The sequence below is a fragment of the Xenopus laevis genome, chromosome 4S, assembly GCF_017654675.1.
Source record: "Xenopus laevis strain J_2021 chromosome 4S, Xenopus_laevis_v10.1, whole genome shotgun sequence".
Taxonomy (NCBI): Eukaryota; Metazoa; Chordata; class Amphibia; order Anura; family Pipidae; genus Xenopus; species Xenopus laevis.
Genome location: NC_054378.1, coordinates 105,877,953 through 106,022,131, shown reverse-complemented (window position 1 = coordinate 106,022,131; position 144,179 = coordinate 105,877,953). Strand labels below are relative to the sequence as shown.

At 40.9% G+C, this 144,179-nt stretch overlaps 3 protein-coding genes across 3 annotated transcripts; 1 reads left to right on the top strand and 2 right to left on the bottom strand.

The window, feature by feature from the left end:
- Nucleotides 1-28,302: 28,302 nt before the first annotated feature.
- On the top strand, nt 28,303-39,654 carry LOC121403701 (general transcription factor II-I repeat domain-containing protein 2-like). Its single transcript, XM_041591505.1, has 4 exons — nt 28,303-28,396; nt 36,696-36,853; nt 37,840-38,811; nt 38,923-39,654. Exons 1-4 carry the CDS (start codon nt 28,303-28,305, stop codon nt 39,652-39,654), a joined length of 1,956 nt encoding a protein of 651 aa, XP_041447439.1.
- Nucleotides 39,655-40,609: 955 nt separating this feature from the next.
- ifrd2.S (interferon-related developmental regulator 2 S homeolog) lies at nt 40,610-60,350 on the bottom strand. Its single transcript, XM_018261309.2, has 12 exons — nt 60,179-60,350; nt 53,838-53,954; nt 53,417-53,498; nt 52,661-52,785; nt 48,944-49,101; nt 46,705-46,755; nt 46,437-46,603; nt 45,658-45,763; nt 45,264-45,401; nt 44,840-44,968; nt 44,134-44,229; nt 40,610-42,559 (listed from the first exon to the last, which is right to left on the bottom strand). Exons 1-12 carry the CDS (start codon nt 60,234-60,236, stop codon nt 42,479-42,481), a joined length of 1,308 nt encoding a protein of 435 aa, XP_018116798.1. The 5' UTR covers nt 60,237-60,350; the 3' UTR covers nt 40,610-42,478.
- An 11,878-nt stretch (nt 60,351-72,228) lies between these two features.
- On the bottom strand, nt 72,229-105,609 carry sema3b.S (semaphorin 3B S homeolog). Its single transcript, XM_018261308.2, has 18 exons — nt 105,434-105,609; nt 93,890-94,033; nt 93,030-93,187; nt 92,858-92,920; nt 85,112-85,231; nt 84,682-84,775; nt 84,129-84,248; nt 82,991-83,133; nt 82,401-82,518; nt 82,044-82,113; nt 80,694-80,838; nt 80,216-80,435; nt 77,662-77,753; nt 75,887-75,928; nt 75,637-75,794; nt 75,447-75,502; nt 74,810-74,949; nt 72,229-74,582 (listed from the first exon to the last, which is right to left on the bottom strand). The coding sequence occupies exons 2-18, from the start codon at nt 93,987-93,989 to the stop codon at nt 74,100-74,102; spliced, it is 2,322 nt and encodes a 773-aa protein (XP_018116797.1). The 5' UTR covers nt 93,990-94,033; nt 105,434-105,609; the 3' UTR covers nt 72,229-74,099.
- Nucleotides 105,610-144,179: the final 38,570 nt, after the last annotated feature.

Below are 144,179 nucleotides of genomic sequence, written 5' to 3'. Positions count from 1 at the left end.
GGACTGAGACATAAGGAGGGAGCCTTTCTTCTCAAATAATATCATATTAATATCAATAACACAATCTCAGGATTTATACTCTCAGATTAAACAGCACCCCCTAGTTAAACAATTATATAAGATGTGAGTGACTTTCTGTGTTTTGCCAATAAATGAGTTTCCTGCAAAGCTGCCATTACCTTAGTAACCGTGTACAGGTTTACAGAATAAACAGAATAATGCCGACCAGGGGGACCTCAGTGGACTTAGATGCTATCACCAGTGTTGACCACTAACAAGAGACGTTACTGTGTGTGTATGTGTAATGTATAAGAGAAAATCTATAATTCTTCTCCTTTAAGCTAGCTTCATTAGGTTATCTAGGGACATATACCCTGTAATTAGGGATGTAGCGAACGTCGGAAAAAATGTTCGCGAACATGTTCGCGAACGTCCGGACAAAAATGCGAACGGTTCGCGAACGTTGCGAACCCCATAGACTTCAATGGAAAGGCGAATTTTAAAAGCTAGAAAAGACATTTCTGGCCAGAAAAATGATTTTAAAGTTGTTTAAAGGGTGCAACGACCTGGACAGTGGCATGCCAGAGGGGGATCAAGGGCAAAAATGTTTCTGAAAAATACATTGTTGACACAGCGCTGCGTTTTGTGCTGTAAAGGGCAGAAATCACACTACGTCACTCGGGTGGTGTTTCTGGACACGGAATGTGAAAAAGCTCACACAGCTAGGTGGCACTTGGTTAAAGACTGGGCAAACAATGCCTGCAAGGTCAACGTATACAGTAGTGGATACGGAATATATTATTGCTGCTTGAAAAACGTCACTCAGGTGGTGTTTACGGACACGGAATTATTATTGTTATTATTTAGACAGAATGTGAACAAGCTCACACAGCTAGGTGGCATTACTAGCCAGCAAAGCTACCTAACCTAAAATGTCCCTCAAATCCCTGCAGACTTCTGTCCCTACAATACAGAGCAGTATCAAGTAGATTACTAGCCAGCAAACTTACTATCAACTGTCCCTCAAATCACTAACAGCTCTCTCCCTACACTAGCTCTTCCAAGCACACACAGGCAGAATGAAAAAACGCTGCAGGGCTTCAGTTTATATATGGAAGGGGAGTGGTCCAGGGGGTGTGGGGGTGGTCCAGGAGGGAGAGCTTCCTGATTGGCTGCCATGTATCTGCTGGTCTGGGGGAGAAATGGCAAAAAAAAGCGCCAGCTAAGGCGAACCCAAATTGGCGAACGTTGCGCAACGTTCGCGAACATTCGGCGGACGCGAACGGTCGATGTTCGCGCGAATTAGTTCGCGGGCGAACAGTCCACGACATCCCTACCTGTAATAAATCAGAGCCATCTACCCAAACATGACAATAAAGAGACAAACACATATTTATATTTAAAAACAGGCTTTTTTATTGACGCTTTTTTATTGATACTTTGTTGACCTTTATATGTTGATCCAGAGGAAGGCAAAGAAAAACCCTCAGCAAAACAGAGGCCAATTAGTCTTGCTGAGGGAAAAAGAATTCCTTCCTGACCCCAAAATAGGCGATCGGATTACTCCCTGGATCAAACTCTCTTTATATATATTACATAATATCTAAATAGTAACTGTACTGGAATTGTAAGTCTGTACTAATAAACACTGTAATATCTACTAAATATCCTACATTTTAAATCCTATACAAATATATTAAAATATAAACATCTAAAACTCTATACCTGTAACCGATTATCAAAATATGAATACTAAAATATTACTATACTGAACTAAATTAAAATAATGATTCATATTTAAATATAAAACGCCAATATCTAGTAAAGCATTGAACATTTTGTGAATATATTATAATATAAGTATTCAAAAGAAAAAATCTAGAACATACTTCAAAATATCAATACAGTATTGGGATCCATCCTGGAAACCCTTTATCCAGAATGCTCTGAATTAAGGGACGCTCATCTACCATAGACTCAAATTTTATCAAATAATTTAATTGTTTTTTAAATGATTTACCTTTTCCCTGTAATAAGAATATTGTACCTTGTAAAAATATATTTTTATATATATATATATATAGATATATATATATATATATAAAATATATATATATATATATATATATATATATATATATATATATATATATATATATATATATATATATATATATAATTAATCCTTAGTGGAGGCAAACCAATCCTGTTGGGTTTAATTAATGTTTACATAATTTTTTTGTAGAAATATGATATGTTTATCCAAATTACTGCAAGACCCCTTATCTAGAAAGCCACTGGTCCCTAGAATTCTGCCTTACAGGTCCCACACCTGTACTAAAATACTACTACACTAAACTATGTGATATATTTATCAATGTTTAAATCCAAAACACAAACATAGAAGATAGCATTTATGTTAAACTATATACAAATAATTGAAAATATCAGCATTTAAATATATAACTATCTATGAAACCGTCTCAAAATATTATTCCTAAAATACTTCTATAATAAACAATACTATTTTCCTAACTATCAGTACAGGTATTGGATCCATTATCTGTAAAATCAGTATCCAGAAAGCTCCGAATTATGTAAATGCCATCTCCCATAGACTCTATCAAATAATTCAGTTTTTTAGAAATGATTTATTTTTCTGTGTAATTATAAAACAGTATCTTGTACTTAAACTAAGATATAATTAATCCTTACCAAAGGCAAACCCAGCCTATTTGGTTGTAATTAATATTTATATGATTTTATAGTAGACTTTAGGTATGGTGATCCAATTAAAAACCCTGAGCATTCTGGATAATAGGTCCCATACCTGTAATTAAATTTAGAACTCTATAATATATACCAGGGGTCCTCAAACTACGGCCCGCGGGCCGGATACGGCCCTCCAATGTCATTTACCCGGCCCCCTATAGCCTAGGGCGCAGTCATAGGGGGCGCAATATACAAAAGGAAATTTTTTTTTTATTTTTATTTTTCTTTAAATTTTAAACTTTTGTGCAGGCTCCCTGCAGAGTTCCGCTCTGCTTCCGACTTCCGAGACCCTCTCTACTTGTCCTGCTGGCTGGATCCGTCTGGCAGCAGGGCAGCAGCAAACCGGCCCAGCGACTTGCGCATGCATCCAATGATGCGCCGGCTTAAAGATAGGCGCGCCGCCGCGCTGGCGTGCGCGGTGACGTCAGCAGGGACCTGTGCGCCTGTGTAGTGAGGCCTGGGCCCTGGCGCGTCGTATGGGTGCGGCCGTCTCCTCCTGGCTGCCTGTGCCTGGTCGGTGAGTGGCGACTGAACTGCTGCTGATATAATTGGACACACAACAACAGGTACAGACTTGGGGGGGGGCTGGGGGGTGGAAATGCATTTTTTTTTGTCACAACAGGTACAGATTTGGGGGGGGGCTGGGGGCAATGAATTTTTTTGGCACAGCAGGTACAGATTTGGGGGGGCTGGGGGGGCAATGAATTTTTTTGGCGCAACAGGTACAGATTTGGGGGGGCAATGGATTTTTTTGGCACAACAGGTACAGATTTGGGGGGGCTGGGGGCAATGGATTTTTTTGGCACAACAGGTACAGATTTGGGGGGGCTGGGGCAATGAATTTTTTTGGCACAACAGGTGCAGATTTGGGGGGGGGAAATATTTTGCGTGCTGCTGGCTGGCACAGGTACATATTGGGGGCAATATTTTGGGTGCTGCTGGCTGGCACAGGTACATATTGGGGGCAATATTTTGGGTGCTGCTGGCTGGCACAGGTACATATTGGGGCGATATTTTGGGTGCTGCTGGCTGGCACAGGTACATATTGGGGCGATATTTTGGTTGCTGCTGGCTGGCACATGTACAGATTGGGGGCAATATTTTGGGGTGCTGCTGGCTGGCACAGGTACAGATTTTGTGTGCTGTTGGCACAGGCAGAATATCTTGGCTGCTGCTTGCATGGATAATTGATGGATTGCACTTTTCTCTTAGTAGTTGTGTTAAAAGTAAAATGTTGTGGATATTCTAGTTTTGTTAATTATCACAGTGTCTTATGGTGGATCTGTAAATTCTACAGGTGGACAACAATACAATTATGTCAAGGAAAAGAAAAGTTGACTCTGAGTGCAGGATATTCAAAGAACAGTGGACCTATGATTACTTTTTCATGCAGTGCAAGGAGAGAGCTGTTTGTCTGTTATGCCAGGATTCAGTGGCTGTGTTCAAGGAATACAATTTGCGTCGACACTACGAAACTAAACATAAAGACAAATAATGGTTGCTTGGTCGGACAAGGGAGAGAAGACAAGATATTAAAACTGAAACATGGATTGACAACTCAGCAAAATGCATTTGTGAAGCAGAAGGAGATAAATATTTCATCATTGCGAGCAAGTTTTCAAGTTGCCAAGCTAATAGCCCGCACTGGCAGACCATTTGTGGAGGGAGAATTTGTGAAAAGAATGTCTTCTTTCTGTTGCCAAAGAGATGTGTCCAGAGAAGGCTGATTTATTTGGAACAGTGAGTCTTTCAGGACCTACAAATTACACGAAGGATTGAAGAAATGGGGACAATTTGCATCAAAAGTTGCAAAACGCCTCAAAAAAAATTTGCTATTTTTCATTGGCCACTCGACGAAAGCAATGATGTCCGTGATTCTGCACAGCTTCTAATTTTCATTCGTGCGACAAATGATCATTTTGAAGTCACAGAGGAGCTTGCTGCACTGCAAAGCATCAAAGGAACAACAACAGGAGAGGATATCTATGAAAAGGTTTGCCAAACTATTGAATGATTTGGAGCTAGACTGGGCTAAACTAGGCCAGTGTGACAACTGACGTGCTCCTAGCATGGTGGGGTCTATGAAAGGAGTGGTGGGACGCATTAACAAAGAAATGGACCAACTCAACCATTCACGTCCAATAGCCATACACTGCCTCATCCACCAACAAGCGCTGTGGTTGTAAATCACTGAAGTGGGACTCTGTCATGAAAGTTGTGGTGTCCTGTGTTAACTTCATTAGGGCTCATGCACTAAACCACAGACAGTTTCAGGCATTTCTGTCTGAGCTGAATGTTGCCTATGATGATATTCTGTACCACACAGAAGTCCGTTGGCTGAGTCGAGGGAGAGTTTTAAAACGTTTTTATGACTTACTTCCACAGATTTGCGGATTTTCTGGCTTTCAAAACAAAAGAGTACCAGAGCTTAAAGATGAAGAATGGAAATGGCACCTTGCTTTTCTGACAGATGTAACGAGCTACTCAACAGTTTCAATGTGCAACTTCAAGGAAAGGGGAAGCTCATCTGTGATATGCATTCACATGTGGAAAGCATTTGAAGTAAAATTGGACCTCCTCATTAAACTAGTGAAGGAGGAAAATTTCTGCCATCTCCCTCTACTCAAAAGCTGTTAGCTGAGAAACCAACAGTTGCATTCCCAAACAAAACATGTGTGGATTCACTGGAAATGTTGCAAAGGGAGTTTCAAAAGAGATTTAAAGAGCTTCATCTCCATGAACAGGACATACAGCTTTTCCGGAACCCATTTTCTGTTGAAATTGAAGATCCGATTTACCAAATGGAACTGGCCGAACTACAGAATTGTGACTCTCTAAAAGACATTTTCAAAGCAAGCAGCCTTACTAATTTCTATGCATCTCTCCCCTTTGAGACATATCTTAATCTCAGGAACCATGCACTCAAAATGGCAACCATCTTTGGCAGCACCTATGTCTGTGAACAGACTTTTTCCCGAATGAAAAATCTGAAATCTCCAACCAGATCCAGACTTACTGATGCACACTTGCATCACTTGTTACGACTTGCAGTGACAAACATGGAACCGGATATTGATTATCTCATCAGCCAAAAGCAGGCCCACACTTCCCATTGAAATACTGGTAAGTTTATGTTAGTTAAAATTGTTCTTCATTGTACATTTTTTAAATAGTGTATTGTTTCTTCATGTTTTTTTTGCACTACCTGTACTACAAATAAGATATATATGCAGTGTGCATGGGAATTTGTTCATTTTTTTTTTTTAACTATAGTCCGGCCCCCCAACAGTCTGAGGAACCGTGAACTGGCCCTCTGCTTTAAGAAGTAGTAGCGTAAAGAAGTCGCTGAGCGTTTAAAGGCTAAGGCCGAGCATAACTTTAATTTGACTTTCTCTTTTAAGAAGTAGTAGGTAAGTTGAAGCGCTGAAGCGCCTCAAAAGGCTAAGCGAGCCATAACTTTAATTTGACTTTTGCTCCTTTTAAGAAGTAGTTAGGTAAAGCGCTGAGGCGGTTTAAAGGCTAAGCCGAGCATGACTGTTAATTTGCCTTTTCTCCATTTAAGAAGTAAGTAGGGTAAAGAAGCGCTGAGCGGCTCACAGGCTAAGCCGAGCACAACTTTAAATTTGACTTTCTTCCTTTCTAAAGAAGTAGTAGGTAAAAAGCGCTGAGCGGTTTAAAGGCTAAGTCCGAGCCTAACTTCAATTTGACTTTTCTCCATTTAAGAAAGTTAGTATAGGTAAAAAAGCGTTGAGCGGCGGCTCAAAGGCTAACAAGCTCGAACCATAACTTTAATTATTGCACTTTTCTCCTTTTAAGAGCGTAGGTAAAAGCGCTGAGCGGCTCAAAGCTATGCCGAACATAACTTTAATTTGATTTTTACCACTCCTTTTAAGAAGTAGTAGGTAAAAATGGCTGAGCGCTCAAAAGTGCTAACCCGCCCGAACATACTTTATTTGACTTTTCTCCTTTTAAGAAGTAGAGGTAAAAAGCGCTGAGCGGATTTATAAGCTAAGCCGAGCATACCTTTAAATTTGGACTTTTTTTCCTTAAGAAGTAGTAAGGTCAAAAGCGCTGAGCGTTTAAAGGCTAAGCGCGAGCTACCTTTAATTTTGACTTTCTCCTTTTAAGAAGTAGTAGGTAAAAAGCGCTGAGCGGTTTAAAGGCTAAGCCGAGCATAACTTCATTTGACTTTTCTCCATTTAAGAAGTATGAGTAAAAAGCGGCTGAGCGGCTACAATAGGCATAGCCGAGCATAACTTTAATTTGACTTTCTCCTTTAGAAGTAGTAGGTAAACGCGCTGAGCGGTTTTAAAGGCTAAAGCCGTAGCATAACTTTTTCATTTGAACTTTTCTCCATTTTAAAGGAAGTAGTAGGTAAAAAGCGATGAGCGCTGCAAAGGCTAAGCCGTAACTAAACTTTAATTTGACTTTTTCCTCCTTTAAGAAGTAGATAGGTAAGAAAGAGCTGAGCGGTTTTACAAGGTAAGCCGAGCATCAACTTTAATTGAGTTTTCTCCTGTTAAGAAGAGTAGGTAAACGCGCTGCCAGCGGCTCAATAAGGCTAAGCCGAGAGCATAACTTTTAATTTTGACTTTTTCTCCTTAAAGAAGTAGTATGGTAAAAAACGCTGACGGCTCAAAGCTAAAGCCGAGCATAACTTTAAATTTGATTCTCCTTCTAAGAAGTAGTAGGTAAAAAGCGCTGAGTCGGTTTAAAGGTAAGCCCGAGTCATAATTTACATTTGACTTTTCTCCTTCTTAAGAAGTAGTAGTAAAAACGCTGCAGGTTTAAAAGCTAAGGCCGACGAGCATTAACTTTAATTTACCATTTTTCTCCTTTTAAGAAAGTAGTAAGGTAAATAAGCAATTGAGGGCTCAAAGGCTAGCCGAGCATACTTTAATTGACTTTTCCTTTTAACTGAAGTAGTCAGGTAAAAGCGCTTGAGCGGCTCAAAGGCTAAGCCCAAGCATAACTTTAATTTGACTTTTTCTCTTTAAGAGTAAGTAGGTAAAAAGCGCTGAGCGGCTCAAAGGCTAAGCGAGCAATACCTTTAATTTGACTTTTCTCCTTTTGAAGAAGTAGTCAGGTACAAAGCGCTGAGCGGCTCAAAGGCCTAAGCCAAGCATAACTGTTAATTTGACTTTTCTCCTTTAAAGAGTAGTAGGAAAAAGCGCTGGAGGCGCTCAAGGGCTAAGCCCGAGCATACACTTTGAATTTGAGTTCTCCTTTAAAGAAGTAGTAGTTAAAAAAAGCGCTGAGCGGTTTAAAGCGTAAGCCGAGCATAACTTAATTTGACTTGTTTGCATCTAAAAAGTAGTAGTTAAACGCTGAGGCGGGTTTAGAAGGAAGCCGAGCAACAACTTTAATTTTTACTTTTTTCCATCAAGAAGTAGTAGGTAAACCGCTGTAGCTGTTTAGAGAGGCTAAGCCGAGCATAACTTTAATTTGACTTTTTCTCCTCCCCTTTAAGAAGTAGTAGGTAGAATGAAAGCGAGAGCTGGTCTCAAAGGCTAAGCCCGAACATAACTTAATTTGACTTTTCTCCTTTTAATGAAGTGTAGGTAAAAATGAGCTGAGGCGGTTTAAAGGCTAAGCCGAGCATAACTTAATTTGAGTTTTCTCCCTTTCAAGAAGTAGTAGGTAAAAAGCGCTGACGCTCAAAGGCTAAGCCGAGCATAACTTTAATTGACTTTTCTCCTTTAAGAAGTAGTAGGTCAACAAGTCGCTGGAGCGGCTCAAGGCAAAGCCGAGCATAACTTTAATTTGAGTTTTCCTCCTTTAAGGAAGTAGTAGTAAAAAAGGCGCTGAGGCGGTTTTAAAAGGCTAAGGCGAGCATAACGTTAATTTGACTTTTCTCCTTTTAAGAAGTAGTAGGTAAAAAGCATTGAGCGCTCACAGGCTAAGCGAGCATAACTTTAATTTGACTTTTCTCCATTTAAGAAGTAGTAGGTAAAAAGCGCTGAGCGGCTCAAGGCTCAAGGCCGAAAACATAAACTTTAATTTGGACTTTTCTCCTTTTAAGAAGTGTAGGTAAAAAGCGCTGAGCGGCTCAAAGGCTTAAGCCGAACATAACTTTATTTGACTTTTCTCCTTTTAAAGCAAGTAGTAAGGTAAAAAGCGCTGACGGTTTAAAGCTAAGCGAGCAACCTTTAATTTGACTTTTTTTTCCTTAAGAACGCAGTAGTTAAAAAGCGCTGAGCGTTTAAAGGCTAAGCCAGCATAACTTTAATTTGACTTTCTTCCTTTTAAGGAGTCGTAAGTAAAACGCTGAGCGGTTTTACAAGGCTAAGCCGAGCATGAACTTATTTAGACTTTTCTCCTTTTAAGAAGTAGTAGTAAAAGCGCTGAGCGGCTCAATAGGCTAAGCCGAGCCATACCGTTTAATTTGACTTTTTTCCTTTTCAGAAGTCGTAGGTAAAAAAGCGCTGAGGCGGTTTAAAGGCTAAGCGAGCATAACTTTAATTTGACTTTTCTCCATTTAAGTAAGTTAGTAAAAAGCGTTGAGACGCTCCAAAGGCTTAAGCCGAACCATAACTTTAATTTGACTTTTCTCCTTTTAAGAATAGTAGGTAAAAAAGCGCTGAGCGTTTAAAAGCTAACGACATCACTTTAATTTGACTTTTTTCTTTAAGAAGTAGTAGGTAAAGCTGAGCGGTTTAAAGGCTATATAGCCGATGCATACCTTTAATTTGCTTTTTTCTTTAAGAAGTAGTAGGTAAAAAGTGCTGAGCGGTCCAAAGGCTTAACCAAGCATACCTTTAATTTGACTTTTTTTTCCTTTTTAAAGAAGTAGTAGGTAAAAATGCGATGCGGTTTAAAGGCTAAGCCGAGCATAACCTCTATTTGAACTTTTTCTCCTTTTAAAGTGTTAGTAAAAAGCGCTGAGCGGTTTAAAGCTAACCGAGCATAACTTTTTTCACTTTTCTACTTTAAAAAATAGTAGGTAAAAAGCGCTGAGCGGCTCAAAGGCTAAGCCGACATAACTTTAATTTGAAACTTTTTTCCGTTTTAAGAAGTAGTCAGGTAGAAAAGCGATGAGCGCTCAAAGGCTAAGCCGAGCATACCTTTTAATTTGACTTTTTTCCCTTTTAAGAAGTAGTGGTAAAAAGCGCTGAGCGGTTTTCAAAGGCTAAGCGAGATACTTTAAATTTGATTTCTCTTTTAAGACGTAGTAGGTAAAAAGCGCTGAGCGGTTAAAGGCTAAGCCGAGCAAACTTTAATTTGACTTTTCTCCTTTTAAGAAGTAGTAGGTAAAAAGCGCTGAGCGGTTTAACAGGCTAAGCCGAGCATAACTTTAATTTGATTTTCTCCTTTTTAAAAGTAGTAGGTAAAAAGCGCTGAGCGGTTTAAAGGCTAAGCCGAGCATAACTTTAATTTGACTTTTCTCCTTTAAGAAGTAGTAGGTAAAAAGCCGCTGAGCGGTTTAAAGGCTAAGCCGAGCATACTTTAATTTGACTTTTTCCTTTAAGAAAGTAGTAGGTAAAAAGCGCTGAGCGGTTTAAAGGCTAAGCGAGCATAACTTTAATTTGACTTTTTTCCTTAAGAAGTAGTAGTAAAAAGCGCTGAGCGGTTAAAGGCTAAGCCGAGCATAACTTTAATTTGACTTTTCTCCTTTAAGAGTAGTAGGTAAAAGCGCTGAGCGGTTTAAAGGCTAAGCCGAGCATAACTTTAATTTGACTTTTCTCCTTTTAAGAAGTAGTAGGTAAAAAGCGCTGAGCGTTTTTAAAGGCTCAGCCGAGCAATAACTTAATTGCTTTCTCCTTTTAAGAAGTGTAGGTAAAAAGTGCTGGAGAAGGCTCAAAGGCTAAGCCGAGGGCATCACCTTTAATTTGACTTTTTTCTTTTAAGAGTGTAGGTAAAAAGCGCTGAGCGGTTTAAAGGCTAAGGCCGAGCATAACTTTAATTTGACTTTTCTCCTTTTAAGAAGTAGTAGGTTAAAAAGCGCTGAGGCGGTCAAGGGCTAAGCCGAGCATACTTTTAATTTGACTTTTCTCCATAAGAAGTAGTAGGTAAAAGCGTGAGGGCGGGGACTCAAAGGCTAGCCAAGCTAATTTAATTTGACTTTTCTCCTTTTAAGAAGTAGTAGGTAAAAGGCATTGAGCGGCTCAAAGGCTATAGCCGAGAATATACTTTTGACTTTTTTCCTTTTAAGAGGTAGGTAAAGGCTGCAGCGGCTCAAGGCTAAGCCGGAGCATAACTTAACATTTCCGACTTTTCTCCTTTTAAGAGTAGTAGGTAAAAAAGCGATGAGCGGTTTAAAGGCTAAGCCGAGTATAACTTTAATTTGATCTTTTCTCCTTTAAGAAGTAGTAGGTAAAAAAGCGCTGAGCGGCTCAAAGGCTAAGCCAGCATAACTTTAATTTGACTTTTCTCCTTTAAGAAGTAGTAGGTAAAAAGCGCTGAGCGGCTCAAAGGCTAAGCCGAGCATAACTTTAATTTGAGTTTTCTCCTTTAAGAAGTAGTAGGTAAAAAGCGCTGAGCGGTTTAAAGGCTAAGCTGAGCATAACTTTAATTTGACTTTTCTCCTTTAAAGAAGTAGTAGGTAAAAAGCGCTGAGCGGTTTAAAGGCTAAGCCGAGCATAACTTTAATTTGACTTTTCTCCTTTTAAGAAGTAGTAGGTAAAAAGCATTGAGCGGCTCAAAGGCTAAGCCGAGCATAACTTTAATTTGACTTTTCTCCATTTAAGAAGTAGTAGGTAAAAAGCGCTGAGCGGCTCAAAGGCTAAGCCGAGCATAACTTTAATTTGACTTTTCTCCTTTTAAGAAGTAGTAGGTAAAAAGCATTGAGCGGCTCAAAGACTAAGCCGAGCATAACTTTAATTTGACTTTTTTCCTTTTAAGAAGTAGTAGATAAAAAGCGCTGAGCGGCTCAAAGGCTAAGCCGAGCATAACTTTAATTTGACTTTTCTCCTTTTAAGAAGTAGTAGGTAAAAAGCGCTGAGCGGCTCAAAGGCTAAGCCAAGCATAACTTTAATTTGACTTTTCTCCTTTAAGAAGTAGTAGGTAAAAAGCGCTGAGCAGCTCAAAGGCTAAGCCGAGCATAACTTTAATTTGAGTTTTCTCCTTTAAGAAGTAGTAGGTAAAAAGCGCTGAGCGGTTTAAAGGCTAAGCCGAGCATAACTTTAATTTGACTTTTCTCCTTTAAAGAAGTAGTAGGTAAAAAGCGCTGAGCGGTTTAAAGGCTAAGCCGAGCATAACTTTAATTTGACTTTTCTCCTTTTAAGAAGTAGTAGGTAAAAAGCATTGAGCGGCTCAAAGGCTAAGCCGAGCATAACTTTAATTTGACTTTTCTCCATTTAAGAAGTAGTAGGTAAAAAGCGCTGAGCGGCTCAAAGGCTAAGCCAAGCATAACTTTAATTTGACTTTTCTCCTTTAAGAAGTAGTAGGTAAAAAGCGCTGAGCGGCTCAAAGGCTAAGCCGAGCATAACTTTAATTTGAGTTTTCTCCTTTAAGAAGTAGTAGGTAAAAAGCGCTGAGCGGTTTAAAGGCTAAGCCGAGCATAACTTTAATTTGACTTTTCTCCTTTAAAGAAGTAGTAGGTAAAAAGCGCTGAGCGGTTTAAAGGCTAAGCCGAGCATAACTTTAATTTGACTTTTCTCCTTTTAAGAAGTAGTAGGTAAAAAGCATTGAGCGGCTCAAAGGCTAAGCCGAGCATAACTTTAATTTGACTTTTCTCCATTTAAGAAGTAGTAGGTAAAAAGCGCTGAGCGGCTCAAAGGCTAAGCCGAGCATAACTTTAATTTGACTTTTCTCCTTTTAAGAAGTAGTAGGTAAAAAGCATTGAGCGGCTTAAAGGCTAAGCCGAGCATAACTTTAATTTGACTTTTCTCCATTTAAGAAATAGTAGGTAAAAAGCGCTGAGCGGCTCAAAGGCTAAGCTGAGCATAACTTTAATTTGACTTTTCTCCTTTTAAGAAGTAGTAGGTAAAAAGCGCTGAGCGGTTTAAAGGCTAAGCCGAGCATAACTTTAATTTGAGTTTTCTCCTTTAAGAAGTAGTAGGTAAAAAGCGCTGAGCGGTTTAAAGGCTAAGCCGAGCATAACTTTAATTTGAGTTTTCTCCTTTAAGAAGTAGTAGGTAAAAAGCGCTGAGCGGTTTAAAGGCTAAGCCGAGCATAACTTTAATTTGAGTTTTCTCCTTTAAGAAGTAGTAGGTAAAAAGCGCTGAGCGGTTTAAAGGCTAAGCCAAGCATAACTTTAATTTGACTTTTCTCCTTTTAAGAAGTAGTAGGTAAAAAGCGCTGAGCAGCTCAAAGGCTAAGCCGAGCATAACTTTAATTTGACTTTTCTCCTTTAAGAAGTAGTAGGTAAAAAGCTTTGAGCGGCTCAAAGGCTAAGCCGAGCATAACTTTAATTTGACTTTTTTCCTTTTAAGAAGTAGTAGGTAAAAAGCGCTGAGCGGCTCAAAGGCTACGCCGAACATAACTTTAATTTGACTTTTCTCCTTTTAAGAAGTAGTAGGTAAAAAGCGCTGAGCGGCTCAAAGGCTAAGCCGAACATAACTTTAATTTGACTTTTCTCCTTTTAAGAAGTAGTAGGTAAAAAGCGCTGAGCGGCTCAAAGGCTAAGCCGAGCATACCTTTAATTTGACTTTTTTCCTTTAAGAAGTAGTAGGTAAAAAGCGCTGAGCGGCTCAAAAGCTAAGCCGAGCATAACTTTAATTTGACTTTTCTCCTTTTAAGAAGTAGTAGGTAAAAAGCGCTGAGCGGCTCAAAGGCTAAGCCGAGCATAACTTTAATTTGACTTTTCTCCTTTTAAGAAGTAGTAGGTAAAAAGCGCTGAGCGGTTTAAAGGCTAAGCCGAGCATAACTTTAATTTGAGTTTTCTCCTTTAAGAAGTAGTAGGTAAAAAGCGCTGAGCGGTTTAAAGGCTAAGCCGAAGATAACTTTAATTTGACTTTTCTCCATTTAAGAAGTAGTAGGTAAAAAGTGCTGAGCGGCTAAAAGGCTAAGCCGAGCATAACTTTAATTTGAGTTTTCTCCTTTAAGAAGTAGTAGGTAAAAAGCGCTGAGCGGTTTAAAGGCTAAGCCGAGCATACCTTTAATTTGACTTTTTTCCTTTAAGAAGTAGTAGGTAAAAAGCGCTGAGCGGCTCAAAGGCTAAGCCGAACATAACTTTAATTTGACTTTTCTCCTTTTAAGAAGTAGTAGGTAAAAAGCGCTGAGCGGCTCAAAGGCTAAGCCGAGCATAACTTTAATTTGACTTTTCTCCTTTAAGAAGTAGTAGGTAAAAAGCGCTGAGCGGCTCAAAGGCTAAGCCGAGCATAACTTTAATTTGACTTTTCTCCTTTAAGAAGTAGTAGGTAAAAAGCGCTGAGCGGCTCAAAGGCTAAGCCGAGCATAACTTTAATTTGACTTTTCTCCTTTTAAGAAGTAGTAGGTAAAAAGCGCTGAGCGGTTTAAAGGCTAAGCCGAGCATACCTTTAATTTGACTTTTTTCCTTTAAGAAGTAGTAGGTAAAAAGCGATGAGCGGCTCAAAGGCTAAGCCGAGCATAACTTTAATTTGACTTTTCTCCATTTAAGAAGTAGTAGGTAAAAAGCGCTGAGCGGCTCAAAGGCTAAGCCGAGCATAACTTTAATTTGACTTTTCTCCTTTAAGAAGTAGTAGGTAAAAAGCGCTGAGCGGTTTAAAGGCTAAGCCGAGCATAACTTTAATTTGACTTTTCTCCTTTTAAGAAGTAGTAGGTAAAAAGCATTGAGCGGCTCAAAGGCTAAGCCGAGCATAACTTTAATTTGACTTTTCTCCATTTAAGAAGTAGTAGGTAAAAAGCGCTGAGCGGCTCAAAGGCTAAGCCGAGCATAACTTTAATTTGACTTTTCTCCTTTTAAGAAGTAGTAGGTAAAAAGCATTGAGCGGCTTAAAGGCTAAGCCGAGCATAACTTTAATTTGACTTTTCTCCATTTAAGAAATAGTAGGTAAAAAGCGCTGAGCGGCTCAAAGGCTAAGCTGAGCATAACTTTAATTTGACTTTTCTCCTTTTAAGAAGTAGTAGGTAAAAAGCGCTGAGCGGTTTAAAGGCTAAGCCGAGCATAACTTTAATTTGAGTTTTCTCCTTTAAGAAGTAGTAGGTAAAAAGCGCTGAGCGGTTTAAAGGCTAAGCCGAGCATAACTTTAATTTGAGTTTTCTCCTTTAAGAAGTAGTAGGTAAAAAGCGCTGAGCGGTTTAAAGGCTAAGCCGAGCATAACTTTAATTTGACTTTTCTCCATTTAAGAAGTAGTAGGTAAAAAGTGCTGAGCGGCTAAAAGGCTAAGCCGAACATAACTTTAATTTGAGTTTTCTCCTTTAAGAAGTAGTAGGTAAAAAGCGCTGAGCGGTTTAAAGGCTAAGCCGAGCATAACTTTAATTTGAGTTTTCTCCTTTAAGAAGTAGTAGGTAAAAAGCGCTGAGCGGTTTAAAGGCTAAGCCAAGCATAACTTTAATTTGACTTTTCTCCTTTTAAGAAGTAGTAGGTAAAAAGCGCTGAGCAGCTCAAAGGCTAAGCCGAGCATAACTTTAATTTGACTTTTCTCCTTTAAGAAGTAGTAGGTAAAAAGCTTTGAGCGGCTCAAAGGCTAAGCCGAGCATAACTTTAATTTGACTTTTTTCCTTTTAAGAAGTAGTAGGTAAAAAGCGCTGAGCGGCTCAAAGGCTAAGCCGAACATAACTTTAATTTGACTTTTCTCCTTTTAAGAAGTAGTAGGTAAAAAGCGCTGAGCGGCTCAAAGGCTAAGCCGAACATAACTTTAATTTGACTTTTCTCCTTTTAAGAAGTAGTAGGTAAAAAGCGCTGAGCGGCTCAAAGGCTAAGCCGAGCATAACTTTAATTTGACTTTTCTCCTTTAAGAAGTAGTAGGTAAAAAGCGCTGAGCGGTTTAAAGGCTAAGCCGAGCATACCTTTAATTTGACTTTTTTCCTTTAAGAAGTAGTAGGTAAAAAGCGCTGAGCGGCTCAAAAGCTAAGCCGAGCATAACTTTAATTTGACTTTTCTCCTTTTAAGAAGTAGTAGGTAAAAAGCGCTGAGCGGCTCAAAGGCTAAGCCGAGCATAACTTTAATTTGACTTTTCTCCTTTTAAGAAGTAGTAGGTAAAAAGCGCTGAGCGGTTTAAAGGCTAAGCCGAGCATAACTTTAATTTGAGTTTTCTCCTTTAAGAAGTAGTAGGTAAAAAGCGCTGAGCGGTTTAAAGGCTAAGCCGAAGATAACTTTAATTTGACTTTTCTCCATTTAAGAAGTAGTAGGTAAAAAGTGCTGAGCGGCTAAAAGGCTAAGCCGAGCATAACTTTAATTTGAGTTTTCTCCTTTAAGAAGTAGTAGGTAAAAAGCGCTGAGCGGTTTAAAGGCTAAGCCGAGCATACCTTTAATTTGACTTTTTTCCTTTAAGAAGTAGTAGGTAAAAAGCGCTGAGCGGCTCAAAGGCTAAGCCGAACATAACTTTAATTTGACTTTTCTCCTTTTAAGAAGTAGTAGGTAAAAAGCGCTGAGCGGCTCAAAGGCTAAGCCGAGCATAACTTTAATTTGACTTTTTTCCTTTTAAGAAGTAGTAGGTAAAAAGCGCTGAGCGGCTCAAAGGCTAAGCCGAGCATAACTTTAATTTGACTTTTCTCCTTTAAGAAGTAGTAGGTAAAAAGCGCTGAGCGGCTCAAAGGCTAAGCCGAGCATAACTTTAATTTGACTTTTCTCCTTTTAAGAAGTAGTAGGTAAAAAGCGCTGAGCGGTTTAAAGGCTAAGCCGAGCATACCTTTAATTTGACTTTTTTCCTTTAAGAAGTAGTAGGTAAAAAGCGATGAGCGGCTCAAAGGCTAAGCCGAGCATAACTTTAATTTGACTTTTCTCCATTTAAGAAGTAGTACAGTAGGTAAAAAGCGCTGAGCGGCTCAAAGGCTAAGCCGAGCATAACTTTAATTTGACTTTTCTCCTTTAAGAAGTAGTAGGTAAAAAGCGCTGAGCGGTTTAAAGGCTAAGCCGAGCATAACTTTAATTTGACTTTTCTCCTTTAAAGAAGTAGTAGGTAAAAAGCGCTGAGCGGTTTAAAGGCTAAGCCGAGCATAACTTTAATTTGACTTTTCTCCTTTTAAGAAGTAGTAGGTAAAAAGCATTGAGCGGCTCAAAGGCTAAGCCGAGCAGAACTTTAATTTGACTTTTCTCCATTTAAGAAGTAGTAGGTAAAAAGCTCTGAGCGGTTTAAAGGCTAAGCCGAGCATAACTTTAATTTCACTTTTCTACTTTTAAAAAGTAGTAGGTAAAAAGCGCTGAGCGGCTCAAAGGCTAAGCCGAGCATAACTTTAATTTGACTTTTCTCCTTTAAGAAGTAGTAGGTAAAAAGCTCTGAGCGGTTTAAAGGCTAAGCCGAGCATAACTTTAATTTCACTTTTCTACTTTTAAAAAGTAGTAGGTAAAAAGCGCTGAGCGGCTCAAAGGCTAAGCCGAGCATAACTATAATTTGACTTTTCTCCATTTAAGAAGTAGTAGGTAAAAAGCGATGAGCGGCTCAAAGGCTAAGCCGAGCATACCTTTAATTTGACTTTTTTCCTTTTAAGAAGTAGTAGGTAAAAAGCGCTGAGCGGCTCAACGGCTAAGCCGAACTTATCTTTAATTTGACTTTTCTCCTTTTAAGAAGTAGTAGGTAAAAAGCGCTGAGCGGCTCAAAGTCTAAGCCGAGCATAACTTTAATTTGAATTTTTTCCTTTTAAGAAGTAGTAGGTAAAAAGCACTGAGCGGTTTAAAGGCTAAGCCGAGCATACCTTTATTTGACTTTTCTCCATTTAAGAAGTAGTAGGTATAAAGCGCTGAGCGGCTCAACGGCTAAGCCAAGCATACCTTTATTTGACTTTTCTCCATTTAAGAAGTAGTAGGTAAAAACTAAAGCGCTGAGCGGTTTAAAGGCTAAGCCGAGCATACCTTAAATTTTACTTTTCTCCTTTTAAGAAGTAGTAGGTAAAAAGCGATGAGCGGTTTAAAGGCTAAGCTGAGCATACCTTTAATTTAACTTTTCTCCTTTTAAGAAGTAGTAGGTAAAAAGTGCTGAGCGGCTCAAAGGCTAAGCTGAGCATTACTTTAATTTGACTTTTCTCCTTTAAGAAGTAGTAGGTAAAAAGAGATGAGCGGTTTAAAGGCTTAGCCGAGCATTCCTTTAATTTGACTTTGCTTCTTTTAAGAAGTAGTAGGTAAAAAGCTTTAAGCGGCTCAAAGGCTAAGCTGAGCATACCTTTAATTTGACTTTTCTGCTTCTAAGAAGTAGTAGGCAAAAAGCTCTGATCGGCTCAAAGGCTAATGGGCAAATTTACTTATGTCTGAAGTTGCACCACTTCAGGCCTGGACTGGGAGTCAAAATAGGCCCTGCCATTCCAAGTACACAGAGACCTAAACAGCCCTCTACCAGCCCAAACAGCCCCCTACTAGCCCACTATATGGTAACTTTCTATTGAACCATACAGCAGCCCCTCTGGCATTTGCCAGAACCCACAGATTGCCAGTCCGGGCCTGTGCACCAGTGACGGCTTCGCTCACTTCGCAATCACTTCGCCAGGCGTAGACTTGCCAGGGCAGCGCAAATTCACTAAAATCCGAAGTTGCGTCCAGGGAGCCGAAAGGTATCGAAGTTACACTATCGCTAATTTGTCAAACAAAGCGAAGTTACACTAGCGATGCCTAATTTGCAAATGGCGCCAAGTTAAAGTACAATTGACGTATATGCTGCAGAAACTACATTACACAACACAAGCCCGGGAAACCTTAGCAAAAGAAATATAGGTGTTATTATATTGCCTTACACATGTGCCCACGGTATAGTTTAGGTGCAATATGTTAGGAAATGTAGGGGGAAGGAGGGTACCCAAAAAAATGACAATCTTTTTCAGGCTTTCACCCTGAAAAAAGTAAAGGACGCCAGTGTATTTTGGGACTTTCAACTATTTTTAGAGAAACTCCTATCTACTCTATTGCAGTTCGCCTGGTCTGAGCTGGAGATAGAGGTAACGGTCAGTAAAATCCACAACTTAGTGAATTAGTCTCTTCACCAGGGAAAAGTACCGCTAGAGTCTGTCTACTTCACTAGCAAATTTACGCCAGGGACTGTTATTAAATCGGCGAAGTGCCAAAATGACGTCATGCTGATGAATTTTCATTAGCGTTAGCCACTTCGCCATTTAGTAAATTTCCCCCTAAGCCGAGCATACCTTTTTTCTTTTGTAACTTGTATTTTTATTTGTATTTACCAAAAAGCATTCACATTGAAAAATACATAAATCCTGTTTTAAATCATGTATTAAAAATGTACTGTTATATAATTTCTAATAAAATTATAAATAAAATATCATACATTTCGTATTTTGTGTCTTTCTTTTATACAATAACAAACAAGGGAAAGTTGTGCTCACCACTATTTTTTAAAACCATTAGGCGGGGGTGCAATGAGGCTGTGACCACAAAATACATATAGTCAAATACAAGAGTCCTCTGCACTCAACCCATTATCAATATATTTAAGACAGCGACATTTTGTGCATACTGCTACTAAAAAATGCCTTACCCTTTAAACAAAACAGGGATTGTCTGTCCATATATTGCAATATATTTAAGCTGGCCAACTACGTCAAAGTCATCCCATATCTGGCCAGTCCTATGCTCAATTTTATCTGATTCATTAAGAATTCTATTGCTTCATTATACATTTTACAAAGGGACTAGGTATTACCTGCAACTTAACTTGCTGCTTTCAAAGTAAACCTCCATACTTGGCTGCCCTTTTATTAGACACCAGTGGGATCACCTGACTATAGCTGGGAAGGGTGGGAGCTACAACATGGAGCTGGTCACTGCTCCTGTATAAACTATAACAAACAAGGGAAAGTTGTGCTCAACCCTATTTTTTAAAACCATTAGGCGGGGGTGCAATGAGGCTGTGACCACAAAATACATATAGTCAAATACAAGAGTCCTCTGCACTCAACCCATTATCAATATATTTAAGACAGCGACATTTTGTGCATACTGCTACTAAAAAATGCCTTACCCTTTAAACAAAACAGGGATTGTCTGTCCATATATTGCAATATATTTAAGCTGGCCAACTACGTCAAAGTCATCCCATATCTGGCCAGTCCTATGCTCAATTTTATCTGATTCATTAAGAATTCTATTGCTTCATTATACATTTTACAAAGGGACTAGGTATTACCTGCAACTTAACTTGCTGCTTTCAAAGTAAACCTCCATACTTGGCTGCCCTTTTATTAGACACCAGTGGGATCACCTGACTATAGCTGGGAAGGGTGGGAGCTACAACATGGAGCTGGTCACTGCTCCTGTATAAACTATAACAAACAAGGGAAAGTTGTGCTCAACCCTATTTTTTAAAACCATTAGGCGGGGGTGCAATGAGGCTGTGACCACAAAATACATATAGTCAAATACAAGAGTCCTCTGCACTCAACCCATTATCAATATATTTAAGACAGCGACATTTTGTGCATACTGCTACTAAAAAATGCCTTACCCTTTAAACAAAACAGGGATTGTTTGTCCATATATTGCAATATATTTAAGCTGGCCAACTACGTCAAAGTCATCCCATATCTGGCCAGTCCTATGCTCAATTTTATCTGATTCATTAAGAATTCTATTGCTTCATTATACATTTTACAAAGGGACTAGGTATTACCTGCAACTTAACTTGCTGCTTTCAAAGTAAACCTACATACTTGGCTGCCCTTTTATTAGACACCAGTGGGATCACCTGACTATAGCTGGGAAGGGTGGGAGCTACAACATGGAGCTGGTCACTGCTCCTGTATAAACTATAACAAACAAGGGAAAGTTGTGCTCACCACTATTTTTTAAAACCATTAGGCGGGGGTGCAATGAGGCTGTGACCACAAAATACATATAGTCAAATACAAGAGTCCTCTGCACTCAACCCATTATCAATATATTTAAGACAGCGACATTTTGTGCATACTGCTACTAAAAAATGCCTTACCCTTTAAACAAAACAGGGATTGTTTGTCCATATATTGCAATATATTTAAGATGGCCAACTACGTCAAAGTCATCCCATATCTGGCCAGTCCTATGCTCAATTTTATCTGATTCATTAAGAATGTTTGTTATAGTTTATACAGGAGCAGTGACCAGCTCCATGTTGTAGCTCCCACCCTTCCCAGCTATAGTCAGGTGATCCCACTGGTGTCTAATAAAAGGGCAGCCAAGTATGGAGGTTTACTTTGAAAGCAGCAAGTTAAGTTGCAGGTAATACCTAGTCCCTTTGTAAAATGTATAATGAAGCAATAGAATTCTTAATGAATCAGATAAAATTGAGCATAGGACTGGCCAGATATGGGATGACTTTGACGTAGTTGGCCAGCTTAAATATATTGCAATATATGGACAAACAATCCCTGTTTTGTTTAAAGGGTAAGGCATTTTTTAGTAGCAGTATGCACAAAATGTCGCTGTCTTAAATATATTGATAATGGGTTGAGTGCAGAGGACTCTTGTATTTGACTATATTTCTTTTATACAATACCTTCCGCATATTATACTTTAGCTCAGTAACTGATCACACGTTGCTTATTCCAAACCAGAATTAACAAAAATTCTTAATTAACAGTAGACACTCACTCATAAGGCTGGTTAGAGATGTTAAAGGAAGTTACATATACATAATAACAGGGCTTTTTTATGCTCTATATATAACCAAAACAATAAGGTCAGAACTTTTATCCATAAACAATGGTAACAAGTCGTTTGTTATAACCATGCTTCCTATTTACCATTATTCCCTGACACATTTATCATTCTAATGCCTGTTCAATTGAAATGAGTTCCCATGCTGACCATATCTTCAGGAAATTGGACATTGTGTTATTGATAAGTGAAATCCTATGTTCAAAGTTTTTATTACTGTTTATTTCTGATAAATTTCCCTTAGGGAGGGGATGTTTGATGTTTTCCATTTAGCAGCAATGTATATCCTAGCTATAGTAAGTACATGATGATTAGTAACCGTTGTTGAGCATTAGCAAGCTCTATTACAGGTTTACCAAGTAAGAATGTAAGGATATCTCTCTCTAAATCCACGCTTTTACATCTGGGTATATCCCTGCACCGACCTCTCAGTCAGTCACAGGCACTAACACAGGTAGATCACTTCAAATACCTAGGCATAATCATTCATCCAGATCTCTCCCAATATACTGCCCTAAACATAGACCCAGTAATGACCGATATTTGTCGTAAGTTCTCACTATGGTCCCCACTCCCACTCAATATAATAGGCAGGGTTAATATGATAAAAATGATCATCCTGCCTAAATTGCTGTATATGTTCCAGAATGCACCTAATGTTATGCCGGCGGCGCTGTTTTCAAGGTTGGACTCCATGGTATCATCATTTATTTGGGCAAGCAAACAGCCTCGAATTAAACTAGCAACTCTAACTGCACCTGATGAACTTGGGGGCCTAGCCCTGCCTCACCTTTTTATATACTACTCAGCATCTCAACTCACTCATGTGGCAGGGTGGCTCAATCCTTTAGCTGAAGACACTGCCAGCATAACTGCTGCTGCGGTGGCGGGTTCCTTTGAGTCGCTAGCCAATCTACCATTTTGTGGCATCACTCAGAATGGGTGGCCACTCTCTACTTTCCGTACAGGCACACTTGCCTGGAAGAAAGCTTTGGCTTTACTCAAACATGCCACCCCACAGATATCACCCAATAAAGCCACTGTGGTTGAACCCATCCCTGCCACATTTACGAACCGTACCAGATCCGCAATTATGGGCGACCTATAACATCAAATATTTGGGCCAGTTGTATCAGAATCAGACACTAAAGTCATTTACAGAATTGTCCCAAGACTTTCAATTACCACGTACCATGTTCTACCGGTATCTTCAGGTTCGACATGCTTTGAATGCCCAGTTCCCAAATGCACCTCAACTGGTAACCCCAGCCTTGGAAACTTTGCTTAAGGTACCTGACAAGAAGAAACGTCTGTCCAATGTGTATAATCTGTTAAATTCTCAAAGAGGCAACCCTTATGCAAAATGCTATAGTTAATGGGCCCAGGATATCCCTAGTTTGGAACGGGATGATTGGGATGACATTACAACAACCTTTGTTCCCACGGTAATTAGCGGTGGGGATAGGCTTATACAGCATAAAATGATACATAGATTGTATTATACCCCAGTACGTTTGTATCATATGAAACTGATTCCAGATAATCTGTGTTATAAATGTGGCCTAAAGCCTGGTACCTTTATGCATGCTTTTTGGTCCTGTACGGTTGTCAATACTTACTGGACAAATCTAGCCTTATATTTACAAACTTACCTGGACTTCCCTCCGGTTCTATCACCAGAAGTTTTTCTACTAGGTCATATAGACCACTTAATGCCACAACAAGCTAAACGGCAACTGTTCTGACTATTGTTTTTTTATGCAAGGAAAGTTATTGCACTTAAGTGGAAACTCCAGGACCCCCCTACGGTACCATTATGGAAAAAATTGGTTAACGAAGCGCTTCCCATGTATAGGCTGACCTACATGTCTAGAGGATGTCCAGAAAAGTTTGTTAAAATTTGGGATGCATGGACTTCGTGTCAATAAACCAACACGGAAATGGACTAATTCTCCCAGCGTAATATGATTCCTGGACTGTCCAATGGGTGGCCCGACCACCAACTCTCTCCCCCCCCAACCACTCATCTCTTTCCCCCCCCTTTATTTTATTTTCCTTCCCAATAGTATGACTTGTGTTATTGTTAATGCAAAAATAAAAGCTTTAAAAAAAAAAAGATATCTCTCTGTATATTGTCACGTGTAAAACACCTTATAAGACTTAGGGTAGGGACACACTGGATGATTTGTCGCCAACGTTTTTAAAAAGCAAATCGCGGCGACATATCGCTCGTTTTGTCTCTGAACAAAACCAAATGAAAGACGCCAGCTCCTGTGCCCACAGCGCGTTTGTGAATCACCTGTAGCTCCAAAACGCACTGAGACTCTTTTCCGAGCGATTTATCAGAAATAGCATGTACTTAGAAAAGCATCCTCGGCATATAACGCCACTTTAAGAAGTTCATTCCCTATCTTGAGGCCAATAATATCAGGATTAGATCTTATATTTGCTGCCAAGGGTTTTATGCTCAAAGCATAGAGCAGGGGGGGATAAAGGGCATCATTGCCGCGTTCCGTTAGAGATTGTTATAGATTGATCAATTTTCCCGGGTAATTTAAGGTAAGCACTAGGATTAGCAGATCCCATTCTCAAAGCTGTAAGGTAAGGGCCTTATAAGTTTAAATGTTTTAGGAGAGCAAAGATGTATGACCAGTCCAAGCGGTCAAAAGCCTTTTCCGCATCTAAACTAAGTATTATAGCTGATTTACCATTGCAGAAGTTCTATAGTGTTTATAATACACCTAGTATTATCTCCTGCCTGACGTCCCTGAATGAAACCTACTTGATCCCCATGGATCATTCTAGGGAGTATTGGGGCCAGCCGATTCGCTAAAATCTTTGTGAAAATTTTTTTAAATCTTAATTTAAAAGGAGGGTACCCCAAAAAAATGACAATTTTTTTCAGCCTATCACCCTGAAAAAAGTAAAGGACGCCAGTGTTTTTTTTGGGGCTTTCAACTTTTTTCAGAAATTTAATCTGTCCTTTATTTGGAGAGTAAATATTTCCTATTGTTATTGGCTTCCCTGCCAAAGTTCCCTCTAGCAAGAAATAGTGGCCTTTCTGGTCACATACTGTGTTAATTACGTGCAAGGGGCAATCCGTATGTACTATGATGGCAACACCTGCTTTTTTAGATTCTGAAGATGCATAATATGCCATTGGGTAATACTTAGAATACAATTTACCAGGGGTGAGTCTTGAAAAATGGGTCTCTTGCAGCAAAACAATGTCTGCTTTTACATTTCTAAGTTCTGTAATAGCTAAATATCTCTTATTAATTGAATTGAGACCCTTACAATTTAAAGATATGATATTTACCATTTTGACAGAAGTATTTTAGCTAATGAATGCAAAGTAATGCTACAAGAGGACCATTTGAGGAGCAAAATAATAACATGGCCAATATCAGAAATAAAAAAAAGGAATACTGCATGGTTATCACTTTTCCAAAAACAAAACATATCAAGAATTCTTATAACTAAATCCAAAAAACGTATAACAGAAAATTACTAATTACTAGTACTAAATTTGAGTTAGAGTTGAAACAAGCTCAGCACCCAAGTTTGTTTGTTGAACTTAGTGGGAGATGTCCCTTCTCCCAGAGGGGTGTAGTCACTCTGTTCCATCAACATCATAACCAAATGATACTGAGATCATAAATAAGAGGAGACATGAACTGACCAAGGAACTAGCAAGCTCCAGTGGATAAAAAATAGTAAAAGTTTATAGCTAAAAGGTGTAGCGATGCTCAGATAGCTGCAGAGAAGATAGGCAAGTGTTACTGGCAACCAGGTATGTTGCATAGGAGATCCTGATGTTGAGGACGTGCTTAGAGTCAGCTTTGGTGGAGAAGATGGTCCTGGTACTTTCTGCCATTGGAGACTGGGCTCAGGCCGAGGTGAAGATTGCTTGGGTGACCCATTCTGTAATGCGCTTTTAAGGCCCAAAGCTTGTAAAAAGGGATTTTGCAACGAGTAGGTCAGTCCATGATGTTGCACTATAAGCCGGAACTGATATCCCCAACGGTACAAGATTTTATTGTCCCATAAGGGTTGAGTCAGTGAGTGGTCGAAATTCTCTCCTTTTCACCAAAGTAACCGGGGAAATGTCGGCAAATATCTGGATCTTATGGTTTAAATAATCAAGCAATGTAAGCGATCTCGCCCGGGTAAACACAGATTCCTTTTGCACGTATTGGTGAAAACATACAACAATGTCCCTTGAAGGTTTAGTTAAGGGTGGCTTGGGACCCAGAGAACGATGTGCTCTTTCAAATTCCCATTTGTCCAGGGCAATGGTGGGGCATAAATTTGTACAGAGTCCCTTTGAATAAAGTGGAACCTCCCCTATTTCTTCAGGGACTCCCCTTATACGGAGATTTTGCCTCCTAGACCTGATTTCAATGTCTTCACACATTCTTTTAAGCTGAAAAAGTTCCTCTTTCAACATTGCATTATCCTCCTCAATATTAGTATGTCTTTGTGCCAAGTCATCAGTGATGTATTCCAACGTATCCGTCCTCCCTCCCAGCTGATTAAGATCTCTGTGTATATCTTTAATTGATATGGCCATTGGATCAGAAACTGTCTTTGTAAGAGTGTTGGATTTAATTAGGCTTCTGGTGCAGTAAGTTTATATTTAGTATACAAAATACCGCATTTCTAGCATTATTCTATTTTATACTTTAGTTCCCCTTTAAGCCCAAGGAGATGTTTGTACACACACACAGAGTCTATTACAGACATGAGCTGGCATGTTGCTTGTCTCTGCAGAAATATTCTCCATAGATGGTGCTTGTATTTCACAGAGGCACGCAATATGACAGATACATTAATAATTGCGGAGTCAGAGAGAGAATTTTTGTGTAAACATTAAGAAAAACCCTTTTACATTACTGTCCTTTGTAGGGAAAATAAATGTAAATTAAACCATAATAACGAATATTTTTCGCAACAACCACAATAAATCAACAGGAAGGCACGGCTATGAGCAATGTAACGTATTATAAACAACTCCTGTTATTGCCTCATTATCTACATAATATTGTCCCTTATTCCTGTGCCTTTCTATCTTCCCACATTATTGTGTCTCTGTGCAGAACAGCTCCTGATACCAGTGTTCCCTCTAATTCCTTGCAAGTTGTGTGCTTAGAGGGCACATTGTTTGCTGTGAATCCTGAGGACAGTTTGCCAGGCAGTAGATGCAAGAGACCACATTAAAACTTGCACACTCACATAAATCAATAAGTTGGTGGCTCAAACATAGGCATTTTCAGGGCAAAAATCTATCCTGTGTGCCAAGGGCCTATTTAATAAGCTGGCAAAAGGGGAATCTGCCCCGTGCCCACGCAAAGCAATCCGCTCTGCGCTCGCATAACCCCCCCTGCTGGAGTGGTAGAGGCCAGTACAGGAAAACTCAATCGATCTTGCGTTGATGAAGACTGGAAGCTGTGCAGCGGTTCCCTTTGCTGCTCCTCATTGCCCTCCATCAGTGCCATGCAGATAGCCCCACAGGGATTCCGCCTCTCCCCCAGGCACCTTCTCTGGATCCTATTCCTCCTAGCTGAGTGGCCAATCACAGTAGGGTTCAGGTCTGACAGTGTGGCACAGGAGGCACTGGGGTATTTATACATGAAATAATCTATGTGCCATCCGTATATGAGTTCTGGGGGTGTTTATACATGAAATAATCTGTGTGCCATCTTTACTGTATATGAGTTCTGGGGGTGTTTATAACCTCTGTGCCATCCTTATATGAGGATGAGTTCAAACAATGCCTTTACCAAAGCAATGCAGTGTATATCCAAAGCTCCTTTTTAAATATACATGTGCCAGTTCATTATGTGGATATAATTATAAGTAGATAATCAAGCGTGTCATTTCCTTTACTACCTACCAGTTTATTCATAGTAAATTTTCAGTGAGTCTGTACAGTAGTATCAAACACGGTTGGACTGGGGGGCCCGGGGGCTGTTTCATGGCCCCCCTCCGGACCCCCCTGCACCGGCACGAAGAAGGGAGGTTGCGGCAGGAAGAAGCAGCACAGGGTGTGGATCTGGGCTGGCGGGCCCACAAGAGCCAGGGGCCCACTGGGTTTTTTCCTGGTGACCCACCTGCCCAGTCTGACCGTGGTATAAAACAATGCCTTTATGAAAGTAATACAGTATATGTGCCACTTATTTTCACATCACCCTTGACCTAGTGAGGTGCATCCATCTTTTAAAAACAATAAATAATGTTTAGTTATCCAATATATACACCACTCATAACCAGAGGCCTCTGACAACCATATACACACACATATACAGTATATATATATATATATATATATATATATATATATATATATATATATATATATATATATATATATATACATACCCCTCTTCATTCCCTGAGATACAGGTTTTCTGCCTGAATTTTCCAGGGACAGAGCCTTTGGATTGGTGCAGCATGGCTGATCCCAAAAGGAACCACAAGGTGGTGCTGTGCAGCCATATAAAAGGGGATGCCATGTGCTCTGTCAGTCATTACAGTTTCAGGTTACAGTGATTGCTGTTATCTGCTGCAGATCTTTGTTTCACTTTGGATATTGTGACAACACCGGCAAAATGTAGGCTTCAGTGGAGTGCAATAGGCCTGCCAAAGGCTGGGCAGGATCCACCAGTGCCTGGATAACTCAACTAAGATGGTTTGGATTTTGGATGCCGGATTTCTGTATTCACCTTTGGAGATGGGTGAGAGATGCAGTTCAGCATGGATGTCGTTTTATGCTTACGCTATAGACAGCATTGGGAGCTGGATAAATCTGGATGCCTGCTTCATCTCTATGTGAGTCTGCCTGGAATGGTAGAGAAAGAGGATCTAGGATGTTCCTGTGTGTGCTCGACTGGAAGATGTCTGGAGCCTTCATCACTGTGGATGCAGTTTCGTGTGAGACTACCATCTGTGTGACTCCCTTGGGTGAGTGTTACCTTTGGGAAGGGTAGGAAAGGATGAGGATCCAGCGATCTCCTGTTTATGGAAACAGGCTGTGTATGAGCCTGCCACGTGGGGGCAACACTTTCCTGTGGGAAAGCATGTGAGCAGGTAGCGCTACCTAGAACTGTACTCTTTTCGGGACAAGGGATGGAACTCTTGGGCTGCCAAAAGGAGTGGTGCGGGACTTTGCCTGGCGGGGAATCACTAGGACTGGACTGCAACATGTTTTAGGGTAGTGGGTCATTTGTGTGTGAAAAGTTACCTTTTACTTCCCCTTTAATATTACACTTATTTTATATAAAGTTATATTGTTATATAATAAAGTGTGTGAGTGATTTGTTTCCTAATGGGAATATCCTCAGGAGTATTCCAGGACCCCATTAGGTGGAGGCACTGCCAGAGAAGAGTTTTCCCAGTACCTTTCACCTTGCAAAGGGAACTCAGGACCCGAGTTGGTAAGCTGGTACAACCTTGGCACCAAGAGGGTGTTACATATATATATATATATATATATATATATATATATACATATATATGTAGGGAATTTGCGCAAACTTCTTGCTCTTATCCCTGTAAGGGCAGAAGCACAGAGCCTGTGTCTGTTTGCTGTAAGCTGTTACCTAGCAACCAGCTGTTCAGTGCAGTAGGAAGTGACACAGCAGCTAAGGAGTGGCAGACAGGAAGAGGAAGTCACAGAGACTGGCAAAAAAAGAAAGCCTGGCATAGAGAGCACATGGTGGACAGAGAAGGAAGCAAGAGAACTGCTGGTGGGTCCAGAGAGCTGAGAGGCTGCACCAAAAGGATTCATTTGGATCGGGCTGGCACAGGGAAGCCACATACTGTACCTGGAGAGACAGAGAGTGTGAAAGTAATCCAGACTGGAGGAACAAACAGCAGGAGATTCCTATGTGAGCAGTGTCGGACTGGCCCACCAGGATACCAGGAAAACTCCCGGTGGGCCAAGGTGTCAGTGGGCCCTCATGCTGCTAAACTTTAGGCCTATTTCATGGCCATTCCCTATTTCTATTAGAACAAAGAGGCTAAATAGATGGAATAATTGATTACAGTATGTAAAGAAAACCCACTAGGAGAATAGAGGTTGGTTGAGGAGATGAAGAATAATAGTACTGAGAGTGGCCCCTGGTCTAGGGCTTTATGGTGGACCCCTGGTCTAAGGTTTTTGGATGGGCACCTGGTGCCCCAGTCCGACACTGTATCTGAGCATCCAAAGGGGCTGGTAGTCGGACTGTATGTCTGAATATGCTGGACTCACCTAAAGAGAGCTCTAAAGTTTCTGAATAGGATTTGTGAGTATCCTGTTTAAAGGGACAGTACCCTAAAGAGCGCTGAACATACAAAGACACTGTTATTGAAAGGACATTAAAGGACTTGAAATTTTTAGGTAGCTAGACAGTTAGTTAGTGAGGCCCTATTGTCACTGGTTAGAAGTGCTGCATGTACTAGTTGGCCATTTATTTTATGATAAACCGTTATTCAGTTTAACCAATACTGTGTGCGTGTTACTGTATTCCTAGTGGGGCCACCTGTAGGTGCATTCTCTGATCCCACTAGGTAGAGGCACTGTGGTAGTAAGTACCAGGTACCCAGTCTCTCCCAATACAACTGCGGAGTGGCTCAGATTTGTCCGGTGCCATCAGGTAAGCACCACACGTGGAGTGTAACACCGACAAAGGGGTGTCGAAAGGGTTACACATATATAAATATTCCTGCTACATTTTATAAAAGGTTTTGCCTTCAATGCCCTTAACTTTTGTGGTGGTGCCAGTTGTTGGATGTATTTTAGCATTATTTTCCATCTACATATGTCTAGAGAGTAACAAAAACTTATCTTAAAAAACAGGTTAAAGAAAAGTAAGTGTTTAGGCCCCTAGGTGCCACAGAGTCCATCTTGTGGAGCCTCTCAACGCAGTATCTTTAAGTTTTGTATATATACACACACACATACAGTTTTATTTGTGCTTTGTGGCTGCTTCACCCTGGGTTACCCCTGGTTTCCTGGGGTCTTGAGTGAATGTGCCTAGGAAGGGGGAAGAGCTTTCTTGTGCTGCCCAGAGTTGCTGGGATTGTATACGAAGCTGTGCCAAGATGAACAAAGAATGGGCAGCTGGATAACAGTCAGCCCTGCAATGTTTACACAACTCACCAATAAGACAATGAATGCTGTAAAGTATTTTAGATTGGGTTTAGAGAGATGCTCTTGAAATTACCTTTTAAATAGATTGTAGGATGGTGCCACCTACTGGCAAAATATATTTCAGAGATATTTAATAGAGATTTCTGAACAGAAAAAAAATGCATGTGTTTAGGGGCTATCCTGTAGATTGAATAAACCAATACTGTGTTGCATATTAAAAGAAAACTTGCCAGTTAAGGTCCAGTTACAGAAATCTAACAGCTTACCTGATTTCCTTCTCTATGAACTCATGATCACTGACTTCATGCATCTGTACAACATACACACGCACCCATTGGGAACTCTGAAGAACCTGCACATGTCTTGCACTTGTAAGACTTTACTCCAAATCACTTCCTTATTCAAATCATTCATTCCATCATCTTCCTCTTCAGCCTCTCCTGCAGGAGGTACCTCTGAGGAAGGCACCTGACCTGCACACTAAAGGTAATTTCGCCAAACGAGTAGATTTCTCCGTGATATGCCCACATTGAGGTGGGCGATATCGGGCTGATCTGATCATGGGCCCAATAATCAGATCATAATTTAGCCAATACGGGCATTCGGATCACAGGACCGCATCAACAAACAGATGCGCCCACGATCCGACGGGATTTTTAATCCTGCACGATCAACATCTGGCAGACTTTCAGACAGTGACTCTATGCCCCTTTTAATACAGCTCAAGACCTTATTTGCCCCTGATGCTGCTGACTGGCATTGCTTGCTACAGCCAAGTTTATCATCTACAAGGACTCCAAGGTCCTTTTCCATAATGGATTTGCCTAGTGCAGTCCCATTAAGGATATAAGTGGCTTGGAGATTTTTACATCCCAGGTGCATGACTTTACATTTATCAACATTGAATCTCATTTGCCACTTAGCTGCCCAGATTGCCAGTTTGTCAAGATCCCGTTGCAAGGATGCCTCATCCTGTGTGTAATTAATTGTATGAAGAGGCCCAAGTTTTTTAACTTGTAGGGGAGTCCTAGCTACCAATGGGTTTTAATCAGGTGTTTTTAATGTATTAGTACTCATGTCTTTGTGGCATTTCTACTGTGGTGTGTGGGTAGGTGGGGCACAGAAAATGTTGTTGTATGGGGCCCTGTGCTTTCTGATGGTGTCCCTGTGCTGTGTTTATGCGATACACTAGAGGCCAATGGAGCAATTAGGGAAGCTACTAATTATGGTTTATGTATATGTTCTGCATAAAGGATACTTTGCCCAAGGTTTGGGGGCCATGAAAAGAATCTGCTGTGAGCCCCAGTACTTTCTAGTGAGGCCACTGGGGACATTATTTCTACTGGATCTGTAGGAATAATGATTATTGATGATATTAGATGACTTTAGCCAAGCTATCACTGAGCTGATGTTTAATGCAGGAATTGTTTAGAAATTTCTAACATGGCTTTGGTCTTTGCAGGTTTGCTGAAACACACAAGGAATGTACCTCAGATATGAAAATGAAAAAGAAATTCTATATTTTACATGAATGATCACATGAAACCTCCAGTAACCCTAAAAATGAAATGTTTATTTGCACACAATTTCCCCTCCATTAGTTATCAGTCTTCAATTTTAAAATATCACTGTGGCCCCTTAGGAGAAGAGCAACCCCTTCATTCTGATCATGGTTAGAATAATTTCAGTACAATCTGACCCAAGAATGTGTTGCCCACTAGGATCAATTCTACCTTTGTATGGAAAAAGAATTAAGCTGGATATTCATGGGATGATGAACTTGGACCCTCCAGACTGGCACCGACAGCCTAAGTGCTGACCTGTACAAATATACAGACCACAGGCACTTTCAGATCACTGAATTTAATGAACTATCGAGTGCAATGAAGAAACTCATCCCTGCTTCCACTTACTGTCTCCTGCCACTTGTACATGTCTTTTGTTACATTTGTTAAGCCTTACTGGCTGCTCTGATTATGGAATAAATAAATCATTTATGTATATAAAGTAAACACATTCAGTTATGCTAACTTGCTGATCATCATTACATAAGGGGATTTTTAGCAAATTCTCTGCGATATTCATGCAGTTTTCAGCCAGACAGAGTTTTTTTTGCCACATATACTAATATGTGTATCATTTTCTCAGTGGAAATGATGAAAAAAACAGCTACAAAATAGTACTGTGGTGCGGATTTTCCCAAAACAGTAACTAATAATCCATTGCATTACTAGTGCTTGTTGGATTTTAGTTATTTGGCTGGAATGGCAAAACTAAAAACTGAGCCTAGAAATGTCATATTTGTTTTAGGGATGCACTGAATCCACTATTTTGGATTCGGCCAAACCCCCGAATCCTTCACGAAAGTTTCGGCCGAACGAACCCTAATTTGCATATGCTAACTAGGGGTGGGAATGGGAAAAATGTTTTACTTCCTTGCCCCTGCGATTTCCCTCCCTGCCCCTAATTTGCATATGCAAATTAGGATTCGGGTTCGGCTGGCCGAATCCGAATCCTGCTGAAAAAGGCAGAATCCTGGCCGAAGTAAAATGATCATTGTTACCCTTTATTTATATGATGTCTCATACAGCAATCCCTCAGACAACTGTAAGAATCATCAGAATGGGATGTTTATTAGTGTTACACGGGCAGTGGGAAACATTCATGAGAGGGAAAGGCTGTGGGCAGAGTCAGGCCCATCACTCACACGTAACCTTAGTCCACACTAACTCCTTCAACATGAGCTTTGCTATTGTTGCACCAGCCTCCCTGGATATTCACTCTTGGATGTTTTCTCTGTTTTAGATAATAATTGCATGTGATATTGATATTTATGATACTCTCTGTTTACTTAGTAAATTGGGGTTTCATAAGCAGTTATTGCTCCTATAGAAAAAACATTCCTGTTTCCCACTGTATATGGAACTATTTTGTTTTTTTTTTTCCTGCACCTAAATAGAGTGAAATCTGTTCTATTTGTTTCCCCACTACCTGAAATACCAATGGCAAGTTCTGTGGCTTTTCTCCATCTGCTCCATTATGTGTAGGCAGGGAACACAGAGAACACAGGGAAAATGAGAGGAGATCCCAAGTACCTAATACCAGTATTGCATCTGGGCCCTCATGGATAACAGGACTGAGACATAAGGAGGGAGCCTTTCTTCTCAAATAATATCATATTAATATCAATAACACAATCTCAGGATTTATACTCTCAGATTAAACAGCACCCCCTAGTTAAACAATTATATAAGATGTGAGTGACTTTCTGTGTTTTGCCAATAAATGAGTTTCCTGCAAAGCTGCCATTACCTTAGTAACCGTGTACAGGTTTACAGAATAAACAGAATAATGCCGACCAGGGGGACCTCAGTGGACTTAGATGCTATCACCAGTGTTGACCACTAACAAGAGACGTTACTGTGTGTGTATGTGTAATGTATAAGAGAAAATCTATAATTCTTCTCCTTTAAGCTAGCTTCATTAGGTTATCTAGGGACATATACCCTGTAATTAGGGATGTAGCGAACGTCGGAAAAAATGTTCGCGAACATGTTCGCGAACGTCCGGACAAAAATGCGAACGGTTCGCGAACGTTGCGAACCCCATAGACTTCAATGGAAAGGCGAATTTTAAAAGCTAGAAAAGACATTTCTGGCCAGAAAAATGATTTTAAAGTTGTTTAAAGGGTGCAACGACCTGGACAGTGGCATGCCAGAGGGGGATCAAGGGCAAAAATGTTTCTGAAAAATACATTGTTGACACAGCGCTGCGTTTTGTGCTGTAAAGGGCAGAAATCACACTACGTCACTCGGGTGGTGTTTCTGGACACAGCTCACACAGCTAGGTGGCACTTGGTTAAAGACTGGGCAAACAATGCCTGCAAGGTCAACGTATACAGTAGTGGATACGGAATATATTATTGCTGCTTGAAAAACGTCACTCAGGTGGTGTTTACGGACACGGAATTATTATTGTTATTATTTAGACAGAATGTGAACAAGCTCACACAGCTAGGTGGCATTACTAGCCAGCAAAGCTACCTAACCTAAAATGTCCCTCAAATCCCTGCAGACTTCTGTCCCTACAATACAGAGCAGTATCAAGTAGATTACTAGCCAGCAAACTTACTATCAACTGTCCCTCAAATCACTAACAGCTCTCTCCCTACACTAGCTCTTCCAAGCACACACAGGCAGAATGAAAAAACGCTGCAGGGCTTCAGTTTATATATGGAAGGGGAGTGGTCCAGGGGGTGTGGGGGTGGTCCAGGAGGGAGAGCTTCCTGATTGGCTGCCATGTATCTGCTGGTCTGGGGGAGAAATGGCAAAAAAAAGCGCCAGCTAAGGCGAACCCAAATTGGCGAACGTTGCGCAACGTTCGCGAACATTCGGCGGACGCGAACGGTCGATGTTCGCGCGAATTAGTTCGCGGGCGAACAGTCCACGACATCCCTACCTGTAATAAATCAGAGCCATCTACCCAAACATGACAATAAAGAGACAAACACATATTTATATTTAAAAACAGGCTTTTTTATTGATGCTTTTTTATTGATACTTTGTTGACCTTTATATGTTGATCCAGAGGAAGGCAAAGAAAAACCCTCAGCAAAACAGAGGCCAATTAGTCTTGCTGAGGGAAAAAGAATTCCTTCCTGACCCCAAAATAGGCGATCGGATTACTCCCTGGATCAAACTCTCTTTATATATATTACATAATATCTAAATAGTAACTGTACTGGAATTGTAAGTCTGTACTAATAAACACTGTAATATCTACTAAATATCCTACATTTTAAATCCTATACAAATATATTAAAATATAAACATCTAAAACTCTATACCTGTAACCGATTATCAAAATATGAATACTAAAATATTACTATACTGAACTAAATTAAAATAATGATTCATATTTAAATATAAAACGCCAATATCTAGTAAAGCATTGAACATTTTGTGAATATATTATAATATAAGTATTCAAAAGAAAAAATCTAGAACATACTTCAAAATATCAATACAGTATTGGGATCCATCCTGGAAACCCTTTATCCAGAATGCTCTGAATTAAGGGACGCTCATCTACCATAGACTCAAATTTTATCAAATAATTTAATTGTTTTTTAAATGATTTACCTTTTCCCTGTAATAAGAATATTGTACCTTGTAAAAATATATTTTTATATATATATAGATATATATATATATATATATAAATATATATATATATATATATATATATATATATATATATATATATATATATAATTAATCCTTAGTGGAGGCAAACCAATCCTGTTGGGTTTAATTAATGTTTACATAATTTTTTTGTAGAAATATGATATGTTTATCCAAATTACTGCAAGACCCCTTATCTAGAAAGCCACTGGTCCCTAGAATTCTGCCTTACAGGTCCCACACCTGTACTAAAATACTACTACACTAAACTATGTGATATATTTATCAATGTTTAAATCCAAAACACAAACATAGAAGATAGCATTTATGTTAAACTATATACAAATAATTGAAAATATCAGCATTTAAATATATAACTATCTATGAAACCGTCTCAAAATATTATTCCTAAAATACTTCTATAATAAACAATACTATTTTCCTAACTATCAGTACAGGTATTGGATCCATTATCTGTAAAATCAGTATCCAGAAAGCTCCGAATTATGTAAATGCCATCTCCCATAGACTCTATCAAATAATTCAGTTTTTTAGAAATGATTTATTTTTCTGTGTAATTATAAAACAGTATCTTGTACTTAAACTAAGATATAATTAATCCTTACCAAAGGCAAACCCAGCCTATTTGGTTGTAATTAATATTTATATGATTTTATAGTAGACTTTAGGTATGGTGATCCAATTAAAAACCCTGAGCATTCTGGATAATAGGTCCCATACCTGTAATTAAATTTAGAACTCTATAATATATACCAGGGGTCCTCAAACTACGGCCCGCGGGCCGGATACGGCCCTCCAATGTCATTTACCCGGCCCCCTATAGCCTAGGGCGCAGTCATAGGGGGCGCAATATACAAAAGGAAATTTTTTTTTTATTTTTATTTTTCTTTAAATTTTAAACTTTTGTGCAAGCCCCCTGCAGAGTTCCGCTCTGCTTCCGACTTCCGAGACCCTCTCTACTTGTCCTGCTGGCTGGATCCGTCTGGCAGCAGGGCAGCAGCAAACCGGCCCAGCGACTTGCGCATGCATCCAATGATGCGCCGGCTTAAAGATAGGCGCGCCGCCGCGCTGGCGTGCGCGGTGACGTCAGCAGGGACCTGTGCGCCTGTGTAGTGAGGCCTGGGCCCTGGCGCGTCGTATGGGTGCGGCCGTCTCCTCCTGGCTGCCTGTGCCTGGTCGGTGAGTGGCGACTGAACTGCTGCTGATATAATTGGACACACAACAACAGGTACAGACTTGGGGGGGGGCTGGGGGGTGGAAATGCATTTTTTTTTGTCACAACAGGTACAGATTTGGGGGGGGGGCTGGGGGCAATGAATTTTTTTGGCACAGCAGGTACAGATTTGGGGGGGCTGGGGGGGCAATGAATTTTTTTGGCGCAACAGGTACAGATTTGGGGGGGCTGGGGGCAATGGATTTTTTTGTCACAACAGGTACAGATTTGGGGGGGGGCTGGGGGCAATGAATTTTTTTGGCACAGCAGGTACAGATTTGGGGGGGCTGGGGGGGGCAATGGATTTTTTGGCACAACAGGTACAGATTTGGGGGGGCTGGGGGCAATGGATTTTTTTGGCACAACAGGTACAGATTTGGGGGGGCTGGGGCAATGAATTTTTTGGCACAACAGGTGCAGATTTGGGGGGGGGGGAAATATTTTGCGTGCTGCTGGCTGGCACAGGTACATATTGGGGGCAATATTTTGGGTGCTGCTGGCTGGCACAGGTACATATTGGGGGCAATATTTTGGGTGCTGCTGGCTGGCACAGGTACATATTGGGGCGATATTTTGGGTGCTGCTGGCTGGCACAGGTACATATTGGGGCGATATTTTGGGTGCTGCTGGCTGGCACATGTACAGATTGGGGGCAATATTTTGGGTGCTGCTGGCTGGCACAGGTACAGATTTTGTGTGCTGTTGGCACAGGCAGAATATCTTGGCTGCTGCTTGCATGGATAATTGATGGATTGCACTTTTCTCTTAGTAGTTGTGTTAAAAGTAAAATGTTGTGGATATTCTAGTTTTGTAATTATCACAGTGTCTTATGGTGGATCTGTAAATTCTACAGGTGGACAACAATACAATTATGTCAAGGAAAAGAAAAGTTGACTCTGAGTGCAGGATATTCAAAGAACAGTGGACCTATGATTACTTTTTCATGCAGTGCAAGGAGAGAGCTGTTTGTCTGTTATGCCAGGATTCAGTGGCTGTGTTCAAGGAATACAATTTGCGTCGACACTACGAAACTAAACATAAAGACAAATATGGTTGCTTGGTCGGACAAGGGAGAGAAGACAAGATATTAAAACTGAAACATGGATTGACAACTCAGCAAAATGCATTTGTGAAGCAGAAGGAGATAAATATTTCATCATTGCGAGCAAGTTTTCAAGTTGCCAAGCTAATAGCCCGCACTGGCAGACCATTTGTGGAGGGAGAATTTGTGAAAGAATGTCTTCTTTCTGTTGCCAAAGAGATGTGTCCAGAGAAGGCTGATTTATTTGGAACAGTGAGTCTTTCAGGACCTACAATTACACGAAGGATTGAAGAAATGGGGGACAATTTGCATCAAAAGTTGCAAAACGCCTCAAAAAAAATTTGCTATTTTTCATTGGCACTCGACGAAAGCAATGATGTCCGTGATTCTGCACAGCTTCTAATTTTCATTCGTGCGACAAATGATCATTTTGAAGTCACAGAGGAGCTTGCTGCACTGCAAAGCATCAAAGGAACAACAACAGGAGAGGATATCTATGAAAAGGTTTGCCAAACTATGAATGATTTGGAGCTAGACTGGGCTAAACTAGCCAGTGTGACAACTGACGGTGCTCCTAGCATGGTGGGGTCTATGAAAGGAGTGGTGGGACGCATTAACAAAGAAATGGACCAACTCAACCATTCACGTCCAATAGCCATACACTGCCTCATCCACCAACAAGCGCTGTGTTGTAAATCACTGAAGTGGGACTCTGTCATGAAAGTTGTGGTGTCCTGTGTTAACTTCATTAGGGCTCATGCACTAAACCACAGACAGTTTCAGGCATTTCTGTCTGAGCTGAATGTTGCCTATGATGATATTCTGTAACACACAGAAGTCCGTTGGCTGAGTCGAGGGAGAGTTTTAAAACGTTTTTATGACTTACTTCCACAGATTTCGGATTTTCTGCTTTCAAAAAACAAAGAAGTACCAGAGCTTAAAGATGAAGAATGGAAATGGCACCTTGCTTTTCTGACAGATGTAACAGAGCTACTCAACAGTTTCAATGTGCAACTTCAAGGAAAGGGGAAGCTCATCTGTGATATGCATTCACATGTGAAAGCATTTGAAGTAAAATTGGACCTCCTCATTAAACTAGTGAAGGAGGAAAATTTCTGCCATCTCCCCTCTACTCAAAAGCTGTTAGCTGAGAAACCAACAGTTGCATTCCCAAACAAAACATGTGTGGATTCACTGGAAATGTTGCAAAGGGAGTTTCAAAAGAGATTTAAAGAGCTTCATCTCCATGAACAGGACATACAGCTTTTCCGGAACCCATTTTCTGTTGAAATTGAAGATCCGATTTACCAAATGGAACTGGCCGAACTACAGAATTGTGACTCTCTAAAAGACATTTTCAAAGCAAGCAGCCTTACTAATTTCTATGCATCTCTCCCCTTTGAGACATATCTTAATCTCAGGAACCATGCACTCAAAATGGCAACCATCTTTGGCAGCACCTATGTCTGTGAACAGACTTTTTCCCGAATGAAAAATCTGAAATCTCCAACCAGATCCAGACTTACTGATGCACACTTGCATCACTTGTTACGACTTGCAGTGACAAACATGGAACCGGATATTGATTATCTCATCAGCCAAAAGCAGGCCCACACTTCCCATTGAAATACTGGTAAGTTTATGTTAGTTAAAATTGTTCTTCATTGTACATTTTTTAAATAGTGTATTGTTTCTTCATGTTTTTTTTGCACTACCTGTACTACAAATAAGATATATATGCAGTGTGCATGGGAATTTGTTCATTTTTTTTTTTTAACTATAGTCAGGCCCCCCAACAGTCTGAGGAACCGTGAACTGGCCCTCTGCTTAAAAAGTTTGAGGACCCCTGCTCTACAATTTCTGGATCTAAACCCTTGTTGAGAAGCCAAGGTGAGTGCTGGGAAAAGTGTCAGACTAATAAGCAGCCTAGAGCTTCCAATTACAGCAATGGCACCCAATAACCACCTTAGTTTGTTCTTTATTGTTTTTTTTATAGTTGAATAATTTGCTTCTCCTCTGGGGCACTTTTCTAGCATTCATTCATTAGCATTCAGTTATAGCATTCAAATGGGCAAACAGTCAAACGTATATTGACCTGTAAAGCTACAATAATATTGTCACTGTCACTTATTTTTATATTCAGTCCTCTCCTAGTTACCACTGACTGGTTGCCAGGCAGGTCTGGACTGGGAGTCAAAATAGGCCCTGGCCTTACAAGTAAAGAGAGGCCCAATCAGATCCACACCAGCCCACTAAATAGTGACTTTTTTGGCATCTTATGGTAGCCCCTCAGGCATCTGCCAGAACCCACAGATTGCCAGTCCGGGCCTGTTGCCAGGATAAATTGGGCCTTAATGACCAAAAATTCCAAACTGGAGAGCTGCTGAATAAAAAGCCAAATAATAAAAAAAAAAATAAAAAAAACCCAAAACCAATTGCAAATAGTCAAAGAATATCACTGTCTATGTCATACATTTAGCTGGATGAATATGTTTGAATCAGTAAATGTATTTTTCTGCATGAACAATAGATCTGTATGTTTAAAGCCAGATACACAAAGTACAACATCTGCAGGGAGGTCTTCATGGGAATATTTAATACAAAATAGCATCTCATCATCTCTATCACACAAAAAAAGTAATCTTTAAAATTTTTATTATCAAAGTTTTGGCTTTTCCCTAAAAAAATAATTAGCAGAATTCACTGTATAAAATCCAGAGATAAATAGATGTTCTGATAATTTAGTTGCATCTGTGATATAAATAATGATGTGGGGCGGTATCTTACCTGCCCCAGGCACTGCAGTGAAAAGGGGGTGGTGGTAGGGTTAGGTGCTGTATTGTAGATTAAGGATATTATTTTGATGGTATAGAGTAGACCATACAACCAGAGTTGTTGAAGTGATACACCCAGGGGCCCATTTACTTAGTTCGAGTGAAGGAATAGAGGAAATTTCGAATGGTCAAATATGGCTACTTCAACCATCGAATGGGCTACTTCGACCTTCGACTACGACCTTCGAATCGAACAAAAAATCGTTCGACTATTCGATAGTCGAAGTACTGTCTCTTTAAAAAATTCTTCGACCCCCTAGTTCGCCACCTAAAACCTACCGAGGCCAATGTTAGCCTACGGGGAAGGTCCCCATGGGCTTCCTAACAATTTTCTGATCGAAGGAATATCCTTCGATCGATGGATTAAAATCCTTCGAATCGTTCTATCTGAAGGATTTAATCGTTGAATCGAACGATTATTCCTTTGATCGTAGGAATAGCGCAAAATCCTTCAACTTTCGAAGGATTTTACTTCGACGGTCGAATATCGAGGGTTAATTAACCCTAGATATTAGACCCTCGGTAAATGTGCCCCATAGTGTCCATTTGCAGCCATAGGTTGTTCAACATCAAGTAGGATACTGCCCATACTATGTAAGTTAATAGGCGCACGGATTTGTTTTTGCATTTCATATGGAGGTCAGGAACAACTGGCTTTGTTTCTGCATTCATGGTGCAAATATGCAACATTAAAAAAACCAAAGTTAAAAAATATCAATATGAAATAACGTTCATTTAAGCACCTCAAATACGACCAAGAGAAGCATCCACAGTCCTTTGCGATTGGTCAACATCAATGCTCCTCATAACCAGAGATTACTGTGGTCTCAGAAGAACTGAAGGGGACATGATTACAGTGGTCATGTACCAAATATTATGTGATCCCTCGGCTAGTGGTGTACTTGGTAACATTATCATGCCATGTGAGATATTGAAAGGCTCATTCTGAGAAAGAAATGCCAATCCAATCTGGGTGAAAGATCAGCAGATAGAGTGCAAAGTTACCCAGTTTTTGGTCATATGTGCTCCACCAACCCCCTGACTCTGGTAGAAGGAATTCATGTAGACAGTGGTCAAGTAATAATGCTAAGAAGCAGCAGCAGCAGAAGCAGCATCCTTCACACACATAATAGTTCCTAAAATCATGTCTCTGTTATTTTATGAGTTCAAATGGAGATATCTCTGTATATGTTGGGAAACCAGCTAAGAGGACCCGGTAGAATTTCCCTGCTTGAGTGTTGTGTCCTTGAGGAACATAGAACATTCAATGGACACTGTATTAAAGTTCCCAGACTGATCGTCCAGAATAACATCACCCAAAAATCCAGCATCCTTCCATAGTGTCCTCTGGGGACATATCGCTGCCAACAACCAAAAACAGGATTTTCATTTTGGTTAAAAATGCCTAAATAAAAGCGTCAAATGCCAATATAGCATCAGTCATAGTCACCGGCCATGTACCAATAAAGGGAGAGCCATGTTGCTCAGCAGATTGGCGGATGAGCCGGCAGCAAAAGGGATTTTATTTGGTTAAGAAGAGTCCATTTCTGTAAAAGTGATCCCCCAGATGAGTGAGGTCAGTCACAGTGGTTGGTGTGGGAATGAGCAGGTTCAGGTTACAGGACATCAGCGCGCTTATCCCGGACCCTGTTCCGAGCTTTCGTTCTTGCTTTGAAGGCAGCTGAATTAAACATGTGCTAAAAGAATAAATGAAGAAAGCAATAAGAACAGATCCCATAGTCAGACCATGGGGCACAGCGAGAAACTCGTTAAACCCAGCACAAACACTGTAAAGTGAAAGATGATCTACAATTTGCTGTTTTACCATCTCACAACTCAGACTGTAAGCTCTTCATACAACGCTTTTCCCTCTCATGTGGCCCTTAGCTTTGCCCAGTGTGTTTTATTAACATACACAAAACAATTCAGGAGTTGACCATCTGTTACAAACAATATACAGCTCTTATCTGCACACAAACAATGGTTGCAAGAGCACAGGTTCAGGAAATGTATTTTTATTATTAAATGTCATTTATATAAATGTTTTTTTTTTAAAAAAATGATTTTGCAAATATACAAGTTATATGGCCAGTCAAACCCCTCAGTGTACCTGGGACCTACATGGCCTCTTGTTCACTAAATCTACTGGTGCATTTAAAATGAAAAAAAGGATTAAAATGAAAATTATAAACTGCAGTATTGTGAGACAATTTTTTCATTTTTTAAGGCTTATGAAAAATGATTTTTGTTTTGCTCTGAAACTCTCAGGCTTGGAAGTTTAGCTGCTATCTGGATCCCCCAAAAATAGTATGTACTCGTGAACGGAAGAGTAAATTCAAATTCACTTATCCTTTTAAAGGAATTGTTCAGTATAAAAATAAAAACTGGGTAAATAGATAGGCTGTGCAAAATAAAACATGTTTTCAATATAGTTAGTAAGCCAAAAATGTATAAAGGCTGGAGTGACCGGATGTCATAATAGCCAGAACACTACTTCCTGCTTTGCAGCTCTCTTGGTTTCCACTGGTTGGTTACCAGGCAGTAACCAATCAGTGACTTGAGGGGGGGCACATGGGTCATAACTGCTGCTTTTGAATCTGAGCTGAATGCTGAGGATCAATTGCAAACTCACTGAACAGAAATGTACCATGTGGCCCCTCCTTCAAGTCACTGACTAACTCAAGAGTTAGAGAGCTGAAAAGCAGTAAGTAGTGTTCTTTTCTGTTATGTTACACATCCAGCCACTCCAAACTTTATACATTACATTTGTGGCTAACTAACTATATTAGAAACATTTGTTATTTTGCACAACCTATCTATTTACCCAGTTTTTATTTTTACACAGAACTTTTACTTTAAATCCCCAGCTAGTTAAGGGTACACCTGTAAAAGGTTTAACTTGTATGCTGGCAATAACTTGTTATTATACTGTATATATTATATCATAATATGTTATGATATGGGCCTTCTACTGCACAGAGATGCACAGCACTGGGTAAATGCTTGGAGTTATAAAAACAGTTCAGAGTTAGGCTGACTTTATGAGAAAACAATTAACATTACCTCTGTACACGCCAGTAAGCCTGGCAAAAGAAATGGGCATTACTGTCTGCAGTTAGTACTTGACAGACACAAGTGAATATTTCTAATGAATTAACACAGCAAACCATAAATATCAGCTGTAAATTACCAGAGCTGTTTGTTTAGAGGCACCCATATGTAATAAAGCAGACACTATGCTGAAGCTGTATTTTTACATGATCGGATTTACCTTCTCAACACGGGAGATTTTACTGGCCTTGATTGTTGCAGCATCCAGTACCAGGGGAGGACCAAGTGAGAAGATTTCACGCAGAACCTCATTATACTAAAATAAGATGGTGAAAAGTAATCAGGGAAATGGCATATGGGGGTGATTTCAAGCACTTGTCCCTCAAACACACCATTAAAGGAGAACTAAACCCTCTTGAAACAATAGCCCCTCTTAGCTGCCTTCCATTGCCCCCCACCTCTCCCTCCCCGCACAGTGTATTCGGCAGAAAGTTGCCCCTATTTAAAAATCTGAGCTGAAAATACTAAGAAGTGCAGCCATCTTCTTCCCATTTGCTTCTGGTCTCGTCAACACTAACTCAGCAGGAGCATGTGCAGTTGGGGGTAGTCAGTAATCGGGGAGGTGACCTTGAGCATTTTTTCCCCCAGGCCCACAAAGCGACAATACAATATGGAGCAGATTTATCAAAATGCGAGTTCAGATTTTAATAAAAGCTTGTCCATATTCTACTCGTTCCTATGGTATTTTTGGAAGTGTATTTATCAAATGGTGAGTTCTAGTTTTCACTTATAGATAAATTTCCTTCTTAAAATCCCATAGGAGTTAATAGAACATGGGTGAGCTTTTATTAAATCTGATTATTATCCTGTGTTCTTTGAAGATAATAACTGGAGAGCCAAGAATCTCTTAGTCTAGAAAATATTACCTGTAAGTGATGTCTTATTCCAGAACCCAAAATTTTCTTAAACGCATTATACGTTCTCCTGCGTGCCCAGCTGTCCACACACATCACCTCCAGGCCAAATTTGATGGTTTCCTCCTGGAACTCACTGTTCTAAAGTAAGGAGAACACAGCAAGCGAGTTAAACAGGAATGACAATATTATATGACTGAGAACGGCATACCCTCTCCTTTATAATTACATATAATTCTTCTTTATATAAATAATAATTAAAAGAATATTTGTAACAGGAAAAAGACAATTATGTTAGAGAATATAGCGTTATTACATAGCGGTAAATAGGACTTGAAAAGCTCATCTATTCATATAGTCGTATCTACGTAATCTTACATGAATCCTAAAACAAGCAGTTTTGCATCTTATCCATACTAGTATCGCTAGCAGTTACCTCAATATAGTGTAATACATCCCTGAAGATAGAGCGCTGCTTACGTCTATCAGTCTTGGCTCTGTACTTGTTGCTGTCTGTGGCTAAAGCTTTCAAACTCACACAAAGACGGTCTGTGTCTTCATAGAAGAATTCATCCTGCAGCAGGAACAAGTTACATGAGGAGACCAGAAACAGAGTGGGTGAGGATGGGTAGAAAAGGCAGGACTGGGACTGGCAAGTGAGAAATTAAAAACAATAGTAGAATAAAACAGCAAGGAGGCATGACAAAAGTAGAGCTTTGAGTACTGACGGAAGGAGTACAAACTGTAATAAAAAGTTAGCGTGATGATGAAAAGAAGAAAACACAAAGGGAGAAGCAGTATGCAAGGTGTTTCATCTTTATGTCTCTTACATCAAGATCATGACCCAATTCATGCAGGAGGGCGAGATTCTCTCCGGAGGCAATCCGAAGGCTCACACTTTCACTGGACAGAATTCCAGGTAATCGAGGTAAGTGACTGCAAAACATTAAGGAGGGACAGATCTGTATTACTACAGAAGTAACAGTACAATTCAGCTCTTCCACAGTGACATATTGGGTCAGACAAAATCTATCTATCTATCTATCTATCTATCTATCTATATATAGATCATAGAGTGTTGTTACAGCTTCTACTTGAAAATGAAGCAGAACCATATTATAATTAGGGATGCACCGAATCCACTATTTTGGATTCGGCCGAACCCCCGAATCATATATGCATATGCAAATTAGAGGGGGTGGGAAGGGAAAAACATTTTTACTTCCTTGTTTTCTGACAAAAAGTCTTCCCTCCCCACCCCTAATTTGCATATGCAAATTAGGATTTGGATTCGGTTCGGCCTGGCAAATTGATTCGGCCGAATCCGAATCCTGCTGAAAAAGGCCGAATCCCGAACTGAATCCTGGATTCGGTGCATCCCTAATTATAATATAAATACTGTATATATAATCACCAATTCAAGAGACATCACAGCTAACATGCTGAGAGGTTGAATTCATTTTCAGAGGATCTAACCACTCTATAATATACCATATTTTGAACTTGTATACAGTGACAAAATTCAATACTATCATTACAAAACAATACTATCATTACAGTGACGTTTGGTTTCACTCTAAAAGATTTATTTCACACGTGTTGTACTCACCTCTCCAGTACTTTCTGCACATGGGTGGCTGGGCAGATGGTAAGCAAGAGCGCCCATGACTGTATGGCACAGCAAAGGAGACCTTGCAGGGCAGGACTGGGTGCACTGCAGTTTGAATAACATGAAGTAAAAATTCCCTCCAGGCAGCAAACAGTAGAAATCAGGTCCTGAGGATAAATAACAAAATAAGTTGCAGTGCAAAGTCTGGTATAATCATCTGTAGGTTGTTTTGCTGCACATAACCATCACATTATAATCAGCTAAATACCTCCACATCCTCAGCAGCGATGTAACAGCACAGTCCCAGGCAGGTGGCACACTGCAAACAGATAATAAGCAAAATGAGATAACATGGAGGTGTCACTAACAAATGAGGGGTGTTACTGATAGTTCAGGCCAATATAAAAGGAAGTGAATATTCAGCAGCTCTGCCATGATAGGAGCAAGCTTAGTGACATACTAGTGGTTGTGCACTTTTTAGAACATGGGTAGTGATTTCTTCTGCTCTATGTCCTGCACAAATAAACCCAACTCTTTACTGGACCCACTGTGCCACATTCGCCAGCGCCGGCTTTGCTCACATCGCAACACTTCGCCAGGCATAGATTCGCCAGGACAACGCTAATTCACTAAGATCCGAAGTTGCGTTCAGGGCGGCGAACTCCGGTGAAGTTGCGCTATCGTTACTGCACCAAGCAAAGCGAAGTTACGCTAGCGTTGGCTAATTTGCATATGGCAGGAAGTTAAAGTTGAATGGACGTATATGTTGCAGCAAATACATTACATTACACAAGGCCAGGGAACCTTAATAAAATAACATTGTTATAATGCCCAACAGATTTGCCCAGTGTATAGTGTATGTGCCATATGTTAGGAAATGTAGGGGGGAGCTGGGTACCCAAAAACTATTTTTTCTAACTAATGCAGCCTATCAACCTGAAAAAGTAAAAGACGCTAGCGTTTTTTGGGACTTTTTCAACTAAATATTGAAGAAGCCCTATACATTCCATTGCACTTCACCTGGTCTGAGCTGGCGAAGGCAAGTCTGGCGGAACAGGTAATGTTGAGTAAAAGGCGCATCTTAGTGAATTTGCGAAGTAACGATCTTGCACCAGAGCGAAACTTCACCTGGCATAAGAGTGCGAAGTAGCGCTAGAGTCTATCTCCTTCGCTAGCGAAGTTACGCCATCGTCCATTAGTAAATCGGCTAAGTCCCGAAATGACGTCATGCTGGCAAATTTTCGCTAATGGTAGTCACTTTGCCCTTTAGTAAATTTTCCCCTCAGGGCACACTAGTGTTGTCTGCTTCTCTCCATCTGAGGAATATTAAAGGGATACTGTCATGGGAAAAAAAATTTTTTCAAAATGAATCAGTTAATAGTGCTGCTCCAGCAGAATTCTGCACTGAAATCCATTTCTCAAAAGAGCAAACAGATTTTTTTATATTCAATTTTGAAATCTGTCATGGGAAATTTTTTTTCCCATGACAGTATCCCTTTAATGAGGCGGAATCAGGGCTGTAGAGTTGATACATACATCCTTTGATTCCGACACCTCAGTTTATGGTATCTCTGACTCAGACATCTATGTTTTTAAAGGAACAGTAACCTCAAAAACTGAAAGAGTATCAAAGTAATTAAAAACATACTGTTGCTCTGCACTGGCAAAACTGGTGTGTTTGCTTCTGAAACTCTACTATAGTTTATATAAACAAGCTGCTGAGTAGCCACGGGGGAAGCCATTCATGGAGGAAAAAAGGCACAAGTTACACACCATTGTATTGAACAGGGCTTAACCGTTATGTGCTGTGTAACCTGTGCATGGTCTCCTTTTTCCCCCAGCTTGAATAGCTGCCCCCGTGTATACCCAGCAGCTTATTTATATAAACTATAATAGTCTTTCTGAAGCAAACACACAGCTTTGACTAGTGCAGACTAACTGTATATTTTATGTTCATTACTTTAAAATAGCTATTAAATACAATCCACAATTGACTACAGTATTAGAAACAGAATTCCTTCTGCCATATCCTCCATCATAGAAGCTCTTAAATCTAATTTGATTATTTTCGTCTCCGACGACTCCAGATAACCAAAATGGCTTCCAACTCCACAGCTCTGGGTGGAAAGAAGCGTATCCACTGAAATCAGCGGCTTCCTTTTTCTGCAATTAAAAATACAGTTACCACCTGTGTGAGGCAACACAGTGACAAGCTTGAAAAACATGAAGCTTTTGGTCACTAGAGGTCTCTATCATGCTTATTCTGTGTGATTCACATTCACTATACTTTCTGTAGCCAATACGTATTTTGGTACTGTTTCTGTTCCATGTAGCTGCACACAGGTAGCAACTTTACTTGTAAGTGCAGAAAGAGGAAGCTGCTGATTTCAGCAGACCCGCTTCTCTGTGCTTCATTTATATTCCTTAGGCAGAGAGAAGTGGTCAGTACGCAAGTTCCCTAGGTTAGTGACCATTTTTGCTCCAGATGGGCATTCAATAGTGCTCACACTTTGACGGGCAGATAATCCAGCGTTGGAGTCGGTTACTATATTTATCAAGACTGGCTTCACACAGCGGAACAGTTCCTCCCCTTCTGCACCACAACCTAGCTGTATTGATAAAAGGGAAAGGACAATGGCTACCAGTGACTGCTCCTCTTCCTTCCCTGCAAAATAACACAAAAGTACATTTTTAAAAACTGTTTGGTAAAGTTAGACTTGGGCTAGTTAGGATTATGAGGTCTATTTTAGATATATTTTTATTGTGTAAATTAGTATTATCCTTCATTTATATAGGCTGATATATTCCACTGCACTTAACAAAAAAAAAAGGATACAGGGAACCCAGTTCCAGATGCCGCCCAGGTGTCAGCTTGTGCTGACAGAATCTTAGGTGAAGTAGATTGTTCAACCTCCGGGGAAGCAGGACACTTGAAAAACTGAAGGGATGAGTACTGTGTGGAGGGGTTAAGCCGGAGTGGCACACCCACTTAATTAATTAATATTAAGTGCTCTGCCTCGTGGAGGGTGAAGCTTAACACCATTCGTTCCCTATGTCCCCCAGAGACTACAGAGAAAATCATAACATGCCTTGCCCCCGCAGTGGAGCTTACAATCTAACATCCCTATAACATTCACATACTAATTAACTAGTGTGTATAAGTGTGGGAGGAACTGGGAGAACCCAGAAGAAACCAACACGCCGCAGTGGGGTTCTAGTAATTCTCCCCATGTCTAAGGAAGCAATGCTAAATAGTGATAAGGATAATGTCACATGACACATTTCCTCTGATGTAGAAAAATGCTACTACTGCTTCATACCACCCATGATTGATGTAAGGGGATAAAATTGTATAACTGGCTTGTCGCTGTGCACGCTGGGTCAATTTTGGCAGCAAAATGCACATATGAGAATTTTATGGCCTAAAATGGTCCTGTGTGTGTAGTGCCAGGCAGAGCAGCAGACAAAGCTTGCTATTCAAAATAAGTACCTTTAGAATGGAAATTTAACCTTAGCAAGGAATGAATCTTAAGCTGGCCATAGATGTACAGATTTTTAAAAGATCCGATCGTCATCGTGAGACCACGATTATCTCGAAACGATCGTACGAATTGTCCATCAACTAAAAAGACAATTTGCCAGGAAAACAAAGGGGAGCTGCCTGCTTGGCCCTGCAAACACAGATAGATTGCACTGGGACCGACAAAGATTTTTTAACCTGGCCGATCAATTTTCGGACAGATGTCGGACGAAAAATCGTAAGATGTACAATAGTTTGAATCCCACAAACCGCACGATAATTTGACAGATTGGTCAGACTTCGCCAAAAATCGGTCGTTTGGCAAGAGAAATCTTTGCGTCTATGGGGAGCTTTAGAGTAGAATAGTATTGCATATACAGTTAGGTTCCTTATGTATTCAGAGCGTTGGTCACAAGAGCACATATGAGAAATATAGGAGGCACAGGTTATTTGTTTTGGGATGATTAGGTTGATGCTGGCATTATCTACACAAAACACATGCAGACACATAAACATAATCAGGAATAAGACAAAAAAACAACCAGTGTTGCTAAACATTTTGTTTTGACACTAAGGGGCAAATTCACTAAGCGGTGAAAATGCGCTAGCGACGCCTTCGCCACAATTCGACAGGCGAAGTTTCGCCAGGGCGCCGCTAATTCACTAAAATCCAAAGTTGCGCTCAAGGAGGTGAAGGTAGCGAAGTTGCGCTACCGTTAATTCATCAAGCAAAGCGAAGTTGCGCTAGTGTTGGCTAATTTGCATACGGCGGGAAGTTAAAGGAGAAGGAAACCCCCTGGGCGCAAAAACCCTCTCCTGTGTTGCTCCCCCTCCCTCCTCCCCCCTGGCCTACCTGTCCCGCTGGGCAAATGCCCCTAACTTGTTACGTACTCCTCTGCGCAGGTCCAGTCCACGGAGTTCACAGACGCCATCTTCTTCCTGCTTTGACCGGTGCATGTGCAGTGACTTTTGGCGCATGCACAGTAGATCCGTACCGGCGAAATGCTCCTACTGCGCATGCGCCAAAAACGCCGGTCAAAGCAGGAAGAAGATTGCATGGAAGAAGATGGCGTCTGTGAACTCCGTGGACTGGACCTGCGCAGAGGGATAAGTAACAAGTTAGGGGCATTTGCCCAGCGGGACAGGTAGGCCAGGGGGGAGGAGGGAGGGGGAGCAACACAGGAGGGGGGGGAGGGTTTTTGCACCCAGGGGGTTTCCTTCTCCTTTAAAGTTGAATAGACTTATGTGTAGCAGCAAATACATTACACTACACAAGCCTGGGAAAGCTTCATAAAATAAAATAGAGTTGTTATTTTGCCCTGTACATGTGGCCACTGTATAGTTTAGGTGCCATATGTAAGGAAATGTAGGGGGGAAGGAGGGTACCCCCAAAACAATGTACGATCATTTTCAGCCTATCACCCTTAAAAAAGTAAAAGACGGCAGCGTTTTTTTTCCAACTTTTTTTGAAGCAAGCCCTATCTACTCTATTGCACTTTGTCTGGTCTGAGTTGGTGAAAGCAAGTCTGGCGCAAGAGGTAACGTTCAGTAAAATCCGCAAGTTAGTGAATTAGCGTAGTTATGTCCCTTCACCAAAGCACAATTTCGCCTGGCGTAAGGGTGCAAAGTACCACTAGAGTAGGTCCACTTCGCTAGCAAATTTACGCCAGCACCCGTTTGTAAATCTGTGAAGTAACGAAATGACGTCACACTGGCAAATTTTCACTAGCGTTAGCCACTTCGCCCTTTAGTAAATTTGCCCCTATGGGTGGTGGCACACGGGAAGATTAGTTGCCAAGTGACAAATATTCTCTTCTGTGGTAGAGACTAATCTCCCCAAATGCCTTCCTGCTGGCAAGAATGTGAATCGCCGGCAGGGTGGCATACGTATCACTACGGTTTTTTGAAGTCACCTCCAAGGAAAGTTCGGAAAAACGAAGCAATACATATGCCACCCCGCTGGCCATTCACATTCTTGCCAGCGGGAAGCCATTTGGGGAGATTAGTTGTCCACAGTAGAGAAGATTTGTCGATTGGCAACTAATCTCCCTGTGTGCCGACACCCTTACGGTGTTCCAGCCAGTAATTGACTGTTCCTACTCCATTAAACTGGGCTTACTCAACACAAAATGAAAACACACAGGCAAAAAACATGTGGGATTGCCCATGCGCCATTAACCCTTAAAGGGATAGTCATGGGAAATTTTTATTTTTTTTAAATGCATAGGTCAATAGTGCTGCTCCAGCAGAATTATGCACTCAAATCGATTTCTCAAAAGAGCAAACAGATTATTTAATATTTAAGTTTGAAATTAAGTTGCCATGGGGCTAGACATACTGTCAGTTTCCCAGCTGCCCCCAGTCATGTGACTTCTGCTCTGATAAACTTTAGTCAATCTTTACTGCTGTACTATAAGTTCATTCAGTTCCATTGAGTAGGAGAAACAACAGCCTGCCAGAAAGCAGTTCCATCGTAAAGTGTTGGCTCTTTCTGAAAGTATATGACCAGGCAAAATGACCTGAGATGGCTGCCTACACACCAAAATTACAACTAAAAAAAAATACACTTGCTGGTTCAGGACATTTTATATTGTATATTTTGTATTGTGAATTATTTGCAGTGTAAACAGTGTAATTTAGAAATAAAAACTACATCATAAAATCATGACAGAATCCCTTTAAAGTAAGATTGTTATGGGTTTACCTTTCTTCAGACAGCGCTCTAGCGCCTCCGTGAGGGTGATTCGTCTCTCTAACAAGAAGTCTTCAAGGACCAGTGAAGACAGAACAAGCCGCAAATTCCCTAGTGCAGTCAATCGTGTTTTCACACTGCAAGGAAGAAAACAGTTGTGAAACCTGGAGTCTGCAGTGCAAATCTGCACGACGTCAGTCAACTACTGCCAAACAAACATTACTGGCATCATTCCTACCAACTGATCAAAGTTTGTGGTTTATTGGCTGTTATGGAATACTGCTTTGGTGCAAATCTGTATGCAGCTAATTTAGCAAGTTTGCACAAGAGCATTTGCAGCTAATGGAAGAGCCTCTGAGCTGCTGCTAAGCTACAAAACACTCTGGAGCCACAAGCAGAGGTTCTCTGTATGACAGAGGAGTAACCAATGTAAAACTATGCAGAACCTCCTTCCTAATCACTGAGGCACTTTGAATTAGGGATGCACTGAAACCAGGATTCGGTTCGGGTTTCGGCCAGGATTCGGCCGAATCCTTCTGCCTGGCCAAACCGGCATAAGCAAATTAGGGATGGGGAGGGAAATGGCGTGACTTTTTGTCACAAAACAAGGAAGTAAAAAATGTTTTCCCCTTCCCACCCCTAATTTGCAGATGCAAATTAGGATTTGGTTCTGTATTCGGCAAAATCTTTTGCGAAGGATTCGGGGGTTTGGCCGAATTTAAAATAATGGATTCGGTGCATCCCTACTTTGAATCACACTGCACTTACCTCTTATCCATTATATTTTCTATATCTTCTTTCAGCTTGTCCAGCCGCTGTTCCTGTTGGGCCTGATAGTCCAGCTCATTGCCTGCAGAAATCCAGAAACACATTCAAAAAAACACATTACAAATATGTAAAAGAGAATACAAAGAATAAAATACCCCAGCTGTAAACAATACGGATACGAAGGAGTTCCATGACCATTTATGCATAGAGAGCTTTTATACAGGGCATGATAGCAGTACTTTTTATCTGCCAGAATCTCTTAACTCAGAGAGCTACAGAACGTACATGCACATATCAACAGGTGTGACATGATACATATAGGGGTAAAATAAGATATTGAGTTATGACTATGCCAAGCCCCATGCATTTATATTACATATTTCTGTAATGTATAATGTACATATATTAATCTGCAATTAACCTGTTCCCTCCTCTGCCACGCTGACAGTTTCACTGCCACTGCTACAGTGACTAAGGACTTCACTCGCTGCCTCATCTTCACTGGCCTCAGAATCTCCACGGGTTCCATTACGAGAGCCTAAAACATAGAACCAGGTTAGGGAATCAAGACAAACGCAGAATCCAGAACAGTTACCAAACCAGACCCCAGTCCAGCCGCTGCGCACTAGATGTTGTTAGTATAAATAGAATATATAATATATATAATATAAATAGAATATGATAGGGTGTAGTAGTAGAAGAATGAGACACAGAATGAGACAGTCGGTGCAAAGACAAATAGCAATTAAAGCATTATTATTCATCCAATAGCAACCTGCCCTGTCCCACAATGAGGAAGTAGTTAAAGGGGTGGTTCACTTTTATTATGTTATAGAACTGCCAATTCTAAGCAACTTTTCAATTGGTTTTCATTATTTATTTAATTTATTTAATTTTATAGTTATTTTTATTTTCTTCTAACTCTTTGCAGCTTTCAAATGGGCGTCGCTGACTCCCTTCTAAAAAACAAATGCTCTGTAAGGCTACAAGTGTATTATTGTTACTTTTTATTACTGATCCTTCTATTCATGCCCTCTCCTATTCATATTCCAGTCTCTTATTCAAATCAATGCATGGTTGCTAGGGTAATTTGGACCATAGTTACCAGATTGCAAATTGAAGAGCTGCTAAATAAAAAGCCAAATAACTCAAAACCCATCAATAATAAAAAAAATGAAAACCAATTGCAAATTGTCTCAGAATATCATTCTCTACATCTTACTAAAAGTTATCTCAAACAACCCCTTTAAGAGTGCACAGCAGAAGGCCGTTAAAGGAGTGGTTCACCTTTAAGTTAACTTTTAGTATGTTATAGAATGGCCAATTCTAAGCAACTTTTCAATTGGCCTTCATTTTTTCTTTTTTGTAGTTTTTTTAATTATTTGCCGCATTCTTCTGACTTTTTCCAGCTTTTAAATGGGGGTCACTGAACCCATCTAAAAAACAAATGCTCTGTAAGGCTACAAATGTATTGTTATTGCGTCTTTTATTCAGGCCTCTCCTATTTAAATTTCAGTCTCTTATTCAAATCAATACATGGTTGATAGGGTAATTTGGACCATAGCAACCAGATTGCTGAAACTGCAAACTGGAGAGCTGTTGAATAAAAAGCTAAATAGCTCCAAAAGCACAAATAATAAAAAATGAAAATCAATTGCAAATTGAATATCACGTTCTACGCCATACTATAAGTTAATTTGAAGGTGAACAACCCCTTTAATCAATGAAAAACATACATTAATAGAAAAGTTTACATATGAAAATACAAATAATGGTGTTCCCCAAAAGCTCAACTACAGGACACACATTTTTCTAATGGGATTTTTAGAACCAATATTTTTGGAATGAACTAGGTTAATGCATAACCCATAGCAACAGATGAGATATTCACTTTTAAACCATTTCTACCTGTTGGATGGTGGCTACAGGTTACTAGACAGGTTGCCAACTTTCTTTTGCTTTTTTTTTTGTTAATTACATTAAATTAGGCAATTAACTAGAATACAATGGGGCGTCTAGACTTAAAGTACCGAGGTTTCTATCTCCATATGTGGCAAAGTATTTCAGTTGTCCTATAACAGTGCAACGTTCCTGCTGTGCCCTGAAATTTTATCCTATAGACTCAATAACCTGCTCTGCCTGTTTTACTACTCGCTGCAGCACTGATCTCTGGTACAGGCACTGCAATCCACCCATAATCCATATTGTGATCCAGGGCTGGAAGTGGCATTCTATAGCTGTAGAATATTCCATTCTAGAAACTAGAATACATTTCATATGTGCCGATTTCATCCACTCTGTGTCTCCTTTGTATTGTCTAGTTTCTGAATATGTATGTGATCCAGTAAATGGATCCATAAATGTAAAAGGAGTTTATTTAACCATTCACCCCATATGATCATCTAACTGCCCCCACCTTCAACCACTGACACCCTTTACTGCAAAGTCTATAAGATGCAGAACACAGCTGCACCTGAAGTTGTGATTCTTTATAAGGTCTAATAGGTCAGTAATATGTACTTTGAATTTAACCTTAGAAAGCTTATCAGCAGACAGATTACAATTAGAAACTATTTAAAGGAGAAATAAACCCTAAAATGAATATGGCTAAAAATGCCATGTTTTATATAATGACCTTATTGCACAAGCCTAAAGTTTCAGCTTGTCAATAACAGCAATGATCCAGGACATCAAACTTGTCACAGGGGGTCACCATCTTGGAAAGTGTCTGTGACACTCACATGCTCAGTGGGCTCTGAGCAGCTGTTGAGAAGCTAAACTTAGGGGTTTTTGCAAATTATCAAGCAGAAAATGAGGTTGGCCTGTAATATAAGCGGATGCTACAAGACTATTATCTTCTGATGCTAATTGTACTGGTTTCTGTGCTGCTGTGTAGTAATTATCTGAATTAATTACTAATCAGCCTTATAGTGTGACATTTCTATTCTATGTGTACTGTATATTGTGAGTGGGTCCCTAAGCTCAGTAAGTGACAGCAGCACAGAGTATGTGCAGTGAATCAGCAGTAAAGAAGATTGGGAGCTACTGGGGCATCTTTAGAGACACAGATCTTTACTGCTAAAGGCCTGTGGTTGCCTTGGGCTGGTACAGAAGCCTAAATCATAATGTGCAACATTTCTAGCCTCCTTCTTTAGTTAGGCTTTAGTTCTCCTTTAAGGGTTAATTGCCTCCCTATCTTATGGAAACACAGACAAATTAAACATTGAAATCGCTAGGTCTTTATTAAGAAATAACTTACCGAAAATGCGCTTGCGATCCTCTTCTTAAAAGGCGATCCGGCGAGCCATCGTGCGACGCTTGATTTCTCCTCCCTGCCTTCCTTATAGCTGATAGCCAGGAAGGAGAAATCGAGAGCCGCACGATGGATTGTCGACCTGACGCCTTTTCAGAAGAGGAGCGCAAGCGGAGTTTAGGTAAGTTATTTCTTAATAAAGACTTAGCAATTTCAAAGTTTCATTTGTCTGTGTTTTTTTTTTCCGTTGTATACTAACTGGTCCTTTAACTAAATGTATCCCCCTCCCAGCTGCTTTAGAAGGTGAAAAATGACACTTTACACTTCAATATTAGAAAAACGGTTACACAAAGAAAATAGAAAGTCATTGGAAAAAGTCGTTGTTTCTGAAAACAACTAAATGTTTGAAGGTGAACCACTCCTTTAAGGTCTATGGCCACCTTTAGACTCCACTTTTGATAAATGGGCCCGTTAATGTGTCACCCTGGGGTAATGCAATTCACATTGTGCCAAGAGAAAAAAAAATACATTCTACTGATTTGACATTTTGTCAGATGGAGCAGCCCTTAGTACTGGCACCACTGCAGTGTAAAGCACCAAATGCTGCTCCTCAGTGACTTTACTTAGGTACCAATGTTTTTGTAAAGTATAAGTGCGACAACGCGTCTATCAATGTCGTTTAGCTTGCAGATGAAACCTTAGGTGACAGTTGCATGCAAAGCCAGTGACAAAATGCCAGTGGGTATCGGCAAGCAGGGCTGGACTGAGAGTCAAAACAGGCCCTGGCTTCCCTCCAGGCAGGGTGGGGGGCGCCTTCTCTTGGTGGCAGGACAATGGCCTTTCAGCTCTGCATCAGCTCACCAGAGATCATGTGTTTCTGTCTTGCCAAACACTCCAAGAGAAATTCCATATGCCTATCACTGAATCATTTAGATATGCCCAAATACGCCACTATTTTCTCTCCCTAACGGGGAACATTCTGCGGGACTTGCCTGCACCCACAATGTTTGAACACTTATGCCTGCACTCCATCCCATATAAAGGGGCCATATCTAGAATTTATGATGTCTTAATACACCAGACGCCTGTTAAAGAATTGATTTTTGTTAAGCAGTGGGAGCAAGACCTTCGTCTCTGCTTGGAGGAGGATGCTTGGCTGGACATGTTGCGGGACATGTCTAGGTGTTCCCCTAGTATTTTGGTACAGGAAACTTCTCAAAAGGTGGTCACTAGGTGGTATTTAGTTCCCGAAAAGCTTGCGAAATGGTACCCCACCTCCTCTCCGGTGTGCTTTAGGGGTTGCGGGCAGACTGGTTCCTTTATTCATATTTGGTGGCATTGTCCTAAGGCTGTCCGGTTTTGGACCAGGGTCTATACGATGGTAACTAGCATCACTGGGCTTATACTTAGGAAATCCCCTCTGGAAGCTCTGATACATGGACGAGTGCCAGGTGGGAACAAATGGGTTCGGCAGCTAGTAGGCCGTATATTTACGGTGGCCAAACAGACTATTGCCAAGGCTTGAAAAACCAACTCTTTGAATTTACAGGAGGTGAAACACAGACTAGATAACTATATGTCTATGGAAAGGCTTTCCTCACTAGCCAGGGGTGACTTGCGCTCTTTTCACAAGCTCTGGGGCCCCTGGGTTCAATATAGAGGGCTATCAGCACTAGGTTAGCTATGGGTACGTTAGGTGGCTTGTACCCTAGATTTGCCATTTGCCTTTTTTCCCCAAGACACACCTATATTCTTATGTGATCATATTCTTCACTGAATATGCACCCCCTATGGATACGTTCTTTGGTTTCTGTTTTACCACTTCTGTCTATTCTTTCCTGTCTAACTAAGGTTGGTGTCCTATTTTCCTCATTGTTGACTGCAATAATTGTAATCTGTATCTTTGCATTATAGAAGCTGTTTTTTACATGCAATGCATTACTTTCTGTAAGACTTTTCATGGAAAATAGGTGTAATGGCTGTAATTTGATTTTCTTCTGTTTCTTTTTCTTTGTAAAACAAAATAAAAATATTGAGAAAAAAAAAAAAAAACAGGCCCTGGCATTTCAGGTACACAGAGGCCCAATCAGCCCACACAGAGGCTCAAACAGACCCCACCAGCCCACTAAATACTGATTTTCTATGGGACCTTATAGCAGCCCCTCTGGCATTTGCCAGAACCTACAGATTGCCAGTCCGGGCCTGTCGGCAAGGACAAGACTGCAGCAAAGCCATCACTTCCTCAGAATGTGCCCAATTTATTGCCAACAAAAAAACCTTACTGGGCAAACGGAGCACAAGGAATGGAAAGGAAGCAAGTTTAAGTGCAATGCTAATGAGAGAAGCCAAGATGACAGGGTGGAACACAGGACTAATGGAAGTGGAGACGTGCTATGAGGGTGGCACAATTTATACCTTTCAGCTGGTTCAACCTGTCCGAAAGCTTCAGTTGCAGCAGTTCCTGCCTCAGGGAGCCTGCGGGGCAGTAACAGAGCAATGGGGGAAGGTGTATAGCAGGAGAGGGGGATAAATATAGGATTTCACAATACTAAAGGTAAGGGCACCCTGGCGACTCTTCTTTGAGGCGACTAATCTCCACGAATGGCTTCCCCCGGCCATAATGAAAAATAGCCTGCGTCATGGCACACGCGACGCTTTGTATTCCGAAGTCGCCCGAAGTTTCCTCGTGAGGCAACTTTGGAAAACAAAACGGCGCGTGTGCCATGCCGCAGGTGAATTTTTCATTATAGCCAGTGGAAGCCGTTCGGGGAGATTAGTTGCCCCCAAAGAAGAAGCGATTCGTCGCCAGGCAACTAATGCTCCCCAAATCGCCAGATGTGCCCTTACCCTATAGGCTGGGGGTGTGGAAGAAGAGGGACCGACCATAACAAAAGGAATGTATGCAGCATGGGCGAGGGGGCCACGTCACACTGGCAACTTTGCTGAATTCGCACATTGTATTATGCGGAGTTGGCGGCTACACAGAGACTATTCTGGCCTCTTCCATTCTGCCTGCCACTCTCACGCGAGTCCAATGGATCCAGCCAAGATCACATGACCCAGAGATGAGAACGAGGTGTAAACATTTGTGTGGGAAAAGTTGCAGCTACAGTCGTCCGTGTGAACTCACAAAAGACATACACAGGATGATTATGTGTGTATTTAAATTTAAACATCTGGAACAGAGAAACAAGCAGGACAGAATAGCAAACACAGGCTTCTGGCGCACTTAGTTCATGATGATCACAAGCAGGTGCTTCACCAAAACTGAACTACAAATCCCAGCATCCTGCAGCAGTTATGTTGAGTATTGAGTGACTTTCCTATCCATGATCACAGTCTGTAGCCCCACACACACCCAAAGCCTGGTGCTCTACACGTTCCCCAGCACTAGTCCCCCTGTCTCCCAAGTTTCCCCTCCCTCCATATTGTATTGTAGTACACACTAATAGTCTATTAATAAATCCACACAGAGCCGTATTCACATGACCTCCCCTTATCACTCCTACCGCGACTCCCGCTGCCTTTCTTGGCACTTTGGTTCCCTCTCCTCCGGTCCCTAGGCATGTTTGTGACTGAGCTCCTGTCAGCGTGTATCTGAGAGGTCAGGGGAATCCTGGGACATGAAGTCTCTGGGACTCACGCGCCGGCTGGTTTCCAACACGTCCTAAACTACAAGTTCCGGCATGCAACGAGCTCAGCGCCTGGCAACAAGTTAGCGCAAAGTATTCTGGGGCATTGGTTATATTAGAAACGCCACCCTGAGACTGGAGTCATAAATATTCACATGAAGTAACAGATTGTTACGCAGCTTCTGCTTTGATGACGGTCGTTATCCGTTATTAAGACATGAGTTATGAAGTAAATGGAGCTGGGAATCTGTTATGTCAATTGTTAGACTACTGCAACAACAATAAAAAAAAATTATCTTCAATGAAGTGCTTAAACTTTTAAGGGGTTTACATTAATTTTATTTATGCTGTACAGCAGACTATTCTGAGACAATTTACAGTTAGTTTTCTTTTCTTTTTTTTAAATTTGAGGTTATTTAACTTTTTATTCAGCAGCTCCCCAATAATGAGCAATCTTGTTGCCAGGTTACCTTAGAAATCACTGATTTGCGTAAGAGACTGGAATATGCGTAGAAGATGGCTTTGCGACTAATACAAAGTAGCAATAACAATAAATGTGTAGCCGTACAGAGCATTTGTTTTTTAGACAGGGTCACTGAAAGAGTCAGAAGAACAAGGCAAATAAAAACTATAAAAAAGAATGTCAATTGATTCTATAACATACTAAAAGTTCACCAAACCACCCATAAGGGCAAGACCAGACGTGGCGTTTTTACGCTGGGTCTTTAAAAAAGCTCTGTTGTACGTAAATACGCCACTGGAACCACACGTGACCGGCAGCATGCGTTTTTCATGATTTTTTTAGCACGTAGGTTTCTTTTCCCAGCATGCATTTCTCGTTGTTCTCGTTCCCCATAATTCCGCTTGCTGGAAATAGGAAATAGAAACGTTATTTAGGAATAGAAATGCTATTTACACGCAAAATGGAGCAGGAATGATCGTCAGTATGCAACATAATTACGTCACCAGCCTAATACACCATAAAAACCTATATGCGTCATTTATTTGCGAGAATTTGGATGCCATATTTAAAATATGCTGCATATTTACGTAAAGTGTGGTTTCAAAGTCTATCGATTTGGTAGTTTCTCTACGTATGCCGTTTCTGCTGAAAAACTGGCGTCCCGTGGCAGATTTCAGCTTGCAAGCACCCTGTGAGAATTGCCATAGTGCGTTTTCCAACGGAGCTTTTTTAACAACGCAACGTAAAAACACCACGTCTGGCCTTGCCTTAGGATACAGCCAAATGTTGAGCAGGCATCACAAAACTGTCAACTCTTACACAGTTACACAATACAAGCAAAAACACAGCTGAAAAATAGTTCCTGTAATGACGATTACTCATGGAAATGTCAGAAAGTTGAATAAAATGACAATCTGATATTGCTAATTTGGCATGCTTTCTGTTTCAAAGGCAATTTTTTCTGGAAACCATATAAATGGAAGGAATAGGGCTGCCACTTTTCTGGATTTCTCTGATAATAATGTGCATCAGGCATCATTTTTACTGGTCAGCAGGCTGGTAGAATACTGGTGAGGTCGAAACCCTAGAAACAAAAGGCTAACAAAAAAGTATTAATAAACAAATATAGATACAGCCAATTAGCATTTTAAATTAGAGACAGAGATACAGGTTTTACTAGACAAAATTGAGGAAGTCCCAAACACAAGCAAGGCTACTCGCATTCTAATCAAGACCTTGCTCTTTTACTCAAAGAAACAAACAAACAAACAATTCTCTCGCACTGGATGGGGCAAAAAACACCCTCAGTGTAAAAATGGAGACAGTTAGCAAACACAGTACTCCCTCTATACAAACTTACCTGTCAAAAAAGGGTTTCAAGACACACGTGTAGAGCTGAATCGTCAGATATACAGGTAGAAACAATGGAATTTTACCTGTATCTAATATCGGTCGGCTCTTTATCCACCATACACACACCGAATATCGCACAAAACTGTACGTCTATGGCCACCTTAAGCCTGGGAAAATACAAGAAAGTATGTGGACCATGGCTAACACAAGAGGGACTAGACCTAGAATAACTCAACGACAAACTGGGAAACATCTGAAAGCAGTGCCCCCCCCACACACATTGCTAGGCTTGAGTGTATGACATAACTATTATGTATATGTTTTGTTGCTGTGTTGAAAAACAAATAAAAATCCTTTTGGAAAAAAAAAATAGACTGCTTTCATTAGCAATTGTTTCTACAAATAACTTTAAAAGCACTAAAAAAAATAAGTGTATTGGAAAGTTGCTTAGAATTATGTTTTATTTTATTAGGCAAAATGTTATTTTGGGGTTGACTTGTCTTTTAATGATGAACATGTCATATAGGTATCCTGTAGACCTCCAGTTAGACTGCCCTGAACTAGAAAGGATCTTGGTCAGAGAACCTCCTGTTGGTGCAGGTACTTAGTTAAATAACTTTGGTCCCTCCATAGTTCCACCTAGAAGTACAGTTTAAACCCCATTAAAAAGTCCCCAAGTGTATGTATTAGAACTGTGAAAGGTACTGAGGCTGTAAGGCAGATACTTTTATTGAGTCTTTTGAGCATACACCTTTTTTTCTAGCATAGGGTTTTGCACAGACCCTCTCAGACTGCAGGTAGCCTGACATTTTGGCTTCAAGACAGATCACTCGACCCAATATTTATTTAGGTCTCCCTTTACTCATTGTTAATAATACATAAAATATTGTCATAAAAACACTTCTATAGTGTTGGAAGAATATCCAAAACAGTAAATCAATGGTCAACCCAAATTTGATCATGGCTGGTATCTATACTGGGCCTCAATCCTACCTGCAGCTTTGAATTCATTACTGAGGGAAGTGAGGACAACCTCACAGTTTGAGAAACTATGATCTAGCAAGATCAACCACCATTATACTGTACACATACCATATTTGTATGCCACAAAGACTAATGTATAGACTAAATAACTAATGGGTAGTGCATTGGGCATCACTTTCACAGACTAGGCTGGTAAAATATCACCCAGATGGCAGATCTAATAATTAGGAGGTATGATGATATTGTTCCTGGTGATGAGGATCTTTTAAAACTGGCTCCTGAAACCAATAGAACTTTCATTGGAAAGCTAAACCAAGCGTTATAGGATATAAATCTTCATGGGAACTTCTTCCCACTGGTCCTGCCTGGGACCTCACAAGCTGTAGTTGTGAATTTATATGGTAGCAAAATAAACAATGGCTAGAGACCTCGGTTAATATCAAACTAGGAAAACACAAGCTACACTGGATAATGATTAATAAAAAAACGCAGCAGTGTATCAAATGACACATATAGAACATTACAACAAAAATCCTGGTTATATTTACGGCACCGTATGTTTTGTGTGAACCCAGTTTCCAGTAAGGATTACAGCTTTTCCAGGAGCAAGGGGTCAAAATGAATCCACTTTTGGGACAGATTATTAGAGTTGCACTATCCAATATTTGTAAATATAGAATAAATTATGTGATTATTATTATTTGTCACATAATTTATTCTATATTTACAAATATTAGACTCTGTGCGACTGTCTTTTGGATATTTTTAAACAAATTGTTATTCATGAAGTTATTCACGTGACATCCATAACTATTGGACTTGCAATTGGCAATGGTGATGTGTTAGGAGGTGCGGATACCAAAAATATTGTGTACTACATCAGTACTGAACCATCAAATGGGCAGTTAAACAAGAACATTTTCTGTAAATCTATAGGGATGTGGTGTTGTAGCCCATTATTTAGTAAAGTCCACCTTTACCTCCTAAGGACAAGCTTACTAGTTTCTGAAACATTTTTGTCAGGTGCACTGTCCCCTACTGACTCTTTAGTGCGTGTAAGCGCCACATCACGGACAGCATGTGCCACGTCACTCTCCTGAGTGCCACATCAGCACATTTACATTAGTATGATTGATCTATCTTGGCAGACAAGTTGCTTATCATTGCTGGTATAATATTATGTCCTTCGTCCTGTTAAAGTTGGAAGAAATTCTAGAACAGTAAATAACTGTTCCTCCTTAATTTTACCCTTATGTTGAATGCCCTAGGATATCTATGAATGAAGACTTCAACGTAAAGGAGAACTAAAGCCTAACTAAAGAAGTAGGCTAGAAATGTTATACATTATGTTTTGGGCTTCTGTACCAGCCCAAGGCAACCACAGCCCTTTAGCAGTAAAGATTTGTGTCTCCAAAGATGCCCCAGTAGCTCCCCATCTTCTTTTCTGCTGATTCACTGCACATGCTCTGTGCTGCTGTCACTTACTGAGCTTAGGGACCCACTCACAATATACATTACACATAGAATAGAAATGTCACACTATAAGGCTGATTAGTAATTAATACAGATAATTACTACATGGCAGCGCAGAAACCAATGCAATTAGCATCAGAATTTAATAATCAGCCTGGTAGCATCACCTTATGTTAAAGGCCAACGTCATTTTCTGCTTGATAATTTGTGACAACCCCTAAGCTTAACTTCTCAACAGCTGCTCAGAGCCCACTGAGCATGTGAGTGTCACAGACACTTTCCAAGATAGTGACCCCCTGTCACAAGTTTGAAGTCCTGGATCATTGCTGCTATTGACAAGCTGAAACTTTAGGCTGGTGCAATAAATTAAGATATCAGTTAAGGAGACTCCTCGGCCATGTAAGTGGAGTGGTTGACAGATCATCCTGTGAATCAGTTAGTGCAGGTTATTGGACATGTTTGAAATGTTCAACCACCTGCAGCACTATATATACCACTTTTCATTCATCCAGGGTCATTCTGCGAGTGCAACACATGGGGGCAGCAGCCTCATAACAATCAAATAAAATGTGGAAAAAGGAACCACAATTCAAACACATTTCTTTTCTTAGCCTAGAGAAATGTTCAAACATTTTAACCAAAAGATAAAAAAGGCAAATTGTTGCTTTATATTACCACTGTTTATGGTTGTTGTTACTGGCCAAACTGCCTGACCAATCTGGGCTGTATTGCCAGTAATAGCGATAATGATAGCTACTGTATGTATACATGTCTATGGGATTGCTATAAATGCCAGTTATTGGTTTGTTCTCTATAAGAGATACACAATGTTTGTATGTAATGGTTACGTTAAGGCTAGGCTGGATCTTTGTGGTATGAATCTTATTTGTAAAATGAGATTTAATTAATGTATAATTTTCGCTGAAATTTTCTTTTTGGTGCTTTTTTTCCACCACAAGGCAATAATAATTGGTCACTTATCCTACAATAATCTCCATCAAGGATCACATTTGCACTTTCTTGATGTAATTGAAATAAGATCAGGCCAAATAGCCCATATACCAACTGACTCAAGCTAAGCACATTGCTTTTATCTTAAGGTATCTGGCCCTTGGGATAAAGCCCAGTTTGCTCGGAGAACAATTATAACATTTGTTACTGTTCAAATGCAGAATGCAGAATAAGGAGGAAAAGGGCTATTTCCCAATGATGCTGCCCCTTTAAACCAGTGTTACTCAGTTCCCCTTTATATCAAGTACCTTCTGTATTCCAGATTTTCCTTCCAAGCGCTCAGATCAAATGAAAGTAATAGGAAACTACATCAAAGCTGTAATAGGTCTTCATAAGTAATTGCTGTCATGCATCAGCTGACTACCCTCTGCACCCAGTCTGTACTCCTTTCTGGGACTAAAGCTTTATCAAAGGGATACCGACACATTTTTAATACTATTTGGATGCAGCGCTGTACAGTTGGCCCTGCAGTGCTATAAATAGCTATAAATGACTTTATTTGTATATTGATTAAACTCGATTCTGTTGTCCTTCTCTAGAGGGGGATTCTGGGCACCTGTAATCACCCCCTGCACCCCCTATATGGCTGAAGGTTATATCGACTGCATATAGGTCTGCTGTATTTGAGGGTGGGTATATATCTGTTTCTAAGCGTCCCCAAATCAACACTAATTAATTTTCTGCAACAAACAGGATGGAGGTACAGGTATGTACTCCGAATTTTGATTATTTTATCCAAATAATCCAAATTTTTAAATGATTTCCTTTTTCTCTGTAATAATAAAACAGTACTTTGCACTTGATCCAAACTAAGATCTTAGTATCCATGGTAATCCTACTCAGTAAAATAAATTGTTATTATTATTACAGGCATGGGATCCGATATCCGTAAACCCGTTATCCAGAAAGTTCCAAATTAAGGAAATTATAATCAAATAATCCAAATTTTTAAAAATGATTTCCTTTTTCTCAGTAATAATAAAAAAGTACCTTGTACTTGATCCATTCTAAGATATAATTAATCCTTATTGGAAGAAGAACAAACCTTTTGGATTTAAGGTTTAAAGGAGAAGGAAAGGCCTTTTTACTTGGGGGTGCCAAAAGTTAGGCACCCCCAAGTGATTGTTTACCATATATACTATATATAATATATTTTATACTGGGTCAGTGCTCCTATCAGAAGAAAACTGTACCAGTCCGGGGATTCTTCCAGCGAGCCCCCCGGAGCTTCCTTTTTTCTTTTTCTTCTTCGTTTCCCGGGGCAGATGCATGCGCAGTAGAACGAAATTGCAGACTTCTTTGTTAAAGTTTGGCTTTTCGCTTTACTGCGCATGCACAGTCGCGCAAAGAAAAACGAAGCCGGAAGCTGATCGCTCCTTGGTGCTCGCTGGGAGAACCCCGGGCCGGTGCAGTTTTCTGCTGATAGGAGCACTGGCCTGGGGTGTGAGGTAAGTAAATAAAATCACTTGGGGGTGCCTAACTTTTGGGGTCTTCTGTACATGATAATCCTCACTTAACTATTTGCATGCTAATCGAATCTCCAGTGTAGAATACATGTGCAGTGTCAGACTGGGGGGGGGGCTGGGGTTCATTGGGGCCTCAATCATGGGGCCCCAACACACTCTGGTGCCAAAACCTTCTCCTGCGCCACCTTCCTTTCCATTGGAGCTGTGATCATGGGGAGAACAGTAATAGTATGAGGTGGGGAGAGGGTTTGCCCACCAGGACCAGGGCCCACCTGGTTTTTTTCTCCAGTATCCCATCAGCTCAGTCTGACCCTTGTACATGAGGCATAAATAAGACTGGGAATGAAAATAACACATATACAAGTAACCTTTCTTAGCCTAGGCCTGACATATTCCTGGTGGTGGTGGGTTCCCTATCAGCCATACCACACGTGCTTCTATACATATGTGTCCCTCAGGCTCTTTTTCGGAGTCCATCCCAGATGCGCAAGCCTTTGAAGCAAACATAGGGTGAGTCAGTGTTGCATATGAATCCAGACAATTCCCTTTGAGCAGCGTCCAGCACTTTACTCTCGCAGCTGCTTTGTTACGGAGCTCCAGACGTCCTGTTAACATGAAAATTCTGTTCATGTTCTATTTGCACTTATCTCAAACTCTTAGGATCAGTGTTCCAGGATCTCCAGCACAGAGCATGTGTGTGTGTGAGAACAATATGTATATCACAGACTGCACTTATTATAGCACAAGTAGATAATTTATGGAACTGAGAAGTTTATTTTAACCTGAAGGGCTGCTGTGGACTTCAGTATTCAGAGTTCTTTGCATTGGCCCAGTGACACGCATTCCCAGGCTCCATCATGTGCTCTCTCTGGACGTGCCACGCACTGATTATTTGGAGCCAGCTCTTTTTAATGTCTATAACAGCCACACAAGTGCTCTCCCACAGCTGAGACACTCAATAAAGGGTTTAAGGGACATAAATACAGTAAATGCTTATCTAACCCACTGCATTGATCCTGATATGCAGCTTGCAGCTCTTTCAGCTGTAGGTCTCATGGCAGAGACCTGTATTTCAACCTTGAATAAAGTGCTGTCTACACATGGACCCTGAGCTGTAACCCCTAACTGACTATACAGTCCCATTTTGCTTGAGCAGTAATGAACAGGCCAATGACTGTTATTACATCTATCCCTTAATATAAGATTTGTACACCAATGTGGATTACGAGTGCCTGATTATTTAACGCAAATACACTAAAGCAGAATTAAAAAGCTTGGATGGCTTCTTAATACCACTCCACACTTTTTTTTATGGCGCTATCCTGGTTTTACATACCATTTACTTTCCTTTTAATTAGGAAGTAATTTTACCCTTTACTTTGGGAACAATTAAATCAGTATATGGACTGTCTGAACTAGGTTTATTACCAGTAACCGTTTATGATTTTTAAAGTGTAAGAATTGTGGTTTTATTGGGTGGGTATACATTTTACAAATTAGAGAAGGCTGGCCAGCCAAGTTTTAATTGTGGTAATGTGATCAATAAACAGCATAACATCTTGGTACTAATGTGTGGATTCTATATTCATATGCGCAGGTAGGGTAGGCAATTAGGTGTCCCCATTCTCTACAAACCCCCGATCGTATACATCAGAAAAGGCCCAGACTTCCAATCTGTGGATTCTGGCAAATGGCCGACAGGGCTGCTGTAAGATGCCATAGACCTTCACTGTTTATTGGCAGGTGGGGAGGCTGTTTGGACCATTGTGCTTTCCAACTGACTGGCCCACTGGCCAAATAAATGGAGAGCATTCTTGGGATCACACATGGTATGGCTGCATTTCTGTTGTTCCAGTTGGAACCACATGATGTAAATAATAGCTGTAGCACCTATTAACTCATCTACCAGTGCACCATGAACTAGCCAACATGTTTCAATGGCACATTTTAAAACCTGTCCTATCCCTGAACCTACCAATATCCATATACACAGATTTTAGTTGCCATAAAGGACCAGCGTCAACTAGCAGTTAGGCAGGTTATATATAGACTTAAAAGGTTAATTTTGATGGATATGTGTCTTTTTTCAGCCTAACTTACTATGTTACCACTTAAACCTCAAACAGACATCACAAAGCAGAAGAATTAAATCAGTTATTACACAGAATATATGCAGAAACATCAGTGAAATATTCTGCTAGGGCTGCATTTTAAAGACACGCTAATTAAGTGCCCACATTAGAAGTTGAAAACCTGTAAAAATAATATTTCTGCTTATATATTTATCTACGTGTATTAAATATAGTGCGTGGCATCGAAACTGTTTATGGAATGTTAAGCTGCATTCCGCACTTCTGTCACTGGTCCCCAAATGCTGTTATTACAATTATGACTTAAGCTGTTATAACTTTAACATTTTATGACCATTTACAGAAAATACTGAGCAAAAAAATGAATTCATCTTCGTTACCCAGATTACCGAAATACCATATGTGCAGACGTGTATCATGTGCTTTGGCAACTATTGGTCCAAAAGTGAAAGGTGTGAATTCTGGTTTTCAAACTGGATTTTTCCTTAAGCTGCAGCGCTAGGATTTTTCTAATGGTCTATATAAGAAAACAGTACTGCTATGGAGCAGACAATATTCTGCATTCCACTTGTTACAGAACTACAACTCCTAACAACCCCCAATAACCCTAAAAGATGCATAAGTGCAAAGGGCATAATCTCAATAGAATGCAACACAAAGAAAAAAGGGAGGGAAGTTTGCCCAGATCTAGTGTCCAACAGCAACCAATTAAAACTCTTGTTTCATTGTTTTAATTGCAACAGACCAGTAAGTGCAAACTGCCAGGCCATTGATATGATACCACTGGGGCAATGTAATAAAAGTAGCAAAGAGCAAAACAATTTGCACAAATAAGAATAAAAAAAATCACATTTCGCAATGTAATATTCTTCTGTAAACTGTTATTGCATCACAGATTTTAATTACACACTGCCCACTAGAAGTGCTTGAAGGTGTCCTAATCTTTTGGAGCAACATAACAACTTCAGTAAGAAGTTTTCATTACATTCTCTGCGCACTGGCACAAACTATAAAATCCGCAAACCTTCTTCCACTATCAGAAGAGGTCGCTAAACAGTTTTCTGGGTTTGTGAAAGCTATATTAAATTAGTGTAAAGGAAAATTTGTTTGCACAAAGGCATACCGGTAACTTTTTCGCATCGTGAAAAAAAAATTCTGTTATCAACTTTTATTACATTCCCCCATTAATGTGATTATTTTTAATCACATCCAGGAGTGTATCTCACGTCTCCTTTTTACTGTTATCATGTGACACATTCAGATATTCAAATAAAGTGACGTGCAAGAGGATGGGCACATAAAGGCCAGTAATTAATAAGAGTGATCACAATTAGAGGGTATGCATCTCATATTTATGGGTGAAAACACACCGTTGTGTTTATGGCATCACCATATCAAGCAGAACTGGTAGTGTAGCTTTCTGAGAAGAGCACAAATCCATGCACACAGGCCATCATTGTGACTTAACCACTGGTGACCCAATAAGATTAATAAACAGAGTAAAGATAATGTATGTTAGAAAGCAGACCCATTGCATAAAATATATGTTGGCATTTAGCCGAATCCCAAACTGAATTCTGATATGGCATGATCTTCTCTGCGAAATAATCAGAAAAAGATTAGAACAAACATGTGAGATCTGTTTTAGAATGGATTGTCCCATGTAATTAAACATAGTTGAAATGCCATTTACTTTTCAGTTTCCCAATTGAGATCATGTAATCTCTTCTGGAACACCTTTCTGGGAAACATTCTACAGCTCACGGTGCCGTTTTACTATGGCAGAAATTGTCCACACTGCAATAAAAGTATATAGGTTGTATATAGGTAGAAACCGTTAAGAGTAAAGGTGGCCATAGACGTAACCATTACGATCTTTTCAAAAAAGATTGTTAGTTTCAATACAGAGGTGTAGAGCTGAATTGTCAGATATACAGATAGAAACAATAGAATTCGACCTTTAATAAATAAGCCTCCACTACTGAATATTTATTACATTTGTTATGTATATATAACGTATTTTCCTTCTATAAAGGTATGGGACCTGGGGTTTTCTGGATAATGAATTTTTTTGCAATTTGGCTCTTCATACCTTAAGTCTACTTCATGTAAACAGTAAATAAACCCAATAGGCTGGTTCTGCTTCCAATAAGGATTAATTATATCTTAGTTGGGATCAAATACAAGGTACTGTTTTATTTTTAGAGAAAAATGAAATCATTTTTAAAAACTGGGAATATTTGGGTAAAATAGAGTCTATGGGAGATGGCCTTTCATTTATTCTGAGCTTTCTGGATAATGGATTTCCAGGTACCAGATCCATTCTTGTAATAGTTTCTGAGATATTCTTTATGGCTGTGCTCCCTCAACTAAATTCCTGGCCCTGGATAAAGCCAGTTAATGATTATTAGCTCAATGGCAGTATACATTTGATTTAGCCATTCAAGAGATGCAAAAATGCCATTTTCTGTTGAATCAGGCTCATGGCGGAACAAGTGGAGGGGCTGTGGACAGCCATTAGGGGGCATGCAGTACATCTGTCAGGGACCTTATTATTGATAGGGCCCAGAAAAACAAAATTGATCACATTTAGTATGGTGCACATAAAGGATAGCAGTAAATAGGATGTTCTGCCTGGACAGAGCTGATCAAATAGGATCAGATGATGTTGTATTGAACTGTCACCAATATGTGTCACATGTCCAGACAGGCAGTATGGTCAAAATTGACTAAACTGTCAACTAGATCTAAGCATATTCAGCCAAGTCAATTGGTTTTGGTGCAGGAATATGTTCGGTCCAGGTAGCAGGAGTAATTAGATCACACCCAGGAAAATATGTTAGGCTGAGGGAGCACATGAAAATGCAGAAACTGTTGGGAAAAAGCATAATGCTACTGGTTAAACCTTAAAGATCCACTACAACTTTGTGGCTTTGTATTTATGTGTATTTTACTGTGTATTCCTTTTTAAACTCAAGGAGATCCCACATTCAATTCTTGAACTGATTTTATGTTCGTTACTCAGTTCCCGACAGTGCCCTTTGACAGCCGTTAAACACTTTGGTTACCATTAATTCACACAGCCGCTAAATAATTGCCTTTATTGTTAACTTAATAAGGTTATTTACTCTATCCAGTTTTGTCCCATACCAGTCTGTTCATCATTAATGTCCCCCTGTGTGCCAAGGTCAAGCAGAAGATGGTCTGGTCAGTCACAGGAATCTCTAGCAGCAGAAAGTTCATTTACATTCTAATAATATTTACACTAAGCGATACATTCTCTCTGTGGGCACAAGGTAGTTAATTCATTGGCACCTTTGTTAAAGATTGTTAGTCTCGCTGACCGCTCCAGCATTGGCGTTGCGCTTCTGGTTGCTGATGGGGTTAACAGACAGCCCAAAAAAAATATGAATAAACCTGTATAGCTTGTGGCAGTGAACATGCTCAGTTTAATCCCCTTATGGTTAACAGGAGGCTTCCGAGAAATGGCAGTGAAAGAGCAAGAACATTCTGTATGAAAGTGTTTCAGTTTTTCCATGCTTGAGCGAGCTGGCAGAAGGGTTAGTGAGTAATAATTATACAGTACATTGGGATACCCTTTCATTAATGTGTTCCAGTACTGCCCGCTCTCAAGCGACACGATGCCCGGACTGACTGGGCCTATCACTGTATGGAAGTTTGCATTTATACATCCTGGGCATTCCATCAACAGTAGTAATGCTAAGCTCAGGAAACAATTGCTGTTGGGACATAAGACTTCTGGCATTCAATAGGCATTCCTGTCATGCAGTCAATACATAACAGGAAGCTGAACTGTTGCATTATTATTTGAATTAACCTAATACAAAAAAATGTAGCCTTGGTAGAACCTTCACCAGAATATTAGGCTTTGTGTATATAGTAACAGATTTACAGTCTATAGCAGGACTGTCCAACTAGAGATGTGGCCATCCCATCTGATATGGCCCCAGCATGCCCAAGATCTCTCTGTGTTTCTTTGTATGACATGGACTCATTGGCGCATGAATCTTGAATATCACTGGAGTCTACATCATTCTTTAAATCTGTATCTATAGCACTTTACAGACATAGTCACAGACCTGTGAGCTTTGTGATTAGCCTTATACTCATAGACGTATAAGAAATATCTCTTTAAGTGATACTGACACATCTCTGTTAATGCTATCCATGAGTTTTCAGCACATTTTGTCCCTTTATACATTGTTGTTTTTTTTCTAAATACTGTTTGTTTAAAGCCTGGAAGTGATGCCAGGCATATTCTCATCCACATACTCATTGACAGCAATGCTGCACTCCTTAAAGGCTATAGAATGGCACTGCTTTGCTAGGTGCCGTCATTACTTTTAAGCCTTTTAAAATGAAAAAGCACACCAGGAAAGAATGTGCACAGAACACATGAATAATGCTGGCAGGGCTGTAGCAGAATAAAAGAAGTGCAACTGCAGTTATTTGCTTTTGTACATTCTGGATATTGGGATTTTTTTTGCTGATTTCATCAGGTTCCGGGTATTAATCTGAATGAAGGAAATCCCCAGCTTTTCACATACCATCAACGCTTACAAATGCCAGAGCTGAAGTCCATATAGAAGCAGGGAGAGCCTGGCAACACCTGCCCTTTATACCCTGTGTGCTGTTTACAAAAAAAAAGGAAGTGTTACCCCTTTAAGACAGGGGCGTGTATAAATATAAAAAGGAGTTCAGAATATTGTGCGAGGGAGAGAGGCTTATTAGCTGTCATCCTAGTTGGTAAGTGAAAAAGAAGGTCACTGTCCATTTTGGCAGAGGTTGAAGAGCAATACTCTGCAAACACATTGTTCTGTTCACAAGTTCTCAACTAGAGTTTAAATTAATGGGTGCATCAGTACCACTCAAATGTCAGTCCTTTAAAACCCCCTCCCTCTCTTTACCACACAGAAGGTCTATTTCTCCTTTAGGTCCTAGCTTGGGGCACTTCTGGGACCACGTTCTGCCCGAGTGGGCTGCTCATGCGTCCGGCGACTCCGGACCTTCCTCTTATCCTCTAAGTGCTTCCACTTTTGAGCTTTGGTTTTAATATTGAGGAGTGGCACAGCTGGAAGACTTTGTCCTTGGGAACCTGGAATATGAGGGGCCCCCTGAGGTCCTGGTGGGTGCAAGGTTCGGCCCTTTCGGGTCCATATCTCCTCACACATTTGCTCTACAGAGCCTGGCTGCTGTACAAGCTTCATGAAATCTTGGTACCATCGATTGTGGGGAACACGCTGGTGCCCTAAATATTCTTCAGTCCTGGAGGAAGGGATAACCTCTACATGCAGACGGAGAAGGGTCTGTGTAAATCCATGTTCTGAGGAGTAACATATGAATGTGCCTGCATCACGCCGCATTACGTTGCGTACCACGATACCGCGGTCTGTCTGCAGCACACGCTCATCAAACTGAACCTATCAATTAGGGGAAAGAATCATCATCATTTATTTATATAGCACCAGAACGTTATGCAGAACTTTATAATTATTTATTACAAACAAGAGTTTTACAATAATTTAATAAAAAGGGTGTAAAAAATAGGATCAGAGGGCATACTCGCAAGAGCAATCAGAGATGAGATTGAGCAGAGACTGGAAGAAATACATCTAAACAACCATTTGTAAATGGGTCTGATATTTACCTCTGTTCTTGAAGAGTCTGGTACCTTCTGATATGTCCAAGTGACTTGAGCACGCAGCGATTTGGGAAGACACTCAAGGAATATGCTGCTCCCTTCAACCCCAAATAGACGTTTCTCCTGCACGCTGAATCTCTGCTGCTCTGGATGGTGGGCAAATAACAGTTACTGTATATTGCAGTACAACAAGGTAGTCTAATACTACTTTCATGATTACCCAAAATATATACTCAACTGAGCCTAACTGTATACAAGTACATCTGTTCTTATCTCATTAACTCATTATTTGCAGGTAACACCTAATTATATATGGAATTCAAAGGTGTGTCTACTGATTTGGCTTCTGGGTGATTGCATGATGTTTTGGGCCATATATATATATATATATATATATATATATATATATATATATATATATATATATATATATATATATATATATATAAATATATATATATATATAAATATATATATAGGTAAAGAATGGAGGCACTCACAGGATTTTCAGGCAAAAAAGTAGGAACAACTTTTTTTAAATTGATGTTTGGATCCCTCACAGAGATCTTCCTCAGGAGTGTACATAATGCCAGGTCAAGGCAGGTGAAAAGTACAGGTCATAATGTTTTTAATTGACACTCACCTCCTGAACATAAGGTTTTGGGGTCTCCATTCCTCACATCTTGGCGACGAGATCTCCTGTAAAACATCATGTGAGAGGCACATAAGGAAATTAGATGTAATTGATCATTAATGGGAAGAAATAGAAATGCTCAGAGACGGTCATAAATTTTGGGCCTTGCCCATGTTTGCTGGAAAGTATTGTTCCTTACCTCTTAGTGTTTGGCAGGTATCGTGTACAGCTGGCACCATCCCAACCACAATAGGGATCCCTGGCCAAGCAACACTCTGCACATGCCTTGCCATAGATCCCACAGCGGTGCAGGGGCAGTTGGGAGATCCCACTTGCGGATCCTACATATAGCTGTTGCTGTAAGAAAAGTAAAATGGGGCAGCCTCAGACATACAGTCCATCCCATTTACAGAGATTTTCAAAAACATGAATCATAGACTATGACTTACCCGCTTGGAGGAGATCTGCATGGCAGTTATAGGAGATGCATTCTGTAATGGGAACCACAATGAGACAGTTAACAGAAGCATAAGAGAGCAAAACAAGAGCTGGGACAGAAGAGGGAAGGCAGAGAGAGAAAAATATAAACAACGCTTTCACAGATATCCCCTTTTTAATTGAGACAGGTTTCTGTTTACAATTTCCTATCCTTCACTCCCATGGCTAGGTGGGCTCAGAGCCTTGGTTGGGGATGCCAGCCCAAATGCAGCTAGGGACATTTAGGAAAATGCCTTTGTTATTCTAGATACTTCTGAAAGCCCATCTTGGAAGTCAATAAAAGCAAGGCTTGGGATGAATCCTTCTTTGATGTACTAGATGTTCTTGGAACTATGCTTGAATGCAGGTGGCCTGCCACCAGTTTTTTTTTTTTTTCAAAAAAAAATTATTTTTTTTTTTAAATTTTTTTTGGGGCCCCAATTTGTTTTTAACTTGTAAGGGGGCCCCTGCCACCATTTTTTTTTTTTTTCTCCAAATTTTTTTTTTTGGGGCCCCAATTTCTAATGGCGGCCCTGGCCACAAGTTAAAAAAATTTGGGGCCACCAAAAAGAAAATTAATTTTTTTTTAAAAAAAAAAACCCAAAAAAAAACAATGGTGGCAAGGGGCCCCTTACGAGTTAAAAAAAAATTGGGGCCCCAAAAACAAAAGTTTTAAAAAAAAGATTGGTGGCAGGGGCCTATAGAATATTAAAATAATACATTGGTGGCCAGGGGATTAAAAAAAAAAAAAAACACAAACTGGTGTTCAGTAGAATTGAACTCATGGCTTCAGTACTTCAACTTCGCCTCCTTTCGTGACTTCGGGTCTTTTCACCGCTTCAGGACTTCGGCTTCGGCTGTTTTCGTGACTTCGGGTCTTTGCGCTGCTTCAGGACTTCGGCTTCGGCTGTTTTCGTGACTTCGGGTCTTTTCGGCGCTTCGTGACTTCGGGACTTCGGCTTTTTCCGTGACTTCGGGTCTTTTCGTCGCATCGGCTTCGGCTTTTCGGCACTTCCGCATTCGGCACTGAAGAGGCAAGACGTACGGCTCGGGCGCTCGTAAGGGGGGCCCGGATCTTCAAAAAAATGCAGCGCTGCCGGGCCCCCCTTCATGCCCGGGCCCGGTACGCTTGTCCCCCCTGTCCCCCCCTGATGGCGGCCCTGTTAGAAGCTCTAACTGACATGTTGAGAAGGGACAGTTGAGAAGGAACTTCAAGTAACAATTACTTACAAAAGCAGCCCCATCAGCAAAAAACATCAACATCAGCTATAGGTAACTTTTTATGTACATTACTATTTTGAATAATTATTTATTAGTGTCAGTATCACTTTAAGGACTCCACAGACCTTTCTCTAAATAGGCCCCTAGATGTACAGATCTCTGACCTTCTAAAAAGGAAAGCTTAAACCTTAGATCGTGGGCCCACTTTCCAAACTATTATTCCTCCTCTCCTTACTTAACCTCTTTATTCTCCTAGTCTTTTATAGTGTATCTACTTACTATAATCTATTCTTCCATTATTAAGCCTTTTTCCATAATGAAATAGGGAGAGGGACTGTTAGAAGCAAGAGGGCCCACTGACACCTGGGCCCACCGGGAATTTTCCTGGTATATCGGTGAGCCGGCAATGATTATTATTGTTATTCAGTAGTAATGCGCACATATTTTAGTATTAACAGAAGTCAAACTTGCATCTGGAGTGAATTCTTGAGCTGCTAGACCTTCAAAAAGAAAATGTATTTGATACCTTGAAGACCTGTAGCTCCTCCAGTACAACCTGTTCCATGTGATTCCAGCTTTGCTTGGGCACTGATATCACTTTCAAAACGGAACCAACATCTGAAGAGAAAGAGAAGAAGTGCAAAAGTGTTTCAGAATGTTCTGTATGTTGTGCCCAGTCCCAGACACATCACTGATTACTTTTACTCTCCAGCAACAGGCAATGTTCCAGTATACCTCTCTGCTTGATCATTTCATTAGAGATATTCCTTTTTATACTTATTTATTTATGAGGATATACATATGCCAATTATTAGACTTGCCTGGTACTAACAGAGAAGCGCCCAAACAGGGCCTGTAAGCTGAAATCCATCAGTCAGTATTAGTGAGAGTGAGTGCGCCATGGAAATAATGAGAACTTCCAGGTGAAACACCAAGAATAACAAACACTTGCTTTCTATGTAAAGCACTGCAGAAAATACTGGCACTCTATAAGTAAATAATAAAAAGTATAAATGTAATAATACCTTTATTGACACTGGGTATAAAGCTGCTTATGGTTCTTGGTGTCTAAATATATGGACATCAACTTTTTCTTTGGATTGTAACAAAGGTCCTTTGGTTTCATTTTTATTTTGTAACCCTTTTTGTTAAATAAAGACCCTGTTTGTAATAAATGAATGTAGAATACTGTGAATGATGATTGATTCATAACTGTTTTGTAAGTAATGTGCCACACTGCCACTCCCACTGGGTATGTTGATAAGAAGTGCTGAAGAGTCAGATTATAAGAAGGGATTTTTTTTTCAGAGGAACAGCATCTTGAAAGGAATTATTGAATTTAAGAAATTTACCCATACTGCATCTAGCACTGTCAGTGGGGATGAGGACAACCCCTCTATGAAGCCTACCGCCTCTGCCGAACTGGGAAGGAAAACCTCCATGTCATATCTCCCAAGAGGAAGTTACTGTATATGCCAATCTGCCCCAGGACTTGATATATAGTATAGGCAAAAAATAATAATTAATGTGAGGCAAACAGAAGATATAAAGTAGTTTTGGGAGGATTAACATTTTTATTAGGTTCATTCTCCCCAATAGGTTGAAATGGAGGCTTGCCCAATTCCCAGCCTCCATACCAGTGCCTTTACATTCAATGTCTTTAATCCACAGTAGTGTCTGTCAGAGTCACAGCACATGGGTACCAAGGCCTTAAGTTAAGGGAATAGTTTTTATATAACGTTTTTCTCCCATTGGACTCAAAGCACTTTTGTTGCAAGCAAGACAGTCATTATTGGCACATTAAGCAGCCAGGACACCAGGAGATTACCGTATGTGATTTGTCCAGGGTCAAAAGGAGTTGCCACAGGGAATTGAACCAGGGTCTCTAGCATGAAATCACACATCAAAGGCTGATCGCTAGCCCTAACCTTTAGGCCAGCTCCTAGTTAAGAGTTTCAGTGGGGTGGGGAAAGACTGGTGGGGGCAGTTTTTCCACCAAGCCCATGGTTTCCTAGTTACACCACCTACTTCTGTTTCTATGGGGCAAATTCACTAAGCGCCGAAGCGCAGAACGCTAGCGTTACTTCGCTAGCGTTTGTCATTTTCGCTACTGCGCAAATTCACTAACGAACGCTGGCGTAGTTTCGCTAGTGTTACTTCGCACCCTTACGCCTGGCGAAGTTTCGCTAGCGACGTAACTACGCAAATGAACTACGCAAATGAACGCTACCTTTTACGCTAGACTTCCTTCGCCACCTCAGACCTGGCGAAGCGCAATAGAGTAGATAGGGATTGTTTCAAAAAAAGTCAAAATTTTTTCTAAGTCCCAAAAAACGCTGGCGTGTTTTCTACATTATGGGTGATAGGCTGAAAAAGATCGAAAAAATTTTTGGGGCTCCCCTCCTTCCCCCCTACATTTCCTAACTCATGGCAACTTACCTAGACAGTGGGCACATGTGTAGGGCAAAATAAAAATTTTATTTGATGAATTGAAGGTTTTCTAGGCATTTGTAGTGCTGATACGTATTCCTCCATTGAAATTTGAATTTGGCGCCCTATGCAAATTATCCTTCACTAGCGTAACTTCGCTTTACTTAGTGAATCAACGCTAGCGCAACTTCGCAACCTTACGCTACCCCTGTGCGCAACTTCGGATTTTAGTGAATTTGCGAAGCGCTGGCGAAACTACGCCTGGCGAAGTGTGGCAAAGTGCGGCAAAGTTACGCCTGGCGCAACTACGAATCTTAGTGAATTTGCCCCTATGAGTCTGAAGGGGCGGAATCAATTTTAATTTCTGTCAAAAACTTTCATTCATTTATTATACATATGGGACGCCTGTATTTTCAAGAGATGAGTAATCCTCATCCTTCTCATCATCATCATTATCATCATCATCATTTAAATATATAGCGCCAGCATGCTGCCCAGTGTTTTATTGCTCTCTTGTAAAAAATAAAGCATGTGATAATAATGAAGAATAATTTGAAAACCCTAATGTTCTTTTGTCATTGAAATTAGGAAAATACATACATTGTTATACATTTATGTAAGATGTGCAATCATCCAATGACTTAATTTACCTGTTCCAATAAACATGACATCATACTCTCCATCTGCAGCAACAACTCGGTCCACAGCGAGCTGCGTGAAAATGAGGTCTCCATGACTGCGCAGGAAGACAGGCCTGCCCGACCCCGGCACCACAGGGTTAAACATGAGTGGGTGATTCCGAGCAAACTGAAGGACATCATCTGGGAAACTCTTTGTGGACTCAAAGCTTCCAAATGTCTTACTGGGACACTGGAGAGGTTAAAAGAACATCCCATGTTATTATCTGTGTAGGAGGTTATTGGTCTCTCTTACTGTATTCCACTACAGTATATGCCATTTTTATTCTTTGGAACTGTTTGTACACAGCCTTTTTTCGTTCTCTGGAATTGATGGTATCCTATTTATTAGTCATAATCTCCTTGCAATATCCCTCATTTCTCATTGTTCATCAATTAAATCCTGTCCACTATTTTTCTATTTAAACATGTATTATTTTTGGTTACTTACCATCCCAGGACGAGGATATGGCACCCTGCCCTGGTATGAGACCCACTGATAGTTAGGTCCTTCCTTATGAGCAAAGGGTCCCAGGAAAGCTCTACGCACATCATTCATGTTGTAGACACATATAGCAGAGCCATGGAAGACAGAGCTGGGGGAGACAGGCAGATTTGTTGAGAGCATTCCTCTACATCTGTATGACCTTAAAGTGGTGGGCTACTTTTTTTTTTTAGTTAACTTTTAGTATGCTATAGAATTCTAAGCAACATTTCAATTGGTGTTCAGTATTTATTTTTTTTATAGTTTTTGAAATTGTTAGTTATCTTCTAAATCTTTTCAGCTTTCAAATGGGGGGTCACTGACTCCATCTAAAAACAAATGCTCTGTAAGGCTATACATTTATTGTTATTGCTACTTTTTATTACTCACCTTTCGATTCAAGCCTATTGGGTTTAGTTAATGTTTACATCATTTTCTAGTAGACAAAGTATGAAGATCCAAATTATGGAAAGATCTGTTATCCGGAAAACCCTAGGTCCTGAGCATTCTGGATAACAGGTCCAATACCACTCAAAAACCACAAATAATAAAAAAATATGAAAATCTATTGCAAATTGACTCAGAGTATTACTCTCTACATCATACTAAAAGTTAACTCAAAGGTAAACAACCCCTTTTAAAGGGCATGTAAAGTCAAATAGAAAAAGGCTAGAAATGCTGTATTTTGTATACTAAATATAAACATGAACTTACTGCACCACAAGCCTAATCAAACAAATGATTTATGCTTCAAAGTTGGCTACAGGGGGTCACCATCTTGTAACTTTGTTAAACATCTTTGCAAGACTAAGACTGTGCACATGCTCAGTGTGGTCTGGGCTGCTTAGGGATCGTCATAAACAAAGCTGCTTGAGTTCTGCATGGCTGGGAAGTAAGGCGGGGGCTCCCTCTGCTGTTCATAAGTATGATTGTTTCCCTGCTCAGCAGTTAGGGACCATCTGACAATTCCTATCCACAGCAGTAAATGAAGGTAGAGTTTCACTGCATACAGTCAGGTTTCTTATAAAAACGGTACACATTTTTTTATTAAAATATATGGGAGATAGATTTCTTTTTCATTAAAGAAAGTAAAAATGGGATTTTATTGTTTTGCCTTTACATGCCCTTTAAGGACAGCATTCCATTTCACTGCATGCAAATGTTCCTTTCCTCTACACACAGCCAAGCACAGATCATACACTCACCTGTATGTGCTTTATTTCATTACAACTGCCCAAGGTAAAATATTTTGCGACATTCATACTGGGTGCGGGGGGAGGAGGGGATATTATTAAATACAAACTGAGTCTTTCTTACCTGGATGTGGAAAACAAAGCGTAAATGAGTGGGTTTCTTCTGTCCCGGGTTTGTAAAAGAAAGACATCCCCTATTAGATGAAAACAAGAATAAGTTCACTATGTTGGGCAATCGGGCAATATAAAGTCCTATTGTATGATGACAAATTAAAAAATATGTGTTCGTTTTATATATTATTTTCTATCACAAATCAAGTATTCTGGGCTAACCAACTAAATGTTATTTGATAGCCCCTATAACTTATTAATAAATGACAAGATTGAAAGGTAACCTCTGTAGAATTCAGTGAAATTAATGACCATCTACAACATAATTCTGTTCATCCCCACATTAGTGGGTGGCAATATGGAAACTTACGGAGCTCATCAAAATGTGTGTCCCCTCCTATTTCATTCCCAGGTACACTACACACAAGCCGGGCCTTCAGGAAGGTTGTCCATTTGTTCACCAGGCTCCGCTGACCTCCCAAGTCATTCTGTTGAAAATGATAAAATATATTACTAAGGGATCAATGAGGAATCTGAACTCAAACCTGAAGTTACAGGACATTGTATGTGCAGAGAATGTTGCAATAACCTTTTACTTACCTGTAAATGCTATGGGAAAGGAGCATTTTTGAGATATAAAGCCTTAGCAGAATGAAAATGTTATAACTATGCAATATAAAGGATATAAAAAACTGCATTAATAAACTGGTTGATATCCCAGCAGGAAATAATAGCAATGAAATCTCCTTCCCCCAGTCTATGTGACAACAGCACAGGTACAATCGTGGACCTCTCTTCCCATGATGGTCGCTTTGACCTTTATTTGCTGGGATGTTCCACTGTTTTTTATCTCCCTTCCTTGTTAAAATATACATTTGAATACCAGTCTGATTTTCAGGGATATTTTATTTAACAATGTGTTAGTGCATACTACAAGATAGTGCTTTGTGTGTCATTTACCCTGCAGATTTGCCCAATGCGAGCGTACGATTGCTTCACTCCACCAACTCCCTCCACTGGCGTCTCCTTGAAGAAGAAGTAGATTTTATCGTCATCTGGATTTTCACTCTCAGGAATCCAGAAAACTTTCACAAACTTGGGTTCTGGGAATAAAGAATGAATTGCCAGTTAATGCTCGTACGCATCTGTATGGTGTCAAATAATGTACTCACAGCCTACAAGAAAACCACAATTTTATTGAGATACAAGATATTATTGATATAAAATTATGCCCCGACTTTTATGGATCTAATCCTCCCAAGAGGTTGAAATGACCATGGGGTCATTAGTCTACTTCTTGCACCCCAGAACCTTGTTTTGTGCACAGGGGCATATACTGAGGTGGATCTTTCCAAAAAGCACAATGCATGAGAAATAGTCCCAATCCATTATTCTGCCTACAATTTTATTCCTCCATTCAGGAAAGTAGATTTCTCCTGGTATCTACAAAGCCGACACTTGTCCATCAGATTGGCAGGTAATAAAGTGCAACAGTGGCATAAAAAGCAAACACCATTCCTTTCTCGGACCTCCCTCCACCCGCCCGATTAGTCACGACCCCCACTTGTGTCCTGGGGAAGGTAGGAGAGTGGTCGTCTGCAATCCTCTAGTTACTCCACTGAAGTGCAATTAATCACCAAAGTGAATGTGATCTTAGTATCCATGGTAATCCTACTATCAGTAAAATACAATATTATTGTCATACAGGTATGGGATCCGTTATCTGGAAACCTGTACCAGAAAGTTCCAAATTAAGGAAAGGCCGTCTCCCATAGACTCGATTATAATCAAATAATCCAAATTTTTAAAAAATAATTTCCTTTTTCTCTGTGATAACAAAACAGTAGCTTGTACTTGATCCAAACTAAGATATAATTAATCCTTATTGGAAGTAAAACCAATCTATTGGGTTTATTTAATGTTTATTTGATTTTATAGTAGTCTTAAAGTGTGAAGATCCAAATTAAGGAAAGGTCTGTTATCCAGGAAGCCCCAGGTCCCGAGCATTCTGAATAATAGATCCCATACCTACATACAGATATTCCAACATGCATGCGCTGAATACAAAAGCATTTAGAAATGAATAGTCAGTACTGACCATTTAGCCACCGGGAATCATGCTGCTCCGTGCGCAAGGGAGGACGTCTACCCAGACTGCGAAATATCGTGAAATCACGGCCCATAAGGTCTGTTGCAACTCCAGCATATAATTCATCTCCTAAATGTTGGAAAAGAGATAAAAATATTGATTATATACTATTCTGAACAACAGCATGTTGATTTTCAATGATCAGAATTATTTGGTCATATACAGTGTAAAACCATAGATTTCCACATTTTTCATGATCCATGCCAGACTGTTTATCAAACAGGAGCTGACACTAAAAGGATTAAAAAAGTGGTTCATTTTGCTTATATTTTAGCATGTTAAAAGTCTACCTATACTTAAGTTTCCGCTGTTTACATTCCAAAGTCAATAGCCTCAGCACAAACTGCTAAATAGCACAAAAAAATAACTTCCAATTTCCAATCATGTTAAAAGTTCACTTTAGGGCAACAGACCCCTTTAAAGTGAATAAATGTATAAAACGGCCTATAGGGAGCTGAATGCAAAGCATGATATACATTACTGGCTGAGTTCAGCATCTCACCTACTAGTACGGCAGCTGCTGTATGTTTGGGGTCATAAGGACAGCGCCCCTTTCCATCATCCATCCTTCTCAGATCCATTTTAAATATTGTGTCCTGCAAACAGCACCATAGTGAGAATTATTCACATTTCCCCTTTCATAGTTTTCCTGTTGGCAATATCTACGTCACAGTTACCCTTTAATAGGCCTTAGCACCCCTTGTTCCCCATTTATTTACTTCTTGCTTCACACCACCTGTGTGTGCCTCCCAATCCTGTGCCCTTAGCCCCCTTTTATTATTATTATTATTATTATTATTAACATGTATTTATATAGCGCCAACATATTGCATAGCACTGTAAAGTAAATGTGATTATACAACTACATCACATGGATTACATACATAGAATATATGGAGTAACAAACATCACAACCCCCTTGTGTCTCTTACATCTGTTCGCTGCCCAACATGGACGAATCCACAAGTTGGATGGAAAGCTCCAGTCCCACAGGTGAACAAATGAGTCCTGTTGTAGGGCTGCAGGATTTTCACGTAGTTCATACAGTCTGTCTATGAATGCAAAGAATAGAGCAGAGGGTTTGAGCAGTTCTTCTTTATTTCCACCCTCCATCGCATTACCCTTTTTCCTCTCTGGTACCTCACATCCCTACCCTACTATATCCCCCGAACCACAGGACACATATCTGGCATAGGGAGTGAGAATAAGTTTAGAGTGTTGGGGGAGTTGCATATATGCTGGAATTCACTAAATCACAAACACCCCCATTCCTGACCCTGAACTTTTAGCTCTGACTGATAACAGTATACAAATCTCCACTAACACTCTTCCCCGGAATGCAGAAGTCTTAAATACATGCTACTTAGTAAGTTCTATGGCACATAGGAGCCCCATTATGTACACCCTTCTATTGCTCAGCTCTGCATTGCCAACATTGGTGGCAAAGTTAGAGGAGGTGGTGAAGTCCTCAAAAATGATTTTAAAAAACTAGGTTCAAAGCTGAGGGCGAGGACTTCCAAGGTAATTTTCTCAGAGATATTACCTGAGCCACGAGCAACGCTAAGGAGACAGCGGGAGCGTAGGGAGATTAATGCGTGGCTGAAAGATTGGTGTAGGGAGGAGGGTTTTGGGTTTTTGGAGAACTGGGCTGATTTTTCAGTCGGCTACAGGCTCTTTGCTAGGGATGGGCTGCACCTCAATGATGATGGGGCAGCTGTTTTGGGAGAGAAGATGGCTAGAGGGTTGGAGGAGATTTTAAACTAGGTGTGGGGGGAGGGTTCAGTAAAAGATTCAGTGGTAGACAGGTTAGATGAGATAGTGGGCAAAGAAAGGGAAAATGGGGGAGGAGATTTGGCTGGGGATACTGTTAAGGATAGGGAGGACCACATGTCATTTGTTCAATATGGTTCCAGTATTAAATGTATGTTTGCAAATGCAAGGAGTCTGACTGGTAAAATGGGAGAGCTGGAGGTGCTGGCGATGGAAGGAAAATATGATGTGATTGGTGTGGCCGAAACATGGCTGAATAAGTCGCATGACTGGGCAGTTAATATCAGTGGCTATACATTGTTTCGGAGGGACAGAGGCAATAGAAAAGGAGGAGGGGTATGTCTGTATGTTAGGCAGGATTTAAAAGCTCATATAAAGGAGGAGGTTATGTTAGAAAACGAGGGGGCAGAAGTCGTATGGGTGGAGTTCTTCACCAATTGTAAAGAATCCAGCAAATTAATTGTAGGCGTATGCTATAGACCCCCTAATGTAAGTGAGGAGGAAGAGACAAAGCTCCTAATGCAAATAGAAAAGGCTGCTAGTTTAGGTAAAGTAATGATAATGGGGGATTTTAATTACCCAGATATTGACTGGAGCAACGGTACTGCTAGATCAGTTAATGGGAACAAGTTTATAAACTTATTGCATGACAGTTTTTTAGCACAGGTTGTTGAGGAGCCTACCAGAAAAAATGCTATTCTTGATTTAGTGATCTCAAATGACCCAGAACTTATAGCAAATGTGCAAGTCATTGAACCCCTGGGTAATAGTGACCATAATGTTATATCTTTTAATGTCTGGTGCAAAAAACAAATATATACTGGGGCAACAAAAACCATGAATTTTGCAAAAGCTAATTTTAGTGCCTTGAGGGCTGCCCTACAGAGCATTGATTGGGGCATTAGGTTTTCAGCTAAAAACACAGAACAGAAATGGTTGTCCTTTAAAATGATATTAAATCATTACTGTTCTCAATTTATTCCCTTAAGGACTAAACGTAGAAGCTCTAAGAATCATCCTGTGTGGCTTAATACAGAAGTAAAGAAGTTTATGGGAAAGAAGAGAAAGGCATTTAAAAACTACAAATCTGTAGGGACAGAAGCTGCATTTAATGAATATAAACACTGTAATAAATGTTGTAAATCAGCAATCCGGAAGGCTAAGAAAATAAATGAAGAGTTAATTGCGGTGGAGGTGAAAACTAACCCTAAAAAGTTTTTTAAATATATTAATAGTAAAAAGATGCAGGTTGAGAGTGTTGCTCCATTAAATAATGGTACCAGTATGGTTGTAACAGATACAGATAAGGCAAATGTGTTAAATCAGTTATTTTCTTCAGTGTATACAATAGAGGAGTCTGAGTTCACAGGCTCACTTAATAACTGCACGAATGGTTCAGCTCAATCTAGTCAGTGGCTGACTCAGGATATGATTCAAAAAGCTTTAATACAAATTAATGTAAACAAGGCTCCAGGGCCTGATGGCATACACCCCCTGGTTCTAAGAGAGCTTAGTTCAGTTTTAGACCAGCCCTTATTTCTGATTTTCTCAGATTCACTGTCATCTGGTATGGTGCCTATGGATTGGAGAAAATCTGATGTTATTCCAATATTTAAAAAGGGATTACGATCTCAGCCTGGCAATTATAGGCCAGTAATCTTGACATCTGTGGTGGGCAAATTATTTGAAGGCTTGTTAAGGGATCACATTCAAAATTTTGTCCTAATGAATGGCATTATGAGCAACAATCAGCATGGCTTTATGAAGGATAGGTCATGTCAGACGAATTTGATTGCATTTTATGATGTGGTAAGTAAGATTCTGGATAGTGGGGGGGGGCAGTAGATGTGATCTATTTGGATTTTGCCAAAGCGTTTGATACTGTGCCCCACAAACGACTGCTTTCTAAACTAAGGTCTGTTGGGCTTAATGAAGTCGTTTGCACGTGGATAGGAAACTGGCTACAGGATCGGGTACAGAGGGTGGTTGTCAATGGGACATTCTCTACTTGGAGTAAGGTTCTTAGTGGGGTCCCTCAGGTCTTGGTATTAGGTCCACTTTTATTTAACTTGTTCATTAATGACTTAGGGGAGGGTGTTGTAAGTAATGTATCAGTGTTTGCAGATGACACAAAATTATCCAGCCCAATTAATTCCATCCAGGATGTGGCATCCTTGCAACATGATCTTGACAAACTGGCAATCTGGGCAGCTAAGTGGCAAATGAGATTCAATGTTGATAAATGTAAAGTCATGCACCTGGGATGTAAAAATATCCAAGCCACTTATACCCTTAATGGGACTGCACTAGGCAAATCCATTATGGAAAAGGACCTTGGAGTCCTTGTAGATGATAAACTTGGCTGTAGCAAGCAATGCCAGTCAGCAGCATCAAGGGCAAATAAGGTCTTGAGCTGTATTAAAAGGGACATAGAGTCAAGGGAGGAGGGGGTCATTCTTCCACTGTATAGAGCACTGGTAAGGCCCCATCTAGAATATGCCGTACAGTTTTGGTCTCCATCAATCAAACAGGACATTATTGTATTAGAGAGGGTACAGAGAAGGGCAACTAAGCTGGTAAAAGGTATTGAAAATCTTAGCTATGACGAAAGACTGGCCAAATTGGGGATGTTCACGCTGGAGAAGAGGCGCTTAAGGGGTGATATGATAACTATGTATAAATATATAAGGGGATCATATAATAATCTCTCTAATGCTTTATTTACCAGTAGGTCCTTCCAGCTGACACGAGGTCACCCATTCCGATTAGAAGAAAAGAGGTTCCGCCTAAATATTCGGAAGGGGTTTTTTACAGTGAGAGCTGTGAAGATGTGGAAGTCTCTCCCTGAATCAGTTGTACAGGCTGATACATTAGATAGCTTTAAGAAGGGGTTGGATGGCTTTTTAGCAAGTAAGGGAATACAGGGTTATGGGAAATAGCTCATAGTACAAGTTGATCCAGGGACTAGTCCGATTGCCATTTTGGAGTCAGGAAGGAATTTTTCCCCCTCTGGGGCAAATTGGAGAGGCTTCAGATGGGTTTTTTGCCTTTCTCTGGATCAACTGGCAGAGAGGTAGTTAATAAAAAAAAAAAAAAAAGGTTGAACTCGATGGATATGTGTCTTTTTTCAACCTTACTTACTATGTTACTATGTTACTATGTTACTATGTTACTATGTTACTATGTAATACCTATTACAGGTAAGGGACCTGTTTACCAGAATCCTCGGGACCTGGGGTTTTCCGAATAAGGGGTCTTTTTGTAATTTGGATCACCATACTTTAAAGGGATTCTGTCATGATTTTTATGATGTATTTTTTTATTTCTAAATTACACTGTATACACTGCAAATAATTCACTCTACGATATAAAATGTAATTCCTGAACCAGCAAGTGTATTTTTTTAAGTTGTAATATTGGTGTGTAGGCAGCCATCTCGGGTCTTTTTGCCTGGCAATGTGCTTTACAGCAGTAAAGAGTGACTGACGGTTATCAGAGCACGAGTCACGTGACTTGTGAAAGCTGGGAAACTGACAATATGTCTAGCCCCATGTCAGATTTCAAAATAAAATATTAAAAAATCTGTTTTCTCTTTTGAGAAACGGATTTAAGTGCAGAATTCTGCTGGAGCAACACTATTAACTGACTAGGATTGTTTTGCCTTCAATAAGGATTCATTTATCTTAGTTGGGGTCAAGTACAAGGTACTGTTTTATTATTACAGAGAAAAAGGAAATCATTTTTAAAAATCTGGATTATTTTCTTGAAACAGAGTCTATGTGAGATGGCCTTCCTGTAATTTGTCGCTTTCTGGATAGCGGGTTTCTAGATAACAGGTTCCATACCTGTAATAATAATGATATCTTTGCTACCAGCTAATTGGAGGGTGCAGATCTCAGATAAATGATGTATAGAAGCTCTTTGGCAACCAAAAAGAGACAGCTGTGATCTGCACTAACATATGGAAGGATTCTTTCCTTCTACACCCTGGCACTTGTTTATCACAGCAGCTGGAGGGACACGGATTTAGCGTTGGCATAGGAAGTATGGTCTTTATCGCAATGTATTTCTGTGTGACAAAGGCTTTATGTAATCTGATTTGTTGCGCGGCTATTACCCCCATCTGAACAGTTGGATCAGGATCCCATTATTCATTCCTCTGGCACTCACACTCATGGGCACAGTCCAACACTTATTGATGGATGGAATTTAGAATACTGCAGCTCGTGTTTAATCCAGCCAGTAAAATCTCACATTCATCTCTATGTAAGAATGCATGTCTAGTGTATACGTAATGTGCATGGGATTCGCCAGATATAATTTGACATCAGTCACCACTGTATGCTGTATGGAAAGGTCTTTCTAATTAAGATTTGTATGAGGCCAGATAGCATGCAGGTCACCGACAGGGAGCTGACACTCATTGAAATTTAAGATATAAGTTATACCCTATTAATAACATTGGCATTATGAGATAAATAAACTATGAGTGCTATTCTAAGCACTTTTGCAATAGACATTTATTATTTAATTATTTATTTTAACCATTGCACTTGTAGTTGGTGCCTAAATCCGGCCATACACGTTCCGATAAAAACTGCAGACAGACCGAGTCATCGGCCCGTGCGCGGGGCCCTCCAATGGGCTTCGTCGATCGATATCTGATCTATAGTCAGCCAGATGACGATTGGGTAGGGTTAAAAAATCCCGCCAGATCGCGGCGCATCTGTTTGTTGATGCGGTCCCGCGATCCGACCACCCATATTGTCTACATTATGTGGGCATGGCCCCATGAATAAGTACCTTGCAGGTAAGAAACGCGTAAGGCCTATGGAAATACATTTATACTTTTAATTATGATTAATAAAGACTTTTTTAACTAATACTTTTGGCCCTGTGCCGAGTAGTCCTGTCTATTTTCTGTGTATCCCTGAACAGTTGTACCCCATGTACTCTCTGGGTGGCAGCCCTATCACACACCTTAGTGAGTGATGAGAAGAATCAATGTGTAGAACACGATATTCGGGAGGGATATTGGCCTGGTTAGGTGCCTGTGCAAGGTGCACATGATGGTGATCTGTAAATAGCTACACTTCTTTGCATTGCTAGTGTGTGCATCCCTGGTATAAGAGAATGAAAAGCTTGGGTGTCATTTCATGGGTGATTACAATGGGCAGGGTCCCTAGCCAGTTGTGAGTACTAAGATGGCGTCATGCGGGTTCTTAGGTTAGTGCGGCATTCACCTTACGCGGGGGCTTCATGGGTGCTTGTCACTTGATGAGGCTATTTCCAGTAAGGTGACTCCTGATATCCCAGGAGCTTTACTGTGATCGATTGCAATGCCAAGATTTATTTTTGGTGCTAGTTTTTTAAGGTCACCAATCCTTGACATAAAACTCAATATAGATTCCCTGCTTCCAAGCTCAGAGGGGCCACACTTCTATACACTGACCTTCTACAAGTGCCAGCTCTGTCCTGGCCTGTTCTGTATTATATCTAAGAAATATTGTTACTATTCATGCCTTCTGCCCTTCTCCCACTAAATCAGCTCATTTCTTCTCTCGCTTATTTCCCCCTGTCTCTTTCTGTTCTCCCTCACACACCCTTGTTTGCATACAGAATACGCCCTGAGTTATAATGACCTTTGTCACCAATGGAATGGCTGTCACCGTAACAGCTCACAAGCAAAACCAGGCTGACAAATGCCATGGAAAGATTAGGGTCATTGGTCATAACGAGCTTCAGAAACGTCACCTCAGGTGACCATGAATGTGTGTGTGTGACACCTGGGCGTCATGGCATTAAAAGGCTTTTCAGCTTTGAGTTAACTTTTAGTATAATGTAGAGAGCAGACACTTCTGAGAACATTTGCAATTGGTCTTCATTTTTTTTTATTTGTGCTTTTTTTCAGCAACATTCCTGTTTGGAATTTCAACAGCTATCTGGATCCTTGGATTCAAATTACCTTAGTAAACAGGGAATGGTTTGATGTACAGTATTTATAGGAAAGGACTTGAACAGAATAATACCTGATAAAAAGTTAAAACTACATTAAAAATGCAATTTTTTTTACTGCCTGGGAACCCCCATTTGAAAGTAGGACGAAAGAAAAAGAAGGCACATCATTCGAAAACCATAAAAAATAAATGATGAAGACCAGTTGAAAAGTTGCTTAGAATTAGCCATTGTATAACATACTAATAGTTAAAGGGGAACTCTGGCTTATAAAACAAAATTTGATAAAGAGGCCCACATAACACAGAAACTCTTAATATACCCATCACAGTTGCCTGTTTCTTCAAAAAGTATGGATTAATGCAATTTTCTATGCTGAAATCCAGCTGTTTAACAGTTCTTCTCTTTCTGCCTCATTTGAAATCCTGGCAGGGAAGGAGGGACTAAACACTGATGTTACAAATTGTAACAACTCCACAGCTTACAGACAGCATGCAGGAACTACATAACCCACAATGCATTGCACTGTGATGTTCAGTTCCTTATTGAAATCACATGTGCAGGGAATTGTGGGGTTTGGAGGATGCAGGCTAAGGACAGATGGCTGTTGATACAAAGTAACAGTAGTCAGCCAGCTCAGCAAAGTAGTCAGACAGATCAGCAGGAGAGCAGGGGGCTTAGGGAAACCATTAAAAATTATGAAAAATCTGCATATTTTTTAAATGATGTATATTGCAAAGTTGCTTGAAATTATGTTTACTTTGCAAAAAAGCTCAAGTTAAGTTTTTGTGGAGTTCCCCTTTTACTTAAAGGTGAACCACCAACCATGAGAGGTGTCAATCAAAATAATAGCTTCATCTCTATCTGTCGAGAAGACATGGGTCCCAAATAGGGACTATTTATCCTGTAAAAGCAGAAGAAGATGATATGAAAACTTGAATAGTCATACTCACATTGATATCCTTTCCAGCCCAGTTACACTCCTCTCTCCATTCCACTGGTGCCGGCCAGTTAATCTGAAAAGAATGAGATATGTTATCCAGGGAAGTGCCATGTTGGGGCATCTAATACCTGTATGACTTATTATTATATGATATTACATATTATTATATTATGAATACTTACTGCCAGCTCCTGTTTGCTAATGTTATCCAGGCTGAGAGACATCAGGTAATTTTTCCCCCCTGCAAAGAGACGGCCACGCTCCTCATCCAGCAAGAGAGCATCATAACAGCAAGAACGCTCTAGTGTGAATGTCCTGAGTCCATGCAGAGACATCAGATCTGAAAAGCAGATAAAAGGCCTTAATAACACAGGAAATATTTAATTACTAGCCTTCCTATTGGGTCTGTCTCAGAATGGAAGTAGAAATACTATCTAGTAGTCAGGGTCACAGACTAATTGCAGATTGTCCAAAAATACTACTGTCTACTCCATAGCTAAAAATACATTTCAAGTTGAGCTACTTCTCTAAAGAATAGACGTGCTTGTGTAATACATAGTAACATAGTAAGTCGGGTTGAAAAAAGACACACGTCCATCAAGTTCAACCTTTAAACTCTATTCTAACCTGCCTGACCGAGGGGGAAAACTTCTTCCTGACTCCAAAATGGCAATCGGACTAGTCCCTGGATCAACTTGTACTATGAGCTATCTCCCATAACCCTGTATTCCCTCACTTGCTAAAAAGCCATCCAAACCCTTTGCTTATGGGTTGAGGGTTGAGGAAATGTTCTCTGCTGCAGGATTTAGTGGGGATAGGAGAATAAAGCTGCTTTGGGGAGGATGTGTTTGCATGGGATCATCTTTCCCACATGTCCCTTGTTTTTTTTTTTAGAAAAGTCCCTATTCCCAAAATGCTAGCATGTATTTGGGTTTTTATTTTGGCTGTTCGTGGCCTGCAACTGAAAATGCTAGCTGACTGGCAGGGGAAGAGGTTCACCAACCACACACCTCATCATTCAACAAGAAAACCAGATACTCACCCTGATAGGACAATTTCAGCCGGGGCGTGACCTTGTTGCTCCCAATGATGCCAACACACAGAAGAACGCACAGAGAAAGGAGGCTAAATTGGTGTTTCATCTTTACGTTGAAATGGAACAGTCTCAACCCCAGTAGCACTTGCACTGCAAAAGAGAGCGAGGCAGCAGTGAGAGTGAATAGGGTAACTGTGACTTAACAAGAGATAAATATAGTCAACAATGGAACCTAGTGAAAATGAAATGTTATCATTGAAGACGAGCAGCGACTAGAAAAGTGATACTTAGAAATAAGGTAGGTATATACAAGTTAAGAACATTATTTGGATAACTATGTCATACCGGTGGTTCATGACAAATTTATTTATCTCTGTCTTGCTAGAGCTGCTTTTTAATTAAGACCCTACAAAAACGATCTGGCCATAAGTATGTGAACACTCCTTATATTGATTTTAATTGGCTATTTAAACTACATACATTATTGCTGACACAGGAAGCGCTAAATCATACAATGTTATTCCTGACATGCTCATGCTTCCTACTTGTGGCAATAGTTGGGAGAAGGTTTTTTTCTGCTTCAGCACAAAGTAAGGTCAGGTTTGTTGAGATGAGAGCAGAGCCGGATTTACATAGCAGATGCCCATAGGCCTGCTGCCGTTCATCGCCCCCGTCCCCCTCCCATCATTTGTGTACATATGCAAATTTTAAGCATCGGGTCCACAGTACTGGGGATTGGTGCACAGGAAATTTTAAATACTGTGGTATCCCCTGCAAATCCCCAGTGCATGCCACCACCCTTTAATTCTGCAGCCCTAGACCAAGACCTTTGTGTCCTTGTTGGCCTGGATGGTAGTGGAAGAACTTTACTCAGTTGTGTAGAGCCTTCACCCCAACCCATGTGAGCCATGCTTGATCACCCACCTGTTTATATATAAATTGAAGTAAATTCCACTTCAATGTTCCAACATCTAGTAGAAAGCATTCCTAGAAGACTGCAAATGCATAAAACCACCTCCATATTCATACCCTTTGGAATGAGATGTTTGCCATGCAGAGGTCCACATACTTTTGGATATGTAGTATACCTAAACTACCAAACCCCAGAGTCTGGAGACTGTTACACATGCAGCAGTTTTTTGATAAACTTGCACAAGAATGCCATGTGGACTAACAAGTCACACTCACAAGCTCAAGCTATGCTCTACATTATATTATGAGCAAGGAGACCATTTGGGCCCCGGCAGTTAGAATGCAAGCACCACAAAGTGAGAGTGGCCCTCAGTTTGGGGAGACATTGCAGTAGATAAACGGTCCTAAGGAAATATATACTGTCTGGAATGAATAGTTATGAGTGTGTTATGGAGAATGAACCTTGGACATCTTATACAACACCAATAACATTGCCTTTAGGCTTAATTACTTTAACTGTTTTATCTTTAATCATTCCCTATTGGGCAGCTGTGCCTATAAAGGGAATATAAACCCACGCATCTGATTTTTTTGCCTCCTGAAAGATACATTCTCTTTCAGCTGGCAAAAATTACTCTTTAATATTCATTAATTACAAATTCTTTGAAAGTTATTTGTAAATAAACCTGCAGTTAAAGGCAGTATTTCTCTGCCCCTTCTGCATCCCTGGCTGTTGAAACAATCTGACCATTGAAACAATCTAGCAGAAATCAGTTTTCCTCCTGCTAAGATAGGTCCGTTAATGAGGTGGCTCCTACTGTATTAATATAAATCAGAAGTACCAGTGCAGAGAATAACACAGGAAAAACAAATGCAGCGACAGCAATTACATTTACAGATAAAGATGAAAAACAATTGTAAGGAATGTTTATTGGAAAATTATTTAAAATTACATTTTCTTTCATTAGGCAGCATTGTAATATTGGGTCTGCATGCCCTTTAATTTCCCACTTTCTAAAATGCAGATTATTCTTCATATTTACCTGTAGTCATGTACATTCCTTTCAGTAAGTAATTCCTAATCCTGCACTGGATTGGGTAGATTTCATACTAACAGCACATACTTTTAGTCTCTTGGGATTAATTCCTGGACAGACCCGGCATTCTTCATTTTATAACACTCTATATAATATGTGCTTGATGAATATCACAGTTATTTCAGTTCTGCTACTGGTACATATTGCTGCACAAATCCCTTTATACAACAGTGTTCAGACTGATAATAATATGTGTTGATTTATTAACGTTCCCCCCATAATAATGTAACAATAACACAACCTGCTGCAGAGGTAGATCAGCCAGTTCACAGAGCCAATCTCCAGTGGGACAAAGCTTTTAACCCTTCCCAATTCTTTCTTCTAGCCGTGTCCTTTTCATTGGAGCAGGATGGATAAACTTATTGTGTCTATTGTGCTGTGTGCCCTTTGTGTTAATGTTGTCCATACTGCACAACCATTGGTTCATCATTGGGGCCCTGAATTAATTCAGGTTTTTCTGCTGTCCCAGATTTTATTATGACGGTGTGGGAAGTTGGAGAGATGTCTCCTGTAACTGACTCTGTGCCATTAGAGTTATTATGGTCCACTTATTTATGTTTTCAGGTAAGGTAAAGAGGCATTTGCTTTTAAAACAATCCAGGACTGGATCATCCTCACCCTTTTGACATGGACTTAGTCTGATTATGTACCTGTCTTTCTAAATACTACTAAACATCAACTCAAAACCACACTTCACTGTGAATAGAAGAAGGACAAATGAGAAAAGTGGAAAAATCTCTTTGGGGTTTGGACCTCCTTCCTCCTGTTCATTTACATATTGTACTTGATTTATATATATGAAAATCAGGGTGACATTTCTAGGCATAACTGCACTAAATTCTCCATCATTTTATTCCCTGGAAAAATGATTACTGGGCATCAATTTCCATTAAATAAGTAATGGCAAAGACACGTTTATTGCCAAACAATATTGTATTGGGACATGTGGGTGCAGGGTCCATATAATTACTATTCAGATAAATGGGGAACAATTGCAAACATATTGTCCCCCACCTGAGGAGCTATTAATTGTCTGTTCCAAACTCTTTTGTCCCAATGACTCCCTTGACTTGCAATTAGTCAAATAGCTTTCAGATACAAGCAAAAGTAAAAGGAATTTGCCTCCCAATCACCTACCCAGGGGCATCAGCAGTCTGTTCCAAGTCTGGTATGTGACCTCTTGCCAAGCTTCTATCTTGTCCTCTACCTTTTAACTCTGGTTCTGTCCAGTTGCCTCCTTTCTAGATTTTCTTTAAGTCCTTTCTTCTTATGTTGAGAGACTCTCGCTTTATTACTATGTGACTTGTCTCTCCATGTTCCACATACAGCTGTCTGAGAATTTTTATTGCACAATGTTCCCCTAAGGGCGCTATTTCTCCAAATGTTGCATTTGCAGTTGTACATTTTTGTTCATATCACAGTTGTAAAAGAAAGCTGTTAAACCTCTTGCTCTGCCTGTTCTCTCCATAAACCCCTCTGTGACCAATGCCCCCCAAACTTATAATGGGCAAGTCTCACAGGTGTGCCATAAATACAAATGACTACATCACAAGGGTCCTTAGGATCATAATGGTTAATTACAATAATGCTCAACTATGATTTACAGCAGTGTAATATTTGTAGATCTGACATCTGCTGCTTTATCAGCAGCTGTCAGGTCTAACTCTTCATGAACTTAATTCATAAAGCTGTATTCAAAATCACGCTACATCATGACATCCTTGAAATGAAGCTGCTATGATCTGACTGGTGAAGCTAATTACAAAATTATATATTTTCATATTTCCCCTTCCTTACACTTAAGATAGAGGTGGAATACAGGTCACAGAACAAAAAGCAACTAGACGTAATAACACAAAATAGAGGGCTAAGAAAAGAGCAAAGGTGATTCCAGGAGCATAATTAATAAGCATACTGTACATAACAAGAAAGGATGTGGGAAAACATTATAAGTGAATTACGAAATACTAAAGCAGAATAAGGAAATTGGGTAATGATCACTTTTTTTATGATTTGTGGGAAGACTCTCCTACTTTAATCTGATATTCCTTCCCCTTTTTCCCACCAGGGACATGCAAGGAATGATGATCGAGACGCTATTCATCACGATTTACAGTAAATGGTATCAGCATTGGCATGTTACATTACTTGTGTACATGGTGTTTTAAAGCATTATATAAAGTGCTATAGGTTTTATGCCCTTTGCCCTTATGCCCTTTTGCCTTTGTATGTTCTCCTGCATTGCAGAATGACAGCGTAGGATGAGTAACTGTCAGTTTAGAGCCCATGACTCTGTTGCTTTCTTTTTTTTTTTTGTCCAGTTTTTTACGGACCGAAAAGGGAAAAAACAAGATCTTTTTTTAATAACATGAAAAAACTACTATACGTAAGAACAGAGAGCCTTCGATGCAAAAGTTTGCAGCTCAAAGCAGGTGTAACCAGACCTAGGCAAAGAAATATTGGTGCTCGAGGCAATACTACTTGGCCTGGCACCCTGCTTGGATGAAACCCTTTCCTACCGTTGCATGCTCTCCCCCAACACCCACCCCAATTGCTCTCTTGAAACTTGCCCCTAATACCTACCCCTAGTTCTGCCCCTGTGTGTAACTGGCATGCAGGAGCCTCAGCTGGGGTGACACAAGAGAGTGCAAAGCCAGATGTTTTCTTTTCCTCACTGCACCAGTTGGCAAGTATGGTTTTTGTACAAAATCATTTGCCAAAATGGCAGCTCTTGAAACTTTGTTTGCCCCAACATGCACATTTTCTACGATTCTGTGCATCCCATATATATATATATATATATATATATATATATATATGGATTCCGTTTGGATGTTGGCTGAATCCTAGTCAGTTTTTTGTTGTTCCAAGATTCGGATTCCTTAGGGCCTGGCCGAGCCAAATTTCAACCCTTAATATCATGTGACTTTACACAACTGAAGGTGACATTTTTTTCATATGGTGAATTGTTTTAAAAATGGATTGTGCTTATTTTAATATGCAACTTAATATTTGTTTCTGGATTCGGCTGGTGGATTAAGTATTTGACCAAATCCTAAAACTATTTAATTAATATTTCTTCACAAAGCTTTTAAAATTTAAGTGCTGTAAAAAAAAAAAAAGCTTTAGTGCAGTTTACTGTGGACAGAGAGCATTGAACTGGAGAGAATGTGAAATGAGAAAGAGAAGAAATACAGAAGAGAAAAGCAAGAGATAAGTAAGAATGTGCTATTATGGAGAATAGAATGGCAGGCGTACGTGGGGCACCCTGCAATGGCGATGTGGAATGATCCAGCAAAGTGAAGGGCATAGCTGAGTAATATTACAGAATAGACAGTTGCCAATAGATGGCAGGTCCCTGTAATGTGGTTACTGTTCAGTGAAGTGCAGATGAAGACAAAGTAGCCAGGTATAATCTGGTGGGCAAAATAAAAGACTAAAACAATGGCATGAGATACAAGGAACAATCTGGCAAATCACTCCAAACTGTACTGCTGATCATAAACAAAATATCTAGATAGTTGATCACACTGTTTGGGGTTTCATCTGTTCCACTGAGCAGGGGATCTCATATTGTGGAGAAAAATTAGGAAGTAGAATAAAATGTGAATACACAAGACACGGTACAGTGCTAATCAAAATATACACTGTATGTCTCTACAGCATAATGGACAAAGAAGTACAGGTCTGACAAGGGCTGTATTTGCTCTGTCACTTTCAGATAAGATGAGGGCAGATTGCAAGTAAGTGGCATTTGAAAGTGAGATTGGGGATATTATGAGACCTCTCCGTGTTTGATACTGGTTAACATCACAAAGAAGTGGTTTTTGAGCAGAATACTTGCCTTGGCAGGAACCATTCACATAAAAGCACAATATAAACACAGATACCCATCTTTGGAAGCCTGCAGCTCCCTAAATAAAAGGGTCCCCTTCATATTAACTTGTTGTATGTTGTAATATGGCCAACCTTTCAGTTAGTCTTCATTATAGATTCCCCTTTCTACTTACAGAGTGTAAGCTCTTTTGGGCAGGGCCCTCTTTACCTCTTGTACCAGTTGTGTTTGTTATGTAACCTGCTTGCTCAGCATATATATATATATATATATATATATATATATATATATATATATATATATATCCCACAACCCCCCTGTTTTGATATTGTATATATATATATATATATATATATATATATATATATATATATATATATATATATATATCTATCTATCTATCTATCTATATATATATATATATATATATATATATATATACCCATTTATATACAGTGCTGCAGAATACTGTACAGTATGTTGAATATGTGGCTTATAAATACGTGTTAGACATATTACATTTGGATAAATATTATCTTTCCTATTCTATTTCCAGGCTATTTGTTAGGGTCACTGACCACAGCGACCAAGCAACAACACTAATTGTGAGTCTTCAATTTAATTTATATTCTTCTAGTTATTGATTTGCTTCAGGGTTTCTTCTGACTTAATAGCTGCCCAGTTGCTAGGGTAGTTGTGGGTTAGCAATGAGTTTAAGGAAACTCCTTAAAATGTCTTAAAAAAAAAGAAATTATCTTAAAATACTCCTCTCTGCATCAAAAAGTTTGCTTATGTTTATTTTAATTTATTATTCTGGGGTACGTGCCTCATAACTGCAACATCACAGAATATCCCTACATGTGGGGCATGTAAACTGACACTGGGAACTAATGCATCTCCTAAACTGTGTTTGCCAGGGCAGGGCAATGAAACCGAAAGTTCTTTTATATTGCCTTTGATCCCAGCCCCTTGTAATAGGGATGACCAAGCAACATCCAAAGAGGAGCAGGCATCATCATAAATTATGGGTCACTCTAATAAGTTTACTCTTAAACTGAGCGATTTAGTATAGGGACAAAACTTTGGATCACAAGAGAACACTGAAAGAATTAAAGGGGATGTGAAATCAAAAATAATATTTTCATCATTCTAAGCAACTAAGCAACGTTCCGATCTACATTAATTAACTTTACACTAAGATACGGACAGATCAAATCAGTGCATGTGTATCAAATTTGATTCGTGTGTTTTGTTTTTTTACCTTGCCCCAGACCAAAATAAATATCACATTATACAATATCATTTATGAATTAGATCACTTCCATTAACGTATGAAGATATTAAATGTGGTATGAAAGTCTAAGGATCTCAGATGGAGAACCCAGAGTATTGAGGAATAAACAGCAAAAAATGTAGACCCGGTTGAAGACATCATATGGAACAAAACAATTTGCAATGATTTGGATGATTTTAAGGATGGACTTCATATATAAAATACTAGAGGTCCCATTCAGTCATATGCACTAGCTGCCCAGAACCACATGTATAGGGAATAATGTGCTACCTATTGTAAAATACTGTAGGAGTCACAAAGGAGTTCCAAGACCATATCCTTATATATTCATATCATTGTAAAAGGGGTACATTATTTCTCAAATTACACAAGTTTCATTGAGTGACATGGCACAATGACATCACCAAGCGCTGATTATAGCTTATGACATCACTAAGCAATGTTTATAAGGGCTCTTACAGATGAGCCATTTTAGCTGCGCTCCCCTGCATTCCGGATTCATGCATTCAGCTGCAGGGGAGCGCAGTAGTAGATGCACTGAATTCTTTTCAATGGGGCTGTACTCACACAGGCGCATGTAAGGCTGAATGCAGGAAAAATGCAACATGCTGCGTCCCAACCTGCGTTCGGCGCTTACATGCGTCTGTGTGAGTACAGCCCTATTGAAAGGAATTTAGTGCTACTACTCCTGCGGCTGAATGCATGAAACCGGAACGCAGGGGAGCGCAGCTAAAAACTCTCGTCTGTAAGAGCCCTTAGGATAGATTTTACAAGATATTCATGGCTCATGTGTATAATAAAGCAATATAAGGGAACTACTGCAAAAGGCATCAGATCACATTGAAGACTTGCAGATGTATATGCACCAACAACTACAGTGAAAAGTGGATTTATGGGACAAGTAATATTGACTAATGCATAAGGGATTGGTGTGCGTGTGATGATGGCAGGTGCTAAACAGTTATGAATATAGTCTGATGTAGCAGTGGGAGAAGACGTAAGGTACTTTAAAGGGGTTGTTTACTTTTGAGTTAACTTTTAATATGATGTAGAGAGTGATATTCTGAGACAATTTGCAACTGGTTTTCATTTTTTATTATTTGTGGTTTTTGAGTTATTTAACTTTTATTCAGCAGCTCTGCAGTTTGCAATTTCAGCAATCTGGTTGCTAAGGTCCAAATTACCCTAGCAACCATGCATTGATTTGAATAACAGACCAGGGGAGAGGCCTCAATAGAAAGATGAGCAATAAAAATAACAATAAAAAAAAATGTGTAGCCTTACAGAGCATTTGTTTTTAGATGGGGTCAGTGACCCCCATTTAAAAGCTGGAGAGAATCAGAAGAAGAAGAAGGCAAACAATTAAAAAACTATAAATAAATAATGAAGACCAATTGAAAAGTTGCTTAGAATTGGCCATTCAATAACATACTAAAAGTTAACTTTAAGGGCCCTTACTCACAGGTGTTTGAAGCCCCTGCGTTCCGGTTTTATGCGTTCAGCCGCAGGGGAGCGCAGGAGTAGATGTGCTGAATTTTTTTCAATGCGGCTGTACTCACAAAGACGCATGTAAGCGCCAAAGGCAGGTTGGGACGCAGCATGTTGCATTTTTCCTGCGTTTGCCGCTTACATGCGTCTGTGTGAGTACAGCCCCATTGAAAAGAATTCAGTGTGTCTACTCCAGCTTCAAACGCAGTGAGTAAGGGCCCTTAAAGTTACATACTTTTAGTATGTTATAGAATGGCCAATTCTAAGCAACTTTTCAATTAGTCTTCATTATTTATTTTTTTATATTTTTTTAGTTGCCTTCTTCTTCTTCGTGAGTAATGGTGGCCATACACGGGCAGATAAAGCTGCCGATATCGTTCGTTTGGACCAATTTGACAGCTTATCTGCCCGTGTATGGGGGCTTCCGACGGGTCTTCCCGATCGATATCTGGCCACAATATCGATCGGGAAGGTTGGATTTTTACCCGACCAACCCGTCGGAGCCGCTTGGTGCATCGTAATTCGATATACGTCCGAACGTTTGAATTACCCCCGATATAGCCATGCCGTTAGTGGCATATCGGGGAAAGATCCGCTCGTTTGGCGATGTCACCAAACGAGCGGATCATTGAGTCTATGGCCACCTTAAGGGCCCTAAGGTGAACTGTCCCTTTAAAGGTTTTATCCATCAGAATAATATTAGGAAAATCAGAATAATATAAGTTACTTGTCTCCATGTAAAATAACCCTACTGTGTGTGTATATTATATGGAGTTTATATAGATTGTAAGCTCTGCTGAGGCAGGAACTGATGTGTATGATGTATAATCTCTGCATAAATGTGTCAGATCTATATAAATAACAAGTAATAAATCAAGTTCTAAGCAACATCAAGTCCTTGGTATGGAAATGCATTTGGCCTGGGGGCACCGGTGACTGAGAACACACCTGAAGCAAAGCACACCTGAACTTTCAGCAGTCACAGGTTAGAGGTTAAATAAGAAAAAGGACAGTGAAGGGAATGCACTCGGACATAAATCTGCAGAAAGCTTTGGGTGACAAGTACATTCCTAAAACCAGGTGGCAGAGACCTGTTTAATAGCATTACCCCCCCCCCCCACACACACACACACAGGTGAGCTAGTGCTTAGGCGGGGGTGGGGGTGACACACTCAGAAGGTGACAATCTGCAACTCAGTATATACACTTCTACACGTATTATAAAACAAAATACATACAAGTATGGGACCTATTATCCAGAATGCTCGGGACCTAGGTTTTTCCAGATAACAAATCTTTCCATAAATTAGATCTCCATATATTAAGTCTGCTAAAAAATAATTTTAACAATAACATTGTTTTCCTTCAAATGAGGATTAATTATATCTTAGTTGGGCTCAAGGACAAGGTGCTGTTTTATTATTACAGAGAAATAGGGGGAAAAAATAAATTATTTTATTAAAATGGAGCCTGTGGGAGAGATGGCCTTCCTGTAATACCGAGCTTTCTGGATAACTGATTTCCAGATAACAGATCCCATACCTGTACCATTAAAAATACAACCATCGCATACCAAATCAATACAACCATTAAAACAAACGATAACAACTAATATTCTGTGTATTTCTAAGAATCAATTGCAGAAATACCAGACAATAAATATAGAAGACAAATACTTTTCTCTGAGTTGCATAGTATTCCCCCCTCCCTCCCAACTGTTGCGCTTGTTTAAAGATGCTGAAAAACGACTACACACAATTGTGTGACACACACACACACACACACAAATATTCACACACCATTTCAATATATCAAAGGTGCAGGGTTTACTGATGTCTGTCTTTGACCCTCTGCATATATCTCTATAAATACGTATAAATACAACGTGCTGCTAGCTTCATAGACATAAATAGAGCACCTTGCTACGTCTCTACACAACACACATGGAATACACTGCTAGCACTATGGGGCAAATTTACTTATGGTCGAATATCGAGGGTTAATTAAATCCTTCGACTATCGAAGTCGAAGGATTTACAACAATTCGTTCGATCGAACGATTAAATCCTTAGATTCGAAGGATTTTAATCCATCGATCGAACGATTTTTCTTCGACAAAAAAAAGGTTGCAAAGCCTATGGGGACCTTCCCCATAGGCTAACATTGACTTTGGTAGGTTTTAGGTGGCGAAGTAGGGGGTCGAAGCTTTTTTTAAAGAGACAGTACTTTGACTATCGAATGGTCGAATAGTCGAACGATTTTTAGTCGAAGTCGTAGTCGAAGTAGCCAATTCGATGGTCGAAGTAGCCAAAAAAAACATTCGAAATTCGAAGTTTTTTTTATTCTATTCCTTCACTCGAAACTAAGTAAATGGGCCCCTATGTGTAGAATATAGCTGGGACTGTACATGGTACAGCGCTGATTCAGATTCAATTGTGCATATGTATTTATGGACAAGCCCTTGTGTAGACACTGACAACTCTGTGTGTTTACTAAGAAGCACAACTGCATAGGATTTAGACTTAATTCATACACATAATATTTAGATATAGTGCAGTAAAGTTTTATTGGCTAACAGCATCTTTAGATATAAAAAAAAAACACCTTTTAAACATTGCCTGCACTAGCTATTGCCACATCGCCTTTTCGTTTGTATTGTACACAGTCCCTGATATAAAAATTCAACACATCCCCAGCAAGGGATTAGGAACACAAACACTGTCACATAATAAGAAAATACACACAGACACACAACGGCATCACCTTGGGCAGCCAATTCACCTGTAAGTCTCTGCTGCCTCAGGTAACCAGTAAAGTTCATGCTCAGCTGTAGGTTCAAGTTCTGCCCAAGCTCTCACAGTCACTCACTGATAATGTGGCATATTGTAGGAATGGCAAGTGCATCTCCAGAGAACACAACTGACCTGTTAGTATATTCCACTCGGGAAGGCAAAGTGTCCACCACAGCTGGGGAGTAAGAAATGATACATGTCCCCTGATAGCAATTGCAGTTGAGCTCCGCTGCTATGTGCCAGAGAGGTGAGCGCTTTCTCCCCTGCACTGTGTACTTCTCTCCCCTCCCACTTTCACTCACAGCTCTGGGAGCAGAAGGGAGGAGATGTGGGTGTGTGGAGAGGTTAGACCACAGAACGTCATATTGTGATGCAACATTTCTCTGGACTTCAAGGAAAACCCATTCCCGTATCCTTCTCTGTTACCATGACATTCTGCCATCTCCACCTTAAAGGAAATAATCAAACCCCCCCCCAAAAAAAATGTTGTGCCTAATAAAAGAAAACATAATTCTAAACAAGTTTGCATTCATTACCATTCTTCTGAGTTTTAAAGTTATTTGTATACGTAATAGTATTGAATAGTGATGGGCGAATTTCTACCAGTTTCCCGTGAGATTCGTGAAACGGCAAAAACTTTGCGAAACTTTGACGCCCATAAAGTTTCGTGAATTTATTCCATTCCATGTGAATTCCCTGCTGCTGAATTTATTCGCCCATCACTACTATTGAAAGCAGTGTCTGTCCATTTCTTTTCTCTGTCCTGGTGGCTCAGACTGTTGATACAATGTAAAGGTGGCCACACACATAGAGATTCGCTTGTTTGGCAATTTCGTCAAACGAGTGGGTCTCTCCCGATATGCCCATATTGAGGTGGTCCATATCAGGATCATAATGCAGGCAATTAGTGATGGGCGAATTTGCGCCATTTCACTTCGCCCATAAATTTGCGAATTTCCCACGAAATTCGCAAAACAGTGAAAAATTCGCAAAACAATGCCAGCGTCCATTTTTTAAATTTTTTTGACGCAACCGAATTTTCACCAGCGAATTTTCGCGCCCGTTTCGCGAATTTATTCGCCTGCGGCGAATCACGCGAATTCGCACCTGGCGAATAAATTCACCCATCACTACAGGCAATATGGGCGGTCAGATCGTGGGACCGCATCAGTGAACAGATCCAAGGGGGGTTTTTAACCCCGCCTGATCGACATCTGGTTGACTTTCACCCAGATATCGATCGGGGAAGCCCATCGGAGGGCCCCCCACACGGGCCAATAAACTGCCAACTCGGTCTGTCGGCAGCTTTTATCGGCCCATATATGGCCAGCTTCAGACAAGGCAGCTGATTAACAGACCTGTCTGTTAATTACCATGTTCATTTTACAAAATTTGGCAGTTTATGAAAGTTTGAACATATTTCTGTGTTTTTTTTTCAGTTATTACTGTTTTGCTAATGAAGGTGAATTGCCCTTTAAGCTGTAAGACTAACTTCACCCAAGAGACCGGTTATCTTATATTGTTATTACTTATTTGCTTGTCTCAAAATTGTTACAAAAATATTTTATCTGCAGCTGTGGCTGTTCTGGGCTCTCTGCCAAAAGCCAATTAAGTTAGAAACTTTGTTTCTTTTTCTGCCTGTTCAGTGCAGAGAAAATCGGGACTTTCCAGTACAAACGAGGGACTGCAGGTTGAGCTGTCAAAAGAGGGACTGTCTCTCTAGAAACTACCATGTAGTATCAGTTTAACAACAAAATATCTTTATTTGTTTTGTGTCCAGCACTTATTCATAATTAAATTGTACATTTACTCATCATTACTCACATCATTACCTGACCCAGCAGAGCTTACATTCTAAGGTCATCACATATTCACAACACATTAGGTTCAGTTTTAGTACTGCCTGTTTGTGTTTTATTTTCTTTTGTACTGTCCCCTCAGAACATATATAATAAAGTGGACCAGGGACAGAATTGCTGTGGGGGGCTCGGGGTTTGACTGAGCCACTCCCCACCCTCTCAATGGGGTCCACCATTAGGACATTCTTAAAGGGTTTGTTCAGATTTGCGTTAACTTTTAGGGGCAGATATACTAAGGGTCGAAGTGAATTTTCGAAGTTAAAAACTTTGAATTTCAAACAATTTTTTGGGTACTTCGACCATTGAATACGCCTAAATTCGACTTTGACTCAAAGTACTGTACCTTTAAAAAAGTTTGACTTCGACACTTCGCCATCTTAAACCTGCCGAATTGCTTTGTTAGACTATGGGGACCTCCTAGAACCCATAGCTAACATTTGGCTAAGTCTTTCGAAGTCGAAGGAAAATCGTTCAATGAAATCGTTCGAATTGTTCGATTCCAAGGATTTCCGATTGAACGATTTTCATTCGACCGAAAATGGCCAAATTTGATAAAAAAAACCTTAGACTTCAGCATTCGAAGTCGAAGCAATCCAATTCGATGGTCGAATTTCGAAGTTTTTTCTCTTGATAAATCTGCCCCTTAGTATGATGTAGAGAGTGATATTCTGAAACAATTTGCAGTTGGTTTTCAATGTTTGTTATTTTGAGTTTTTCTGCGTTATTTAGCTTTTACTCAGCAGCTCTCTAGTTTGCAATTTCAACAATCTGGTTGCTAAAGTCTAAATTACCCTAGCAACAATGCATTGATTTGAATAAGAGACTGAAATATGATTAAGAGAGGGCCTGAATAGAAAGATGTGTAATAAAAAGTAATAATCAATTTGAAGTCCTACAGAGCCTTTGTTTTTACATGGGGTCAGTCAGGGGCGATCCTGGCCCCTCCGCCCCCCTCCCAGTGCACTTACCTTTTTGTGCCTGAGGGGGTCCGGGGAGGTCCACCAGGGAAGCAGAGAGGGCCAGTGCACTAGCGCAGAGAGCCTCTCTGCGCTAGAAGAGTCGAATTTCCGGCTCTTAATGTACCAGGAGAGGAGCGGCATTTTTGCCGCTCCTGGTACCTAGTGGGGCGCTGCCGCCTGAGGCGACAGTCTTAAGTCGCCTCATTGGCGAAGCACCCCTGGGGTCAGTGACTCCCATTTGAAAGCAGGAAAGAGTCAGAAAAAAAATGATTAAAAAAAAAAACTATAAAAAATAAATAATGAAGACCAATTTAATAGTTGCTTAGAAATGGCCATTCTATAATGTTGTGGCATTGCAATGGCCTGGGAGCCACATCATAAACATTATTTTAAGCAAGGTGGATTGGATGTGGTGCTAAGAGGTGGGGTGTTTTATATTGGGGCCCTTAGGTCCACCCATTACTGTCCTTTCTGCCTCATTGCCTTTTTTAAATATTTAACAGTTCTTATGCCCTGTAATGCAATTCTAATTTTAAGGGGGAATTTTCGACTTCCAAACCAAAATTTGATAAAGAGGCCCAAATAACACAGAAACCCCTAATATAGACATCACAGTTACCTGTTTCTTCAAAAAATGCAATTTTCTATGCTGAAATCCAGCTGTTTAACAGTTTTTTTCTTCCTGCATCATTTGCAATCCTGGCAGGGAAGGAGGGACTAAACACTGATGTTACAAATTGTAACAACTTCTCCACATCTTACAGACAGCATGCAGGAACTACATAACCCACAATGCATTGCACTGTGATGTTCTGTTCCTTATACGTGTGCAGGGAATTGTGGGGTTTGGAGGATGCAGGCTGAGGACAGCTGGCTGTTGATACAAAGTAACAGTAGTCAGCCAGCTCAGCAAAGTAGTCAGATAGATCAGCAGTAGAGCAGGGGGCTAAGCTTAGGTAACTGTCAGAAAACATTAAAAATCGTTAAAAGACTGCATATTTTTTAAATGATGTATATTGCAAAGTTGCTTGAAATTATGTTTACTTTTCAAAAAGCTTACGTTATGTTTTTGTGGAGTTCCCCTAATTCCCTTGCCTACAACATACACCTCTCTCTTTTATTGGATAAACTTATTACATGCAGGATGTGTTAGTCTTGCAGGTTTTATACTTTAGGTGTTAGAATTAACTCTTTCCTGGATTTTATGGTAGAATTCAAATATATATATATAAAGCCATACAATGCAGAAAGATAAATATTGCGCCATATAATAAAAGAAACATAATGTATAAAATCACACTATTGGACAGTTGAGGAGATAAAGTGACTGTGCTAAAATCCGTGTCAGCAGTCGCACTGGACAGAAAAGAAACATACATTCCTCAGAGTGACAAGCATGGGCCTCATTCAAAAGCAACACAAAGGGAAGAGAAAGCACAAGGGATGGGAAAAAAGCAGAAAGGGGGGCTGTTGTTAAGAAGAGACAAAAAGAATGAAAGTGCACAAAGTTATATGACTGCACAGAGTGGGAGGGAGAAAAGAAAGGGAACAAGAAGGCGGAAAGGTTGGCTGAAGTGGAGGGCACACGGGCACAGAAGAGAATATTCAATTTTGGGAGTGGTGGGTCACTCAGCACTAAGGTAAAATTGCCATTATACTGTATACCATTCCTGTGAGCCTGGAAACAACACCACCATTTGGACCCAAGAGAGATATATATATATATTATATTTCTTTCTTTTGTCACAGGTCATTGGCAGCACAATTACCGCATTGTCACCTAAATGAGCCGTGGCACTCAGTGGAAGGAGAGGTTGCCCTGCTCAGTGACCCTGCGCTCCCTTCATCCAGAGGGAATGTATTAAGTGCTGGAGGCTGAAAGGTGTGTGAGGACATGGTGGCTTCATCAATGACTATATTATTTTCAGCAGGGGCGTAAATCTATTAAGGTGTCGGCTTTATTGTCAGTTCTATGAGTGTATTCACATTTGTGACTTCTCCTTATTGCCTCGTAACACCTCCCACCCTCACTATATTCTTTCAATAACAATTTTTTTCTTCAAACCCCCTCCTTTTTTCCTTAATTCCCCAATATCTTCTGCACTGGCTCCCACCCTCGCTCCAGCTGTCTCACACATGCCTGGCCCTCCCCCAGCTCCTTACAAATAACATTCTTATGATGCCTTGGATTTTCCAGCCTCTGATTTTTAAGTGGCGACTGTTGTGTTCCCCCCCAACTAACAAGTGCAATTCACTGAAACCTCCCCCCCCTTTTACTAGAGAAGTGACTTATTTCTAATAGTGCCAACACCTGCCCGCGCAGTGACATCAGTGCCAGGTCCCTTTTAAGTGAAATCCAACAGTCTCTGTATAATTGTCTCATTGTTCCTTCCTCCGTGCCTTTTAGCTCCCGGCTTATAAGGGCAAAGTTCAAAGTCAGGGACAGTCAGTAGTCATGATGCACAAGGATGGTAAAGACTGATGTCACCCACACTGAGTCAGTGGCCTTGATATGGGTGCAAGGAATAGCATATATTTAATGCCTTTATTCATTGATAGAATAGCAAAGCCAGGGCTGAAGAAAGATGAGTGTTTCCGCCTGCAGCAAAGGGTCACTAGTGGGTTCTATAGCACAATCAAATATAGGGAACCACAGCTAAATGTAAACAATTGTCTAATGAAGGAAAATGTAATTCCAATAAACTTTTCAATAAACATTGCAATGTTTCAATGGTATTAAATATCTGTCCCTTTTTGGTTTCAGCCCTGCTGGTTCTGCCTTTGAAACAATGTAGCCAGCTGACCTGTAAAGAAGAATTCAAGGCTGACTTCTGCTACGTTGCATCAAGTAACAAAACCAGCAAAGGCAGATACTGGCAGTACCCGACCCGAGACCCGCGCCGATCTGCCCAGCTGATGACGTCACAAAAGGGATATAAAAGCGGAAGCCGCAAATGGGGTGCGATGCCGGCTCAAACCTGCTCAACCAAGGGTCCCGCGGGTATCGGGCCGGCCCGCACATCACTAACTGCCAGGGTTGGACTGTGCAAGGTCCATCAGACTGCTACCTGAAAGGCCCCCCATACCCCCTCTAGGACCCCCACCACGCATTCATCCACCAGCAGCCCTTTCACCCAAACCCCACGCACCTTATGCTTACTTTTGCCACAATTGGGAGAGGGAGGTCAGTGGGGAGCAATGGCAGATCGGTTCTGGGTAGCCAGGACCCACCATGTTTTTTTCTGGTGTCCCTCTGGCCTTAACCAACCCTGGATAATGCTTTCAAAAGGCTTGTCTTAGAAGCTTTCACAGTCCTAGTATGTGTGATTCCATTTATCTCCATAGTACTAAATACTATTATTAATATTAAAGGGGATGTAAGTGTAAAACTAAAAATGTGCCTATAGGCAATGGCACATGGAACATTTTGTCTCCCTTATAACCTTAGCTCAGGCGACAAGTAGTCCCTTGTATCCTTCCCACCAGCTAAAATACAAATCACGTTTCTTAAATCTACTAAAAAACATTTAAAAGTTAAACAAACCCAATAGGAATATTTTGGCATCAATATAAATTTATGCAGCTTAGTTACCATCAAGTACAAGGTGCTGCTTTTTTATTACAGAGAAAATGATTTGCTGAAATTGGACCTGTCACCCAGACACAAAAAAATCTGTTTAACAAAAGTCCTTTTCAAATTAAACATGAAATCCGGGGGCGGAGCCAAGATGGCGTTCTGAGCACAAGTGTCTTTGCAGAGCTCCGTATGCTAAGCTGATCCTACACACTATCCTGCCATTCAAGCACTTCTCTCCGGCCAGAGGGGATACATAAATACCCCCAAGACAGGATGGGCAAGTATGGGCCAAAGACTCCTGCGGCAAGTATGGAAAAATACTTATCTCCTGCGCCGCCGTCGGGCGCGCCAGATACCAGTGCGGACCAGGCCGCAACTACGCACCAGACAATATCGAGTGATACAGGGCCAACGCCAACGGAGCCCTCAAATAATGACCTGCTGTCAGCGATTAATAAAGCACACTCCAGCATGTCATCCCAACTAGAGACTATCACAATCGACATCTCCCTCCTTAGACAGGATGTGCAAAACCTAAGGGAGCGGACGACAGAGGTAGAGCACCGGGTCTCGGCCCTGGAGGACTCCACGAGGCCTATCCCGACGGAGTTAACAAGACTCACTAAACAGCTGACGGAGGTATCCACAAGAGCAGAGGACCTTGAAAACCGTCTCCGCAGAAACAATGTAAGGCTGGTGGGCCTACCTGAAAAGGCAGAGGGGAAAGATCCTGAAAAGTTCGTGGAAGACTGGCTTAAACTCAACCTGGGGGCCGACATTTTCTCCCCTCAGCTGGTCATAGAGCGAGCGCATCGTGTGCCGACCCGACCCCTACCACCGGGTGCCAACCCAAGGTCCTTTATTATGAGGTTTCTTAGTTATCGGGACCGAGACGCAGCGCTGACGGCGGCCAGACAGAAGGGCCAGATCCTACATAACGGGGCACCGGTTTCCCTTTACCCGGATTATTCGGCGCAAGTACAGAAACAACGCGCATCCTTTTTGGGAGTTAAACGGAGGCTGCGAGAGGCGGGCTACAGCTACTCGATCCTTTTCCCAGCGAAACTACGCGTCATAGACGAAGAACAGACCAGATTCTTCACGACCCCAGAAGAGGCTGACAAATGGCTCGAAGCCAGCAAACGCAGAGCGGGCCCACGAAACAACCCACCCAGGCACTAAACTACAGCGACTACTGTAAGTACACTTCAGGCCCCCTCATGGATGACATCCCCCTACAGAGCCTCTCCCGAGTGGCGAGTGTGCCCGTCTGTTTCTCCTTCCCGAAGGGAAATCGGTCACCTCTATGCCATTGATATCTGGACTATTTTATTAGTATAATGGCTCAAATCCTGGCTGTAACTGTCCCTTGATAGATCTCAGTGAATTATTCCTACCCCCCCCAAGACTGCTTCCTTGAGAGGACCCCAACAAGCAACAAATGGCAACTGGGGGGGGGTTTCCCCTTTTCTGGCCATTATTCACCTTTGCTTTAATAGTTCTGAATGGTAACACTATGAACGTGGTGGAGCTCACACAGGGACAAGAAACGGTAAACAGTGCAAATACCACTACTCCTCCTTAGTTGAAAGTTTTCATCAAGTTAAGGGTTTAGGCCCACCACGATCGGTGGCTGGGCAAGGGTGGGACTGGGGGAAATGGGTACTATGTTGTTGATTTGCTCTTTTCTTCTCGCTACTTTAGTGAATGTTTTTCTTTCTTCTCTATCTTCTCCACTTTCTGAAACCAACATGTCGATGCATGTAATTAAATTGCCATGCTCATTAAGCTGCATTTATAATACGAGGTATGTGTTTGCTCAGTGGGCGAAATGTCTGAATGCGGGTCATCCTCCAGAACAATTTCACTACCCCCTATAATGCAGTCTCTCTCACTAATATCCTGGAATGTAAGGGGATTGAACTCAAAGTTTAAAAGGGCACAACTGTTTAACTACCTCAAACAGTACCACCCCTCCCTTCTCCTACTCCAAGAGACGCACCTTACAGGCCAGAGACTACTGTCTCTTAAAAAAGCATGGGTGGCCCATGCCTACCACGCCCCCTTCTCCACTCACTCCAGGGGAGTATCAGTCATCATTAGGAAAGGAGTACTATTCGAACTGTTACAGATACGGACCGATCACTATGGGAGATATATTATCATCCAATGCAAATTAAACAATAACCTACTTACTCTTGTGAATGTTTACCTCCCGCCACCCTTTGCAATGCCGCTGCTGGACCAGATTATCAAAATCCTAGCCACCTTCCCTCCAGCTCCCTTGTGCATTCTGGGGGATTTCAATAATACCCTGGACCCAAAGCTAGATAGATTGCACCAGGGAGGCAACCACAGTCACCAGCTGCTACATTGGGCAGAAGCACTATCTCTCAGAGAGGTGTGGAGGTGGAAGCATCCACGGGAAAAACAGTATTCATGCCACTCAGTAACGCATGGCACGCTGTCCAGAATAGATCTGGCCCTGGCTTCGGCTGAGTTCTGTCGAATTGTGGATGCCGCTTTATACTTACCCAGAGCGTTCTCGGACCACTCCCCCCTAATGCTAAAGATCCTGCCGGAAAGCGGTAAGAAACACAAAACCTGGCGCTTATCCCCTCTGTGGCTGACAATGCCAGAGATCAGGGAACAAGCTCAACTTGAGTATCAGGAATACTGGGAATCCAACCAGGACTCTGCATCACAGAGTACGGTATGGGAGGCCTCAAAAGCAGTGGCCCGAGGCAATTTGATAGCATCAATAGCCAAGGCTAAATGTGGGGTCAAAGACAAAATAAAAGAGGCAGAAGATAAGTTATCAGGTGCGGAGGAAGCACATAAATCCTGCCCCTCACTGGACACTAACTCTGCCTTAGCTAAGGCCCAAAGAGACCTAGAACTGACCTACACTCAACTTACCAAAAAAGGATTATTGTACACAAATTATCGAATTTTTGATCAGGGTGATAAAGCAGGGAAACTACTGGCCTGGCTGGCAAAATCAAAAGATTCGCAAACAAACATACCGAGAATCCTAGATGAAAAAAGTCAAGTTAAAACCACATCCCAGGAGATACGGGAGACCTTTCGTAAATATTATGCCGAGCTGTATAAGTCCAAAGCCACCTACTCCCAACAGGACCTATTGGGCTACCTCGATGGGGTGGTATTTCCCAGACTGACACAGGAAGAGGCAGCCTCACTGGACGCTCCAATCACATTGCAACAGGTCCGAGACACAGTGGCGTCTCTCCCACAGGGTAAAACACCAGGCCCCGATGGATTTCCAGCAGCATGGTTCAAACTCCACATCGAAAGCCTCCCGGGTCATCTCCACAAAACTCTCCTAGACGCAATGGTTCAAGAGACCTTACCACCTTCATTTTATGAAGCGCAGATAATACTGATACACTGCGAGTCATACCGACCGATTTCCCTAATTAATACGGACACCAAGATATTTGCCAAGATTCTGGCTTCCAGACTGGCTAAATTAATAGAACTAATGGTACACCCGGCTCAATCTGGCTTCATACCGAGCAAATCAACATCTACAAACCTAAGAAGAGTCCACACCCACCTACAGATCGAACATGATAACCCTGGGTCTAGAGTCTTGGTCTCGCTAGACGCCACCAAGGCGTTCGACTCGGTGGAATGGCCGTATTTGTGGGAAATCATGCAGAGATTTGGAATTGGTCCTAAATTTGTCAACTGGGTCAAACTCCTATACCAGAAGCCGACAGCCAGAATAAAAATCAATGGCTCAGTCTCGGAACCATTTCCGTTAGCCAGAGGAACACGGCAGGGTTGTCCCCTATCTCCCCTATTATTCGCCCTAGCGATCGAACCCGTAGCGATCCTGTTAAGACAATCTATCCGAGTTGAGGGCTTGAGAAGAGGCCCAATAGAAGACAAACTGGCCCTATACGCGGATGACCTTCTCTTGTTCTTGGCAGACCCTTTCGATTCCCTTAAAGCTGCTCTGGCAATCCTGGAAAGATTTGCGGACTACTCGGGTCTCAAAATTAATAAATCTAAGTCGGTTCTGATGCCGATCGATCCGATCCCGGCCCCTCCTCCGCAAAAAAGTGAGATACCATGGGTCACGAACTTTAAATATCTTGGCATAGTGATCTCTCTCCAGATCCCAAGATATCTGATGGATAATCTTGAACCTCTCCAGCTTCAGCTAAAAACGACCCTGGCCAGATGGACAACCCTCCCGATTACTCTCTGGGGTAGGGTAAATTTATATAAAATGATCTTCCTCCCAAAGTTTCTGTATCGACTGCTTAACTCACCAGTGTGGGTGCCCCAAAAATTTTTCAGTCAAATCACCTCAATGCTGACCTCCTTCCTCTGGGCTAATAAGGCTCCCCGTATGTCCTGGAAATGTCTGACGGCGTCAGTCGAGAATGGGGGGCTGGCGCTCCCAGACCTTCGGTTATACTTCATAGCCAGCCAATTATATCACGTCCACACCTGGTTCCACTTGAAAGATGAAGATCCAGGTATGGTCCTTTTGGCGACTCTGGTGGGATCATGGGCGGGGATTCAGAACCTCCCATATAGATGTCTAGCTGACTATACTAAAGTACCGTCCACGGTGGTAACTCCTTTCAAAGCCTGGAGATCGGCAGGCAAGATAACAAGATGCGATCCTCCGGTCCTTTCCCCTTTTCTGCCACTCTGGCTAAACAGCAACCTCCCCCATCTCAGAGACCTGCAGGACTTTAGTTATTGGCCGCATAGAGGCATTAAAACCCTGGGAGACCTATTAACAGACACACAGTTTCCCAACCTAGCACAAATTAGGGACAAAACTGGACATCAAGATATCCAGCTATACAGATACATGCAACTCCGGCATGCGTTCCGAGCTCAATTCTCAGGCCTAACACTCCAATATGTCACTCCACCATTCGAGATGATACTTAGAAACCCCCAACGTACCAAATTGACCTCGAGAATCTATACGGCATTGAGCAAAACAGATAACACACCTTTTGATAAAGCAATGATAAAATGGCAAGCTATTATTCCAACAATGACAAAAGAGTCATGGGAAGAGGCCAGTGATTCAGTCTACTCTGGTCTTATTGCATTAAAAGACAAGCTCATCCAGTTCAAATTTCTGCACCAAATTTACATCACACCCAGTATAATGGAGAAAATGGGCAGAAACCAAGGGGCTATTTGTCCCAAGTGCAGGGAGGGGAACGCAGGATTCCTACATATGACCTGGTCATGTTCCCAGATCAGACCCTATTGGACCTCTATTGTAAAATACCTGGCCGATGAACTGGCCTTCCCAGACATTTGTACACCGGAAATCTGTTTGTTGGGACTGGTAGACGAACTACTACCTCTAAACAAATCCAGATTACTCTTCCGAGCACTGATGTTTTATGCGAAGAAAACTCTCATGATTAAATGGATGAGCCCGCACCCGCCCAAGAAACAAACGTGGATTCAATTAGTTAATAAAACACTCCCTTTGATCAAATTGACATATGAAGGTCGTGGTTGCCCGGAGAAGTTTGAACGGATCTGGACATCATGGCTCGAAGTGAATCCTGAGTGTGATTTAACTGTCTAAGGGTCCGTCCGATGTCCTCCCCCCCTTGGATGTGAGACCCACTGTGCCTTCAGGCCTTAGGGGTACTATGACTCGCCCACTGAGCTATTGCTAAGAAATACTAATACGGAACATAATGTTTGCTTTATTGTCTAATGATACAATGTAAGATATGATGGTATGCTTCTTATTTCTCTTATCATCTGTTGTAAGTTAAAAATGGAAAATAAAACTTGTTAAAAAAACATGAAATCCAGTTTCTATTTTTTATTAAAGCATTCATAGCTGTTGTAAGCTCATGTAAAAATCTCAGCTGTCAATCAAATATTGTCTGCCCTGCCTTAGAGAGGTATAGAGGTGGGGCAGACAATTACTTTCACTTTCCATTCAGCACTTCCTAGATGTCACTGCTCTCCCCACATTCCCCAGTTTTCTTTACCATTTAATTGTGTAGCCAGGGCATAGGGTTGGACATCAGGTCCCCCATTCTGGTGCACAAACAAGATTCTGAGATGATACAAGACTTGTCTTAATAACAGTGTCCACAATATGGCTCCTGCCTGCTTGCTATAATTATGAATTCCCAGACTGAAGGAAACAGGATTCAAATAATTTATATAGTGTAATTAAAGTTCATTTTGCTTGACTAATGTGATAAAATAGGATTTTGAATAATTTGTTTGGGTGACGGTCCCCTTTAAACGGAGAACAAAGGATATAATCACAGTGATTATAATCTCTGCTGCTCCTGTTCAATAACAACTGCACCAGCCCGGGGTATTTCTGTAGGAGCTCCTCACCGCCATCTTCATTGGCTTCTTCTTTCTTCTCTCTTTTTTGGTCGGGTCAGGAGAATTCACAGTTGAGTGAAACCCAAACTTAAATGCAAAAAGCCGGCCTTTTCACTTTACTGTGCATGTGCCTAGGTCTCAAGAAGCAAAGGAAGCTCCTACAGAAATATCCAGAGCTGGTGCAGTTGTAAGGGAACAGGAGCACCGGCCTGGGGTATCGGGTAAATGTTGGGTGTCACTGGGGTGTCTTAGGTTTGGCACTCCCTAGTGGTTTTACCTTTCCGTTTCCTTTTAAAATGGATGCTATGGGAGATGGCCTAAATGAGAGATTTCTGGATATTGGGATTCCACATTAGAGATCTCATACCTATATGTATATGTTTAATATATCCATACATGTGTTTGCCTGTTATTGTATCAAACTGTCAGAAGTGAATGGCACATAAAATAAAAAAGTGCCAGTCTGAAGGATTCTTTTCAGTTGCTACGGGTTGTGCTGAAGGTCGCTGTGAGGCAGACAAAGTCAGGACAGTAGCCCAAATAACTTCCAGGGCCACAATGAGCCGCCAGACACACTTTGTATTCTGTCTTATTGATGCTCAGCAGTACTGTATGGTTTTCAAGACAAAAGACCTGGTTAGCGTTAGAAGCAAATAGCATTACTAGCATTTGTATAAGGAATTATTTACTTTTTTTTCCTGCTACCACGGCAAACTATAACCTCTTTTTATAGAGCCGCGTTAATCGCTTCACTGTAAATTCTTTTATTCTTGATAAAAATCAGTATATACTGCCATAATGTAATTAGCTGGATACTTACATCCAAGGTTACGGAGTGTTATTTTTAGTTGCCATAATACAGAACTGAGACGTCTATGAAACTCATTGTCATATATATATATATATTGAATCTTTGTATTTGCCTATTATTGTACTTTATGAATCACTATACATGTATCACATTGTCAAATAATGATTCACAGTGAATGAAAATAGCCCTCTTATGATCCTAGTCTGAGCTTCATATGGAAGAGGAGTAGGGTTCTGCTCGGAGCATGCTGATTATTGTATATATTATATATAATAGTTGTACAGTATATGATGTGAGGATTGTGCTTCTAATTGTTTTAATTGCCTATTTAAGCTGATACACAGCTGCTATTACATCATATGGATATTCTTGACAATTCCATATGTCTTTGGTTAATGTAACATAGTCAGGATTGACTGGGCCAATGGGACACGATAAAAAAATTTGCTGGTCCTGGTCCTTGAAGAGCCATCAACCCAGACATGCCTAAAACCCTTAGCGCTGCACCCCAATCTTCCCCCTGTTCAGTATATGCGGGGGGTTGCAACTGGGGCAGGGGGCCCAAGGGGTGTGTGGCAGCCCAGATGGGCCCTTGAGGAGCCCAGGCCCCCCAGGCCGATGTTGAGCACAATGTGCAATGCACGAAGTAAGGTCAATATAGAAAGGGTTTGCAGAAATGGGAGTGAATAAACTTAACTGGCCTGCACAGAACTCAGATCTCAACCCAACTAAACACCTGCAGGATGCATTGAAATGTCAGTTTAAGCCAGGCCTGACCCCCAACATCAGTGATCAGTGTCTATACTGCTTACATGTGAATGGAAGCAAATCCCTCCAACAGTGTTCCAACATCCAGTAGAAATCATTCCAAGAAAAGTAGATAAGCAACGTTTTTATAGTAGAAAAGTGAGTACCTACTTCATATTAAAGGGACAGTAACACAATGCAATGACTACATAATATAGAGTTGCCCTGTACTGGTAAAACTAAGGGTGTTTTCTTTAGAAGCACTACTATAGTTTATATAAACAAGCTGCTCTGTTGTCATGGGGGCAGCCATTCAAGCACAGGATACACAGTAGATCACAGATAAGTTCCTGAAGAATCCCATTGTATACTAAAGAGCTTATCTGCTGCTGTGTATCCTGTGCCTTTTCTCCTTTTTCAGCTTTGAATGGCTGCCCCCATGGCTACACAGCAGCTTGTTTATATAAACTATAGTAGAGTTTCTGAAGCAACCACATCAGTTGAACCAGTACAGATCAACAGTACATTATATTTTCATTACTTTACTTTCATTTTTTGGTTTTACTGATTCTTTAATACCCTCATAGACATTGTATTCTTCTCCCTTTGGCTAGTATAATAATGTCTCTACAAAGCTGCCTGTACTGTATGTGCCCAGATTACTTTGGGCAGATTAGTCAGTTAAAACTGCACTATGCAACTTTCTGGGCATATATGTTATTTTAGCAGGAAATATCAACAGTTTATCCGGTAAGCCTATCAGATTGCAGTTGGTCTATTAAAGCTGAAACTCTCACCTGCAGATGAACCTACTAGGTGGCTGAAGATGAGAAAGTAGTTGAAACTATGGCTTCTCCTCATCTCCTGTCAGGCCCCTTGTACATAATCAGTCAATGCATCTTAATTTCATTGCATGGCAGGATTAAAAAAAACAGCATCAATTTAATATATAATCACTTCAGGAGACACAGTGAATTAATGCAGTGCCAACTGTGAGTGTAATACCTCCCTTGTGTATGTTGTAGGAAATTTCATCGGAGATGCATCTATAGGACCAATGGAAGGTACAGTATATAAAACACAGATTGCACAAGGAACATAACAACTAATGGGGTACTAAAGAGCACAGAGGACCCAGAGGAGAGCATGACTGATGCACAACTTCCATATATCTCTATTTCTGTAAAAATGATCTATTTTAAGGTTTGCTGTGGGGTTCAGAAGTTTTAATCAGTAAGGACACCACCAGTAGATTTCTCAGTGGACTCTGGGAAACAGTGGCCTGTGATGTGGTGCACTAGTAGCGGTGTACACCAGCTGAGAGCTGCATTGGGAGTCTCAATGTGGTTATGCACAATTTTAATTGCCACTTTGAATCTCTAATCAGTCTCTAATCAGTCTCCTGAGCACATTCCTGTAAGAGCTGACCTTATTAAAAAGAGCTTTCATGTGTCAGTGCTGTCAATAACCCAAATCTGTGCTGGGGAACTTAACCATTTCTGTACCTTTTATAGGAGTAAATGGGCCTGTTCCAATCCTAAAGCAATAGCTGTATAGATCCCCAGGCAGCCCAGTAAGATTCTGAAATGCAGCCAAAAACAGACATTTGTCTAGAACGGTTGTAAAATCAAAGGGTTAGTGTGCCTATAAACAGGGTTCACTGGGGTCTAATTTATGAAGTTCCTTTGGTGGTGGTTTAGCCCATTGGCATACCAGGGAAATGTAACTGAGCACATTTGCAACAGGTATGGGCCCCTGTCATGGAGGACCAACTCTTACAGCATAGCAGGAGACATCACTAAATGTAATAGGTGTACAGCGGTGATTTTAAACCAGGAGCTGCCTGAAGCTCCTGCGGTACCCCCCCCCCCAACGCTTACCTTTCCTGCACCAGTGGGGTTCGGGAGGTGTCCACATCGCTAACGCAGAAAACTCAATAGCTAAACTCTGCACTAAAACAGTTGAGTTTCCAGAAAACTGGAAATGTGGCTCTTAAAATTACAAGGAGCATCACTTTGTCACCCCTTGTCACATGTTCAGTGCTGCCACCACCAGGGCTGCCATTAGAAATCACAGGGCGCCATACACCCACATTTTTGGGGCCCCCTTGAGCCTCAAGCCTGCCCCAGCTCCCACGCACTCCACATCCCATTTAAAAGACCACACCAACATCAGCGCTAAAAAAGTAACCCCTCCCCCCACACACACAAGTTATAATAAGCTAATGGGGACCAGGGCCCCCCCATAAGTTAAAAAAAAGCATTGGTGCCAGGACTCCCCTTACAAGTAAAAAAAAACATTGGGCCCCAAAGAATATTTTTTTTTAAAAAAAACATTGGCGCTAGGGCTCCCCTTACAAGTTAAAAAAAATTGGGGCCCCAAAGAATATTTTTTCAAAAATTTGTTGGCAGGGACGTATGGCCAGGGGATTAAAACAAATTAAAAAACACACATGACTTTGTGACTTTGGGTCTTTTCGCTGCTTCAGGACTTTAATTTCGGCTGTTTTCATGACTTTGGGTCTTGTCACCGCTTCAGGACTTTCGGCCAGGCCCTGTACACTTGTACCCCCTGTGCCCCCCTGATGGCAGCCCTGGCCACCACAGCTGAGTTCCTCGATTCACTTCATTGGCGCAGTGGACCTGTAGGTGTAGGGTTGCCACCTGGCTGATATTTCAATGTCCTAATTGTTACAATTTTGGGCAAAGCTGGGACTGGTATTATTTTCTGGCAATGTACTTGGGATACATTTGTAATCTCTAGTCATTCTGCCCCGGTCTGCCTGTGTTCTGCCCCTGCTCCCCTCTTCCCCCCCCAACATCTCTGTAACCCTGCCTAGTCATCAGATCTCTGCCCATACTGCCCACACCTTTATGTCACTTATCTGCCAGCCCCCTCTCTTTCCCATGTTGGTTGAAAGGCGATTGGGTCTGGTGGCTGGTTGAGAGGGAAAAGGGGCATTGGATCCAGTGTTTGGTTGGAGTGGGGGAAGGGGGATCAGGTCTGTTGGCTGGTTGTGAGGAAGAAGGGGGATTGCCAGTGGTTTAGCGCCGGAGCCTTGGGTGTAGGTAGCTGTCAGCCTGATTTTGCCTGGGCCCCCAGGGAGATCCTCTTGTAATCTGACGGGGCCAGTTGGACCATGGGTGGACCCCTATGACCCAGTTTGTGTTATAAAGAGCTCTAGGACCCTCAACATTTGAAAGCAAGAATCAAACTATTGCCAACTTTGGGTGACTTTTGGAAACCCACAGTGAAGTGTAAGTTTTCCCACTGGCAATTTACAATATTGGCAGTGGGAAAGCATTCTGATGGGATTAGTCGCCTGGGCTTGATGAAATGAATCGTGGGGCACTAATCTCCTTTTGTATCAGGGCCCTTACAGTCTAAGGTCCCTACATTTACTATGGTACATTTTATCAGGAGCCAATTACCCTGCCTGTGTGTTTATGGAGTGTGGGAGAAAGCTGGAGTGCACGGAGGAAACACGCAAGCACAGGAACAATAAACAAACTCCTTGCATATTGCGCTAGTTCAGAGGGCATCGGAATTGAGCACGGATAATTGTTTAGTTGCTTGTGAGAGAAAGTGGTAGATGCAATAATAATAATAAAAAAAAGGTAGCGGCAGTAGAATTAATAGCATTAATGGGATTATGTAAGAAATATCAGTTATAGGCATCAGTGTAATATTGAGCAGTTACTGAGCCCCACTTCCAAAAGACCCCACATTCCCCAAACTGCCTTATTCATACTATATATATCCCTACACAGCAATCAGCCCCTTATCTTGCTAGCACCTGGAACTATTGCAGACTTTACATTTAGGTGCTGTAATTCGCCACATGTGCATGCACCTGGATTGACACAAAAGTTTTGGGTGCCGGCAAGTTTAGGGCTGATTGAGGCATAGGGGCTCATTCTCATCCTGCGATTTTCAGCAGGCCTAGTTTCAGCCCCATGTGGCATTAGCCTAATGCTCATATTTTAAGGGCAGTTTTACTTTAACGCAAGTACTAACGCATTCTTTATTCCTTATCTAATAATATGCAAGCACACTTATCTCTATGCAGTATTTGCAAGTTTCATTATAATGACAGGAATTCATATATAAATATATATATTACTGATTGTGCTGTTTCTGTACCCTGCAGCTCCCACCTTCCATTCAACTCTTTAACAAATAACATGTATTTCTAAGACATGGTATCTACCAGGCATGGAATTTTTATATCTGGGGACTTTAACACCTCTAATGAATTCAGCTGAGGATGCTGTGACACTTTAAACCACTGACGCTGATGTTCCAAGCTGTTTGTAACTCTATTTCCCATATCTCTGAGCTAATCTTCAGGTATGCTCCAAACCGCTCATTATCTTCTTCTAATGATCTACCACTCAACTCCACTCATTACCTCTTCACATACACACATTCAATGTTACCTAGAGCTGAACCTCTTTCTCTGGAATTCACTTCCACGTTCCATCCAACTTTCTCCCAATCTCTTAAAGCACTTTTCTTTAGAGAAGCTTACCCTCATCTAGCCCAGCATTCCTTTATAATACAGTATAAGCCTCTGCCACCTGCTACATGCACTGCCACGTCTCTCACATTGCTGACTCCCGGTCTTGCCCGTAGCCACACCTTGTGTCTCTGGCCACCTTCTCCTTTTAGATGGCAAGCTCCAATGAGCAAAGACCTCTTCCCATTCTAAATCAGTCAGTATTTATGTGTAATCTGTATGTCTGATGGACCCTTCAGTTGTACAGCACTGCAGATTATGTTGCAACTTTATAAATACTTGTCAATTAGAAATGTGCTGTTTTCCAAGATTTTATGCTAAAGCCCTTGGTATATTTATTAGGATACATACTGATGGTCTGTATTAAGAGAAAGACATGGTGGATGGCTAGACTCTTATCTGCCAGCAGCTCTCATGTTTATGTTTCATTTCATTGCCTCCCACCCTGAGCAATGTTATCCTTGGTTTGAGCTGCTGAATGCATCAGTTACACATTAATAAAATTATGTAAATTGCTCTTTCAAGAGCTGTGATTAATTATGGCTGAGGCTTTTTCAGTACATGACCGGAGACCGCAATCACTGCCATGTGACAGAATGACAATGACGCCTTCCTGTTTTACTGCATTTGACATCGAAATGTCACACAGGCCCATTGTGTTCACACCAGCTTGTGCTGAAAGTGCTTTAGTGACACAGCTTGCTCTTGTTATTATAGAGCATTTTGTCATATTCACATACTTGTTAATACTAATCCCTTAAGCCTGATGGGAGAAGGGGGGGGGGGTAAACATCACAACAATGTGTATGGGGCACTGAGTGACAGTTTGAAAGGTGTGCAGGGCAGTTGTAAAGTGAACATCCTTATGTATTTGTTCTTCAAACACTGTTTGACAACTGGAAGGATGTGCAAGAACTGAAAGAAGTGCAGTGGAGCTGGGGCACTTTAATAAATGACAAAGGGGTATTTGCCCAGGGTTCAACAGGACATTGGTTCCCTGCTCAATGCCCATGCATCCACTTTATGCACCAGACAAGCAACAACACGGAGCTCACCACTGCTCTTTTATAGACTATAGCAAAAAGGACAGTTTCAGACCATAAGGTGGGGGTTCAACCAGGGCCAGAACTAGGGGTAGGCAGAATAGGCACGTGCCTAGGGCACAAAGCTGGGGGGGTGCCAAGCACCAGCTCCGGACTGAGAATTAAAATAGGCCCTGGCATTTCAGGTACACAGAGGCCCAATCAGCCCACACAGAGGCCCAATCAGCCCACATAGAGGCCCAAACAGTCTCCACCAGCCTTATAGCAGGCTCTCTGGCATTTGCCAGAACCCACAGATTGCCAGTCCGGGCCTGCCAGGCACGTACCTGCTCTGACACCTACCCCATTGTCCGGTCCTGTCTCTCCCCGACTGGCACGAATATTTTTTTGTAATAATGCACTTCTGCGCATGTGCGCACGTACTTTCGCGCATGCGCGTTCGAGTGCACTTTCGTGCATGCGCACCAGAGCATGGTTTCACGCATGCGCACCCAAGCATGCACTCAGCACTCGTGCCCGGCCAGGTTGCCTAGGGCGCCTGGCTGGGTTGGCCCGGCTCTGGGTTCAACGATGGTGTTATGGGCAGTGAGCACATCTTTCCCTTTTTTTATAGTTTATACAGGAGCAGTGGCCAGCTCCGTGTTATAGCTCCCATCATTCCCAGCTGCAGTCATGTGATCCCAGTGGTGGCCAATATAAGGGTAACCATTTGGCAGTTTTGACCTTGTCTCTGTGAAAAATGTATAATAAAGCAATAGAATCAGGTTAGTGCAGGTGTTGGACAGGACTGGCCAGACCAGGGATGACTTTGACATAGTTGGGCAGCTTAAATATCTTGCAATAAATGAACAATCTCTGTTATGTTTAAAGGAGAGGACACTTTGAGTAACTTCATTCACAAGATGTTCCAGGTCCCTATTTATCATGCTGTATAAAACAGTGGAGAGAAACATCACCTGTGATGTTGCCCATAGCAACCAATCAGATCTTCGTTTTTGTTTTCTATCTTGTAGGTGACAAATCTAATTGCTGATTGGTTGCTTCCCCTTAAAGGAACAGTAACATCAAAAAATGAAATTGTTTTAACGCAATACAAATATAATGCAGTGTTGCCCTGCACTGGTAAAACTGCTGTGTTTGCTTCAGAAACACTACTATTGTTTATATAAATAATCTGCTGTGTAGCAATGGGGGCAGCCATTCAAAGGAGAAAAGACTCAGGTAACACAGCAGATAAACTATGTAGAACACAATGGTGTTATCTGTTATCCACTATTTAACCTGTGCCATATAGACTTTGCTACACAGCAGCTTGTTTATATGAACTATAGTAGTGTTTCTGAAGCAAACAGGTTGGTTTTACCAGTGCAGGGCAACACTACATGATATTTACATACATTACTTTAAAATACTTTCATTTATTTGGTGTTACTGTTTGTTTAATGTCCTTAATATATCGAGTGCAGAGGATCTCTTTTCTTTGTGTCTGCCCAGTCTGGCCACCCATTATCTGGGTCAAATCAGACTCATCCTATCACTGGCTTGGGAACAACAATGTAGTCATATTGCAGGCCTACAGAGACATGTTGGGTTAGTATGGTGTTGATGCATCAGCAGAATATTCAAAAATGCAGGTTTTGGATGCTCCGCTATATGGTCCATTAATCTGCGAACTTTTTTGGGGAGTTATGATCCTGTTTAAATAAATTCTTGCTAAAGCTGACTGTGTGTTTGGAGATTTCGATCATACTGGCCAACCAGCAGAGTATCAACAAGCATCGAGTATTAACAGTCTTGCCAGAATATTTCCATTGGTCGGCCAAAAGAGGAGCTGCAACTGGAAGAATACAAAACTATCCACAAAAGCTGCTGCATTACAGCTGGAACTGCCTTTGGAACCTTGTCAATCAGTTCATAAAGAGTCAAACTGATGGGTTCATATCTTATCAATTTATCAGAATTTAAAAAATAAGTAAAAATAACAAAAAACAGCAGTTATTCATTCATGCTCTATAGGTGTCATCCTTACTAGGGATGTAGCGAACGTCGGAAAAAATGTTCGCGAACATGTTCGCGAACTTCCGGACAAAAATGCGAACCCCATAGACTTCAATGGGAAGGCGAATTTTAAAAGCTAGAAAAGACATTTCTGGCCAGAAAAATGATTTTAAAGTTGTTTAAAGGGTGCAACGACCTGGACAGTGGCATGCCAGAGGGGGATCAAGGGCAAAAATGTTTCTGAAAAATACATTGTTGACACAGCGCTGCGTTTTGTGCTGTAAAGGGCAGAAATCACACTACGTCACTCGGGTGGTGTTTCTGGACACGGAATGTGAAAAAGCTCACACAGCTAGGTGGCACTTGGTTAAAGACTGGGCAAACAATGCCTGCAAGGGCAACGTATACAGTAGTGGATACGGAATATATTATTGCTGCTGTAAAAACATCACTCAGGTGATGTTTACGGACACGGAATTATTATTGTTATTTAGACAGAATGTGAAAAAGCTCACACAGCTAGGTGGCACTTGCATACCTCCAAACTGTCCCTCTTTTGAACACTCAACCCCCTGTCCCTCTTTTGTACTGGAAAGTCCCTCTTTTCTCTGCACTGAACAGCCAGAAAAAAAACAGTTTCTAACTTAATTGGCTTTTGGCAGAGAGCTCAGAACAGCTAACAGGTGCAAATAAGATACTTTGTAACAATTTTGACTCTGGTTGGTGCTGGTGGTGGTGAACTACTAGGAGGAGCAGCACATCAGTCCCTCTTTTCTCTGCACTGAACAGCCAGAAAAAAAACAGTTTCTAACTTAATTAGCTTTTGGCAGAGAGCTCAGAACAGCTAACAGGTGCAAATAAGATACTTTGTAACAATTTTGACTCTGGTTGGTGCTGGTAGTGGTGAACTACTAGGAGGAGCAGCACACCAGTCCCACTCCCCAACACAGCTAGACTAATAGCACTGGGCTCTTATAGTAGCAAAGTAAAAAAACAAAAAATAAAATAAAAGCAGTCCTTACAAGGACTATTGGGTTATTACAGCAGTCAGCAGATGAGATCAGAAGCAGTGCCCACAGCAGCTACATACAGAGCACTGCAGTAGAAGGTAGATTACTAGTCAGCAAAGCTAACTAACCTAAACTCACTGTCCCTCAAATCCCTGCAGAGTTCTGTCCCTACAATACAGAGCAGTATCAAGTAGATTACTAGCCAGCAAAGTTACTATCAACTGTCCCTCAAATCACTAACAGCTCTCTCCCTACACTAGCTCTTCCAAGCACACACAGGCAGAATGAAAAAACGCTGCAGGGCTTCAGTTTATATATGGAAGGGGAGTGGTCCAGGGGGTGTGGGGGTGGTCCAGGAGGGAGAGCTTCCTGATTGGCTGCCATGTATCTGCTGGTCTGGGGTGAGAGGGCAAAAATAAGCGCCAGCTAAGGCGAACCCAAATTGGCGAACGTCGCGCGACGTTCGCGAACATTCGGCGGACGCGAACGGCCGATGTTCGCGCGAATTAGTTCGCGGGCGAACAGTCCACGACATCCCTAATCCTTACCCATCTATTTGCAGCTGCCCAACCTGTGTATAACAATCATACATTTATACGCAGGGGAACAGGAACTGACTCATATCACAAAGGGTCTAAAATAAAAGAAATCAATGCGGCATCACTTCCTTATATTCCACCCTTCCCTGTACTTTCCCAAATGATCATTTGAACCAACATAATAACTAGGGGGAAGGTCTTGTGGATTTTGCAAGCTGATCCAAATATTCTGTGATTCACTGTTACACTTATCTATAATGATTGTGCTGTGGGTTCCTCTCTAATGTGGTTGCACCATACTGTAACCGTATCAATACAAAGGTATGCGTCATGGAAAGAGAGTGAGCTTGTAAGAATAAAAGGGGAGATTATCGTTGGCACCGGAAAGAGGCCACTGACATGAGAGGTAGCAGGTAGACATTTGGGTGTGCCCATTGCTTTCTCTTACACACACCTACTTTGCACACGTTGAGAAGGTGTCGGCACTAGTTACAGCTCCTCTTATCCCAGCTTGGAGCTCTTGCAGGAATGTTAGCATAAGGAGGGAAGGAGGGCTGAGTGGGTGGTATATTTATATTCATTTTGGGAATGATGAAACTAGAAATTTTGGGGTTATTTAATACTAAAAACTCAAAAAAATCAAGTTTTTTTTACTATAAAATCAGAATTTTTTGTGGAAAATGAAAACTCTAACTTTTCGAGATTTATTATACCCTGAGGCTGCAAAAAGTCTGAATCCGAAAATCCGGCATCTCAGGCCTGCCAAGGATGTATATAAGTCAATGGGAGAGGTCCCTATCCTAATCGGAAGTTATCGTGGTCAGCGCTGGGTTTAGCCTGAAAATCTAAACATTTTGAGGCTCTTCGGGCGATACTCTCGATTTTATTTTTCCGGGTTTTTTCACCGAACTGATTAATTCCTGCTTTTTAAATAATAAATACTGTAAAGCCAAATAGTGAATTCTAGTTTTGGTTGGACTTTTTTTTATTAAAATAATGAGAAAAATTCGGATTTTGATAAATAACCCCTTTTGTGTGCAGTTAATTTACAAACACAACTGCAAGTGCGGTCATGCTAAATATGTGTGCAAATGCTGAGTATGTTGATGCCATTCATTATAGGTACTTGTGTCCATGCAGATGCTTTGTGTACTTCCGTATAGTAGTGATAAGCACCATTGCTTCTATCCTGCCTCTTCTACTGAAACATGTGCAACTGCACCTGAACTTGCCTGAGATTCCCACATCAAGTGGCCTCAATAGGTGACGCAACAAGTGTTATTTTAACACTGACCACTGGAATTAATTCAGCCCAAAACTTTCCTCCAATTTCAATCATGCACATACATGTGTAATAGTTTTGAGAAAAAATTCTGCATTAGGGTAAAATACGGAACCAGTACTTTATAAACACTGGGCAGATTTGCACATGTGCAGTAACCCATAGCAACCAATCAGTGATTGAATTTTTGCAGGCAGCTTCAGGTTGAACAAATATCTGAGTGGTTGTCATGGGTTATTGTCCAGTATTTATAAATGAGCCCCAGTGATTTGCATCCACTTTGCACACTGCCCTGTGTTCTTTAATGAGTTGACTCTAAGCACAAATGGCACATCTGCTGAGCTGCTGTCTCCTGTGCTTTCATCCTATGCAATAATTATTTATTATATGTACTTTACTGACATATCCTGAGCCATCCTGTTCCAAAACATCTTTTACGCAATGATATACAGATACAAGTCACATAATCACGTAACAGCTGGCCTTGTCCTTGTGCCTTACAACATCCCAGTTCTCCATTGCCCCCTAAAGTGCATCACTAATCCCGCTGTGTCTTTAATACTACAGGCAATGTGGTATACAGGGAAAACGGTGGCATTGTGGATTTCTCTACCTCAATCATTCATACAGGCTGAGACATTGGATAGGGGTTGGATGGCATTTTAGCAATTGAGGGAATCAGGCCCAGATTCGGACTTGGGCAGCCAAAGGCTGAAGGGTCCTAGTGTATGTATGCATCAGAACTCTGGAGATTATGTGTTCAGCACTACATGTCCCCAGTGCTCTTTAGAATGCGGCTGGGTGACATGCCGACCCTCAAATCTTGCCTAGGCCAGGACCTTTGAGACCTCGCCACAAATCCTGGCCTGGAGGGAATACAGGGTTATGGAAGATACAAGTTGATCCAGGGACTGGTCCGATTGCTATCTTGGAGTCAGGAAGGAATTTTTTACCCCTCTGAGGTAGATTGGAGAGGATTTTTACTGACTAGAGAACTGGACAGCACCTGCTAAAACCAGACTGTCTACTCTTGATGTGTAAAAACTCTAGAGTGTACGTTTAAGGCTTCTTGATCTTGTCCACCATTGGGAAATAGAGCTACTTTCTTAGAAGTTTATTTATAATAAGTGCTTACATTTACTTTTTTGCCATCACTTTTGAAAAGAACATATTGGAAAAGATTATATGAGGTCCTTTGTTTGCAGCACTGACATACTTGTGGTTATTCTTAAATGTGGAAGCAGCATGGTTGCTTTGAGCTCAAAATCTCTTAAAGACTTGAATGAAATAGCACTGAGTGTTCTCCAGGCTCTCAAACATGGCAGGACCCTTTTATTTTACCCAGCAAGATAATAGAACAATACAGTTTTGTTATCTAAACACATAACTGGCCTGTGCAATATTCCTTTAGGGTAGGGACACACTGGGCGATTTGGGGAGATTTAGTCGCCTGGCGACTAATCGCCGCGACTTTCCACGACCAATCTTCCCCGAATGCCTCTCCTCGCTCTGCGCCTGACTAAAATGAAAAATCGCCTGCGCTAATCACACGCGGCGATTCGTTTTCCGAAGTCGCCGAAGTTTCCTCGTGAGGCAACTTCGGGCGATTTCGGAAAACGAATCGCCGTGTGTGATTAGCGCCGGCGACTTTTCATTTTATCCAGGCGCAGAGTGAGGGGAGGCATTCGGGGAGAAAAGTCGCTGCGATTAGTAGCCAAGCGACTAAATCTCCCCAAATCGCCCAGTGTGTCCCTACCCTTAGACTGACCTTATCTTGCTCCTTGTCCTCTTGTTTTTGTCTCTTGTATATGCCTCCTACTACTGCCCCTCCCTGCTGGGGCTACAGGGTGGTCAGGTAGGTTCTGACTGTGACTAGGTTTGCCAACTTTTCTGGAAAAAAATACCGGCCTTCCTATATTCTTGCAGTTTTTTCCTATTAATAACATTGGCATCAAGCATTGTTTTTACCGGCCAGGTGGCAACCCTAACTGTGACAGGCTGGCTTTGTACTGCCTGGGGGAGAAAGGTTTGACCCTATTTTGCAATAGGGTGAGATGTCTGGGTCCCATAGCTTTTGGCTGCTCAGCTCCCAGTTTAACTACAGCCATTTGTTCTGATCCCGAACTAAATTTTAGCTGGGAATTTATAATGTTAAATAAAAGTATTTTTTGGATTATTGTTTATTAATATTTAATCAATAGGTGTACAGTACATGCAGTAAGTGTGTGCAGAAGAGGGTACAGGGATAGTTTTCAATGGCAAGTCTGAAAAGTCTTTTCAGAATGTCTATGCGTCCACTGGCTTAGTTAGTGATAGTTAGTTCTTGTTAGTTTCTATTTTATTTTACATATTACTTCATTGTAAATTATACATTCGGTATAATATGTCATTGTATTAATCTTCTCATTCTGCATACTATTTGTTATCATATTGATTTTTATGGTTTATTGTGAAAACCAAATAAAATATTTCAAACCAAAAAAGTCTTGTTACTGGCTGGTGTGACCCTGGAAGGGTTAATAAACACAAGTCCCAAGGCCTCTTTGCTAAAGGCATAACAAAAAGTGCTTGGGAGGCACAAGGTCAGGAGAAATGATGACAAAGGTGCAATGTAAAATAGAGAAAAAGCAGATAAACATGAGAAAAGGGGGAAAAAAAGAAGGGAATGGAAAAAGCACGAGTGAGAGGCAGCCAGAGGTTTGTGCTTGGTTTGACTCTGGGCACTCGGAGACCTGAGGGTGTGATGAGTGTAACAGATTTTCTGAGAAATCCCCTCCAATTCACTCCTCTCCTGCCGCTGATGCTTCTCTTGCTCTCCTTTCACCCTCTCCTCTCTCCCCTCTTCACCTATTATTTCCTCGCTCCATCCTGAAATCGCTCACAATATTTGAATATTTGACACATGCTGAAAACACATCACTTGTGTGTTCATGACATCAGTATATAAGTATTCATGTGCCCCACTGAGCATCACTCATGTAACCCTTTCCATGTGCAAACATGTCAGTTACAGAGAAATCACCAGTGTTAGGTAGATCATGTGTAATACCAGTCAGGCATTGCTGGCAGCCCTAATTTACAGTGACCATTGGCAATGGAGCTAAAGACGTTTGTTGTAGCGACGCCCTGCTGTTTTATAAGCAGTGACTTATTATGATAAGCAGGGCCGCCATCAGGGGGGCACAGGGGGTACTGTTGTACCGGGCCTAAAGAGGTCCCGGCTGCGCTACACTTTTTCAAATTAGCCGGGCCCCCTTGACAGTGCTAAAGCCGTGCCACACCTGCCTACGTCCCAAAGAGCTGAAGTCCCAAAGAGCTGAACTTGAAATCCTGAAGCCGTGAAAAGACCCGAAGCCAAGAAGGAGCCAAATTGAAATCCTGAAGCCGCGAAAAGACCCGGGGCCAAGAAAGGAGCCGAAGTTGAAATCCTGAAGCCGTGAAAAGACCCGAAGCCAAGAAGGGAGCCGAAGTTGAAGTTCTGAAGCCACGAAAAGACCCACAGCTAAGAAAGGAGCCGAAGTTGAAGTCCTGAAGCCACGAAAAAACCCGAAGCCAAGAAAGGAGCTGAAGTGGAAATCCTGAAGCCGTGAAAAGACCCGAAGCCCAGAAAGGAGCCAAAGTTGAAGTCCTGAAGCCGCAAAAAGACCCGAAGCCTAGAAAGGAGCCGAAGTTGAAATCCTATAGCCGCGAATAGACCCAAAGCCAAGAAAGGAGCCGAAGTTGAAGTTCTGAAGCCACGAAAAGACCCACAGCCAAGAAAGGAGCCCAAGTTGAAGTCCTGAAGCCACGAAAAGACCCGAAGCCAAGAAAGGAGCCGAAGTTGAAATCCTGAAGCCGCGAAAAGACCCGAAGCCCAGAATGGAGCCGAAGTGAAGTCCTGAAGCCACGAAAAGACCCGAAGCCAAGAAAGGAGCCGAAGTTGAAATCCTGAAGCCGCGAAAAGACCCGAAGCCCAGAATGGAGCCGAAGTGAAGTCCTGAAGCCGCGAGTTCAGTTCTACTGGACACCAATGTGTTTTTTTTAAAATTCTATTAAACCCCTGGCCACCAATGTATTATTTAAATACTCTATAGGCCCCTGCCACCAATATTTTTTTTTAAATATTCTTTGGGACCCCAATGTTTCTTTTAACTTTTAAGGGTGGGCCCTGGCGCCAATGTTTCTTTTTAACTTATGGGGGACCCTGACCACCAATAATTTTTTAAAAAACTTATATGGGGGGGGCCCTGGCGGCAGTTTTTTTTAACTTATAAGGGGACCCTCACCATCAATGGCTTTTTATAACTTGTGTGGGGGGGGAAGTTTAGCGTTTTTAGTGCTGATGTCTGTGTGGTCTTTTAACTGTGGGCGGGGTCTGGGGCCCAGAAAATTTTGTGTTATGGGGCCTCGTGATTTCTAATGGTGGCCCTTATGATGAGTGCATTGCTGGTTGGTTCAGACTGATTTAGATCACTTGAAAACAGTGTATGGGATACTTTGACTGCTGCTACCACTATGGAGCTTTTCATTTTATAACATTGGGTCAGTTATAGGTGGACTGGGGCAATTTGACTACCATGAGGTGGAAAACTAAATTACTCCTGTGCCATAACCAATTCTCAACTGTGCAGTTTCTGGCTAAAATCTGCCCTGCCTGAGTAATGCCAGGTAAATCCCCTCATGCCTATTATATACATAGGGCAGCACCGGGCAACTTTGGCAGCTTCTCCAATTTCAATTGTAAAGAAAGCACACTGGTCATGCTGATTTATAAAGACCTGGCAAATTTGCAACTGGGCAGTATCTCATAACAACCAACCAGTGGTTAGATTTTTTCAGCCAGCTTCAGGAAGAACAATGAAAGCAAACATCTGATTGGTTGCCATGGATTACTGCCATGGTGCAAATTTGCCCAGTGTTTATAAATGAGCTTTAAAGCACAGGCATGGGACCTGTTATACAGAACTCTCAGGACCTGGGGCTTTCTAGATTACGGATCTTTCTGTAATTTGGAACTTTGTGCTGTAAGTTTACTAGAAAATGTAAAATGTAAACATTAAATAAACCTAATAGGCTGGTTCTGCTTCCAATAAGGATCAAGTACAATGTACCATTTTATTAATACAGAGAAAAAGGAAATCATTTTTAAAATGTGGATTATTTTGATAAAATGGAGTCTATGGGAGATGGCCTGTACGTAATGTGGAGCTTTCAGGATAATGGGTTTCAGATAACTGATCTCATACTTGTACCTAAAACTGTAGGAATTAAACATATATGGGGGAATGTAATATGTTTCGTTGAATGTTACAGACCATGTTTGCGTCCTTTTTGACCAATTACAGACCTCAATGACTTCCTCGCAAAGTTTGCAACCAAATGGCTTTTTCCATCATTTATGTAATAATATGTATATGTAATACATTTTCTAAATCAAAGAGTAAATTGAAGGACCTCGATTTGTACACTACAGAGCTTACCTGTTATCTGCTGTGTATCCTGAGCCTTTTCTAATTTTTCAGCTTTGAATGGCTGCCCCCATGGCTACACAGCAGCTTGTTTATATAAACTATTGTAGAGTTTCTGAAGCAAATACACCAGTATTACCAGTGCAGGGCCACAGTTAGGGGCACATTTACTAAGCTCGAGTGAAGGATTCGAATGAAAAAAACTTCGACCATCGAATAGGCTACTATGACCTTCGAATTCGAACGATTCAAACTAAAAATCGTTCGACTATTCGACCATTCAATAGTCTAAGTATTGTCTCTTTAAAAAACACTTTGACTATATACTTCGGCAGTTTAAACCTACCGAGGTACAATGTTAGCCCATGGGGACCTTCCCCAGCACTTTTCTAGCCTTTTTTTGATCACAGAAAAATCCTTCCATCGATCGCTTAAAGTCGTTCGAATTGTTCGATTTCATCGAACAATTTTTACTTCGATCGATCGCAGGATTTGCACAAAATCCTTCCAATTCGATATTCAAATTCGAAGGATTTAAATTCGAGGGTTGAATTCGAAGGTTAATTAACCCTCGATATTCGACCCTTGATAAATGTGCCCCTTAGAGTTGCCACCTGGCCGGTAAAAATGATGGCTGATCCCAATGTTATTAATAGGGAAAAAAGTTAAATGTATAGGAAGGCCTGTATTTTTTTCCATAAAAGGGGGCAACCCTAGCCACAGTACATGATTTGTTCTTTACTTAATATCATTTTTTTGTTGTTAATGTCTCTTTAACGAAACTCCAGAGGTATTAATGGTAACCTTTGCTTAGCAATGTAATTCGCCAGGAAAGGATTTTACTTTGCGAGCAGCGCTAAACATTCGCAAAAATGGCATTTTAAACATCATTTGCAATTTTTAATTACATTCCCCCCCAACTGAGAACATTCACAATTCACTTTGACCATCTTGATTTCCCTGAGATACATACCTCCCAACTGTCCCATTTTCTGCAGGACAGTCCCGATTTTGACAGCTAAACAACAGTCCCGGTTTTCTTACTGAAATTTTCCACATTTGTCCAGATTTTCTCTTTGCTTTCCTGCACTGATGCCAGAAAAAGATACAACATTTTCTGAAATGTAATTAAATAAGAGGCTTTATGGCATAAAGCCCAGAACAGCCAGCTGCTGCATTTAGATACTTTTGTAACAATTTAAGATAAGCAAAGATACAATTGTAACTATTTAAGATAAGCAGGTCTCTTGGGAGAACTGAGACTAGCAGTTTAAAGGGCAAACTGTAATAACACATAAAACATAGCACTAAAACTCCCAGAAATGATAGAGATGGTAATTAGGGGGTGTGGCCATAAAACAGACATGGTCAAAAACAAATTTCATCGAGAAGGCGGAATCAATATCACAGTTCCTGATGTGACTTATGTTCTTGCTTTTTGCCTGGGATGTCTTGCACATAAGCTGCATTGTCTTTAACATAAAGGGGAACTTCTAGTTAGGCTGGAGAATTGTGATTATTCGAGATATGTAAGTATGACATAGCCTGCAGATTGTTGGGTTAGATCACATACACATTCCAGAGCCCGAGGGAAGCTCATTTGTTCTTTGCTGGACCAGTTTCGTCTTGTAGAACAGGACAAATAGAGGGTGAAAAGTGCATTTATAGAGCAGAACCTGCAGGGCTAGCATTCCTGCAAAGGAATTATCAATCAGTTCAATGACACTGGCCAATCACAGCGCTGCGTTCTCAGATAACTGCGGCTGCATGTCTGCTGGCCTATCTACCTTTCTGTATCTATATATAGGCATCCATTCTTTCCATTCCTTCGCATATATGCAAGTAAACCATGCCATAGCCTCCGAACAATACATGTTCACAGCATTTTGTGCATTAATCCTATTTATTCGGTTATATAAATGGATGGATTAACAGCAAGCACAGGGATTTAACTACTTAAAGGGCATGTAAAGTCTAAAATAGAATAAGGCTAGAAATGCTGTATTTTGTATACTAAATATAAACATGAACTTACTGCACCACAAGCCTAATCAAACAAATAATTTATGCTTTCAAAGTTGGCTACAGGGGGTCACCATCTTGTAACTTTGTTATACATCTTTGCAAGACTAAGACTGTGCACATGCTCAGTGTGGTCTGGGCTGCTTAGGGATCGTCATAAACAAAGCTGCTTGAGTTCTGCATGGCTGGGAAGTAAGGCGGGGGCTCCCCCTGCTGTACATAAGTATGATTGTTTCCCTGCTCAGCAGTTAGGGACCATCTGACAATTCCTATCCACAGCAGTAAATGAAGGGAGAATTTCACTGCATACTTATAAAAACGGTACACATTTTTTTTATTAAAGTATATTGGAGATAGGTTTCTTTTTCATAAAAGAAAGTAAAAAATGGATTTTATTTTTTTTGCCTTAACATGCCCTTTAACTAACTACTACAGCACCCAGGAGATACTGTAATTCCTCTATATCCACTCCATGGGAGCACAATAGGAAGTCTATGGGGCAGATTTACTAAAGGGCGAAGTGGCCGTTGCTAGTGAAAACTCACCAAAACAGCAATTCGCAGGGACATTGCCAATTTACTAACAGGCGTTAGTGAGCTCAGGCGAACGATCGCTACTCTACAAATTCATCAAAGTGTGAATGTTCCAGTTCCTTTTCGCCATTGTTTGCTTCACCAGATTATAGCTGACGAACTGATAAGATGAAGCTACATTCTCACCAATCTTATGTCAGTGTCATCATATCCTGTATGCCGAAAAATCTTAAAATTATATTTTTGGTAATTTTTTTTTTATCCATTTGAAGCTCATGCCACATTTGTTTTAGGGTGGACTCATGTCTAGGACAATGGAGGATCTGTGTATTCCCTGAGGATGTAGTTAAGGCAGTAGAGCACCTCCAGGCAGAAATATCTCACATGTGGTCTGGATCTCACCCAGTGGAGTGGTCAGGGAGGAGAACCTAAAGCCTCACACCCTATCCAATGTGTCCCTTCACTGTAGGCAAATCTTACAGCCTGGAAAGCTACTCCCTGCTACACCTTCTTGATGGAGCACAAAACTGCTCTTTCTCTCTTCACTCACTGTCTTACTCTCCTAGAAAGTCTATAACAATTATATTCCTGTCACTCACTAGCCTAATTCATGGGGTCCCTGCTCCCCAACTTCCACACTAGAGGTACTGGCCCCTCTAGGGAAAACGTGGCTTTACTTGGCCTTGTTGTACGCAGGCTCCCTGGATACATCCGGATGGGTCAGACACCAGGAGCCAAAGAGGAAGTTCCAGCCTCTGTTCTCTGTAATAATAAAACTGTACCTTGTACTTGATCCCAACAGACGAATTCTTATTGGAGGCAAAACAATCCTATAGGGATTAATTAATGTTTAAATAATTTTTTAGTAGAAGTATTGAGATCCAAATTACAAAAAGATTCCTTATTGGAAAAATCCCACGTGCCGTGAATTCTGGATTACAGGTCCAAAACTGCATCCCTAAACAAAACTGGAATCAATTGATTACATTTAATGGTTGGAGGATGGGAGTTCCCTCCTCTTTACTATATCCCAGTGGATTGAATTAATAGATAAAACTCTACTAATTAAGCAAACTTGGCCAGAGTATCGCTCGGAAATTGGACAAAATCTGGCTTCCTTGGCTGGAGCCCAATCCCGAGGCTGCTTTTCTTCAGTCCCTGAGGCTGACACGAGAATGACTAGTACTCTGTTAATTAATAACAATGAATAATTTTGTTTTAGAAGGATCTCAGTTGGTACATAGCACATAGTAGGTATTTTCTGAATATGAAAGCTGCGTTTCTTATATGCAAAGAAGAAGAATGAATTACAAACAAAGGAAATTGAAAGAAATTGAAAGCACCATTATTTTATTGAGCAATAAAATCTACTGGATAAATAATGTCACAATGGAACAGTATAATGGCCCATTGGCCGGATATGATTATTTATTGCAGCAATGCTGAACTGGAGGGGCAATACAAACTCATCTATACAAAGGCCATATGGCAGGGGGGAGCCTGTTCTTGAGTATAAAGTGCCTTTTGTTTGTTTCATGGTCAGAAGCCTAATTTGTGTGACAGGATTGCTGAGAGATAAGTAGCCTTGCATTGCAGCCGGTGCCAGTAAGGGCTGAAAGTGGCAGGGTTTCCTTGGAGCATTTCCAGTTGGCACCTTTATGTGGGTTCACTTGAGTTCATATTTGCAGATACCCTTGGTGACTGTTGGGAACCTACTCCCCTTGCTGTTAACTGGGACTCCCCCTGAGGCACCATGGGCACCAAACAGACAGTGCCCCTCCTTCCCTCTCATTAATCACTTAAAATAAGACCGTGTAGGGTGTTAGGAAGGAGGGGGATTCCTATACCCCCCTTCACATCTCTATGGCACCACATCCCATTGCACTGAACAGCAGCTCTCCCCGGACCAATCATCAGCTGGGACAGGAACATGCGAGAGGTTTGGGGAGCTTAGAGGAGACAGAGCAATGAATAGGGCTGGCGGGACACTCCCACACCTGCACAACACTGCACTGTTACCATCTCGGGCATCATATTGGAAGAATACATGATCATTTCACCCAAAGCCTGTAGAACATCACAAACCATCACCCATCTACCAATCATTTTAACCATCATCGAAATCTGAGCTTTGGCAGAGTGTAAAAGCTGTAAATTTGCTTTGTCCTGTTTCCCATTTCATTGATACTTCTGCACATTTTACACTGACTGACAGCAACCTCAAAATATAATAGCACCCCACTACAGAAGTATTGAATATGGCAGCCCATAAGCTTACTGAGCTCACTAGGGTAGATCTTCTAATATCATGAACTGGCTTATTAACTAGCATGCTGCAGACCCCCCCCTGGTTGACCAGGAGAAACCTAAGGAGAACTGTACGTATTGCCTACAGATCTTACCAGATTTGAGCATTTTCCTTATTGATTTACAAATTAAAGGGATACTGTCACGATTTTTATGGTGCCGGTTTTATTTCAAAATTACATTGTTTTCATTGTTTACATTGTTTCTTGTAATGTTGGTGTGTAAACAGCCATATCCGGTCATTTGCCTGAACCTGTGCTTTCAGAAAGAGCCTACACTTCACAATGGAGCTGCTTTCAGATAGGCTATTGTTCCTTGTACTAAATGTAACTGGAGAAATCGCAGTAGGACTTGGATTTTTACTATTGAGTGCTGATCTTATGTCTACCGGGGAGCTGTTATCTTGTGTCAGGGAGCTGTTATCTGGTTACCTTCCCATTGTTCTATTCTGGGGGGGGGGGTGACCATTCCAACTTGCAGTGCAGCAGTAAAGAATGACTGAAGTTTATCAGAGCACAAGTCACATCACTGGGGGCACCTGGGAAAGTGACAATATGCTTGGCCCTGTGTCAAATTTTAAAATTAAATGTATTATTATTTATTGTTTGCTGTTTTGAGTGCAGACTGATGTGTTTTGAAAAAACATGTTTTCATGTGACAGAATCCCTTTAAATCGGCAGATGCCCGTTAACTCTCATCATAGCCCCTCCTTATTGTTCAATCATTGACCCAGGGGCTAAATGATTGGATCTCCTCAGTATGACCCACCATGTGAGTGGCCACATTGGACAACGACTTATTATATTATATATGTTTGATTGTTAATTTGTTAATCGCAGCGTTTAAACTTGATTAAGTAACCTACTCTCTGGCCACCCGCATATAATTGTTTCTCTAATAAGCAGTAAATGCCTGAGTCACGGTTCCATATCGCTAGAGAGGTATTGTACGGAGCAGAGGAAGATGAAGAATGATATACAGTAACAAAAGAGAAGCAATGACCCAGGAAAAGAGGTGCTTTTCACTCCGTGACCCCTCAGTCTGTCCCTTACAGTGGAAAGAAAGAGTGAACGGACAGTACCGGGGGTTGTGGTTTGTGGGTGGCAATGAAGGAGGAAAAACTCCCAGAGGGAAGGGGGAGAGGAGCATTGGAAAGACTTTAGCTGAAAAGAACAGGCAGACTTCAGATAAAAGATGCCCCTGTACCCTCAGTCTTTATAAGTAGAGCTGCTGGAATTGCACTGGGGGCAGGGAGGGGAGACCCTATTTGTCTGCTTCTCTTTTTGCACATTGGAACCATGAACAACAACATGAATAACATGTTACTTGTTTAGAGGTCTTTTCGGGCAAAACTCATTGTGACTGGGTACAAAGGGCCACACAGTTGCTTTGCTGCAATGTTTTGATTTAAGCCACACAGGGGGCTGCTCCTGGTTTGTTCCAGGCATGCAAGTGAAAGGTGTGCTGCCTGGTATTTGTGTGCTGCCTGGTATTTGTGTGTTGTGCAGCAGATGGTAACTGGGATGCAGGAATGTGACCTATTTGTTCCCCTCTCTCAGTGGCCAATAAAGATTTCTTAGCTTTCCCTTGATAAAACCCCTAACAAAGAGGCTTATGTGACAGGTGTTGGGGATGCAGCCTTGCCTTTCGCTCCGACAAACGGCCTCTCTGATCTTACCATGTCCAGGCTAATCTTCTGTTAAAAAGAGAATTTGGAGAAGGGTCTCACACATTCAAACCCTTTGTCATTATGAGTGGGTGCCAAGGAGTCTTACAATATTTTATTTTAAATCACAGCAAGAAGGCATTAACAGTTAAGCTAAGATGCTACACATGCCACGCCATGTAGCGTGTTCCATCAAAAGCTTATGGTATAGTTCCCAAACTGTGGGACTGGCACCTCTTGGGATGATGGAAGCAGCGGGGTCCAGCTTTTCTAGTTAGGGGAAGAGTTGAGGACAATGGTTATTTGCTCTCCCAGGTATAATGGAAAGTGCAGCTTGAAGGCAAATTAGGGTGAGATATGGGCAGCGTCAGACTGGTAATTGAGCACTAGATTGGCAACTAAGTGGGTAGCAGGAGTGGGTCTGGGTTGCCGGTTTCTGGTGTCCCACTAGCCTAGCCTGACCCAGCATATGGAGCAACTGCATTTTCTGTCCAAGATACTCTTGAAGTCATGACTATGCTGTATGTGATATATAAATGGGTGGTTTTATTTATCTGTATGTGCTCCAATTTTTTTTTTACAATATACTAGTATGCAGGGCTTGACGAGACCGACCGGCGCCCCAAGCAACTGAGCCGGCCGCGACTCCTCACACTCCCGTGTGCGTGCAAACAAAGGTGCAAATTTGTGCATTTTGCAGGACTGGTTCAGCCGGACTAGGGGTAGGCAGCAGGGAAAGTATGTGCCTGGTGCCCCCCAAAGCTTTGGGCCCTAGATACCTGCCTCTTCTGCCTACCGCTAGTTCCGACCATGCTGGTTATGGGACCTGCTCAATACATGGGGTTTCAGGACAAGGGATCTTTCCGTAATTTGGATTTTAGCTGGGATTAATTATATTTTAGCTGGGATCAAGCACAAGGTACTGTTTTATTATTACAGAGAAAAATAAAATTATATTTACAGAAATTGTTCAGTATAAAAATAAAAACTGAAATGTTTTCAATATAGTTAGTTAGCCAAAAATGTAATGTATAAAGGCTGGAGTGACTGGATGTCTAATATAACAGAACACTACTTCCTGCTTTTGCAGCTCTTTTGGTTTTCATTGATTGGTTACCAGGCAGTAACCAATCAGAGACTTGAGGGGGGGCCACATGGGTCATATCTAGGGGTGCACCGAATCCAGGATTCAGTTCGGGATTCGGCCAGGATTTGGCCTTTTTCAGCACGATTCGGATTCGGCCGAATCCTTCTGCCCGGCCGAACCGAATCCGAATCCTAATGTGCATATGCAAATTATTGGCGGGAGGGAAATCGCATGACTTTTTGTCAGAAAACAAGGAAATTAAAAATGTTTTCCCCTTCCCACCCCTAATTTGCATATGCAAACTAGGGTTCGGATTCGGTTCGGTATTCGGCCGAATCTTTCACGAAGGAATTGGGGGTTCGGCCGAATCCAAAATAGTTTATTCGGTGCATCCCTAGTCATATCTGTTGGTTTTGAATCTGAGCTGAATGCTGAGGATCAATTACAAACTCATTTAACAGATATGTCCCATGTGGCTCCCCTTATGGTCACTGTAACTCAGAGTAATAGACCTGAAAAGCAGGAAGTTGGATTCTAGCTATTATGTTAGACATCCAGTCACTCCAGCCTTTATACATTACATTTTTGCCTAACTAACTATATTAGAAACATTTTTCAATTTTGCACAGCTTATCTATTTACCCAGTTTTTATTTATACACGGAACTGTTCCTTTAACATTTTAATTATTTGATTAAAATTGAGTCTATGGGAGAAGGCCGTCCTATAATTCTTAACTTTCTGGATAATGGATTTCCGGATAACAGATCCCATACCTGTAGTAAAAGTAAAATTGGGGAATCAAATTCAATAAATAAAACAACTCATCTGAACATTAATATGATTCAGGTATTCAAATGTTGCCCTAAATCCACTAAACTGTGGTTAAACAAAATAATTGTCCAAGGACTGACTTGAGAACCCCTACAGTGACACTCATCTCCTATTTCTTAAGCATCAAAGCAGTAATATGTACAGCTGCAATACAAGCTGACAAGGAACCCGTCAAAGTAGGAATTGCCTATTTATAAAGCTTCGGAACTTTCCAAAGAAGTCAAAGGGATCGTGGAATACAGGATGTAGTCATGGAAACTTTGCCAA

What these genes read in the sequence shown, in the direction of transcription:
- sema3b.S (XM_018261308.2), bottom strand. Translation starts at nt 93,989, where the DNA reads ATGAAACACCAATTTAGCCTCCTTTCTCTGTGCGTTCTTCTGTGTGTT. An exon ending in TTAGCAAACAGGAGCTGGCA is followed by an intron (nt 92,921 to 93,029) that starts GTAAGTATTCAT and finishes CATTCTTTTCAG; the next exon opens with ATTAACTGGCCGGCACCAGT. An exon ending in GGGCTGGAAAGGATATCAAT is followed by an intron (nt 85,232 to 92,857) that starts GTGAGTATGACT and finishes TTGCATTCATAG; the next exon opens with ACAGACTGTATGAACTACGT.
- ifrd2.S (XM_018261309.2), bottom strand. Translation starts at nt 60,236, where the DNA reads ATGCCTAGGGACCGGAGGAGAGGGAACCAAAGTGCCAAGAAAGGCAGC. An exon ending in GAAAGGCAGCGGGAGTCGCG is followed by an intron (nt 53,955 to 60,178) that starts GTAGGAGTGATA and finishes TCTATGTTTTAG; the next exon opens with GCTCTCGTAATGGAACCCGT. An exon ending in AAATCTCCCGTGTTGAGAAG is followed by an intron (nt 42,560 to 44,133) that starts GTAAATCCGATC and finishes TTATTCTTTTAG; the next exon opens with CACATGTTTAATTCAGCTGC.
- LOC121403701 (XM_041591505.1), top strand. Translation starts at nt 28,303, where the DNA reads ATGTTCCTGTGTGTGCTCGACTGGAAGATGTCTGGAGCCTTCATCACT. An exon ending in CATCTGTGTGACTCCCTTGG is followed by an intron (nt 28,397 to 36,695) that starts GTGAGTGTTACC and finishes AGCCCCCTGCAG; the next exon opens with AGTTCCGCTCTGCTTCCGAC. An exon ending in CCGCCGCGCTGGCGTGCGCG is followed by an intron (nt 36,854 to 37,839) that starts GTGACGTCAGCA and finishes TAAATTCTACAG; the next exon opens with GTGGACAACAATACAATTAT.